This window comes from Budorcas taxicolor, chromosome 3 (genome assembly GCF_023091745.1).
Source record: "Budorcas taxicolor isolate Tak-1 chromosome 3, Takin1.1, whole genome shotgun sequence".
In the NCBI taxonomy this organism is placed as follows: Eukaryota; Metazoa; Chordata; class Mammalia; order Artiodactyla; family Bovidae; genus Budorcas; species Budorcas taxicolor.
In genome coordinates, this window is record NC_068912.1 from 11,697,094 (window position 1) to 11,841,272 (window position 144,179).

The following is a 144,179-nucleotide window of genomic DNA, read 5'->3' on the forward strand; positions in this document are numbered from 1 at the left end:
GAATCACTTACCGTGATAGTGTGACTGGAGAAAGGACCAATTCCCCCCATCCCAGCCCTTTTCATATCTCCTACAAAACTGAGCACCAGTTAAGCACCAGGGGTATCAACACAAACTTGGAGGTCATTGCAGTGTTGAAGGGGCTCTGAACAAAAGGCTGTACCATTTTATAGACATTGAAATAGAAGGGAAGTCACAGAGTGAGCTAAGTCAGAGAGGAGAAAAGTATCTCAAAGGTTTTTCCTTCTCCTCCCCTAAGGAGGTCTCAGTAGAGATACCTGAAGATGACTTTGGTCCTTTGGTCCAAGGCTTCAGCTAAAGCGACTTAGGAATGAAAATGCCGGGGTGAACGTAATTGTTCAGAAAGCATGAATGACCAGCGGAGACTGGGTCTTTTACTGCAACTCCCTGCAGAGACTGATGACCTGGCTGTGCACAAATCAGGAGTGGAACGAGCATCTATCTCCTGGAGAGTCTGCTGGGAGACATCCGAAAACTCATACAGGTTTTTCATCAGGAGCCAGTTTCTTCACTGTCCATGTATTTTTGAGGTGGAAGGTAGAGCAAAAAGGGTCTTCCACTCTCTTATTATTTTATTCCTGTGCATTAAACTCTTAAATCCACGTCCTTTATTTAAAAGTGTAAGTCTTTCCTTTATGATTCTTTCCCTTCTGGTTCTTTCCCTTTGGGTGTTGGGATAGCCTAACATTTCTGTGAATTTGAAGTCAATCCTGTTTCTTACCTTCTTCTGTGAATTTCTCCAAGACTTTCCTAATATAGCCTTGTTCCTACTAATCCCAACTAATACCGTTCCTTCCCATTCTTTCCTATAAATACCCAGTGGCATTTTTCCCTTGGCAAATAGTCTTCTCTGTGTCTATAATGTCTATTTACCTTCTTGCTTAACTTATGTGAATCTCTTTTATAAAAACAATACCATTTTCAGATGAAAGTTGCCAACTCTTCCACTTCCCTTGTGTTTCTAGGCTGAGAAAAGTTCCAGGGAAAATGTTTTATTGGTATTCTCCTTTTCCTCACACTGCTGTTACCTAAAAATTATTTTCTTTGGCACATACTTTGATACCTTCAACCTTAGTTGTGTCATGCAAAGACATTAAAGTTCACAGGAATGACTCAGTTAACAAATTTTCTCATAAAATTTTACCATGAATTTATATCATTGATTTTCTCCCATTCTAGGACTTTCGACAGATAGTAATTATTCTACTTATGTGTTTTAAACTCTAATAATTGGTCTTTAAGAATATGACCTTTTATGTTATTAATTATTATTTCTGTTATAATTTCTCTTGAATTTCGTGGGAATATCAGTTTCTAGGCCTCCATTTCCATACAATTATCAATATCTTATTGTCTTCACATTTTTATGCATCCATCTTAAACCCCTAAATCCAAAAGCTAAGCAATGTATGTCATTATCTTTGAGTTTTTTCCTTGAAGAATTTCAGCTACTTTCTCCAAATCTACTAACCTTAAAGTTCCAATTCTAAGAAAATCAACTTTTTTTGTAATTCAACCAAGAAAACTGAATAGGGAGACAGTTGTTCATTCAGAATCTCTTCTTTTCAATATCTCTAACAGATTGATGTTTTAGGAATCTGATTGGAAAAATTTCAAGAACCAGATTCCCAAGAGAGAGCCCACAGTTCACCTACTGGGCCTCCTTCATACTTACAAAATGCTCTAGTGCTGAATTTTTCACCAGTCCTTTCATTCTGTGGTGGCCAATTTCTACTAGATTTACTTTTGCTGCTGCTGGAGTTTCCTACCAAATCTCTATATCGATATGTGTGTCTGAAAGCCTTATTCTCTTCTCTAGCTACACTCAAAGCTGCTCTGTGGCCTGATAAAGAAGCATACTATTGGAAACTGAGGATGTTCCAGAAAGTGCAAAATGTAATTTTATGATGATTACATCACCATACGAACTAAAAGTTTTGATTTTTCTAATCTATAGCCAAAAGTCATTAGAGAATTTAGCATGTGGTTAGTAATGATTTTGTGAATTCTTATAAAAATGTGATTATTAATAGTACCCCTAATATTCTACTTTATTATAGTTACTATGGGCTTATAGACATGACATTATTAATACTTTATTTGATTATCTGTCTCCTTAATTAGTATATAAGGTTCATGAAAGTAGAGACTATTTTCTTCACTACTGAACTCAATAAACCTACAGTTGTGTTTGGCACGTGTGTGTGTGTGCTCAGTCGTGTCCAACTCTTTGCGACCCCATGGACTGTAGCCCACCAGGCTCCTCTGTTCATGGAGTTCTCCAGGCAAGAATACTGGAGCGGGTTGCCATTTCCCGCTCCAGAGGATCCTCCCAACCTGGGGATCAAACCCACGTCTCTAGAATTTCCTGCACTGGCAGGAGGGTTCCTTATCACTGCATCACCTGGGAGGCCCGAGGCATACAATAGGCACTAAATGAATATTTATTTAATGAATCAAAGAATGATAGAAGTAAATAATTTACCTCAAGTGTTGTTCTTTGTACTCATATAACATAATTGACCCGATCCTTCACACTTCATTTAGGGAATGAGTTGTGTCTTTTTATGTATAACAATTAAGGCTGCTGAGACCATGGTGAGAAGTAACCAAACGTCTATGGTGACAGAATTTTTCTTTTCTGGATTTCCCAAGTTTGAAGATGGTAACCTCCTCTTCTTTATTCCTTTGTTAATCATCTACATATTCATCATTATGGGGAATCTCATTGTGTTTTTTGCAGTCAGGATGGATACTCATCTGCACAATCCCATGTATAATTTCATCAGCATATTCTCATTTTTGGAGATCTGGTACACCACAGCCACCATTCCCAAAATGCTCTCCAATCTTGTCAGTAAGAAGAAGACCATCTCCATAACTGGGTGCCTCTTGCAGATGTACTTCTTCCACTCACTGGGCAATTCAGAGGGGATTTTGTTGACTACCATGGCCATTGACAGGTATGTTGCCATCTGTAATCCTCTCCGCTACCCAACCATTATGACGCCCCGGCTGTGCACTCAGCTCTCTATAGGCTCCTGTATCTTTGGTTTTCTTGTGTTGCTACCAGAGATTGCATGGATTTCCACACTGCCCTTCTGTGGGCCAAACCAAATCCACCAGATCTTCTGTGACTTTGAACCTGTGCTACGCTTGGCATGTACAGACACATCCATGATTTTGATTGAGGATGTGATCCATGCTATTGCTATCATCTTCTCTGTCTTGATAATTGCCCTCTCATATATCAGAATCATCACTGTGATCCTAAGAATTCCCTCTGCTGAAGGCCGTCAGAAGGCCTTTTCTACCTGTGCATCTCATCTTGGTGTCTTTCTGATGTTCTATGGCAGTGTATCCCTCATGTACCTGCGTTTCTCTGCCACTTTCCCACCAATTTTGGACAAAATCATTGCACTGATGTTTGCAGTTCTTGCTCCCTGTTTCAATCCTATCATTTACAGCTTGAGAAACAAGGATATGAAGATTGCAATTAAGAAGCTTCTCTGCCTTCAGAAGGTATTTTATGCATCTGCAAGTTAATGCTAGATCCCAAGAACTGATTGATCATTCAAATCTCTCAATTTGAATGTCACTGTAATGTTCTAGATCCTAAAATTAACATAATACTAATTTATTGTCATACTGATATTTTCTGTTTATCCCAGTTCTTCCCACGTACCTGTTTATTACCTTTATATGTATTCAATTAAGATATCAATAACTACCTGTATAAACTTGAACAGATAGATAAATACTGGAAAGGAAATATGATGTTTAAGCCATCAAAATATATTTGAGCATTAATTTTATTGTTGTTTGCTTTCTTGAACATTTATTTTGTTGTTTATGAACATCAATTTTATTGTTAATATGTTTTAAAATTATTATTATATTATTATTATAATGTTATAGGCATTAGTAACAACTGAAAGTTACAAAATATAGCAGTTAAAAGCATAAGATCTAGAGAGGAGGGTGAGGTCCATATTTCACTGGTACCACATACTAGCTTTCAGACCTTGAGTAAAATGTTAATTAATCACTCTGCATCTTAGTTTCATCATCTATGAAATGGGTATAAAAGTAATATATATTGAAGGTAGAACTTCATATAGTTGTTATAAAAACTGAGTGAATTACCCTATGAAAGTAATTAGAATGTTTTATAACATAGGGCAAGTGCAAAAATAAGTGTTAGCTATTACTATTATTTGCCACTAATTACTTGCATTTATTTTGGATGTTTTAAAGAATGCTATAGTAAAGAATGATATATTAGAAATGAAATCTCATACTTAGGGACATTTATGTATGATTATTATTCATAGAGTTTTGTTAATATTGTTTTTCTGGGGCCAAGTGGAGTTAATCTTCACTTTAACTATTTTGGTTGAATTTGTCCAATTTGATTGAATTAGGCTATTTGATTTAATGTGATTTCAAACACACTCTGAAATGATAAAAAGTAGATAGATGATGAATAGAGAGATAATACATATAATTAAAGAAAGATACAGACCTTTCTGAGTTACTTCTCTTGCTTTTATTTTTGTTCTCTTTGTATTGTCCAAGGACATTCATAATGGCTACTTTTATACCTTGAAATACCATATGTCACATTCCTTTCAAGAAAGAATTAATATATTTGATTTGAAGTGTCTAAAGCACCAGCTGAATCTGTTGGGTAGTCCAGAAATGATCAAAGCTGAATATATAAAAACTACAGTAAATCAGTTGAAAATACTTTGATGCTGGAGGGATTGGGGGCAGGAGGAGAAGGGGACGACAGAGGATGAGATGGCTGGATGGCATCACTGACTCGATGGATATGAGTCTGAGTGAACTCCGGGAGTTGGTGATGGACAGGGAGGCCTGGCGTGCAGGGATTCATGGGGTCGTAGAGTCGGACACAACCGAGCGACTAAACTGAACTGAACAGTAAATCAGAACATACAAAAAGTAAAATAATATAAAACCAAAATACTATAAATACTGTAAAAAGATTGCCCTTAATTTATCCCTAAACTTGAATTGTTACCCCAGTATACATACATACAAGGTCCAATTGAAGACTATACTTATCAACAGATATTGATAGAGGAAATAGGATAAAAGAATCTAGGGATGAAAATGGATATAATTCTACACATAAGCTGTGAAAAAAAAATGATCAAAACCTGGAAAAGCAGATGCTGAGAAGTCATGGTGCATATGGAAGCTCCAGATACAAGAAATAGAATCAAATAGAATCACAGTGGAGCTGTCCCTTGAGCTGTGTTCAGAGAAGTGTATGAAAAGCAAGTCTGAAATACACAAGCCAGAGAAGTGATTAAATATCCAAGTAATCTCAGGCTGCTAAAACAAAAACAGAAACGTACAACTTTTCAGCACAGAAATAGTCATCTACACCTGATGTCAGACTTCATGGCAGATGCTTCCATGTTTGTGATGAGCCATTAGATCATTGACATATTCTTCTCTAGTTAGTTTTGTATCTGTATATGTAGTCACATACATGAACACACACAAATATATCCACACACCCAGATTATCCTTCTGTAAAATAATTACTTTAGTCTTCCCCTACACTGAGTGCTATAAGACCATTAAATGTGTTTAATGCATGGCTCAATAATTACTTGAAGAATTACTATAATGAAATAGAGATAGATATTTGAGGATTGGAAACAAATGAAACAGAATAAATCTAATTAAAAAATAAGTAAAATAATTTTTATTTAAATGTTCAATGAGATTTGTGAAAATAGTATTAATATCTATTAGTAAAAACACTGGCAAATAAAAAAATACAAAAATAAAATGTAATAGAAATATTGAATAAATTGAATACTACAAAAATGAAAATAATGACTTAGAAGAAAGCCTAAAGGACATATTCCAGAAAAAAAGGACCAACATGAAAAGTCTAAGATTAAATGTAAGGAAATAAATATATAGGGAATATATTCACTTATTCTACAAACCATATATTGTTGTTATTGTTGTTCAGTAGGTAAGTTATGTCTGACTTTTTGTGACCCCATGGACTGCAGCTTCCCTGTCTTTCACTGTCTCCTAGAGTTTGCTCAAATTCATGTTCATTGAGTCAGTGATGCCATCCAATCATGTCATCCTCTACCATACATATGACTATAGAAATTTCACAAAGAAACAAAGTAGAAGAAATATAATAATTGAAATTAAAGGAAATTATTTTTGAGCTAAAGAATAACTGAATCAGCAGATCAGAAGAGACTGTTTCACAGAAGACCTGGGACTGTAAAATTCCTAGAAGAAAAGAGAGGAAAATACCCTTGGCATCAGTTTTGGCAATGACTTTTTGCATATGACACCAAAAGCACAGGTAACAAAAATAAAAATAGACAAGCAGGAAAAAAAAAAAGACAAGTGGGACTATATCAAACTAAAAACTATTGTACAGCAAAGGAAATAATCAACAGAACAAAAAGGCAACCGACAGAATGAGAGAAATATCTGCAAACCATATATCTGAGGAGGTGATAATTTCTAAAACATTTGTTGGTCATCCAGTCATTTCCGACTCTTTGCAACCCCATGGACTGTAGCCCATCAGGCTCCTCTGTTCATGGAATTCTCCAGGCAAGAATACTGGAGTGAGTTGCTGTTTCCTTCTCCAGGCAATCTTCCCAATCCAGGGATCAAACCCTGGTCTCCACATTGCAGGCAGATTCTTTACTGTCTGAGCCACCAGGGAAACCCCAAAATATATAAGGACCCCCTCAAATAACTCAATTAAAATGGGTAAAGTATTTGAACAGATATTTCTTCAAATAAGACATACACTTAGCTAACAGGTATATAAAACAAAAAATTCAGCATTAAAACATTACGGTGGCTCAGATGATAAAGAATCTGCCTGTGCTTCAGGAGACTTGGGTTCGATCCCTGGGTCAGGAAGATCTCCTGGAGAAGGTAATGGCAACCCACTCCACTATTCTTGCCTGGAGAATTCCATGGACAGAGGAGTCCGATGGGCTATCGTGCATGAAGTCACAAAGAGTCAGATGCGACTGAGCAACTGGCACTTATTAACCATCAAGGAAATGCAAATCAAAACTACAATGAAATATCTTCTCACACCAGTTAAGATGGCTATTAACCAAAAAACAAAAGAGAACAAATATTGGTGAGGTGACAGAGAAATTGGAACCCTTATATAGTGGGTATGTAAAATGGTGCATAGATATGGAAAACAACATATTCAAAAGCAGAGACATTATTTTGCCGACTAAAGTCCGTCTAGTCAAGGCTATGGTTTTTCCTGTGGTTATGTATGGATGTGAGAGTTGGAGCATGAAGAAGGCTGAGCACCGAAGAATTGATGCTTTTGAACTGTGGTGTTGGAGAAGACTCTTGAGAGTCCCTTGGACTGCAAGGAGATCCAACCAGTCCATTCTGAAGGAGATCAACCTTGGGAATTCTTTGGAAGCAATGATGCTAAAGCTGAAACTCCAGTACTTTGGCCACCTCATGCAAAGAGTTGACTCATTGGAAAAGACTCTGATGCTGGGAGGGATTGGGGGCAGGAGGAGAAGGGGACGACCGAGGATGAGATGGCTGGATGGCATCACAGTCTCGATGGACGTGAGTCTGAGTAAACTCTAGGAGTTGGTGATGGACAGGGAGGCCTGGTGTGCTGAGATTCATGGGGTTGTAAAGAGCCGGACATGACTGAGCGACTGAACTGAACTGAACTGATGGAGATTCCCAAAAAATTAAAAATTCAAGTACCATATGATCTAGTAGTCCCACTTCAGGATATACATCTAAAAGAATTGAAGTCAGGATCACTGAGAAATATCTGCACTCCTATGTTTATTGAAGCACTATCCACAATAGCCAGGAAATGGAAGCAACCCAAGTGTACATCATGAGATAACCTGATTAAAAATTGTGGTATACATGCATAGTGGAGCATTATTTAGTTTTTTAGAAAAGAGAGAAACTCTGCTATTTGCAATAATATGGATAAATCTGGAAGATATTAAGCTAAATGAATCTAACAACAGAAAGTAAACACTGTATGATTCCACTTATATGAAGTATATAAAATAGTCAAACTCACAGAAGCAGAAAATACTATTATGGTTGCTGGGAATTGAGAGGCAAGGGAAATGAGGAGTTGTTCAGTAAGTATAGAGTTTCAACCATGATACATGAATAAGTTCTATAAATCTGCTGTAAAACATAGTGCCTGTAGTTAAGAATATGGCATTGGGCATTTCAAAATTTCTAAGGGGTAAATCTCATATTGTGTTCTTCACATGTAACACAGAGAAAACCATAACAAGCAAACTACAAACTAAGGGGTATAAGGACCTTCTAGATGGTATTGGATATGCATATTACCTTTATTCTGATGCTGTCAAGGGTGTTTGCAATATATTCAAACTTATCAAGATGTACACATTAAATATGTGTGGTTCTTTGTATCCAAATTGTTGTTGTTCAGTCACTCATAGTGATCAAGTTTTTGTGACGCTATGGACTGTAGCACACCAGCTGCAACTTCCCTGTCCTTCCCTATCTCCCGGAGTTTGCATAAATTCATGTCCATTGATTTGGTGATGGTATCCAACCATCTCATCCTCTGCTGCCCTCTTCTCCTTTTGCCTTCAATCTTTCCCAGAAAATTTTTAATACAAATTATATTTAAATAAATCTGATGAGAAAGAAAGATGGTTTCTTCCTATGCTAAATTATTAAAAAAACAATTTTGCCACCTGAAAGTTTTAACTTTAAGAAAAAATATAAGCAAATAGACAAGGAAAATAAGCTTCCAAGTCACAAGAAGAATTGTTAGACAAAACTTTCAGAGAAAGAATGTCTTCCTATACCAAAATATATTTCCAAAATCTCATATTAGGTAATCTTTTAAGAAGATTAAAGATAAAATCAACTACATTTGGAAAAATATAACTGAATTTTCATCAGAGCAGTAGATTAAGTACACAATAATCTCATGAAAAGGATAAGACATTGACTGTGGTTGACAGGACTAGAGAGAATTGTTTAAGGTTGGAGAGATTCACATACATTTGTAGCATAAGGAAAAGAAAAATAACATTGTTCCTTCATTTCAATATTGGTATAAAATCCTAATCGCATGATTATTTAAAAATAACCTTATTTTCTATTATATATTTCTTTCAACATGTTTTACAGGTGTCAGTATATTCATTCAAGACTTTATATATCTCTTTGTTCATGTAATGACAGGACTATGACAAAACTGTTATTTACCAGGTGCCCTGTAGCACAGCTAAGGACAATGATCGTAGGGCTGGAGAAAGTAGCTCCTCAGGATGATGGAGTGCAATCAGAAAATAAATATTTATTGAAAACTTTGACCTGTAAACTAATGAGAGGAAAGTACAATGGGGAGCTTTCTGATAACTAACCCCATGAGGGAAAGTGATGCTGTCTACTGCAGTGCAGGGGAGAAGTCCCCTATGGAACCCATTTCCCTTTCTGTTATGCCCTGAGGTATCTGTGAATATAATTGCAAGTCCGCATTTTGAGGGACTTAAAGAATATCAAGGATGAAGAGACCCAGATACATAGAAGAGTTTCTGTGGTCTTTGGTAGAGGTAAGTGTAGAAGACTCAGGCTTGGAAATAAGGTATTCACTCACTGTGCACGAGAAGAATCATCTTACTCCATGAAGATTGCATTATTATGTTATTATATAATATAGATTATTATAGATTGCATTATTATTATACTGCATATAAAAATTAGAGGCTTTGAATTTTGGTGAAAGGCAATGGAAAGTTTAGAAGAAACCCTCCCTCCTGAGGTACTAGGCCGAGGAATACATGAAACAGAATACTCCATTTATGGTACCATCTTTTGAAAGATTACTTTGTCCAGACTTGATTATGACTCTCATCAAAATTGAGTTGTCATACTTTTCTTTCCAAACAGTCCTCAGTTTTCTTTGCTAGATTATTCATGACTGTCTTGTGGGTTTAATTATAATTGTGCATGGTGGCCTTGCTCCAGGTTGATTTATTTGACCCCAGCTCATATGTTGCTTGTCAACTCTTTTCAGGAGGAACTCATTTTTGAGAACGTTAAACAACTAAGTTGTAATATAATAAATTATCCTTATGTAATGCAATAAATATATGTAACACAACAAATATAATGATGATCCTTATGTAATACAATAAATATAATGCAGATACTCCAGTGTAATGGTGCCCAATATTTTGGAGTGTTTAGTACATTTCTAACATACTTTAAACATTTAAATATATTTACTTTGTCTATGCTAGGTTTTCTCATTTGTAAAGTGGAGTTAATAATCCTATCTTATTAGAGCATTTTGAGCATTAAATGAAAAATATATACTTGTGCTTGTCGCAGTGACTCAGTACCATATAATATACTACTGACTATGCATACAATATTCATAATACTATGTAATACAGTATGGCCTTCCCAGGTGGCACTAGTGGTAAAGATGGAGAAGGCAATGGCACCCCACTCCAGTACTCCTGCCTGGAGAGTCCCATGGACCGAGGAGCCTGGTAGGCTACAGTTCACGGGGTCATGAAGAGTCAGACACAACTGAACAACTTCACTTTCACTTTTCATTTTCATACATTGGAGAAGGAAATGGCAACCCACTCCAGTATTCTTGCCTGGAGAATCCCAGGGACAGGGGAGCTTGGTGGGCTGGTATCTATGGGGTTTCACAGAGTTGAGCATGACAGACTTGATTTAGCAGCAGCAGCAGCAGCAGCAGCAGCAACAGTGGTAAAGAATCGGCCTGCCAATGCAGAAGACTGCAGAAACGCGAGTTCGATCCCAGGTTTGGGAAGAACCCCTGGAGGAAGAAATGACAAATCCTCCAGTATTCTTGCCTAGGAAATCCCAAGTAGCCGGGGGGGCTACAGTCCATGGGGTCACAAGGAGTCAGACGTGTCTGAGTGATTGAACAATCAATGCACTATCATAGAATTCACAATATAATATAAATCATATTATGCTATACTATCACTTTTATTATGTTTAACCATTCTCGGAAACTTACGAGCTAGTTTCTATTAGTAATTAGCAGAGAGGGTGTTACTTAACATAGTCAGATGAGCTTCATGGATTAGTAGGGGAGGAAGCAGAAAGCAGAATGTTAAAGGAAAATGAGAGGTGTGGTGAATTGGACTTTATTACCCTTTCACTAGGCTGCCTGTTAAGCACTGTTTTAAGTCTTTTATAGACATTAACTTGATCCTACAGTATATCTATGAATGTGTATTATTATTAATCTCATTTTGCAGATGAGTACTTGAGACAGATGGGTTAAATAACTTGCCAAAAGACACCTAGATAATAACAAACTTAACTGAGATTTCAATGTAGACTCCTGGTCTACATGCCCTAGAACAGAAATCTCCAAAGAGGAATGTGCAAGATGGCCCAAGGGTGGAAAAAGAAAATAATAGTACTTCTGTTATGTTTATTTTTACTAATGCTTCTTACTTTAAGATATTATGTATTGTTAAATAATATGTGCATGTGTGTGTGTTAGTCGCTCAGTCATGTATGAATCTTTGAGACCCTGTGGGCTATATGTAGCTCCCCAGGCTTCTTTGTCCATGAGATTCCCCAGGCAAGAATGCTGGAGTTGGTTGTCATGCCCTATCTATCATAATATAGTACATGCACATAGTTTTTGTTTTACTTTTTAAAATCTTTATTGAATTCATTAAAACATTGTTTCTGTTTTATGTCTTGACTGTGAGGCATGTGGGATCCTAGTGCCTTGACCAGGGATAGAACTCACAGCCCCTGCATTGGAAGGTGAAGTCTTTTCCACCTGACCACCAGGGAAGTCCCTGTGCATAACTTTTAAATACAAACACTTATATTAGAAGTTAACCCTTTTGGCAGAGAGTGAAGAGGAACTAAAAAGCCTCTTGATGAAAGTGAAAGAGGAGAGTGAAAAAGTTGGCTTAAAGCTCAACATTCAGAAAACTAAGATCATGGCATCTGGTTCCATCACTTCATGGGAAATAGATGCGGAAACAGTGGAAATAATGTCATACTGTATTTTGGGGGGCTCCAAAATCACTGCAGATGGTGATTGCAGCCATGAAATTAAAAGACGCTTACTCCTTGGAAGGAAAGTTATGACCAACCTAGATAGCATAGTAAAAAGCAGAGACATTACTTTGCCAACAAATGTCCGTCTAGTCAAGGCTATGGTTTTTCCACTGGTCATGTATGGATATGAGAGTTGGACTGTGAAGAAAGCTGAGTGCCGAAGAATTGATGCTTTTGAACTGTGGTGTTGGAGAAGACTCTTGTGAGTCCCTTGGACTGCAAGGAGATCTGCCAGTCCATTCTAAAAGACCAGTCCTGGTTGTTCATTGGAAGGACTAACATTGAAGCTGAAACTCCAATACTTCACTCATGTGAAGAGCTGACCCACTGGAAAAGACCCTAATGCTGAGAGGGATTGTGGGCAGGAGGAGAAGGGGATGACAGAGGATGAGATGGCTGGATGGCATCACCGCTCAATGGACATGAGTTTGAGTAAACTCCAGGAGTTGGTGATGGACAGGGAGGCCTTGCATGCTGTTATTCACGGGGTTGCAAAGAGTTGGACACAACTGAGTGACTGAACTGAACTGAAGCTAAAAATACTCGTAACTTAAAAAAAAAAAAAATACCACTAAAAGCATTTGGGAAAATCTATTTCTGCAATGGTGACTCTGGAGGTGTAAGTGAGAAAAAATATAAAATATTGGTCACTTTTTATAAAGTATGAAATTAGGGGAAAACAACACTTTCAAGTTATTTCTTCTTGTTCATTCAAGTTATTTACCAATACACTAAATATTCTTCCTTGTGAGCTGGTATGTTGTTCACTGGTCTGTTGCTAACTTGTGTCCAAGTCTTTGCAACCTCATGGACTGCAGCATGCCAGACTTCCTTGTCCTTCACCATCTCCCAGAGTTTGCTCAAACCCATGTCCACTGAGTTGGTGATGCCATCCAACCATCTCATCCTCTGTAGTCCCCTTCTCCTCTGGCCTTCAGTCTTTCCTAGCATCAGGGTCTTTTCCAATGAGTTGACTCTTTGCATCAGGTGGCCAAAGTATTGGAGCTTCAGCTTCAGCATCCGTCCTTCAGGGTTGATTTCCTTTAGGACTGACTGGTTTGATCTCCTTGAGCTGGTGTGTACCCTTTCCTTTATTCACAGATAGTTCTGCTGGGGATATGGACCTATCAGCAGCGACTAAATTTGTCATCACTGACTTTCCTCAGATCCAGGAAGGTAGGCTTCTGTACTTCTTTCCTTTACTTTTCATCTATATTTTTATTGTCATGGGAAATCTATTGATCTTTTTGCAGTCAGGCTGGATACTTGACTTCACAATCCCATATATAATTTCATCATTATCTTTTCCTTCCTGGAATCTGGTATACCACAGCCATCATTCCCAACATGATCTCCAATATCATCAGTGAAATAAAAGATGATCTCTATTACTGGCTGCCTCTTGCAGATGTATTTCTTCCATTCACTTGGAAATTCAGAGGGAATCTTGCTAATCACCATGGCCATTGACAGATATGTTGCAATCTGCAACCTTCTTCGCTATCAAATAATCATGACTCCCCATCTTTGCGCTCAGCTTTCTGCAGGCTCCTGCGTCTTTGGCTTCCTCATCCTGCTTCCTCAGATTGTAATGATTTCAACATAGCCATTCTGTGGTCCCAGTCAAATCCATCAAATCTTCTGTGACTTGGTCCCAGTTCTGAGCCTGGCTTGCACAGACACATCCATGATTCTGATTGAGAATGTGATCCTTGCTGCGGCCATCATCATTACTGTCTTAATCATTGCCCTGTCTTATATAAGAATTATCATCATGATCCTGAAGATTCCTTCTACTGAAAGTCAACAGAAGGCTTTTTGTACCTATCCAGGCCATCTCAGTTTTCCTGATATCTTTTGGTAGTTTGTCCCTCATGTACTTACGTTTCAGTGCCACTTATTCACTCGTTTTGGACACAATCATTGCACTGATGTTTACTCTTCCCCTAATCTTCAATCCTATCATCTATAGTCTGAGCAAAAGGACATGAAGGATGCAATTAGAAAACTCTTCTCTTCCCCTTCCTGAACCCCCTCCCTCCAAAACCTCCAATTAAAATAAATAAATTTATATTAAAAAAAGAGAAAACTCTTCTGTATTCAAATAGTGTTGAACACATCTGGAGGTTAATTCTGAGCCACAGATTGCTTTTCACCCTTTTACTATTTCTCTAACAGATTAAAATATGAAATTATTCTCTCTCTAGTTTTTTTGTCACATTGAGCCATCTGTCTGCTATCCTGATTATTTTATTTTATTATTATTGTATTGGGAAAACACATTTATGTTCTGCCATCTCTATGAAATTTGATAGGTATTTCATCAAGAAATTTATTATGGAGCTTAGAGATTTTCTTGTTTCTTCCGAAAAGTTACAATTAAAGGAAAAATTTCTCACCACTTTAGAGGGTTAGAATTAAACTTCAGAAGCTGGCCAAGTGCTTCATTATGTGTTTATTCAGGAAATAGACCTTGGGAATATTTTCTATATAATTATGAATTATGGATTACCTGATTCAGTTCAGTTCGGTTCAGTCACTCAGTTGTGTCTGACTCTTTGCGACCTCATGGACTGCAGCATGCTAGGCTTCTTTGTCCATCACCAACTCCTGGAGCCTACTCAAACTCAAGTTCATTGCATCAGTGGTGCCATCCAACCATCTCATCCTCTGTTGTCCCCTTCTCCTCCCACCTTCCATCTTTGCCAGCATCAGAGTCTTTTCCAGTGGGTCAGTTCTTCACATCAGATGGCCAAAGTATTGAAGTTTCAGCTTCAGCATCAGTCCTTTCAATGAATATTCAGGACTGATTCCCTTTAGGATGGACTGGTTGGATCTCCTTGCAGTTCAAGAGACTCTCGAGAGTCTTTTCCAACATCACAGTTCAAAAGCATCAATTCTTCATTGCTCAGCTTTCTTTATAGGCCAACTCTCACATCCATACATGACTACTGGAAAAACCATAGCTTTGACTAGACGAACCTTTGTTGGCAAAGTAATGTCTCTGCTTTTAAATATGCTGTCTATGTTGGTCATAGCTTTTCTTCCAAGGAGCAAGTGTCTTTTAATTTCATGGCTGTGGTCACCATCTGCAGTGATTTTGGAGCCCAAAGAAATAAAGTCTTCCACTGTTTCCATTGTTTCCCCATCTATTTGCCATGAAGTGATGGGACCGGATGCCATGATGTTAGTTTTCTGAATGTTGAGTTTTAAGCCAACTTTTTCACTCCCCTCTTTCACTTTCATCAAGAGGTGCTTTAATTCTTCTTCACTTTCTGCCATAAAATTGGTGTTATCTGCATATCTGAGGTTATTGATATTTCAGCTTATGCTTCATCCAGCCCAGCATTTCACATGATGTACTCTGCCTATAAGTTAAATAAGCAGGGTGGCAATATACAGCCTTGACGTACTCCTTTCCCAATTTGGAGCCAGTCTGTTGTTTCATGTCCAGTTCTAGCTTGCTTCTTGACCTGCATACAGATTTCTCAGGAGGCAAGTTAGGTGGTCTGATATTCCCATTACCTGATTAGGTTTGTCCAGAAGCAGATAGCTAAGAAAAAGCAAAAATAGTACTTGCAGTAGTAAATTACAGTTTAATTTTTAGTTATATAATTAACTCTTCTTTCTTACAATAAGCATATATATTGAGTAAGACTAAATTCTCAATATTGTTAGACATGTGCATAAGAAAACTAGAGTGTAGAATCATAGAATTGTAGAGTTGCAACTACTGAGCCCATGCACTACAGCTATTGAAGCCTGCTTGCTCTAGATTCCATGCTCTGAAGCAAGAGAAGCAATGAGAAGCCCCCACACTGCAACTAGAGAGTAGCCCCAGCTCACTGAAACTAGAGTCCACTCAGCAATGAAGTCCCAGCACAGCATGTAAACAAAATTATTTCTTAAAAAAGTAATTGATTTTCTCAGATTTTCCAAGAATACTATATAATCTGTGAATAGAGGAATTTAAGAAAAGACATTTTACAAAAGAGCAGGGAGAAGAATTTTTTCTTGCCCTGAAAGCAATGAACTCATTGACATTAGAAAACAAATAGACTGTGAAAGTATGTCCTTCCACACTGCTTCCATTGATGCCCATTTGCCACCATTTACCAGAGTTGCCATGACAACTCTCTTCAGGATTCAAGCCCACAGTTAAAGCTAGTCTGCTAGGTTAACCAAAGAAGGCACTGTTGTCATTCAATCCTTTTTATCTAAATTTCCTAACACCTGGATAAGGACAAATATAGGCTAATTAATGAAGTATTTCTTTTTTAAAAGCAAATTGTGACTCTCCTTTTTTGTAAATTTATGCTTTTCTTATAGAAATAATTTTATTCCTAAAAATAGTGAGCAGATGAAACATAGATTACATCTGAAAAGTAAATCTACCAAATGATGCTGATTCTAAAAATGGTTTTCATGGAAGAAAATTAGAAAATTGCATATTCAAAGGGGCATATAAAATATTTCTTAACTTTAAATTTATATTTAAGTAGAAATTTAGTAGAAATATCAAGGAAAAATATTTCCTGATTATTTTCAGTGGTTAAAAACAAACACATTATGCACAATGGTAGTTAATACAAATTTGACTTCACAATGTATTCTAATCTACTAAATCCCATTATTTGATGGAGGTGAAGAGAGAAGTTCTCTAGTCCTTCTTCCTAGCATGGCAAATCCTTGAACTGTGCTTACTAAACCACTGTTTGTGAATGCACCAAGGATGTGACACCATGATTATGCTACTCTATCAAGAAATTTCTAAGGCGTCTTCCACAATAAATATAAATATTAATGGGAAAAAAGTTAAGACACATATTATATTTTACAATGCTTACAATAAACTGCAAACTAATCAGCTTGAACCAGTAGCACCCCCAGTTAAAAAAAAGCAATTTTTCAAAATGAAGAATGTACAATTACTAAAATTAAGGCATCAGGTTAACTTTTCCATTTAATTTTGCCTTTTCTTGTCAAAATACATTTTCAAAACTCAGAATTCAGAAGTCCGGTACTTTCAAAAATTCTTTGCTGAGTTTCTCATATTTTTGCTTGGAAATTGCTGCCATCTATTATAAAGTTTTACAAATTATTCTTCCTGATGCAAATAGCTAGAGTCAGAGAAAATGTGATGTAGATAACAGATTGGAAACCTAACATATTGGAAAACTGTTTGTTAAAGGTCCTTGGGGAATAATGTCAATGTTCTCCAACCAATCAATAGATACAAAAGGGCCAGGCTGCATAAGAAACATGAGAACCAAGAAGTGGGATCTGGGGCCCATTGGAGGTTATTTTTTCTGAACTCCTATAATCACAGGTGCTACATACAAAAGTTGGAGGACCAGGATCCACACAAAATCTAGCTTCAAATCCAAGCCACAGAAGGATGTAGGAACCAACAGACTTACACGTGGGACATTTATAATCTTTTCCCTCATGTTTTTCTGTTTTCCCCATTATGGTAACAACACACATGGCTACAGTTTAGAAATACCCATGGCTGTTTTCATTGACGTCTTTCCTCTTCATGCTAGGAAATGCTAGTGTTTTGAATTCTATAGGGTTCTGAGGTAACACTGAATTGATTTTCTGCCTTAAAACTGAATTTTTCACTACAGGAGGCAGAATAGGCCTTCTGGAGTATGCCACAACAATGTTATACTGCAGAGTTGAATTAACAAGACATCTTATAGCTTATTGATTTCAATTTCCACCATTTTCCCTCTCTGCTGAGCTAATTTGGTTTTATACAAAGCTGAATACATTTCAACACATTGATACTTCTCTCCATATTTCAGTGCTAGAGTCTTCTGTGAACCCATTATGTGAATGCATAACAAAACAGCCATTAGTGGTCAAGCCATTCATCTGCCCATCTGACTCCTTCAATATGCCACTCTTCTTCCCCAGAAAGATGTTTTTTGATGAGTCAAATCCTGCAGCATATATCTGTGATATAAAGGGAGATTATATTCACATATAATTCTAAAAGCAAATCTTGATATAGTGCTTTGCACTGACTGTGTGTCAGAATTACCAATACTTTTATTCCTGGAACTATATCAGTTATTACAAAATTAATGAGACTTTCAGTGAACTGACCAATCTGAAACATTAATGTCGCTGTCATGAGCATATTCAGTTACTGCTGTCTGGACCCCATGCTATGCTATACTGGTTTTTGTGGCTTATTTCCTTTGTAACCTAAGGAGAATAAGCCACAACTACAGTGCTGGGCTTCACTCGATTTGTTTATATCTTAAAAACAAAGCAAATAGACTTTTCCTTCTTCCTTTATCACCATTTGGGAGACAGTCTTTGTACCCTAAGGCAATGAGTTCACCATATTTTGTTGGTTCTTTGGATGGATGATTTTTTTGATCAGGGCATAACATGATATTGGCTGTGTTTTTCTAATCTTTGTTCACTGATCATGAGTCCTAGGATACTTTTACATTTTTTCATCTACTAGCTTGCTATAAAGGATACATCTTTAAAGAAAACAAATACAAAAGCTGTATAGAGCAAGGTAGTACAACGAGGCAGAATGGGTCATGGATCTTCCAAGCCCTGTCTGAATACACCACTCTCTTAGTCCCTCTGTGTGCTCCAATCTAGAAAATTTATATTTTCCAAAAGGTTCTTAAACAAACTAAATGGAGAAAATCAAGGAAAGTTTATTTGCAAAATACAGTACATTTCTAGCCAGAAAATTTCATAAAGCCTTAGAATTCAGAAAATATGATTCGTTCTATATCATACAAAACTTTTGTGCACTTGACCACAGATTAGCATCTGAAGCTCTGCTTCTTGATTAGTTGAGAAAAATAATTTTGGAAATGTAAGCAATCAGTTTTTGATATCTCTGTATTTTGTTTATTTTAAAGGCACGTATGTCCCCATTTCACTCCCTAGCACCACACTGTGTATATGCCTCTGTGTATGTAATAGTGTGTGGCATTTATTGATATGTGTGTATTTATGAGAACACTACATTGGAATCTGCATTTTCAGGTACGAGGTGATGGTTGGAGAGAGGTTAATGTACATTAAAAATGGGCATATTCTGTTAATAATAGCAAATATTTAACCATAAGATGCCCTAAGAAAGAATTACAAAAAAAATTAAATATTCCAAATTTAAATCTATAAAGAAATTATAAAGGTCTTTTAATGTATGGCATGTGCTAGTTTGTTATGGTGCTGTTAGTGATAAAAACTAACTAGATTATGTTCAATAATAATATTCAATGGAAGAAATTTAAAAATTGAACACTAGAAAAGTAATCTAGAGTTTTGACTTGAGAAAATATCATAAAATTTAAAGAAGAAAAGTACGATGTCCTGAAAAATAGATTACATGGAAACTAAATTCTAGAAATGAAATATTAATGAAACTGAAATTCCAGAAATAAAGATAGTAATACCCTGAGGAAACTGTAAAATTTCTACAGTAGTTATGATAGAAGAAGTTATCTGAAAACAAAACCAGACAAAAATAAATATTTCTAACTAAAATGGAATACCTTGTATTATCTATGTTTCAAAAAAATGTAGGCTTACAATTTATAAGGCAAAAATTGACAGAATCAAAATTAGCAATGGAGAAATTCACAATCATGTGGGAGCTTAAAAACAGATTAACAAACTGGACGTAAGCGATAACATAGAATTAATACTTGATTTGTGTAGAGTTAGACAAGTATTTTCACAAAGCAAAAATTTATTGAAATATATATTTATAATTTGTACACTTTTTACATGAATTATTTATCGTTAAAATATTTTTTTTCTGAATTAGAGCTCTTGTGAATATCCACAAAATTAAAATTGAACTTTAATAATATGTTGTCCAAGAAAACCAAAACATTTGAATAAGTTGTATTATCACATGATATCCTGCTCTTGTCTGCTTGCACACACATACGAGTTGTACACTTACCTAAATTTATCAATAGTATTTACAGATACGCTGCAAGTTAATATTAAATATCTAAGCTTTTGCCTCATTTATATTGAGTCATGAAAACAATTGGTGAGCATTCACAGTATGATAAATATGGACTAATTACTCTAGCTATTTCTTTATAGCCATGAGGTGAGAAGGAATTATGTGAATTTAAGTACTCTTGCCTGGAAAATCCCATGGGCGGAGGAGTCTGGTAGGCTGCAGTCCATGGGGTCGCTAAGAGTCGGACACGACTGAGCGACTTCCCTTTCACTTTTCACTTTCATGCATTGGAGCAGGAAATGGCAACCCACCCCAGTGTTCTTGCTTGGAGAATCCCAGGGACGGAAGAGCCTGGTGGGGTTCCCTCTATGGAGTCGCACAGAGTCGGACACGAGTGAAGCGACTTAGCAGCAGCAGCAGCAGCAGCAAGAAAGGAGTCGAAGGAAGTAGTATACAAGAAGCACATAGAAATCTTTAATATATTTTGTGCTGAAAAGGGGGAAGTATAAAGAGTTCAGCAGAATTAACAAAAACAATTTGAAGGGAAAATTCTGTGTATATTGTTGGATAAAACTTGGCACTCTTCCATCTTCTTTAGTATGGCATATTTCTAACTTACATATTTTCATGAAAATTGATCTGTTTTCTATTCATTAATTTGTTCACAATAATTAGCGTCAGTAAGGCTCTTTTGACATCGTCCTATTTCTTGTGTTTTTGAAAAGATGAGGTCCAATCAAAGGTGAGTGTACCTTTATATGGTATCCTTCCAATTCCACACCTAAATGGAGGCTGACTGGTTAATCCACAATGATGACAAGAAAAGAGGTAACAATGGTCACCAGAACTTGAAGTCTTTCTTGGAGCACTGATTCTCCTTTGATCTGAAAATATGATGAGAAAAAAGTGCAATCACATTCTGATACAGATCCCATGGGAAAAAGAAAGAGTGCTTTCTATTTATTACCAAGAGAAGAAGTCTCAGTGGAACTCATTTCCCCTTTAGTATTTTTCTTTGGATTGTTATAATAATCCTTTCCAGAGAAGTTGAAAGAACATTTAAGAATGCAGAGACCCAGGAAAAAGGAAGACCCCCTACTGCATTTGGCAGAGGTGAGTTGAGGGTCACTGAGGTTTGGGTAGAAACTATTCATTTTTTATGTTCGGAATGAGACACACTCTAAAGATTCAAATAATGAAGATTTGGGCAGGCTTAAATTTTGGCATTGAAACAGAATTTATGTGAATGCCCCATCTTTGGGGTTCTGGGCTTTTCACACTTAAAGTCGGAAATAATATCTAGTTATTCAGACTTTACAACTGTCCAAGATATAAATGCTTACAAGTTTCCTTCCTACCAGTCTTATTTCTAGATTTTTTCTAGCTTTAATATGATGCTGGGAAAGATTGAGGGCAGGAGGAGAAAGGGGCAACAGAGGATAAGATGATTGGTTGACATCACTGAGTCAATGGGCATGAATTTGAGTAAACTCTGGAAGGTAGTGGACATGGAAGCCTGGTGTGGTGCAGTCCATGGGGTTGCATAGATGTGGACATGGCATAGCAACTGAAAAACAGCAACAATATTTTTCTAAGCCTAATCCAAACTTATTCATTAAAAACGGCCATTTTCAAGCGATCAATGCATGCTAGGGTTATGAAACACAAAATGTTGATCCCACTCTGATAGAAGCTTACCATCTTGTGAAGTTAAACAAATAACAAGTTATAATAAAAACAGAGTAAGGATGATGGTAGAAACCCTCTGTAGGAAATATATGAGAATAAACATGTGTATGTGTATAAATGTAGGGAGGGAGAGGAAACCACAGTACCTGTTGCAGGGCTTCTGATAGGGATCAATGCCTGTGCTGAAACTTGAGGAAAGTCTAGGAGTTAGTTAAGTGAAGAAGAGTAAGCAAGTCTTCTAGGAAGAGGGTTAACATTCACAAAAGCAACGATCCAGGAGAAATCAGGGTGAACTCTGAAAACTGTCACAGTGCAGCATGAGAGAGTGGCAGATGGGGAAGACTGCATGTGCAGATTTTAAAGTTCAGGAAACATACTTCTGCTGGCAATACAGACTTGGAAGAACTGAAAACCTGTGAAGGGCATGCGTTCATCAACAATAAGGCAGGACATGATTTTAGGGACCACAGCAGGAAACTGGAACACACAGTCACTTAGAGAATGGGCCAAGAAGGTGAGTTTATAACACATAAAATAAGAAAGTTTTATAACAAAACACCTAAGAAGAAGCTTCTATTCAGGAAGAAGGTAAACCTGGAGAGGGTGGTTTCATGACAGCCCAGGGAGACAGTCTTCAAGTAGTAGTAATCAGCAGTTTCTAATGCCAAAGTGAAGTTATAAAGACTGAAACTTTTCCATTGTTTTGCAGTTAACATATCAGTGACACATGGGACAGAATGGCTTCTGTATAGGAGAGAGAAAGCAGTCACATAGCAAATGATTGAGGAGTTAAATGAGATATTGTTACTATTCTTTCAGAGCTGTTCAAGGTAGGAAATAACTAACAAATATTGAGCAATATTAATACTCTGATACATTAATTCTTTCAATACTCATAATTTTGCACTAATATTTTCCCCAGAAGATTCTGAGGTTCAGAGAGAGATTATATAACTTGCTTATTTACTTAAGTGGCAGAATGAGAATTCAGGCTCAGAATGTCTGATTTGAACCCATGTTACTAATCATCATTTTGTATTATCTCTCAAATAAAAAGATTAGTGATATAGACAAATTGTCAGTTATTTTGAATCTGGAAAAAGGCAAAACACAAAAATACCAGGTAACCAAAATACCGTTTACATTTACACTGCATTGATTTCCTTCTCCATTAGTTGGGTGTACCATCTTCCTCATTCACAGATAGCTCTTCTGGGGACATGGAAGATGGAAATCTATCAGCAGTGACTGAATTTATCTTCACTGAGTTCCCCTGATTCCAAGATGGTGGCCTCCTGTACTTTGTTCCTTTACTGTTCATCTGCTGCTGCTGCTGCTAAGTCGCTTCAGTCGTGTCGACTCTGTGCAACCCCATAGACGGCAGCCCACCAGGCTCCCCCGACCCTGGGATTCTCCAGGCAAGAACACTGGAGTGGGTTGCCATTTCCTTCTCCAATGCGTGAAAGTGAGAAGTGAAAGTGAAGTCGCCCAGTCGTGTCCGACTCTTAGCGACCCCGTGGACTGCAGCCTACCAGGCTCCTCCATCCATGGGATTTTCCAGGCAAGAGTTCATCTACACCTTTATTATAGTCGAGAACCTATTGATCTTTGCTGTAAGACTGGATACCTGTCTCTACAAGCCCATGTATAATCCCATCAGTATCTTCACATTTCTTGAGATGTGGTGTACCACAGCTGCTATTCCTAAGATGCTCTCCAATCTGATCAGCAGTCAAAAGACCATCTCTTTCACTGGCTGTCTCTTGCAGATGCACTTCTTCCATCCATTTGGAAACACCGAAGGAGCCTTGCTCTCTGTGATGGCCATTGACAGGTATGTTGCCACCACAACCCACTCCACTACCTAACCATCATGACTCCCCCACTACATGCTCAGCTCTCTGCAGGCTCTTGCTTATTTGCTTTCCTCATCCTTCTACCTGAGATTGTGTGGATTTCTACCCTACCTTTCTGTGGTCCCAACTAAACCCATCAGATCTTCTGCTCTGTGATTTCACACCTTTATTAAATGTAGGTTGCACAAATACCTCTGTGATCTTGGTGCAAGATGTGATTCATGCTCTTGCTAATAACAGGTCTGATTATTTCTCTTTCTTACATCAGAATTATCATTGTTATCCTGGGTATCCCTTCAGCTGAGGGTTGTAAAAAGGCCTTTTCTATGTGCGCAACACACATTTCCATCTTCCTGCTGCTTTTTGGCAGTGTGGCTCTCATGTATCTTAGAGTCTTTGCTACACCATTCTGGGACACCACCATTGTGCTAACATTCTCTGTGCTTGCTCCCTTTTTCAATCCCATTATATATAGCTTGAGAAATAAGGATATAAAAGATGCTATTAAGAAGCTACTTTGCTCCCAAAAGGTGTTTAATATATCTGGTAAGTAATTTAGACTGCAGTCCTGTATACAAATGGAACTTCTTCACAAAATATTAAGCCCAAAGAGACTAGAATTTCAAAGAATAATACAATTAGCCTAGTTTTATTCCCCATGACCTGGTGAATAGACTGGTACAGAAAGTCTTCTGAGGATTTACAGAAATGACAGCAATATCAATCCTACTTCTGACTTTCTAGAGTCAGTGTAATTTTTAGTATAATACATGCAATTTGACAATAAATATATTAGAATTATATACTAAAATTTATTATTTCCACTATGTATTTATAATCATCAGTTTAATTATGGTAAACTGCTTCATTGATTGAATATGCAAATTATTTTTCCATTTTGTTTCTCTATTGTTTGCTTCTCTATATTGTTTTTTAACTATTACCACTGGTGGCTCAGATAATAAAGAATCCCACTGCAATGCAGGAGACTCAGGTTCCATCCCTGGGTGGGGAAGATCCCCTGGAGGAAGAAATGTAAACCCACTCCAATATTCTTGCCTAAAAACTCCCATGTACAGAAGAGCCTGGTGAGCTACAGTTCAAAGAGCTGTGAAGAGTCAGACATGACTAAACATGAATACACACATTCTTATAAATATGGCAATTACAATTTTCTTACATAAAGTCCTTTTCAATTTCAAAAACTTCTGTTTCAAGATAAATTTCAAGAAGTTGCATTATTAAAAGCAGATGTGAAAGAATGTTCATAGCGTTTGGTAAAAATACTGATTTTGTAAATAGTTACACAAATAATGCCTTAGTGTAGCATTTTTGTTACAACTTCAGTAGTATGGCAACTGAGGTGTAGATCAAATAAAAGTCTAGTTATTCTGTGAAAAATATCAATCCTATCACTGGCAAGCTGAACTTGCGGTACAACTATAAAAAGGAGTCATTCGTCCCAATTCTTCACATCCCTATAACAGATTTATAAATCCATAATTTTGCAATGAATGGATTCATGGTAAGTACCATTTACCTTCCTGCCCCACAGATTTGGTTTGGGCTTTTCCTTTAATTGACTCTTGGGAAAGCAATGAATATTATAGATACTGCATATGTACCTTTACAGTCAGGTTTACTTCAGATAACTGCTCCCCTTTCAGCACTGGACTCACATGAAACCATGTCTCTGAGAGTCAGTGGTTCAGAGAATGAGAGACACATGGAGCTGACCTGAACTGTAACTTGCCTGAAGCCTGGTGTTTGAAGTCCACAACCCAGAGCTCAGAGTCTGAAGTTGAGCATAGCTCTCCCTATTACAACTGACTAGCAGACTTCTAAGTGTGAGGATAAATGATTATTATTTTAATATCAATGTCTGAAACACTTAATAAGTTACATACACTGCCGTGTGTAGGCTTTGTCTGACATTGTACCTTCCTGAGATTGCAGAAATTAATAACTAATGCTTCTTATCTGAATCTTAAGATATTCTTTTGGGTTACAAATATTTTAACACTTTATTGGTAATAATCTTTTAATGTAATTCTATAATCTCCAGAAAGATTACCTACATCAAATGTGCAATTATTTAACCACACTGACTATAATTTTGTATGTCAAGGAACTTTTACACATCAAAGGGATTTGAGATCATTTAGAAATAAAGCAGGGGCTGAGGAACGGAATGTAAAAAGATGCAAGGCAGTCATTCCTTGGAAGCTACATTCTCCTTCTTACCATTTAAGAACATTGTGTGTGCAGCTTACAGGCATCTTGCACCTGACATGTGCTTGAAAAACAAGTTATGAAATTAAATGCTGTAATAGGAAAATTGGTGAATGGGTCATTGTCTGAAATTACAGTACCACTTCTGACAGCATATATATTTAGTTTATTTTGAGTAAGAAAAGTCATTAAATTTAAAGAAATGAAGGAAATGGATTGCATTTTGTTAATCTTTTTCATTCTCAGAAATTTTAGTGAGTAAATGGGCAAAAATGAAAACAATCTTAATAACGGTAACATTAAACAATTAAATCTACATAATTAACCAAAGCACTGGCTATAAATTTCAATATAGAACTAAAGGTGGAGCATATGGAAGGCCAAGTGATTTTCCTAAATTTGGCTGACTGACTTAGAAACAGGTAAGAAATAGGATATGACTATATCCCTTATTTTATTGTTTTATCAATCTCCTCTCCTCTACTGCATTCAGTTCAGATCAATTCAGTCACTCAGTCCTCTCCAGCTATTTGCGAGCCAGTGGACTGCAGCACGCCAGGCTTCCCTGCCAATCACCAACTTCCGGAGCTTACTCAAACTCATGTCTATCGAGTCAGTGATGCCATCCAAACATCTCATCCTCTGTCGTTTCCTTCACCTCCCACCTTCAATCTTTCCCAGCAAATGAGTCTTTTTAAATGAATCTGTTCTTCACAGATTCAAACTTCTTCTGACTTTCAGCTTCAGCATCAGTCCTTCCAATGAATATTCAGGACTGATTTCCTTTAGGATGGACTGATTGGATCTCCTTGCAGTTCAAGAAACTCTCAAGAGTCTTATCCAATACCACAGTTCAAAAGCATCAATTGTTCAGCGCTCAGCTTTCTTTATAGTCCAATTCTCACATCCATACATGACTACTGGAAAAACCATAGATTTGACTACATGGACCTTTGTTGGTAATGTTTCTGCTTTTTAACGTGCTGTCTACATTGGCCATAGCTTTTCTTCCAAGAAGTAACCATATTTTAATTTCATTGCTGCAGTAACCATCTGAAGTGATTTTGGACCTCCCGAAATAAAGTCTGTCACAGTTTCCATTGATTCCCCATCTATTTACCATGAAGTGATGGGACTGGATGCCATGATCTTAGTTTTCAGATTCCAGCTTATGCTTCATCCAGACTGGCATTTTGCATGATGTACTCTGCATATAAGTTGAATAAGCAGAATGACAATATACAGCCTTGACATACTCCTTTCCCAATTTGGAACCAGTCTGTTGTTCCATGTCCAGTTCTAACTGCTGCTTTTTGACCTGCATACAGATATCTCAGGAGGCAGTAAGGTGGTCTGATATTCCAATCTCTTTATGAATTTTCTACAGTTTGCTGTGATCCACACAGTCAAAAGCTTTGGCATAGTCAATAAAGCAGAAGTAGATGTTTTTCTGGAACTCTTGCTTTTTTGCTGATCTAACAGATGTTGACAATTTGATCTCTGGTTCCTCTGCCTTTTCTAAAACCAGCTTGAACATCTGGAAGTTCACGGTTCATGTATTGCTGAAGCTTTTCTTTGGGATTGCAATGAAGACTGACCTTTTCCAGTCCTGTGGCCACTGCTGCATTTTCCAAATTTGCTGGCATATTGAGTGCAACACTTTCACAGCATCATCTTTTAGGATTTGAAATAGCTCAACTGGAATTCCATCACCTCCACTAGCTTTATTTGTAGTGATGCTTTCTAAGGCCCGCTTGACTTGGCACTCCAGGATGTCTGGCTCTAGATGAGTGATCATACTGTCGTGGTTATCTGGGTCATGAAGGTCTTCTTTGTATAAGATCTTCTGTGTATTCTTGCAACCTCTTCTTACTATCTTCTGCTTCTATAAGGTCCATACCATTTCTGTCATTTATTGAGCCCAGAAATATTCCCTTGGTGTCTCTAATTTTCTTGAAGAGATCGTCAGTCTTTTCCATTCTATTCTTTTCCTCTATTTCTTTGTGTTGATCCCTGAGGAAGATTTCTTATCTCTCCTCTCTATTCTTTGGAACTCTGTATTCAAATGGGTGTATCTTTCCTTTTACCCTTTGCCTTTAGCTTCTCTTCTTTTCTCAGCTATTTGTAAGGCCTCCTCAGACAACCATTTTGCCTTTTGGCATTTCTTCTTCTTGTGGATGGTCTTGATCCCTGCTTCTTATAGAATGTCATGAACATCAGTCCATAGTTCTTCAGGCACTCTGTCTATTAGTTCTAATCCCTTGAATCTATTTGTCTCTTCTACTGTATAATCTTAAGGGATTTGATTTAGGTCATACCTGAATGGTCTAGTGGTTTGTCCTACTTTCTTTAATTTAAATCTGAATTTGGCAATAAGGAGTTCATGATCTGAGCCACAGTCAGCTCCTGGTCTTGTTTTTGCTGCCTGTATAGCGGTTCTCCATCTTTGGCTGCAAAGAATATAATCAATCTGATTTTGGTATTGACCATCTGGTGATGTCTATGTTTAGAGTCTTCTCTTGTGTTGTTGGAATAGGGTGTTTGCTATGACCAGTGCGTTCTCTTGGCACAACTCTGTTAGCCGTTGACATGCTTCGTTTTGTACTCCAAGGCCAAATTTGCCTGTTACTCCAGGTAGCTCTTGATTTCCTACTTTTGCATTCCAGTCCAATATAATGAAAAGGACATCTTTTTTAGGTTGTTAGTCCTAGAAGGTGTTGTAGGTCTTCATAGAACCATTCAACTTCAACTTCTTCAGCATTACTGGTTGGAGCATAGGCTTGGATCACTGTGATATTAAATGGTTTTCCTTGGAAACAAACAGAGATCATTCTGTCATTTTTGAGATTATATTCAAGTACTGCATTTTGGAGTCTTTTGTTGACCATGATGGCTACTCCATTTTTTCTAAGGGATTCCTGTCCACAGTAGTAGATATAATGGTCATCTGAATTAAATTCACCCATCCCAATCCATTTTAATTCACTAATTCTTAAAATGTCAATGTTCACTTGCCATCACTGGTTTGACCACTTTCAATTTGCTTTGATTCATGGACCTAATATTCCAGGTTCCTATGTAATATTCAGAGAAGGCAATGGCAACCTACTCCAGTACTCTCACCTGGAAACTCACATGGACAGAGGAGCCTGGAAGGCTGCAGTCCATGGGGTAGCTAAGTGTTGGACATGACTGAGTGACTTCACTTTCACTTTTCACTTTCATACATTGGAGAAGGAAATGGCAACCCACTCCAGTGTTCTTGCCTGGAGAATCTCAGGGATGGGGGAGCCTGGTGGCCTTTCATCTATGGGGTTGCACAGAGTCAGACACAACAGAAGTGACTTAGCAGCAGCAGCAGCTAAGCAATATTGCTCTTTACAGCATTGGGCTTTACTTTCATCACAAGTTACACCCAAAACTGGGTGTTGTCTCTGCTTCAACTCTGTCTCTTCATTCTTTTCGGAGTTATTTCTCCACTGATCTCCCATAGTGTATTGAGCACCTACTGACCTGGGGAGTTCATCTTTCAGTGTCCTATCTTTTTGCCTTTTCATACTGTTCATGGGGTTCTCAAGGCAAGAATAATGAAGTGGTTTGCCGTTCCCTTCTCCAGTGGACCATGTTTTGTCAGAACTGTCCACAATCACTGGTCTATCTTGGGTGGTCCTACATGACCTGGCTCATAATTTCATTGAGTTAGACAAGGCTGTGGTCCATGTGATCAGTGTGGTTAGTTTTCTGTTATTGTGGTTTTCATTCTGTCTGCCCTATGATGGAGAAGGATAAGAGGCTTATGGAAGCTTCCTGATGGGAGAGACTGATTGAGGTGGAAACTCTTCTGGTCTTGTTCTGATGGTTGGGGTCATGCTCTTTAATCCAATTTCCTGTTGATGGGCAGGGCTGTGTTCCCTCCCTGTTGTTTGATCTGAGGCCAAATTATGGTGGAGGCAATGACAATAATGGTGACCTCCTTAAAAAGGTCCCATGCATGCACTGTTGCACTCAGTGCCCCCGACCCTGCAGCAGGCCAACCCTGACCCATGCCTCCAGTGGGGACTCCTGGACACTCACAGGCAAGTCTGGGTCAGTCTCTTGTGGGGTCACTGCTCCTTTCTCCTGGGTCCTGGTGCACACAAGGTTCTGCTTGTGCCCTCCAAGAGTCTGTTTCCCCAGTCCTGTGTAAGTTCTAGCAGCTCTATGGTGGGGTTAATGGTGAACTCCTCCAAGAGGGTTTATGCCATACCCAGGTCTGCTGCACCTAGAGCCCCTGTTCCTGCGGTAGGCCCCTGCTGACCTGCACCTTCGCAGGAGACACTCAAACACAGTTCTGACTCATTACCTGTGGGGTAACTTGGTCCTGGTACACACAAGGTTTGTTTGAGCCCTCTGAGCATCTCTGGTGGGTAAGGGATTTGATTCTAAACTCGATTTCACCCCTCCTACCATCTTGCTGGGATTCCTCCTTTGCCCCTGGACATGGGGTATCTTTTATTGGTGAGATCCAACATCCCCCAGTCAATGGCTGTTCAGCAGAGAGTTGCAGTTTTGGAGTTCTTGCAGGAGAATATGAGTGCACATCCTTCTACTCTGCCATCTGCATTAACATTCTTCAAATGTGACTCTTGGAATTTCAGCTTTTGATTTATTTAAAAGTTAATCCAATCAGAAGTACCATAAAAAGTAAAGTAAACAAATAAACAGAAACACACTTATTGCAATATCTCAGACTCCTGGATTATCTCATTTGTCCTGGACTTGAGTTATCTCAGATTGGGCTTCTCCTAATTACCAGCTTGAACTTTTTTCCTAATTGGAACTATTACAAGAAGGATTGTTTTCCTACTTGTTTTGAATCACTTGTGTAGTATTCTCAGGAGAGTCCATCTTCCTATTCTAGCTAGGCTTAGGAAGACACACAGGTGCACACAAAGGGGCAGGGTAGAAGGAGAGAGCTCCATAGGGAGAGTCAGATCTCTTTATCACTGACTGATGAAGGAAATATAGTTTAGGTGGAAGACTCAGGTTAGAAACGTAGCAGAAGAGCAAAGGAAGCTTGGCTCAGTAGCTCTATATGGTTGACCACATTAAGGTAGGGAAAGATAGAGTCTTCATCCATGTTTATTCAAAGTTCGGAACCCAACAGCAGCAAGGTCAGTAAATCAGCTAATTTGGGGGAGTTGGGAGATATCTAGGGAAAGGAAAACACTTACACAGGACAATAGACAGCCCTAGTGTGCATGTAGAAACTGTGAATAACTATTGGTAAGCCTGGGCAAGGAGGAATCAAGAACTTCTCCTGAATTGCAAGCAGATTCTTTACTGTCTGAACTACCAGGGAAGCCCTGTTATAAGCAAGTTAGTACAAAGCATAAATGTTTCAGTTGCTAAATTTCCCAAGAAATAGGAGGGATACAAGTGGGGCCAAAGCTTATCAGATGGCTTTAAAACAACAAATGAGCATTGTGATTGATTTCTGAAATGTTTCAGGAATCAAATGAGATTTCCAGTTTGTTGGGAGGCATTAATATCATTGACAATTTTACTAGACTTTACTGAGATTTGGAAAAGCTAGAGAAGTGTTCATTGGGAGAAATCTAAGTTTTTCCTTTTGATTTCCATCTCTCTTATCTTTCTTCTACTTAGCCACATCTTTTCAGCAGAATGAGCAATTAGTTCTGCTCAGAATCTGGGTCTGCTTAGAGGCTCTTTCTTGAATGAGTAGACTGGTTCAGTTTGTAGGACCCTGTCTTAAAGGCAATAATCACAATATGTAGGGGCTACTACTGGGGGCATCAAGTCTTATGGGAAAGATCAGATATGTATATGAAAAATCAAGAACACTTGAAAAAATGTAAAAGTAAATGGTACATAGACATATAAATATTACAGGAAATACAGTGATTTAGATTACATGTGGAATTATCTTGTTAAAATTGCAAAAGACACATGTATTGGGCTAGCCAAAAAGTTCATTTGGGTTTTTCCCATAACATCTTCTGGAAAAATCTGAATGACTTTTTTGGTCAACCCAATAGAATTTGGCTAGTTTAAAGAGAAGGTAGAGCTTGTAAAGAACAAGAGTATATTTCATGCACGGGAGATTTCTTTCAGGAATGCTCAGAGACCAGAAACTGAAAGTGACATGTTTGGATTAACAGCAGGTTTAATAAATCGGATTGGAAATGAACAATTTTTCATAGCAACAGTAGACAAAATGGCTTTGTTTTCTGCTGAAATAACAAAAAAGTCATTTCAGTACAATACTAGAGACAGATGATGTAGTTGGGAGCTTTATGGCCTTAGTCACATAAGTGGGCATCCTGGTGGCTCAGACGGTAAAGAATCTGCCTGTAATACAGATACCTGGGTTCAATCCTTGGTAGGGAAGATCTCCTGGAGAAGGAAATGGCTCCAGTATTCTTGCTTGGAGAATTCCATGGAGAGAGGAGCCTGGCAGGCTACAGTCCAAGGGATCACATAGAGTCAGACATGTCTGAGCAGTTAACATGTTCATTTTCAGTCACATAATCAATGAAAATATACATCTATAGATAATATAAATAAGAGAACATTAATAAAGTGCCCTTTCCTAATGTACCATAAGATTATTAATCTTACGACAGACAAAAATGAAGCTGAGTTTTTCCTTTTGCAGTGATTATAAAAATGTTATCCTAGATGAGCTGAGATTTTTTTCTTTTTAAAGAAAAAGCAATTTAGAGGAAGAACATGGTGAGAATGTAAAACTTAAGTATAGGTATGGAAGGGGAGTCACATGAGTAAACTGATGTTATAGCAAGATCAGTCTTGAGGAAATAGAGGCTTGTATAAAAATACTCACACTGGAAATAGAAACCTTTGGTAATCTATTACAATAGTGTAGGCATTATTACTAAGCATCAAATTAGGGATAAGATAAAAGAAATAAATGTATTGGTAATACAACAGAAAAAAAGTTAAGCAGACTTCAATGATTAATTAAGTTTGAGACATAAGAAGACAATAGATGCAAAAATGCATAAAGTTGGTATCTAGAAGAACCAAGAAATAAAGTCAGCAAGAGAAACTGATTGAGTGCTGAGTATAAGTACGGTATATTAATTTACTAAAGCTTTTATAACAAAGTATCAGACTAAGTGACTTGAACAACAAGAGTTTATTTTCTCACAGTTCTGAAAGCTAGGAAATCTGACATCAAGATTTTGGAAAAGTTGATTCCTTTCAAGACCTTTCTTCTTGGCTTGTAGGTGACTGCCTTTTCCTTGACTTTTCTCAGGATGAAGACCAGTAAGCTATTAACAAGCCCTCCAAGTGATCCTGATGCTTGATACATTTTGAGAATTATTAATCTAATCTATTGGCTGTGCTTTCTGATTGAATTTTTTCCACACTCCAGTTTTAGTTATAAGCATCTATGGAATATAGAATATTCCTTCTTCTACACTCCCAAGTCAAGGATTTATCCAGATGGTGGCATACTGTAAGTGTACTTACCCTATGATGAGTAGTAGACATCGCCTAGAAAGTTTGAGTGCAGTAAGATTTGAAAACCTCATTTCTCACCTGGAGATGGAGAATGCCAATCAAACCACTGCTCACGAGTTTATCTTCTCTGCTTTCCCTTTTCCTGGAGAGATTCTATCATCTGTTTTGTTATACTGCTCTTCATTTATGCATTCATTGTTGTTGGAAATGTGGTCATCATCACAGTGGTCCAGCTGAATATTCATCTCCACACTCCCATGTACTTCTTTATCAGTGCCCTTTCTTTCCTGGAGATCTGGTATACCACAGCTACCATACCAAAGATGCTCTCTTGCCTGCTTTGTGAGAAGAGCATTTCCCTAAATGGTTGTCTCCTGCAGATGTATTTCTTCCATTCCACAGGCATCAGTGAGGTTTGTCTCTTGACAGCTATGGCCTTTGACCGCTACCTGGCCATCTGCAGCCCTCTTCATTACCCTACTATCATGACCTCAAAGCTATGTGCCTGGCTGACTTTAGGTTGCTGTGTTTGTGGTTTTGCCACACCCCTTCCTGAGATTGCCTGGATCTCCACAATGCCATTTTGTGGCTCTAATCACCTAGAGCATATCTTCTGTGACTTCCTCCCAGTACTACGCCTGGCCTGCACAGACACACAAGCCATCCTCATGATTCAGATAGTGGATGTTGTCCATGCAGTGGAGATTATTACAGCTGTGATGCTCATCTTCATGTCCTACATTGGTATCGTGGCTGTAATTCTACGTATTCGTTCCACTGAGGGCCGTCGCAAGGCCTTTTCCACATGCATCTCCCACCTCACTGTATTTCTACTCTTCTTTGGCAGTGTGGCTCTCATGTACCTACGCTTCTCTGCCACCTACTCCTTATTCTGGGATACAGCCATTGCTCTGGCCTTTGCAGTTGTGTCCCCATTTTTCAACCCCATTATCTATAGCCTGAGGAATAAAGAGATAAAGGAAGCCATAAAAAAGCACATGAGTCAAGCTAACATCTTTTTTTCATAAGACCAGGGACCTCAAATAAGAACTAGTGTTTGGGAGTCTATATAATTGTCAGAGTCTTTTTATCCTCAACTGTCTTCCAGATGTCTTTTTCTGTCAGTCTTTGGTTGAAACTGGTCTCCCAAAGGTCACCAATAAACAAAATTCACTAATAACTGAATTCAATAGATTTTTTTCAACCTTTATTCAATTTGACACATTTTGAATCAGACTTTGTTGATTCGGTTTTCCACTACTTGATTTCTCCAAGATAAATTTAACTTGTGGAAATAATTAGGGTAAAAATTTAATTTTAATAGTCAAGATACATGATTATAAAATATGGTAACTGACCAACCATCTTCATAAGACTAAGTTTTCTCTATGGTATTTATAATGAATATACTTGAAGGATAATCCTAATTTCTAATTAAGTGTTCATGTGTTGATAAATAGCAGTCTAGATGTTTTTCAGTAGGTCCAATTATGAATCCCTTGTATGATTTGTATCTTGGCAGTACCACACAATATTAATTCCATGTCTGGGTCAATAACAGGGACTAAGGCCTGCATCCAACTATAATGAGCCAATGTGCCAAGTTAGTGGAGGTTGATTTGTTGAACACCAAATTAACTTCATTAATATTGATGACCACTAGAAATGAAGAGAATGGATAGGACTCTTTAAAACTGACGTAGAGAGAAGCCCCATAAAGGAGTTGGTTGCAATTCCATGGTAGTTAAGGACCATGGCAAAGAATCTCAGGCCAAGAAGTTCACTGAAGAAAATTTTAAATGCAATAAATGAACTAACAAAAACCTTGACTCTAAGAAAAGTAAAGTAATATAAGTAATCTACTAATTAGCTAATCAATATTTTTTCATGATACATTGAAAAATGTAATCATTGGTTTCATTGTAATAACATGTAAAGTACTTATTAATGAAGCAGAAATATCAATAAATATCTGTTTAGTGAATAAACCAGTATCAGCATGCTGCATTCAGATTGTTCCGACCAATTGATCTACCATATTGGACAACAGTGCTTCCCTTTTGACCTCTTCTCCCTTGGGTTTCAGGATGCTAGACTCTATTTTTTAAAAATCTTACTTTGTTTGAGGGCTCTTTGTCTTGTGAATCCTTCTCTTGATACATGCTTCATGAAAGGTGATTTTCTCCAGGGCCCACACCTCAGTGGTGATGCAATAATAAAGGTGATGACTGTGCAAATGTTAATAGATTTTCACTTTTCTGTAGCCCACCTACAGGAATCCTGTGGTTGTCAGCCTTACTTCCCCACTAATATGTCAGAGCCATGCCCTCATCCTCACCCCCAAATCTTATGATACTCAAGAATCAGACACAAAGACAAAAGTTAAGGGAAAGGTCTTACGAGAAGAGGCTAATGCTATCTAAAAGAACTCAGATAGAGGGGAGACCATGAGAGAAAAGACATAGTTTGTATCTGGAGAGGTCCTGGTAAAGGAAAGTCATCAGAAAATACACTTGGCACAAGAAAACAAGGAAAAAGAGAAAAAAAGGAAACAAGAAGTGTTCCTGTGAATAAATAGTGTGTCTTTAATGTTCTACTTTTAATGTTTTTCATAAAACATGAGGAATGAAATTACAGATTGATTGACTAATTATTTAACTGTAATTTTCTAAGTGCAATTATTGTTCCAGAATTGATAGACAAAAATTCCAGAATATGAAAGGATTATGCAGTTTTCTTATGTTTTCCCTTTTTGAAGATTTTGTATTATGTAATCTATTTCTCAATTAAAGTTCAATCAACAATCCAGTTTAGAAGAATAAAGAGAATTTTCTTTGAGTCAAACTGAGCATTATAACCAGGGAGATTTCAGAAAGCTCTGAGAACTGTTCCACCTGTTAGAGGTCAGAGGCACAGTCAGATACATCTTCAAGACAAAGGATCATGCATCAAATGACATACTGATGTATTACATAAAGTTCAACAAGGATATATAGTCTAGGTAAGCATTTACAAAGCAAGCATCAAGTCATTATGACTCTTCATAGAGTTGGGAAATAAAAATATTTATTTTAAAAGGAGTTACATTGCTAGGGTCAGAAGAGAGGAAAAGAAGTGATCTTTACTGCTCAGCAGACACTCCCATTTTTGCGAAGTTCTCTTTGATGTGTAATGCAAGTGCACACTGCACATTAGGGAGAAAGAATCTCCAAATGAACACACAGAGAGAATTTTTTGTTGAGATTTTCTTGTTGTGCCTTAAAATATAAACTTTGTTTATCACTTTCCTGAAAAAGAAAATGAAATTGTTAGTCGCTAAGTTGTATCTGAGGACTCTTTGCCACCCCGTGGACTGTAGCATGTCAGGCTCCTCTGTCCACAGAATTCTCCAGTCAATCATGCTGGAGTAAGTTTCCATTTTCTACTCTAGGGGATCTTCCCGACCAAAGGATTGAACCCGAGTCTCCCACACTTCAGGGAGATTTACCATCAGATTTTATTCTTGCCATTTATCTTTATCATTGTCACTTATTTATCATTATAATTTATAAATTATCTATAAATTATATTATGATTATTATTGTTGTATCATCATTTATCACTTATAATGTCTTTTATAAATGACATTTATATATATTATATAAATTACATTTATGCCATTGCCATTTATCATTATCTCTAAAAAATTTATATAGCTGAAACTTTCACACTTTCTCACCCTCAGTCTGCTCTTCCAACTGATTACATTATTTCTTAAAACTTAGATATTATTGCTTTACTACTCTGCTTAAAAACCTTCTAAGATTAAACACACTCTCACTCCAAATTGCAAATGTAATTTTACTAGCTAAACTGTGTATGTGTGCATGCTATTCCAGTTGTGTTGAATAAAAACAATTTCAAATTGAGAGAAAAGCTAAAGGAAAAGAAACAGCAGACAGCAGAGTCTGATGGTCAAAAGTAAGGACATCATTCAGAGGGTAGATCACTGTGCTGACCTGCTGGTGGAACTTCTACATGATTTTTTTTTTTTTTTAATTCACATTACTGAGGATTGAGCAGTGAGTTCTCTTACACTGTGTTTCACCTCACCAACCTATTTATTATCTGATATTTGGGGAAGATTATATTAAATAAGGGGCTTCCCAGGTGGTGCTAGTGATAAAGAATCTGCCTGCCAGTGCAAGAGACCCTAGTTTGATTCCTGGGTTGGGAAGATCCCCTGGAAAAGGGATAGGCTACCCACTCCTGTATTCATGGGCTTCCCTGGTGGCTCAGATGGTGAACATCTGCAATGCAGGAGACCTGGGTTCAATCCCTGGGTTGGGAAGATCCCCTGGAGGAGAACATGGCAATTCACTCCAATATTCTTGCCTAGAGCATCCTCATGGCATAGGAACCTGGCAGGCTATGGTCCAAGGGGTCATATAGAGTCAGACTCGATTGAGCAACTAAGCACAGCAGAGCACAACTTTGGAGAATCTGAGGTAATAAGAGTTAAAGTGAATATTGTTCACTGCAAAGAGGTCTTTCTTTCTTTCTTTTTTTTTTTTTTTTTGAATGACAAGATTTAATATTTTAAATTTAGGAGACAAACATTGGAGGCTTCTTAAAATGAGAACTCATTCTGGAGAAGCAAAAATAGAGTCTTAAAAATAAAGTAATGATGACCTCTACTCCACAGGAAAACACTTTTTTTACATTAAAATTAGTGTATTTTTCCTTGTTGTTAAATGAGTTGAGAAACTTGAACTCTAAAATTCCACAGTAAGCATGTGAATTTTAGTGTTGCAAATTGGGGACAGTTTAGAATTTGGGTATATAAAATATCTCTTGGAGTTTCTGAGTCCAAGAAATGAAGATCTGATAACTGAGAAGAGACGCAGGAAAGCTGGGCAGTGCTGATTAAATGAGTGTGAGAAGTACAGTTCTGCCCAGAGCTGATAACCAAGATCAAATACAACAGTTCTCAAATGTACTCCCACCCTGTAAAACTGAGTATAAGACTTCTCTTTAATGAAGCTGTCTGTAATGAACTTAGTTTTCCCTGTAATCTCTCAGCATTCATTTATATAAAGGGCTACATAAAATTTTAAAGATTGAAAATGATTCTTAACCTCCACAATGTCTCTCATACATTGACTTTGACTATACAGACCTTTGTTGACAAAGTGATGAGGTATCCTAATTTTTGTTTCACAAAATGCTAATAAGGAAGCATGTATCTTACTTGTTTTGGGTTTTTAAAAATCTGATTTAGCCTTACCCTTAATCATTTAAATAAAAGGAACAATCTGTGAGACCAGGAATAAAAATTCCTCCCTATTTTAACAAAGTCTCTACAGCAAGAATTAGGATGTCTTGTTGCTTAAAGACTGTTAAAAATCTGCAGCTGAGTTTTAATGGAGTTGATGATTTGTATTTCTGAGAGACAGGTTGGAACAAGAACCTATGTATGCCTTGAGTTCTTGTAATTCTGTACGGAGTATGAAGAATGGGCAACCCAGAATTCCTTCCTGATTTATAATTCTCAGAAGTAAAATTTAAAGCTAATTGAAGAAACAAAACATAATCCTAACATTGCCCTATGTTACATCTATAACAGTTTTTTTCCTGTTTTCATCTAATAATTTGCTTTCATTTTTTAAAATAAAGTCCTGTTGAAGACCTTTGAGAACCACAGTCCCCTCAAAGTGCTGAGTCACCCAGCATCTGTGAAAGTTAGCAGCTGCCTCAGCTCAATCTGTCTCCTGAAGATAGGGTAGATTGTAGTTGGCGGGATTCTGGCCCAAGCAAGAGGCTTTTTTTTTTCTTTGTCTTGCCACATATGTAACCATCTCTATCTAAGTTAGACTAAACAATTACATGTGAATTGTTTCTCTTTCTTTCTCTCTCTCTCTCTTTTGGACAAATTTCATTTTGGCAAGTTCTTGACCTTTAGGAAAAGCATAACACTTTGCAAAGGAAATGGTGAGTACAGAATTCTTTATCGGACAATTTGTCACCAATATAATTAAGAAAGCTGTCTCCTTTGAACTTTCTGTGCTATCTTTGACAGAATCAGCAAGAATTATTTCTTGATTCTTAAGAAGTAAAGAAGCTTAATTTTTATTCTCTTTTTTATGAATGTATCACTTTAAACTGACCTTGAGCTTGTGGCTATACAGCACCAAAATCCAGCAATGACATGTTTACACGGGTTCACATGGAGAACAACCTGATAACTTGGAGCAAAATAACACATGATAAATGTTTGAGTCTCCATAGAAGGATTTAATTCTGTAACCAAACTAGTAAAGGCCACCCACAGAATAACAATTACATATAGAAGGAGACTAAAGTCTAAATCTTATATTGAATGTTTTCACTGAGGTAAACTAGGAAAAACTGTGCTTATATCCAGAGAAATGAAGGTGTATCCTATGGAGATTTTGCTGGATGTTGTCACAAATAAATTGGATCCCACTGTTATTGGAAAATAATATGTGATTTTATTTGATAATACAATGTTTTACAAAAATCAGTTACCAAGATGTTAATAATTTGAAATTTGTGGTAATTAGATTGTAAATGTGCTAAATTTTTGATTTGTATTGTTTATGAATAAAGGAAATAATAAAGTAAATAATGTATTAGTTTTATTTTTACATAAATTTTTTTTTGGACTTTGGGGTATATCATTTGTCAAAATTAATTGCAAGCCATTTTTATTTATTCATTAAATTAGATTTGTCATGATCAGTACATGTTAACACCTTTTAAGCTTTTGAAAGCAGTAAAATTGTATTTCTTTTTATGCATCCGAAAATGTGATTTTGCTAATTTAAACTTGTTTTCAGTTGTCTAATAATGCATGCTATAGAACTTTATTGTTAATTAAGTTTATTAAATGGGCAGATGTTTATGTGAAAAGTTGGAAAAGTATTCTGAATGACCAAGAATTATTAGCCTAAGTTGTAGCTGCATATGGTTAAAATTATATAAATGTACTACAGCCTTTCTAAAAAGAGACTTATAGGTATAAAGATATCTGAACCTAAGTCCAACATGAGTAAATGCCTTGAGACATTTAAAAAGACAGAATATTAGAGATAGAGGGAAAAAAAACAGTATACTAGAGACTTGAGAACCAGCATTAAGGAAACTTTTTAACTTCCAGGATATGGAGAGTGATGGGCCAAAGGTGCTGGAAACAGCAGAAGAGATCCAAGAGAGGCGTCAGGAGGTGTTGACTCGGTACCAGAGGTTCAAGGAACGGGTTGCTGAGAGGGGTCAGAAACTTGAAGATTCCTATCACTACCAGGTTTTCATACGAGATGCTGATGACCATGAGAAATGGATCTCGGAGAAAATCAAGATTGCAACTGATAAAAGCTATGAAGACCCAACGAACATACAGGTTCTTCAGTTTCACTGACTTCCCCAGATGAGACTCTAAAATCTCTAGGGAGGGAAACATTTTTATAATGTAGGTGTACAGCTGGTAAACTCTAGAGGGATGCTGTAATAGAAGATTAGACTTTGGAAACTGTAATTCTGTCTCTAAATAGTCCATGTCTTCAACTTCTTAAGCCTCAATGTCTTATTTACACAGGATAATACTAGATAATTCTAGATAATACTTTATAAATGTAATATTGCTCTGAACTTAAACCATGGGCAAAACACTGAGAATTCAAAGAATTTATGATGCACTATGAAATTTCAATATTTGTGATATTAAGGATGGAATTGAAGTAAAGAGACATCAGTACTTCTGAACCAACTTCTCTTTGCCCTCCTCAGAAAGATATGATTTAACCAGGGTTTTTCCCAGTTGGCTGTTCATGACTCTTGTTAGGTCCAAATGAGAGATCTCAGATAGAGAGGTTTGGTGGGAGCTCCCCCTACTACTTGTATTACAGAATAAGGCATAGTCAGGATCAGAAGAAAGGCTTGTATGCCTAAAATGCACAATGGATATCAGAAAGGAAGCACCTAGAACAAGAACAATGTGTTACCTACTAAAGGATCAATCTATATATAACAACAACAGCATAATTTAGCATGCAAAAACTTCCCAGTTAAAATAAACGTCACTGTTGTCATGATAATTTTCCTCATTGTACACTACTTTCAGTAGGATTTACTTCCTCTTTTCTTAAAAGGAACAATTCTGTGTTATATTATTTCACTTCCACAGAAGGCAATTAAGACTTTAACATAATATTTATTGGAAATTTCCCAAAAGCAGTAAGGACTGAAAAGACCTTCTTCTGTGGTCTAGGACATTGGGTGTGGGAATCTTTAAAAACCTATATGCATTGATTCTGCCACAACCACTTCTTTTAGAATAGGACTCCTCTAGCTATGGTCATAGGTTATCATTTAATCTATGCTGGGAAACTGGTAATTCTGCCTGCAAGAAAGCAGAGGAATAAAAGAACTCTTTTATGGTCCAGGAGACCAGGCTCCATGAAGCCATAAACTCTAATTTCTAATCTTCAGGGGAAATATCAGAAGCATGAGTCCTTTGAAGCAGAGGTGCAAGCAAAATCAAGGGTCCTTCCTGATCTGGAAGAAACCAGGGCAACTCGATTTCCTGAGGGGCATTTTGCCCATGAGGACACCAAGGTAAATATATGATAGGGCTCTGTGAGAGATGCTTCTAATTGTTGATTATGTTATCAGAGTTTTCATTGATTATAACAGGTGTAAACCTTGAAACAACTGACTTGGAACCATGGTTCTGCCTCTTATATTTTACTTGGATTGTGGAAGGAAAAAATGATGGGATATGCTAGTGTTCCTAGGAGTGGGGAGAAGAGCTATGGCACAAAGCTCTCATTGAATCACCTTCCTCCTTAAGCCATCACAGGATGGGTTGGCTCAGGATCAAACCCACCTTAACCCAGATGAATTGGCTTTCCCAAATGTCCTTTCTGACTAATTCTTCTAAGCTCAGAGTCCTTGGTGCTTAAACTCTCTAAACAAGGGATACTCTTTCTTTGAATCTTCTCTGAAATCTTTCTCCCTTTGCCTATGATGCCTCTTTCTCCTCAGAGCTCACATGCTGTGACTACTATTGTAGTTCTCCAAACCCTTGAACCCTGAAGATCGAAGAGCACCACCACCATGAAATCCATTATTAATTTATCAGCTTTTTTTCTGAGTTAATTCATATATTCCCCTAAAATGTTTGGTTTGATAGAGTCAGTTCAGGTTCTTTTTGTATTAAGTGAAATTTTTTTTTACTGTTTAACTGTTTCTAAAATTGTCAAAAGAAATGTGTGTTACATATTTATAAGTTGGGGCTTATATTTCCATATCTAGCATACAAATTCTAGCTCCTTTTACTGTCAACAAAACATGGTCAGGTGAAACAGACTTTAACAAGAATAAACCTTATTAGAAAGAAGATTCTGTAACAAGAATAACTCAAAATTTACCTCTTATTAAATAAAAATGATTTGGTAAAATTGCACAAAAATCAGTCCCTTACATTAATTAAAATAGTTGAGAAATATCTGAAACATCTTCACATCTATCAGAATTTCTGAGATTATAGTAATTCTGTAGCACTGCAGGATCCATAGATAAATGTGATCTGTGTGCTACATGTTACCTTAGAACCATGAAGTAGTTGGAAAATACAAGATTCTTGAAGACACAACATAAATTATACCTTTAATTTTACAATATATGTAAAACCTTGTCTTCTAAGCTAACCCAGCATTAGAGCCCTCAACTATATAGTCTCAAGGTCTGTTATTGCTTTGGTGATCCTATTTCCTCTGTAAGTCAGAAAAACTTGTTGCTCTCATCTCTTCTGACAAACAGTCCATGCTAACTTTTTCTGTGCCTTTGTCAATACTTTGAACACCCTCTCTGTATCTTCTGCCTATCAAAATTCTATCTATCCCTCAAGGTCCAATTCAAATGAGCACCTGTTTTTAAATGAATTTTTATTCCATCCTGTCTTATCATTTGTAATCATTTCATCCTCTAAAACACCCAAATGTTATTATTTATTTTTCTTTATGGAAGATCATATGATTTAATGGCTATCCCATACATGCCCTATCCTCTTTTAAATATTTTTGAGCAATTAATGCACGAGTTAATGGGATGAGGGATTTTTATCCAGATCCCTCTCTGCACAGGTCTCTGAGTCTATAACTACTGCTCCACAGCAGGTAATGTGCCTGAGTGGTTTTACCTCTCCCAAAGGGCCTTCTGGAGGAACTGAACCGCCTGTGGGACCTGCTGCTGGAGCTGACCCGGGAGAAGGGTGCCTTGCTGCTGCGGGCCCTGAAACTCCAACAGTACTTCCAGGAGTGTGCTGACATCTTGGAGTGGATTGGAGACAAGGTATAGCATTAAACAGCCTGTATATAGGATTTTCCACCCCTCTGGCCTAGACATCCCATAGCAGTTTAATGCAGACTTCCCTGGTGGCTCAGATAGTAAAAATCTGCCTGCAATGTGGGAGACCTGGGTTCCATCCCTAGGTTGGGGAGATCCCCTGGAGAAGGAGATGGCTTCCACTCCAGTGTTCTTGTCTGGAGAATTCCATGGACAGAGGAGCCTGGCAGGCTACAGTCCATGGGGTCACAAGAAACAATATGCAACACAACTGAGCAACTTTCACTTTCACTTTTTGAAAAAAAGTCAGGGTATCTGTTCCTGGGCTTAGTTCCTTGGAAGAAGGAGGAATGTTAGCAAAGATTTAGAGGTATTCTGGAAGTAGGCAACATTATAGGAAGATAAGTCTAAATGTATGAATCTGAACATGAAGAAGGCAAGACATAAAAAAAAAAAAAAGTGTACTGAAAGATCATCTAGGATTGCTCCCCTTCTACCTTCCATGAGCCTTCACTCCTTCCAGGTTTTCAATCCTACGCTGGTTCCAACCGAGAGAATTGCCAGTTTTCCCCTTAATCCTTTGTGTCTTAGTACCTATAACTAGAGAGGTTTCTATCTCCTATTATTTGAAGAATAACCCTATGGTTAGGACTGAAAATTTATACAGGCAAGCATTCAGCACAATACTTTTGTAAATACTCAGGATGTTGAATTGAGCAGAACCAGGATGAATTTACTTCTCATGTTCCAAACCACAAAAAGGTTCTTCCAGGGGCATTTTCTGACAATGTCCCTGGTCTTCCCAAAGAATTACCCCAAAGACCACTGTTCCCTGAGTCACAGTGCCACCTCAGGAAATATACCCTTGCTCTGACTCTTTCTTGAAGGGGTTCTCCCAGGTTCCACCAGTATCTCCTTCTGAGTTATCCTGGGAATGTAAATATAAGCAAGGCTTTTGGGCACTTGAACTGCGGGAATCCCTAAATATTTGCTGGTGACCTAATAGACCTTACTGTGTCTACAGGAGGCTCTGGTGACATCAGTGGAGCTGGGTGATGACTGGGAGCGCACAGAGGTTCTGCATAAGAAGTTTGAAGAGTTCCTAGCAGATCTGGCAGTTCGAAAGGAGAGAGTGAATGAAGTGAACCGATATGCCAATGAATGTGCAGAGGTGAGGTGGGGAATAACAGAGCCAATCCAGGAAAAGGGTTCTGATCTTCAAGAAGAGTGCCTGGCCATTTGTAGAAGGGACAAGAAAGATATGTAGGACATTGTGAGAAAACAGAGGTATGCCTGTCCCTGGAGTAACATGCCCAGAGTAGCTTTCTCTCATTTCTGAATTCATCCCTTGCCAGTCTACAGAAATAGAGGCGTGAGTGAGTGAGTGTACATGGGTTTATGTAAAGAAATTCAGTCCACAATGAGGTTACTCTTGCACTGTGCAGTACATAGATTTTTTAAGTTTATGAAGCACCAGAGTAAAGTAACAAAGAATATATAATAATCGTGGCTTCTCATAATATATATGATATCATTAAACAAAGTTTTCTGTGCTTTGAAGGGGAAGGAAAAAGAGGCAGATTTACCTTCATTTACTTAAGAAAGTGCTTAAATAAGCTTTTAATTTCTGAGCATACAAATACTCAGTGTGTGACTAAATACCCTTAACATATGTAAGACCTGGGAAGTCAGTCTGATTTTATATGTATGTGAAGGAATTGAACAGAAACTGCAATAGTTGGCTATCGTGCTCTTCCATTTAAAGTTTTATTATCACTGCAGCTATAAAATGGGAATGATATTTATGTGTAAATAGAATCAAGATTTCAGGAGTAAGAGGTACTAGAGTAGGGAAAATAAACTATTTCTCAATATTTTCCAGACCTCATTTCCAACAGTCTCTAAATTTCTCCCTCTAACATGACTGCATTTTTCTTATTGTGCAGATTTTTTTTTTAAGTTATCTGTTACTATCTACCAAACCACTACAAAACTTAAAACAGAAAACATCTTATTTTTCCATGGTTAAGTGAGTCAGATTCACTGATTCAGCTGCTCAGCTGGGCCATTCTCCCGATCTCACCTGATATTCTGAAGTAACTGCAGTTATGCAGTGACTCAGTTGGTGTACAGGATCTAAAACAACCTTCCTCCCATGTCTAAGGATTTGGCAAGGATAGTGCAGGCTTTCTCCATATGCTCTCTCATCTTTCAGTAGATCATACTTTTTAATATGTTCCAAGAAGGTAAGAACAGAAGCTGAAAGACTTCTTGAGGCCTAAGTACTGGTACTTATAAAATATTATTTCTACTTGTAAAGAAGGAAGGAAAAGAAAATTCTGTCTGAAGAGGCTGCAAAATAGAAGTGGAGATAGGAATAAACAGGGATAGGAGGGGTCAGGAGACCTGGTATACGGCAACTACTCAAAATTTCCAAGTATCAAAATGGGCTGATATTAGCTAGCTTTATCTGATAAACATAAATCTCATTGCTTCAGATAGTCTGCAAAATTGTATGAACTGCAAAATTAAATTTATCTGCATGTCTATCTACTTCTGGGAAGAGGGAAATAGCTCCAACTATATTCTCAAGGTGTCAGGGCCCCAAAAGAGCCAAAACTCACAATATTCGAGATTTCAAAAATTAAGTCAGACCTCACGAAAGGAATTTTCTCTTCCTTGGTTTTCAGGGTCTTGAGAGAAGCTAGCAACCATCAACATGATGGAGTTCTAAAAATAATGAGGTTGGGCAACCTATGTTAGTAGACTAGTCTTGAGGTGTGGACAGAAGATGCAACTGGTAGTTTGGTTTTCTAGATTTTGGTGATGTGGATCAAGTAACAGGGACCAGGGCTAAGGTGAAGTGCAGTGTCTGGCTAAACGGCTACCCTCTGCTTCTGAAAAAGTATGGACCAGTGTGGAATAAGAAGTGTTTAAAAGTTTTTTCTGTATTAGCCCAACACTGACTTACTCCCACAGGAAAAGCATCCTGAGCTGCCCTCGATTGAGTCAAAGCAGAAGGAGGTGAATGCAGCCTGGGAGCGTCTCCATGGTCTGGCTCTCCAACGACGGAAAATGCTGTCCAGTGCTGCAGACCTCCAGAGGTTCAAAAGGTAGGAATCTGGCCACTGAATTGTAGGAAACTGTAATAGCACCAGGCTGGGTATTTGGGTTAGCCTTTGTCTACTGTTAGCAATTAGTGGCCAATACCTTGAATCAAAGAAAATCATGATCTTGCCTTTAAAACAACAAGGAACAGAGTAGTTAAAATTGTGATCCAGTCAATAGCCAAGTGTGTTAAATGGAGCTCAAAGTAATAAAATTAGCACTAGTGAATTAGTGATGGAAGATCTGCAGGGGCAAAAACATTAAGAGAATGGAAGGTGAGGTTGCGAAGAAGGACGTTTGTGAAGGGCTAACCCAGAAGTACATCAGGAGGCTCAGTTGACAGGATGCCCAGATCTCTACATCTCAATGGAAACCATTAAAGTAGGAACTCTTTTTAAAAATCTGTGCATTTATTCTATTTTTGGTTGTACTGGGTCTTGGTTGTTGTGGGTGGGCTTTCTCTAGCTGAGGTGAGCCTGACTTTACTCTTCAGTGTGGTGGGCGGGAGTCTCATTGTGGTGGCTTCTCTTGTGAAGCACAGACTCTAGGTGCATGAGCTTCAGTAGTTGTGGTGCACGGGCCTAGCTGTCTCTGCATGTGGGATCTTCCCGGACCAGGGATTGAACCCATGTCCCCTGCGTTGGCAGGTGAATTCTTAACCAATGGATCACCAGGGAAGCTCCAAAGCAGGAATTCTTTATGCTATTTTTCGCTAGTGTGTGGGAAGATAGGATAATTTCTGACAGGGTGAGTGAGGCTGGTCCTGCTGGGTGCTGTTTGCCCTGGAATGCCTGCCTTCTTCCTTTGCTGGAGCTCATGGGGTTGTCTGGCAGGGATGTGACTGAAGCCATCCAGTGGATTAAGGAGAAGGAGGCTCAAGTCACGTCTGAGGACTATGGCAAAGACCTTGTGAGTTCTGAGGCACTGTTTCACAGTCACAAGACACTTGAGAGGAACCTCGCAGTCATGAATGACAAGGTAAGCCTGTGGGAGAAAGCGCTAACATCCTTGAGTTAAAAGAGCCATCTGACGTTCATCTTGTCTCCATAAGTAAGTAAAGTTGCTCAGTCGTGTCTAACTCTTTGTGATCCTATGAACTATAGCCCACCAGGCTCCTCTGTCCATTGGATTTTCCAGGCAAGAGTACTGGAGTGGGTTGCCATTTCCACCTCCACTTGTCTCCATAGAACACAGTAAATGCATTATTTCAATGAAAGAGAAATTTTGTGCCACATGAATATACCTCTTTATTCTAGTTTATAACTTGTACATGATTCTTGGATATCTAGCATTTTGTTTAAATTATTTTTATTTAAATACACATATATAATATATGTATACACTTATGCTTTTTGTAATATATTTCATAATTTAAAACCAAAATAGATAGCTTCATGAATGGTTTCCTGCCTAACCACACCTTCCCCTGTTGGAGATGAAACTTGTTTCTTTTTGTCCTTTACTCAGTAGAAAAGGGAGAAAATTTCTTCTTCTCCTTTTATAATAAACATAGACACTAAAACACTCTACTCAGCCCACCTTTGGATTTTCTTCTGGAAGCTGAAAGACCTTGATTCCTGTACCTACGGTAGGCACAGTCACACTAGAACTTGGAGTAAGTCTATATTCTTTAATGCTTCCCATTCTTACTTCTAACCCTCACAACTTTAACCATAACTTAAATTAATTACTCCTCAGCTTTCACAGTGGAGTCAGCCCACAAGAAGCTCCCTAGTTACTCTGCTTTAATCATAGTTCTATCCCTCGGTCCAGTTTCTGAAAAATATTTCACCAGTCTACTTCTTTTTTCCTTCCTCATTTTTCCCCTTTGGTCTTTTTTGTTTTCTAATTATGAGTGATACAATACCATGACTTAATGAATAATGATAATGAAATCTCATCTTAGACAACACCTGGTTATAATTCAGTATAGTGAAAGGACTAATGGTAACATGGAATTTTCCCTAGTAACCCTACTCCTCAGGAATTGTGCTCACACTGGCCAGGCATTACTGGAATTTTCTTGGCAAAAAAATTTCCTTAGCAGAAATATCTCTCTGATTCCTATGTTTATGAAAACAGTATAGAGGATAATGAAGGACAGATATATGTCTAAATATTGCTTCTGATAATGATTCATTGAATGACCTCAGGCAGATAAAATGCTTAGCCTCTCAGTTTTCACATACAAGGGGAACAAGAATAGTTTCTGCCTCACAGTCTTATTAAATGGAGACTATAAAACAAGAAAATGCATGTGACATGCTTAGCACAACAAGAGACAAAAAGCAGTCAGTAAATTATTATTGTTAATATAGTTAATGAATATATTAATATAGATATATCCATATAAATGCACTAATATGTTATTCTTACTCATATAATTATTATGTTACATCCCTCCCATAAAACTTTGTCAGGAGAATCAGAATACTTGGATTTCCCACTAAGTTTCTTTTTTTCATTTTTCTAAAATTATATAGTAAGTTTCAGATGTACAGCATATCATTAGACATATGTATGTACTATAAAGTCACCATCTAGCACCATACTGTTGACCCACCTTCATACATTAGGTTTCTTTTTCATCCCAAAGGTGAAGGAGTTATGTGCCAAAGCAGACAAGTTGAAGCTTTCCCATCCTTCAGATGCAGCTGAAATCCAGCAGATGAAAGAGGATCTGGTCTCCAACTGGGAACATATTCGCAGCTTGGCTACCAGCAGATATGAAAAGCTGCAGGCTTCTTATGGGTGAGAAAGCCTTCTTCGCTATTATGTTAACTACCTCTACAGGGTCAAAGTGCAATATTAAAACAGAAATAAAAGAGTAAAAGGAATAAAATAATGAATGACCCAGCCCTCCTGCCTGCTCAGTAGAGGCAAAAGAAATTTTAGTTTTCCAGAAGTCCTTTGCAGGATGATATAATCCTCAGGATGACATCTCCTTTCACCTATACCCTTTCTATCTTCCTCTGTTTGTATAGTTGTAAGAAGCTATGAAGTGGCCCATGAAGCTGAAAAAGTAATTGAAGAAACATGTCAAAATCCTGGCCCTAGCTAAGGAATTGGAATTAATTTCCAAGCTGAAGAACAGAAAATAAATCTAAAATTGTTTCCTGAATGTAGGTCAGCTTATTAAAAAAAAAAAAAAACGTAAACATCATTTCTGTACTTAATTTTTATGATTAGTTGTTAAATCACCAGAAAATAGTCTTTATCATATTGATATGATTGAAAATGAAATGGTGAGGCTTTGATTTTTTGAACAGAGTGAATTTTTTTGGTGACTTTTATCTTCACTGATATAGTGAAGAGTGAATTAAAATACATGAGGGCTCCTAATCGTAACTCTAGCTGCCCCTTGTCATAAAGCACTTCCTGTTGTTTATGTTATGTGATTATTTATTTGGCCTCATAGTACTTTACTAAATACTGCTTTACTTCAAGTGTTTCTGGAGTGTGACTGTGATGTTGGAGATGTCATGCCCAAGTGCTTCATCACACAAAGACTCATTCACCCTGGGAATTATACAATCTAGAGTGAAGGATTTATAGCCAGCATTGCTAAAGGAATAGGGAAGTACACCAGAGGAATGAAGGGGTAGGTTTAATGCAAAAAGCATGTTGTACATCTTAGCCCAACCCAATTCTGACTCTTTGTTCAATGTCCATTTGCATCTGGTCCCTCCTTTCTGTCTTTTCCTTTACCTTTTCCCCAGGTACCAGCGGTTCTTATCCGACTATGATGAGCTCTTAGGTTGGATGGAGGAAAAGACTGCTCTGATCAATGCTGACGAGCTGCCCAAAGATGTGACTGGTGGGGAAGCCCTACTGGACAGGCATCAGCAGCATAAGGTAGAGAGGAAGGTCTCCCCAGTAGGAGGAAGAGGGAGGTGATGACAATACCAGAAGATTTCTTGCTTCATTTTAACACTTTTTTGTCTTGTGGTCACAGCATGAGATTGACTGTTATGATGACCGATTTCAATCTGCTGATGAGACTGGTCAAGCCCTGCTGGATGCCAGTCATGAAGCATCTGATGAAGTTCTGGAAAAGGTAATCCAGTTTAACAGAATTTGTGAAATTTTGATACATAACCTTCACTTAATCTCTTATTGATTGACAATCTCTGAATGGAAAAAGGACAGAAGACATATAAATATCTTAACATAGATCTAGACTTCACATTGCTTCCTTCACATGTTGCTTTATCTAGAGTGAGGCTTTTGAAATTCTCAGAACTTGTTGTGTGCTTCCTCATCTCTGAGACGTTAGTCGATCTAACTAATTTCATCACTTGAAAGTGAAAGCGTTATTTGCTCAGTCATGTCTAACTCTTTGTGACCCCATGGACTGTAGCCCTCCAGGCTCCTCTGTCCATGTAATTCTCCAGGCAAGAATACTGGAGTAGGTAGCCATTACCTTCTCCAGGAGATCTTCCTGACCTGGGGATTGAAACCAGGTCTCCTACAGTCCAGGCAGATTCTTCACCATTTGAGCCAAGAAACCTCCCTGCCATCTTGTCTTGTCACATGTGCTCTGTTGTGTCACTTTCCCATGCTAGTCTCTAGACGATGAATTCTTTGAGGACTGCTCTTTATTCATCTTTGGGTTCCCTAAGGTACCTACCATGGTTCCTGGTACATGGCTCATTTCCTTCTCTCCTCTGTACAACCTCAAATCAGACTGATTTTCCTATATTTGTGTTTCTGAAATCTTCATTAAGCAACAGGAAAGCTTTACACACTGCCATCATCATAATCTTCTAGATCCCAAAGGCTCACCTAAACCTCCTGATCCCTGAGACATTTTGCTCTAGTCACAGAGTCATAGGAATTTCTGGGATGATAATTGAAATAAGATTTGCAGGTTCTCTGCATCTCATTAGCTTCCAAGCACAGCCACCAGCACTATATGATGAAAACTGAGATCTCTATATTTTCAACTCATCATCAAGAACCCTATGGGAGAATTATAATATGAATTTTTATTTTTAACAATTTTCTTCCAAAGGAAGAATGGAACTCTAAAACCTTGGAATGTACCTTTTATCCTGAATTCTGAGAATTTGTACCATCTTTTTGATGGAATTAACACAGCAGTTTTAATAAGCTGGGATTCCTCGGACAGATGCTTGGGCAGAAACAAAGGCTTTCATTAGTTTGAGAATGTCCCTTTTTCCTTGATGGTTCTCATTTGCATTTGAAATAGAATGCAGACTTCTCAATCCGAGCATTTAAGTGCCCTGTGAACTTGAGTTTCATGAAATGTCCACCTTATTTAGACACTGCAGTTTTCTCTGGAGCACTTGGTATAATCCAATGATAACCTGGAATAATTACTTACTTGTGGTATTATGTCTTCCTACAATCCTGATCTCCACCTCTCTACCCTTTAAATTTTGGTTTGATACAATAGTTTCTATACTTCTACTCCCTGTGTCTTTGAATCAATTAATCTTTTCTTCTTTATTTATACATAGTAAGTGTGGTATACCTCTATTATGGTATTTCTCCCATTTTTTCTATACTATAGGGATTTACTTAATTGTAGTGATGGACAGGGAGGCCTGGTGTGCTGTAATTCATGAGGTCGCAAAGAGTCGGACACGACTGAGAGACTGAACTGAACTGAACTGAGGAGCCTTAAAAGAAAAGCTTGTTTTTCTATTCATTTTTTTTTTTTTTCCTTCAAAGGGCCTTGCGTTTATTAGATGCTCAGTGACAGTAGGATAAAATAAATTCACTTAATATCTTCCTGGTCTTTTACCTTTTCCTTTCCATAGATGTCAGTACTTACCTACAACTGGGTGGCTCTGCTGAAGCTGTGGGAGGAGCGTCAGCAGCAGTATGAGCAGTGCTTGAACCTGCACCTCTTCTACCGTGACAGTGAGCAAGTAGACAGCTGGATGAGCAGACAAGAGGTAACACAGGGGCTCAGCAAGTGTCCAGAAGCCATTTCTCCTGCTCCTCCTTCACTACTATCAGCATCCTCACCACCACTTCAGTTCATGTGGGAACTAGAGGGTGAGCCACAAGGAAGAGAAAAGATCGACCCTCTCTGTAAGGCTCTTGAAATTCCCTCATGGACAAATGAACAGTAAAAATATTTAAATACAAAGCACAGAGTTTTTAAACTTCTCTGAACATGTGGCAAAATGAATATCCAATTGTTAAGGGATCGGCAAAAGAAAAATGTGAATCAGGCAGGACTAACCAGAGATTTTCTGATGAAGGTGAGTGGTCCTCTTGAGGATTTGAGAACACTGAATCATGCTTAGATTGGTTGGTTCACACACTGAGATGAAGGTGATAAATTTGGATGAGAAGATTGGGAAAGGAATTCTGAAGCTGAGGTTCTGCTCTTTGAGGTTAATCTATCTCCTCTCCTGCTGCTGCTGCTAAGTCACTTTAGTCGTGTCTGACTCTGTGCAACCCCATAGATGACAGCCCACCAGGCTCCACTGTCCCTGGGATTCTCCAGGCAAGAACACTGGAGTGGGTTGCCCTTTCCTTCTCCAATGCATTAAAGTGAAAAGTGAAATTGAAGTCGCTTAGTTGTGTCTGACTCTTTGCAACATCATGGACTGCAGCCTACCAGGCTCCTCCGTCCATGGGATTTTCCAGGCAAGAGTACGGAGTGGGTTGACATTGCCTTCTCCTCTCCTACCTTGTGTTAATTCCCATCTTGCTTTTCCATCCCCCTCACCTCCTTTCTTCTTCCTTTTCTCAGAGATATTCCAAAGGGAATGATTCTCACTAGTGAGGCACAGCTGGGATGTATCTTTCTGTCTTCTACAGGCCTTCCTGGAAAACGAGGACCTCGGAAATTCCTTGGGCAGTGTAGAAGCCCTTCGTCAGAAGCATGATGACTTTGAGGAAGCTTTTACTGCCCAGGAGGAGAAGATCACAGTAAGAAATGGGCCCTGATTTGGGCACTGGCTTCATTTTTTTTTTTTTTTTTTTAAATCTTTAATTGGAGGATAATTGCTTTACAGTGTTGTGCTGGTTTCTGCCTTACAACAATGTGAATCAGCCATATATATATTCCCTCGCTCTTGAAACTCCTTCGCACCCCCCACCCAATCCCACACCTCTAGATTGTCACAGAGCACCAGGTTGAACTCCCTGTGTTACACACATCTCATAGATTACCAATCTTTAGAATCACTCATAACTATCAGATATGAGAGTTGTTTTAAAAAGAGAAAACATCCAGAAAAATAATCATACCCATTTTTATCAACACATTTCTTATTCCACAAAGCATATTTAGAAAGTATTTATTTTCTAATTTTTTTGAGAATTAGGTAAATTTATTTTTTTAGTTAATTTAATTGTAGGATAGTTCCTTTAAAATATTGTGATTCTTTTAGAAAGTTTTTAAAAATTTTGAGCAATTTATATTCTCTGACACAGTGCCTGATCGTCTTATTTTTTTCTGCAGTATAAATAGAAACTATGGGATCCATATCCAATATGAATCATAATTTAAAAGTTTGAATATATTATTTACATTTTTTAGTCTTTTCCTCTCCAGTAATATCTCCATTTAGCTTTCTTTAGTAATATCTAGAAATCTTGGTAGTATCTATTTTTTCCTGTATATCTTCATCTATACATTTTGCATTTAATGCTGCTATAATTTTCTTGTGAACCTTAAGTTACAGTGTCCCAGAAACTTGTCAATACATAAGCAAGTCTCAGAGAAGTGTAAGGGAGACTTTATTTGTCCAATGCATATATACTATATGTCTTTGGCTATCTCCTAGGACTGTGCTGGGGTTAGCCAAAACTTGCACATGTGCATGTATACCACCAGCACAACAATAACCACAAAACTCCAAATTTTTTTTGTTAATCTTGGGTCAATTCAGAGCTTGTTATGGTCCCTTCCCAGTTCATATGCTTATTAGGTTGATTTTCATTGGTAAAAGATAACAATGTAAAATGTTATTGTTTATTAAACACTATTTGTAATTTCACATCATTTTCCTATTCCCAATTGATTAATTCATCCTGAGCAATTTTGAGAGTTTATGAATGAGTCAAAATTCACATGTATAATTTGACTCCATTCCCCATATAGCTAGAGATAAGAAGAATTATTAAAAAGTACATATGGTATATGATGGATGGATGAGTGAATAGATAGATAGATAGATAGATAAAGACTGGCCATTGAACAAGGCTGTATCAACAATGCTTCTTAAAAATTTAAAAATAGATCAAATATTCACCTCATAGTGAAAACAGGATTCATTCACTGTAACCTAGATTAAGAAGAAACTACTGTGGCATAGAGAAAAAAATTAACCTCTCTGAGATTTATATTTTGAAATACAATTTATAACAGAAATCAGAAGTAGGACCCAGATCTTCTGACCCTGAATCTTATCCTCTTCCCACATTGTCATGCTTCCTCTTTAAACAGCTAGCCAAACTGTGGCCACTTACTCAGTGCCAATGAGAGAAAAACTTTTTTTTTTTTTTCCCCAGACCATAGACAAGACTGCAACCAAACTGATTGATGATAATCATTATGATTCAGAGAACATCGCTGCTATCCGGGATCAAGTATGTGCATCTGCCTGCTTGTGCACCCGGGTCAGGGAAAATGTTGGAGCATTGTTAACCACGGTAGGCAGTAGATCTAAGGCATCCATATTTTATTTTTCTGACAGTGAGTTTGTTTATGTTTTTTGCAGCTGTTGGCCCGACGGGATGATCTACGAAAAAGGGCTGCCACTAGACGCAGATTGCTGGAGGATTCATTCCTGCTGCAGCAACTGTATCAGGACTCAGATGACCTAAAGAACTGGATCAACAAAAAGAAAAAGTTGGCAGATGATGAAGATTACAAGGTATGCAGGGTTGCAGACCCTGGACATACTCATTGGTACTTAATTTCATGAAACTAGAATCTTGGACCTGAAAAGACAGGAGCGTTCAGCTGGTGAGCCTCATTTTATAGATGGAGAGACAGAGTCTCAGAGAAGGGCAATGATTCCTCCAGGACTGTACTTGTAATTTCCAATTTTCCAATACCCTGTTGCCCATCACCCCTTTTCCCTGGCACAATTTCCAGTGGTCCTTAACAGAGCAGGGGAAAGCAGAGATTCCCCTTATTTAGTTGCATATCCCCCTTTCTGCTGCCCTATGCACCCTTATAGTAGGTAAATGTTGGGTCTAGTCATTCATTCAGGCTACCAGGAACTCAGAATTAACCTAATGGTTTGATTCAATATAGACTTACTGCTTTGTAGCTGGAAAGGAACAATTCCTTATTTTACAGATGAAGAAACCAGGATCTGAATTGTGTAGTGAGTTGCCCAAGGTTAACTGATTATTTAGATCTGTTTTACAAGCGACTTAGCAGCAGCAGTAGCAGCAGCAACATAGAGTTAGACACATGAATTCTCTTGGGGGAAAGTAAATACTGGGCTTGAATTCACTCCCTGTCCTGTTTTAGTTTGTGTGACTTTGAAAAATTCCTGAATTATCTTTGAGTCACACATACATTTTTTTTTAAATTTTGATATTGTATAAAACACATAGTTTTCACTCACAATATAAATTATCAATAGGCTTCCCTTATGGCACTATGGTAAAGAATCTGCCTGCCAATGTGAGAGATGGAAAGAGAGGTGGGTTAGGTCCCTGTGTTGGGATGATCCCCTGGAGTAGGAAGTGGCAACCTGCTCCAGTATTCCTGCCTGGAAAATCCCATGGACAGAGGGGCCTACCTGGCTACAGTCCATGGGTTCACACAGAGTTGAACATGACTGAGTGACTGAGCATGATAAACTGTTAAACTATTTTGCACACACACACACACACACACACACACTCACAAATTTTTGCATTTACAGTCAGGACTGGAATCAGTCTCTTGATTTCTAGTCCAATATCTATTCACTGTATTTACTTTCTAAATATCATTTAGTCTTAAATGTATACCTCTGATGCTCTTGTTCTAATATTCTTTTGATAGAACTTTGAGCATCTAATTTGTAACTTTCATTCTGTAAAACTCAGCACTATGTGCTTGTGTTCTCTAGAGGAGTTATGGTTCCAGTGTATGTAGGGTAAACAGGTCTTCTTAGCTAAAGGCAGGAATGGAAAATAATCTCCATCTTTCATGCCAGCTGTGATCGATTGATAATCCTTACACAGGGTGCCATATTTAAAGTAATCTTCAGACCATATCCAGACTCAGTAGAAATAAGTTTGGGGGTGATTAGCCATGTCTACCATTTGTATGAAAGGAGTGATTGGTCATAGGTTCCTGAGCATCCTCTGGATCTATACTTGGACTAGAACAATTCTTCCTTATATCCTCTTCTTAGTTAGATTTATAGTGAAAAAAAATTCCTATCCTCAAAATATCTGCCCCTCATTTTTCAAGGAATTGTTTTCTTTCATTGTTTTCATTTTCTCTCAGGAAATACTGAACTTGAAGAGCCAGGTTCAAAAGCAGAAAGTCTTTGAAGAAGAATTGGCAGCTAATAAGATCCGGCTTAATAATATACAGAAAACTGGCCAGAAGATGATTGACAGCAATCATTATGCCTCCGACAAGGTGGCTGATCGTTTGAGGGAAGTTGACAGCCTCTGGACTGAACTGCAGGAGGCTACAGAGCAGAAAGGTTAGAAGCAGAGTTTTTTAAGAAATGAATTCCTAACTTCTGAAACCCACCTTCATCTTTACCACCTTGAATTTACCTGGTGGCCTCTGTGAGAAGGGAGGGATGTTACTCATTTGCTTCCCTGTGTCTTCGTCTATTGGTCAAGAAATTTATAAAATCTAACCTAAACTTATCACACACAGTTATTATGTATTAACACAATTCTTCTATATATTAACACAATTCTTTTCTTCAGATATGTAGGTATTTTCAACTGAAATTATATTTGTTTTCTTTTCACTTTTCTCCCTCTTTTTTCTTCCTGTTGAATAAATATTCAGATACAGTGAATTCAATATTGACTATACATCTAAAATGAGTGTCCATAAATTTGATTATACATCTTTTTGTTCTATAAATGAAGCAATGTATTCTGACTCAGGTTATTTAATTAGGCATTAAAATATGGTTGGGGCCACATGTGATATTCCCATGATATTTTATTCTTATGAAAAGGCTGGATGGCTTGCTTTTTTCACCTATCTGGGCATATTTAGGTTCTGTTGTAAGCTCTTAAAAAATTCCCATGTCTGCTTGACTAGCCTCTACTTAAATTTAATTTCACCTCTTACTTTGGAAAACAAATCAATCATCATAATTAACACAAATAATGATGCTTTTTCTGTCAATAGTCCATTAGTTATAAACATTATCTATAGACATGCCTCTGTCCTGATTATAGAAAAGATACATCATACTGATTTTGTTGGATATCCTGATTTTTGGTTTAGGAAAAAAAAAAATCAACTTGACTGTAGCAAGAAGTTGCTGTTACTTCATGTCCTAGTAATTGTTTCACAGAAATAATGCAAATGATTGCTATAAGATCATATGATAAAGAATTTAGCTGAGAACAGTGGATAATCAAGATATTTTCTGGAAGAGACACTTGTAGGGTGTGGTTTGTGATAAAGAACAGGCACTAAGGCAGAGGTGGCTGATGGCTAGCAAAGTTCTGAGGAAGATATTTAGGAAAAGATACTTCAAAATTTCAAACTGAGCTAACCCCAAGTTTTATCCTTTTCTTGGAAAATGACATGTTTATGCTTAAATCCCTTTGAAAGGGAGGTCTCAATGGAGAATAACAAGTGACAAGATAGTTAAAATCTAACATAGGCCCATACCTCAACAAGAAATGAACATATTGTTTATATCTGTTTTGAGAACACTACTATCTTCAAAAGCAAATCCTATCTGAATTCTACAAATTAATGGTAATTTCTTATGTAATCACATTAGACAGTTATATTTTTCCCATTGGACTATCCAAACATTATATTATTCCTTAAGTTGGTATAACTTTTAATAGCATATAATGAAGATTAGTTATGATACTTGTCTTATGCTTGATGTCTTTTCCTAGGGATCCAGTTGTATGAAGCAAATAGGCAGCTGCAATTTGAAAATAATGCAGAAGACCTGATGCAATGGCTGGATGAAGTGGAATGGCAGGCTAGATCTCAGGATTATGGGAAAGGCCTAGCAGATGTCCAGAATCTGCTCAGGAAACATGGCCTCCTGGAGTCTGCTGTGGCTACTCGTCAGGTTTGTTGCTAGCTCTTTAACCAATTGTGAGCCAAGTTACCTACATACATTCTGAGCACATTCGTCATAATTATTGTTTTAAAAAAAGAGTGAGACAGAACAGGAAGCTGTTAGGTATTTAGAATAGGAAAAAGAAGTCCAAAATGAAAGTGAAGAAAAACAAAGAACAGAAAAAGCCCATGAAAATGGAGCAAAAGAATATCTGCAGACCGAAGTGAGAATGTCAGGTGAAACAAACACACCCTTTCTTGGCTAGCCCAATTTGCATAGGGCAGGCTCATTGAGGAGGAGACAAAAAGTATAAAAAGAGGAAGCCAAGATGGATTGAGGCCTCTCCTTTGGGGTCAGCCTGCCCTCAAGCCTCAAGGGTGTTCTATCCTCTGCTTGCCAAATAAAACTGAGCTGTAAGCAAGCTGTCACACTGGTCCACCATTTCAAATCTTTGCTCCCATGAGATAGAACTGAAGAAATTTACACACTCCCCCAACATATCTGGTGCCATGACTTGGATGATATACTGGGAGAGTGCGTAATTTTCTCGGTTCTGACTCGCAGCAGCAAAGATTTGAAATGGTGCCCCAGTGTGACGGCTTGGTTACAGTTCAGTTTTATTCAGCAAGCAGAGGATAGTACACCCTTGAGCCGTGAGGGTGGGCCAACCCCAAAGGAGAGGCCTCAATCCTTCTTGGCTTCCTCTTTTTATATGTTTTGTCTCCTCCCCGCTGAGCCTGCCCTGTGCAAACTGGGCTAGCCAAGAAGGGCGTGTGTTTGTTTCACCTGAGGTTCTCACTCCGGTCCACAGATTTTCTTTTGTTTCATTTACATGGGCTTTGTCCTTTCTTTGTTTTTCTTCACTGCCATTTTGGACTCCTTTTTCCTATTCTAATTACCCAACAAAGCCAAAGGTAAAAATTCAGAACCTTTAGTTGGTCAACCATCTCTTTCCAGTATCTCCTTTTTCCAGCTATTCTTCTTGGTACCTGGTGTCTTTTGTCAGAACCCCATGGCTGATATAAGACTTTATTGACTCTTCTAAATATGACGTTGTACTCTCAATCCAGAAACCTGGATTTTATATAGCCTTATCACTTCCTAGTTCTATGGTGCATCTTTATCACGTGTTTGCACCTCTGTTTACTTACCTATAAACTAAAAGTTTGGATAAAATGTGTCTTTCTATTCCGGTATCCTACAATTCAAAACTTGAAATATTTTTAGTAGTACCTTTTTTTTTTTTTCTTAAGAAAATTGAAACACAGAGAAATGAAGTAACTTCTCCAATGTCACAGAGAAAATTAACAGCAGGGCCAGGACTATGAAACAGATGTCTAGGCTGTTGGTTTCAAAATTACCCACTGAAATCACACCAGAATATTTTTTTAATACAAAATTATTTATGTTAATTGGAGACTAATTAGTTTACAATTTTGTATTGGTTTTGCCATACATCAACATGAATCCCCCACGGGTGTACACGTGTTCCCCATCCTGAACTCCCCTCCCCTCTCCCTCCCTCTGGGTCATCCCAGTGTACCAGCCCCAAGCATCCTGTATTCTGCATTGAACCTGGACTGGTGATTCATTTAACATATGATATTATACATGTTTCAATGCCATTCTCCCAAATCATCCCACCCTCTCCCTCTCCCACAGAGTCCAAAAGACTTTTCTATACATCTGTGTCTCTTTTGCTGTCTCACATACAGGGTTATTGTTATCATCTTTGTAAATTCCATATATATGCATTAGTATACTGTATTGGTGTTTTTCTTGCTGGCATACTTCACCCTGTATAATAGGCTCCAGTTTCATCCACCTCATTAGAACTGATTCAAATGTATTCTTTTTAATGGCTGAGTAATACTCCATTGTGTATATGTACCACAGCTTTCTTATCCATTCATCTGCTGATGCACATCTAGGTTGCTTCCCTGTCCTGGTTATTATAAACAGTGCTGTGATGAACATTGGGGTACACGTGACTCTTTCAATTCTGGTTTCCTCAGTGTGTATGCCCAGTAGTGGGATTGCTGTGTCATAAGGCAGTTCTATTTCCAGTTTTTTTTTGAAGGAATCTCCACGCTGTTCTCCATAGTGGCTGTACTAGTTTGCATTCCCACCAACAGTGTAGGAGGGTTCCCTTTTCTCCACACCCTCTCCAGCATTTATTGCTTGTAGACTTTTGGATTGCAGCCATTCTGACTGGTGTGAAATGGTACCTCATTGTGGTTTTGATTTGCATTTCTCTGATAATGAGTGATGTTGAGCATCTTTCCATGTGTTTGTTAGCTATCTGTATGTCTTCTTTGGAGAAATGTCTGTTTAGTTCTTTGGCCCATTTTTTGATTGGGTCATTTATTTTTCTGGAATTGAGCTGCAGGTGTTGCTTGTATATTTTCAAGATTAGTTCTTTGTCAGTTCCTTTATTTGCCTTTATCTTCTCCCATTCTGAAGGCTGTCTTTTCACCTTGCTTATACTTTCCTTTGTTGTGCAGAAGCTTTTAATTTTAATTAGGTCCCATTTGTTTATTTTTGCTTTTATTTCCATTTTTTTTTGGGGGGGGCATAGAGGATCCTGCTGTGATTTATGTCAGACAGTGTTTTGCCTATGTCTTCCTCTAGGAGTTATATAGTTTCTGGTCTTACATTTAGATCTTTAAACCATTTCTAGTTAATATTTGTGTATTGTGTTAGAAAGTGTTCTAGTTTCATCCTTTTACAAGTGATTGACCAGTTTTCCCAGCACCACTTGTTAAAGAGATTATCTTTTCTCCATTGTATATCCTTGCCTCCTTTGTCAAAGATAAGGTGTCCATAGGTGCGTGGATTTATCTCTGGGCTTTCTATTTTGTTCCATTGATCTATATGTCTATCTTTGTGCCAGTACCATACTGTCTTTGATGACTGTGGCTTTGTAGTAGAGCCTGAAGTCAGGCAAGTTGATTCCTCCAGTTCCATTCTTCTTTCTCAAGACTGCTTTGGCTATTTGAGCTTTTTGTATTTCCATACAAATTGTGAAATTATTTGTTCTAGCTCTGTGAAAAATACCGCTGGTAGCTTGATAGGGATTGCATTGAATCTGTAGATTGCTTTGGGTAGTATACTCATGTTCACTATATTGATTCTTCTGATCCATGAACATAGTATATTTCTCCATCTATTAGTGTCCTCTTTGATTTCTTTCACCAGTGTTTTATAGTTTTCCATATATAGATCTTTTGTTTCTTTAGGTAGATATATTCCTAAGTATTTTATTCTTTTCGTTGCAATGGTGAATGGAGTTGTTTCCTTAATTTCTCTTTTTATTTTCTCATTATTAGTGTATAGGAATGCAAGGGATTTCTGTGTGTTGATTTTATATCCTGCAATTTTACTATATTCATTGATTAGCTCTAGTAATTTTCTGGTGGAATCTTTAGGGTTTTCTATGTAGAGGATCATGTCATCTGCAAACAGTGAGAATTTTTCTTCTTCTTTTCCAGTTTGGATTCCTTTTATTTCTTTTTCTGCTCTGATTGCTGTGGCCAAGATTTCCAAAAACATGTTGAATAGTAGTGGTGAAAGTGGGCACCCTTGTCTTGTTCCTGACTTTAGGGGAAATGCTTTCAATTTTTCACCATTGAGGATAATGTTTGCTGTGGGTTTGTCATATATAGCTTTTTTATGTTGAGGTATGTTCCTTCTATTCCTGCTTTCTGGAGAGTTTTTATCATAAACGGATGTTAAATTTTGTCAAAGGCTTTCTCTGCATCTATCGAGATAATCATATGGCTTTTATTTTTCAGTTTGTTAATTGATTGATTTGTGGATATTGAAAAATCGTTGCATCCCTGGGATAAAGTCCACTTGGTCATGGTGTATGATCTTTTTAATGTGTTGTTGGATTCTGATTGCTAGAATTTTGTTAAGGATTTTTGCATCTATGTTCATCAGTGATATTGGCCTGTAGTTTTCTTTTTTTGTGGCATCTTTGTCAGGTTTTGGTATTAGAGTGATGGTGGCCTCATAGAATGAGTTTGGAAGTTTACCTTCCCCTGCAAATTTCTGAAAGAATTTCAGTAAGATAGGTGTTAGTGCTTCTCTAAATTTTTGGTAGAACTCAGCTGTGAAGCCATCTGGACCTGGGCTTTTGTTTGCTGGAAGATTTCTGATTACAGTTTCAATTTCCGTACTTGTGATGGATCTGTTAAGATTTTCTATTTCTTCCTGGTTCAGTTTTGGAAAGTTGTACTTTTCTAAAAATTTGCCCATTTCTTCCACGTTGTCCATTTTATTGGCATATAATTGGTGATAGTAGTCTCTTATGATCCTTTGTATTTCCGTGTTGTCTGTTGTGATCTCTCCATTTTCATTTCTAATTTTATTGATTTGATTTTTCTCCCTTTGTTTCTTGATGAGTCTCATTAATGGTTTGTCAGTTTTATTTATGCTTTCAAAGAACCAGCTTTTGGCTTTGTTGATTGTTGCTATGGTCACTTTTGTTTCTTTTGCATTTATTTCTGCCCTAATTTTTAAGATTTCTTTCCTTCTACTAACCCTGGGGTTCTTCATTTCTTCCTTTTCTAGTTGCTTTAGGTGTAGAGTTAGGTTATTTATTTGACTTTTTTCTTGTTTCTTGAGGTATGCCTGTATTGCTATGAAGTTTTCCCTTAGCACCGCTTTTACAGTATCCCACAGGTTTTGGGTGTTATGTTTTCATTTTCATTCATTTCTATGCATATTTTGATTTCTTTTTTTTTTATTTCTTCTGTGATTTGATGGTTATTCAGCAATAACCATCAAGGTTATTCTCAGTCCTTGTCTCCAGGCTATTTATCTGTGATTCCATTTTGTTTTCAAGATTTTGAATCATTTTCACTATCATTATTCGGAATTCTTTATCAGATAGATTCCCTATCTCTTTCTTTTTTGTTTGGTTTGGTGGGCATTTATCCTGTTCCTTTACGTGCTGGGTAGTCCTCTGTATCTTCATCTTGTTTATATTGCTGTGTTTGGGGTGGCCTTTCTGTGTTCTGGCAGTTTGTGGAGTTCTCTTTATTGTGGAATTTCCTCACTGTGGATGGGGTTGTACGGGTGGCTTGTCAAGGTTTCCTGGTTAGGGAAGCTTGTGTTGGTGTTCTGGAGGGTGGAGCTGGATTTCTTCTCTCTGGAGTGCAATGAAGTGTCCAATAATGAATTATGAGATGTCAGTGGGTTTGGAGTGACTTTGGGCAGCCTGTATATTGAAGCTTGGGGCTGTGTTCCTGTGTTGCTGGAGAATTTGTTGGCCCTTGGGTGGTGCTTGGTTTCAGTGTAGGAGGCATTTGATGAGCTCCTGTTGATTAATGTTCCCTGGAGTCAGGAGTTCTCTGGTGTTCTCAAGATTTGGATTTAAGCCTCCTGCTTCTGGTTTTCAGCCTTATTTTTACAGTAGCCTTAAGACTTCTCCATTTATACAGCATCATTGGTAAAACATCTAGGTTAAAGATGAAAAGTTTCTCCACAGTGAGGGACACCCAGAGAGTTTCATGGAGTTACATGGAGAAAAGAAGAGGGAGGAGGGAGTTAGAGGCAACCCGAATGAGGTGGAATCAAAGAGGAGAGAGCAAGCTAGCCAGTAATCACTTCCTTATGTGTGCTCCACAGTCTGGACTGCTCAGAGATGTTCACGGAGTTATACAGAGAAGAGAAGAGGGAGGAAGGAGACAACGGTGGCCAGCAGGATAAAGTGGGGAATCAAAAGGAGAGAAACAGATCCAGTCAGTAATCAGTCCCCTAAGTGTTCTCCACTGTCTGGAACACACAAAGAGATTCACAGAGTTAGGTAGAGAAGAGAAGGGGAATGGAGGAGATAGAGGCAAACTGGTGGAGAAAAAGGAGAGTCCAAAGGGGGAGAGAGCAGTCAAGCCAGTAATCTCATGCCCAAGTAAAAATGGGCACTGAAGATTGGGTTCTTAAGGGTATAAAATTGATAACAAATACCAAAAGACAAAGATTAAAAATCTAGAGTAGAGGCTGGATTTTCAAAAATACAATATTAAAGAAAAGAAAAAAAAGTCACAAAAATTATATATATATATATGAAGTTTGCTTTAAAAAATAGGGTCTCTCTCTTTTTTGCAAAGTAATAGTAGGCTATAAAAATGAAAATTAAAGGAAAGGATTTTAAAATTTTAAAACTTAAAAAAAAGAATGATTGTAAAAATAATAAAAATATATCTAGGACCTTCTCTGGTGTTGTCTTGGGCAGTGTGGGGTCAGTTCATTTTCGAATAGTTTCTTGGTCTGGCTTATATTTCTCAAGATCTATAGACCCCTTCCTATGTAGTCAGTATTAACTACAGGGTTTTAATCTATTGCACGTGTCACTTCCAAGAAGGTTCCCTCTGTTTTAGTTCTTCTGCTTGCTGGTCTCTTTGGTGTCTGATTTCTGCCCTGACACAAGGAGATGGTGATGGACACTTTTTTAGGCTCACTTGTTCAATCATGCTGTGGGGAGGGAGGGACACTGCAAACAAATAACACTGTTGTGGGCTCACAGTGTCTCAGCCACACTGGGCCTGCCCCCACTCATGGAGTGTGTGCCCTCCCTGCCCACACTGCTCAGGCTCTAGGTTGCTCCACCGGGAACCATCCGAGGTTGGCCCTTGGCTGCATGCACCTCCCAGGTCTAAGCTGCTCAGGTTCAGGCACTTGGGTAGTCCTGAGAGGCGCACTCAGCTGGGCCTGAGTTTTGTGCCCTTCCCAGGTCTGAGCAGCTCAGGTGATGAGGTGTTTGGTGAGCATGGTTGCTGCAACTTATTACCTCTCCCATCCCTGCTGCTCGGTTTTCCGGGTGTACAACCAGCACATCTTCTCAGGCGGATGTTGACCATCCAGAACCCCAAGAAGTCTTAGTTAGCAAAGAAGCCTGCTTGCAGTTTGGTAGATAATGCCTCTCTGGGGCTGTGATTACCCACTTCTGGCTCTGGCTACCTGTCACTGGAGGGGGATGGTCTGCAGCGGGCTAGCTCTGTTCAGTTCTTTGTTCTGTGAGCAGGCCTGATGGTGTCTTAGGCTAGGGCTTTTTCCGTGGTAGCTATCCCACAGTCTGGTTTGCTAGCCCAAGTTAGTTCACTCATATTGCCCTCGGGGCATTCAGGCCCAGTCCTTACTCTAAGCAATGCAGCCCAGGTCTCCCTGTCCAGCCCCTGCTTGCTAGTGGCAAGTGCAGGTGTCTGCGCTGCTTCTCTGCTGGGGCAGTTACCACTGGGCACGTAATCTGTGGGGTTTAATTATTGATTTATTTTTCCTCCCAGTTATGTTGCCCTCTGTGGTTCCAAGGCTCTCCACAGACTTGGCAGTGAGAGTGTTTCCTGGTGTTCTAAAACGTCTCTGTTTTTAAGACTCTCTTCCCAGGATGGAGCTCTGTCCCTACCTCTTTTGTCTCTCTTTTTGTCTTTTATATTTTTTCCTACCTCCTTTCTAAGACAATGGGCTGCTTTTCTTGGTGCCTGATGTCCTCTGCCAGCATTCAGAAGTTGTTTTGTGGAATTTACTCAGCACTTAAATATTCTTTTGATGAATTTGTGGGGGAGAAAGTGGTCTCCCTGTCCTATTCCTCCGCCATCTTATGACCACTTCCAGACTATTTTTGAAGTAAATTTATCCAATAAGCTTTTAGAGTATAGAGGTCACTGAGTCCAAGCTCACTCTGCTCGTCACATAACAGGCCAATGCATCCAAGAGATGAGATGTTGTGGCAAGGAAGAAACTTAAATCAAGGAGCCAGCAGACCAAGAAAATGTCAGGCTGGTGCCTCAGAATAGCCATTTTATTGGGGTCTGGATGCCAAGTTCCTTTATCGATCAGAGAGAAAGAAGCAATGAGGAACTAAAGTAAAAAGGCAGAATAGAGAGGGAGAGACAGTGGGGAAGTAAAGTGAAAGGGTCTTCAGTCTTGGAAAAAACATCTCCAAGAGAATTTCCAGCCTGCAGAAATGATGGGTTAATCTCTTCTATTCACAGGTGGGCAGGGACAAGCTATCTGTCAGTAAGATGAAGAAAGACACTTTATTTTACAGTCAAGCGAAGGGGCAGGGTCCTCCAGGAAAGCTATTGAGTATGATTATATTAACAAAAGCAATGAAAAACAAGTCAAAGAAACAGTTTCCAACATGGAGTCAAATTGGTTTCCTCCCTGCAGTAGAGATACTCTATGCGAGTTTCTAGAGAATTCAGTGGAAATCAACTTCCAGTTGACTCAATTTCTCATCCCAGGAATCCAAGCTTGTATTGTATTGAGAACAGTTAATATTATCAAGCCTTAGGTTCCAGAAGGTCTGCGGGCTACTTCTCATGATCCTCAAGCTAATTTCAAGTTAATTTCTTCTATTTGGTGGTGGTTTTAGCATCTGAAAATCTCAGGAAATATGCATCAGATACTATTATCTGACTACTTCAGAAAGGAGCTAACACAGAAGGTATGGGGGAGAGATTTGTCCCAGGAAGGCCAGTAGGGTCCTGCTTGATTATACTTCTAGTTGGAGTAGAGGCTAAGATACCATGCTTCCAAAAGATATTTTAGATATGGACTATCAAAGCTGGAAAAGGTCATAAATATTTGCTAGCCTTTATTATATTATATATATATATATATATATATATATAATATTCTCTAAAGTCTTTATTGTATAGATGAAGAAACTAATGTTAAAACAAGTGGAAAGCTGGATAAAATAGCAACTGACTCTCAGCCAAGTCTATCTCTTTAGTCTGAGGCATCATTCACTACCTTAGCTTTCAAATAGTACAGTGGTACCATAATCGTAATGACAATTATCATGTTTTAAAATCACTCTATTATGCAATGATGTTTTTCAAAGTTAAACTGTCCTAAGAGATGAAAACATTTGGCTAGTAGAAGATTTCAATTTTAACTCTCTGTGGAGTCTTTAATACTTTATTGAGAAGTGAGTATACACTTTAAGAAGCTATTGATCAATGGTTTGTTCCAAATAGAGAAGAGATAGATCAAACCCTGTGTAGGTTGAGCACAGAATGGCAAACTAGGATAAGTAAAACCAATGCCTGCTGTACATACGTCTTTTAGAAGAATTTCTTTTATCATCAACTGCCCATCCCAACAACAAAATAAACAAGCAGAAAAACAAAACTTCTGTGTACTGTGCTACTGCTAGACAGTCATAGTTGATCTCATTAACAAAGATGAAATGAATCTCTTATATCTATTTTACTGTGCAGTAATATGATTAAAATTTTATTTCTAGGAAGATGCTTCAAACTTCTGCTTCTGTTTTCCTCCTATCTCATACATAAGGCAAATGGGAACAGTTATTTCCTTAGATTCCTATAACCAGTAGCCAAAGAAAGGCCTTTGAATTTCTCTTTTTGGGGTTCTGACACTTGTTTTGCAGAGCCACATTTCATCTCACAGGCATTATTCCTGCTCTGCAACAAACAATAATATCTCATTATAAAGGACAAGAAAGGAGTTGGAAGGGGGACTGAGATAGAAATAGCCTCCTGCTATCCTCTTTGGGCCCTCGATTTAGCAACACTCCCAATCAAAGAAGGCTTTGTAGTTCTGGTTTCCCTGATTTCTCTGGTGCCCTCTATAAATATTTTGTCCTTTCTAGCACATGACTTCGGGGCTTCCCAGTGGCTCAGTGGTAAAGAATCCACCTGCCAACGCAGGAGATGTGGGTTTGATCCCTGGGTGGGGAGGATCCCCTGGAGAAGGAAATGACATCCATTCCAATATTCTTGCCTGAGAAATTCCATGGATTAGAGGAGCCTGGTGGGCTACAGTCCATGGTATTGCAAAAGAGCCAGACTTGATTTAAACAACATGTTATTTCAGAACTATTTTCCTATAAATAGCTTTTGGCATGATGAATTGGTTCTTAGTGTAGCAACCTCTCCCACTCTATTTCACTGATTTGATTTAGAAGTTTAAACACAAGCACATATGGGAGCTGATTCTCCTTATCACTTCTTGCCCAACATCAACCCCCTCCCTCCCCCACCCCAGATACCAGATACCAAACTCTCATCCTTTTCTTACTAAATGATGGGACTTTCTGACCCCCATTCTATTTCTCCCTTAGGATCAGGTGGACACCCTCACAGACCTGGTGACATATTTTGAAGAAATCATCCATCCCGATGCTGGGAACATACGGGAAAGGCAGGAGTACCTGGTATCCCAGTTTGAAGCCCTGAAGGAGCGACTGGCCTACCGGAAGAATAAGCTCATTGACCTTTTCCACCTGTACCAGATCCAAAGAGATATAGAGGATGAGGAGGCCTGGATCCAAGAAACAGAACCCTCAGTGGCTTCCACCTACCTTGGTTAGTAAGTCATATAGCATCAGCAGGCAGAGCCAGAAGAAGAAGACCAAGGTCTACAGATGGTTTGAAAGATCAGGGGCACAGTAACTAAGTTTATGCTCAGCTCTTTCCCCTTAGACACTTGAAAAATTTTCAAGCTTTCAAAGAAAAAAATAAAAGATTTTAGAAAAATTTATATGAGAAGTTTACCTCCTAAAACCAAACATGAAGAGTGCCACAGATTTAAGGCCTCTGGGAAGAGCTTTTTGCTACTTGTTCTAACTTAAGTTATTGTTAAGGTCCTTGGCTGAGTGGTCATGGTTAATGTTTGAGGTACCAAGTGTTTCTGTCTACATTGTCAGTAGTTCCCTTTTATAAGGGGAGTTTTCACAAGGATATATTAATATATCAGCTATTACAAAGATAAAAGGAATGAAATAGCAGATATAGTACATTTTGTTTCCCTTGGAAGCTATTGGTTTACCATTGTTAAAGCCAGGACACTTGCATTGAAATAGGGAAAAAAGTGCACACAGATATAATGTAAACTTGATTTACATATATTCATTACATCTGTGAGAGACTGGATCATGATGACAGGAGGAACTAGTCTGGGAAAACTTCCTAGAAGAGAAAAGATATCTTTGCAGGAGAGATGAGCATAGAGATTTGCAGACATTTAGTGTGAAGTATACAGAGGAAAATTTTGGAGGAAAGAGAGGTGAAGCTTGGGTGGGAGACAGGGAGGATGAAGTTATTGGAGAACACTTATTATTAGTTTATAGGATTTAATAACTTACTAGTACCCATAGAAATTAGTAAGTGGAAGAGCCTGTTTTTTATACTACTGTGTGCTGAAAGAAATTGGTTGCATGATATATTGAAAGTTTGATCTGAAGTGTTACTTGCCTTTCTACCTATCATCCAAAGAGAAGAGTGATGTATTCCTCATTTTGTGTAGAATAATAAATTGAAAATTCTTAGTACAAAAAGGCAAGGGGAAGAACGAAGCCAAGCAGAGATGATTAATTCAGACAATGTAAATTTTAGGAAGCCTGCTTAATGAATTCAATGGGAAGAACTTGTAGGTCCAAGAGTTGAAAGGAAGTAGAATAACGTCTTCTTATTCTGTGTACTGCAACAATGAACTTGAAATTATTTTTATCTCTAGGTAAAGACCTGATTGCCTCCAAGAATCTACTGAACAGACACCATGTCATCCAGGCTAATATTGCCAGCCATGAACCACAAATCCAAATGATTACAGAGAAGGGAAACAAAATGATAGAGGAAGGCATGTATGACTCAAATTTATGTCAAATTTGTCAAATTTATGGGAAGAAGTTTTTCCAACTTTAGGGCTTCATTCCATTGTCTACATTGATGCTTTTAGCTGTATAATTTTCCTTTTAGGTGAAGTTTCTCTAACATTTCCTCTACTGAAGTCCTGCTAATAATAGATTCTCTTGTCTCTTTCTTTGATCTAAAAGACTTACTTTTGCCTTCATTTTTGAAACACATTTTCACTGGATATAAAATTATTGTCTGAATGTGTCTTTAAGTATTTTAAATGCTGCTACACATCTTCTGACTTGCATAGTTTCTGATGAGATGCATGCTCTCATCCCTGTCTTTGCTCTTTTGTATGTAATATCTTCTTACCTCTGATTGTTTAAAGCTTTTTATCAATGACTTTTACCAACTTGGTGTAGTATTCTTTATTTCTGCTGCAGAAATAAAGATCCAGAGCTTCTTGGATCTACTTTCTTCTTGTTCTCCCAGGGAATCTTTTATTCTGGAGCTAATTTAGAGGATTCAACTCAGTTCAGTTCAGTCGCTCAGTCGTGTCAGACTCTTTGCAACCCCATGAATTGCAGCACTCCAGGCCTCCCTGTCCATCACCAACCCTCGGAGTTCACTCAAACTCATGCCCATTGAGTAGGCAATGCCATCCAGGCATCTCATCCTCTATCGTCCCCTTCTCCGTCTGCCCCCATTCACTCCCAGCATCAGAGACTTTTCCAATGAGTTAACTCTTCGCATGAGGTGGCCAGAGTACTGGAGTCTCAGCTTTAGCATTACTCCTTCAAAAAACACCCAGGACTGATCTTCAGAATGGACTGGTTGGATCTCCTTGCAGTCCAGGGTCTCTCAAGAGTCTTCTCCAACACCACAGTTCAAAAGCATCAATTCTTCAACACTCAGCTTTCTCAACAGTCCAACTCTCACTTCCATACATGATCACTGAAAAAACCATAGGCTTGACTAGACGAATCTTTGTTGGCAAAGTAATGTCTCTGCTTTTGAATATGCTATCAAGGTCGGTCATAACTTTTCTTCCAAGGAGCAAGCGTCTTTTAATTTCATCACAGCAGTCACTATCTGCAGTGATTTTGGAGCCCAAAAAATAATGTCTGACACTGTTTCCACTGTTTCCCCATCTATTTCCCATGAAGTGATGGGACCAGATGCCATGATCTTCGTTTTCTGAATGTTGAGCTTTAAGCCAACTTTTTCACTCTCCTCTTTCACTTTCATCAAGAGGCTTTTTAGTTCCTCTTCACTTTCTGCCATAAGGGTGGTGTCATCTGCATATCTGAGGTTATTGATATTTCTCCCAGCAATCTTGATTCCAGCTTGTGCTTCTTCCAGCCCAGCGTTTCTCATGATGTACTCTGCATAGAAGTTAAATAAGCAGGGTGACAATATACAGCCTTGATATACTCCTTTTCCTATTTGGAACCAGTCTGTTGTTCCATGTCCTTTTCTAACTGTTGCTTCCTGACCTGCATGTAGGTTTCTCAAGAGGCAGGTCAGGTGGTATGGTATACCCATCTCTTGCAGAATTTTCCATAGTTTATTGTGATCCACACAGTCAAAGGCTTTGGCATAGTCAATAAGGCAGAAATAGATGTTTTTTTTTCTGGAACTCTCTTGCTTTTCCCATGATCCAGCAGATGTTGGCAATTTGATCTCTGGTTCCTCTGCCTTTTCTAAAACCAGCTTGAACATCTGGAAGTTCACGGTTCACCTATTGCTGAAGCCTGCCTTGGAGAATTTTGAGCATTACTTTACTAGCGTGTGAGATGAGTGCAATCGTATGGGAGTTAGAGCATTCTTTGGCATTGCCTTTCTTTGGGATTGGAATGAAAACTGACCTTTTCCAGTCCTGTGGCCACTGCTGAGGTTTCCAAATTTGCTGGCATATTGAGTGCAGCATTTTATTGCATCATCTTTCAGGATTTGAAATAGCTCAACTGGAATTCCATCACCTCCACTAGCTTGTTCATAGTGATGTTTTCTGAGGCCCACTTGACTTCACATTCCAGGATGTCTGGCTCTAGATGAGTGATCACACTATTGTGATTATCTGGGTCATGAAGTTCTTTTTTGTAGAGTTCTTCTGTGTATTCTTGCCACCTCTTCTTAATATCTTCTGCTTCTGTTAGGTCCATACCATTTCTGTCTTTTATCAAGCCCATCTTTGCATGAAATATTCCCTTGTTATCTCTAATTTTCTTGAAGATATCTCTAATCTTTCCCATTCTGTTGTTTTCCTCTATTTCTTTGCATTGATCAGTGAAGAAGGCTTTCTTTTCTCTCCTTGCTATTCTTTGGAACTCTGCATTCAGATGCTTATATCTTTCCTTTTCTCCTTTGCTCTTTGCTTCTCTTCTTTTCACAGCTATTGGTAAGCCCTCCTCAGACCGCCATTTTACTTTTTTGCATTTCATTTCCATGGGGATGGTCGTGATCCCTGTCTCCTGTACAATGTCACAAACCTCCATCCATAGTTCATCAGGCACTCTATCTGTCAGATCTAGTCCCTTCAATTTATTTCTCACTTCCACTGTATAATCATAAAGAATTTGATTTAGGTCATACCTGAATGGTCTAGTGGTTTTCCCTACTTTCTTCAATTTCAGTCTGAATTTGGCAATAAGGAGCTCATGATATGAGCCACAGTCAGGTTTTGGTCTTGTTTTTGCTTACTTTATAGAACTTCTCCATCTTTGGCTGCAAAGAATATAATCAATTTCATTTCGGTGTTGACCATCTGATGACATCCATGTGTAGATTCTTCTCTTGTGTTGTTGGAAGAGGGTGTTTGCTATGACCAGTGCATTCTCTTGGAAAAACTCTATTAGTCTTTGCCCTGCTTCATTCAGCATTCCTAGTCCAAATTTGCCTGTTACTCCAGGTGTTTCTTGACTTCCTACTTTTGCATTCCAGTCCCCTATAATGAAAAGGACATCTTTTTTGGGTGTTAGTTCTAAAAGGTCTTGTAGGTCTTCATAGAACCGTTCAACTTCAGCTTCTTCAGCATTACTGGTTGGGGCATAGACTTGGATAACTGTGATATTGAATGGCTTGCATTGGAAACGAATAGAGATCATTCTGTTTTTGAGATTGCATCCAAGTACTGCTTTTCAGACTCTTTTGTTGACCATGATGGCTACTCCATTTCTTCTGAGGGATTCCTGCCCACAGTAGTAGATATAATGGTCATCTGAGTTAAATTCACCCATTCCAGTCCATTTTAGTTTGCTGATTCCTAGAATGTCAACATTCACTCTTGCCATCTCCTGTTTGACCACTGCCAATTTGCCTTGATTCATGGACCTGACATTCCAGGTTCCTATGCAATATTGCTCTTACAGCATCGGACCTTGCTTCTATCACCAGTCACATCCATTGATGGGTATTGTTTTTGCTTTGGCTCCATCCCTGCATTCTTTCTTGAGTTATTTCTCCACTGATCTCCAGTAGCATATTGGGCACCTACTGACCTGAGGAGTTCCTCTTTATGTATCTTATCATTTTGCCTTTTCATACTGTTCATGGGGTTCTCAAGACAAGAATACTGAAGTGGTTTGCCATTCCCTTCTGCAGTGGACCACATTGTGTGAGACCTCTCCACCATGCCCGCCCATCTTAGGTAGCCCCACAGGGCATGGCTTAGTTTCATTGAGTTAGACAAGGCTGTGGTCCTAGTGTGATTAGATTGACTAGCTTTCTGTGATTATGGTTCAGTGTGTCTGCCCTCTGATGCCCTCTTGCAACACTTACCATCTTACTTGGGTTTCTCTTTCCTTGGACATGGGGTACCTCTCACTGCAGCTCCAGCAAAGCACAGACGCTGCTCCTTAGCTTGGACGAGGGATATCTTCTTGCCGCCTCGAATAGCTCCTTTAGGCCCTCCGGCGCCCACACAGCCACGGCTCCTTGGATGTGAGGTTGCTCCTCCCAGCCTCTGCCCCTTGCCTCGGGCAGGGGTAGCTCCTCTTGGCTGCTCCTGTGCTATAGTTCTATAGTGCTAATCCTTTTAACACTACAATGTATACACTACCCCAGGCCTGAGCTATGGCATTCATGAAGGCATAGCTCATTTCTTTCCTTCTCTCAAGAGTCACACTCTTTTGTCTATTGTCTGAAAATCATTATATCTTACAGTCTGTCCTGTTTTCTGGTTGTTTAGGATAGGAGAATAATTCTTGTAGTAATAAATCCTTTATGGGCAGAAATGAAAATCTGCTGGTTGATTTTTGCCAACACTTCACTGAATTTTCTTGATTTACCTATGGGTGTGTTCACCAAATTCTGAAAATGTACTTAACATGATCTAAGGAAAAATTTTGATTCATAGCTATTAAAAAAAAAAAAAGCAGAAATGAAAATTAGCTGATTTTTCTGTTTAGGCTAGAGAATGCATGTTTGTAGTGCTCTGAACAGTACCCACCTATAGGTATTTTGTTTTCATTCCCTATGTCAGATATTGTACCTTCCAATTCACCACCTCACACACACACTCTATCCCTTATTAACATATACCAATGCTTAATCTGGTCCCATCACTTCATGGGAAATAGATGGGGAAACACTGGAAACAGTGTCAGACTTTATTTTGGGGGGCTCCAAAATCACTGCAGATGTTGACTGCAGCCATGAAGTTAAAAGACACTTACTCCTTGGAAGAAAAGTTATGACCAGCCTAGATAGCATATTCAAAAGCAGAGACATTACTTTGCTGACTAAGGTCCATCTAGTCAAGGCTATGGTTTTCCCTGTGGTCATGTATGGATGTGAGAGTTGGACTGTGAAGAAGGCTGAGCACCGAAGTTGATGCTTTTGAACTGTGGTGTTGGAGAAGACTCTTGAGAGTCCCTTGGACTGCAAGGAGATCCAACAAGTCCATTCTGAAGGAGATCAACCCTGGGATTTCTTTGGAAGGAATGATGCTAAAGCTGAAACTCCAGTACTTTGGCCACCTCATGCGAAGAGTTGACTCATTGGAAAGGACTCTGATGGTGGGAGGGATTGAGGGCAGGAGTAGAAGGGGACGACAGAGGATGAGATGGCTGGATGGCATCACTGACTCGATGGATGTGAGTCTGAGTGAACTCCAGGAGATGGTGATGGACAGGGAGGCCTGGCGTGCTGTGATTCATAGGGTCACAAAGAGTCGGACATGACTGAGCAACTGAACTGAACTGTACTGAACTGAATGCTTAATCTCACATATAACATTTCAATTCCTAGGAATTTAGGTAAACTGTCATATTGACTTCATGCAGCATGATCCTCATGGCTCCTTTTCTCTCCCCCAGATTACCAAAAAGATTAAAGTATAGTGGACATTAATGAGGATAAAACTCTCCTTTTCTATAACTACCTCATAGGACACTTTGCTGCAGAAGATGTGGCCTCTAGGGTCAAGAGTTTGAATGAGAATATGGAATCTCTCCAGGCTCGAGCTACTAGACGGCAGAATGATCTTGAAGCCAATGTCCAATTCCAGCAATACCTAGTTGATCTGCATGAAGCAGAAGCATGGATTAGAGAGAAGGAACCTATAGCAGACAACACTAACTACGGGGCAGATGAAGAAGCAGCTGGGGTAAGGAAGGCATAGGGAAAGATATTGGCTAATAATCACCAAACTGGTACCAAATGTGTACCTAATTAGATTGTGTGATAGCGTTAGGTTTTCTTAGATCATTTGGGGTTTCCAGAGTGATAACTTTTGGGCTTCCTCTGCTGGGATAACCTGAATTACCAAAAATCCCAAAAGATATGCCACATTTTCCTAATCCCATAGAAATCCATATTTCTTAGAGATTATCTAACTCCCAAAAGGCATGACCAGACATCTTGCAAATTTAGTAACTTTTACTAGGAATTAGGACAATAAGTATATCATAAAATAAGTTTAGTGTTCTTCCTATATCTGCTTCTGATGATTTTCCCATCAACAAATTCAGGCTCTTCTAAAGAAGCATGAGGCCTTTCTAGTGGATCTGAAGGCTTTTGGAAACAGTATACAAGCTCTTCGGGATCAGGCAGAAGCCTGCCAGGTAAGAAGGACTTAAGTATAACAAGAATCACATTCTCCACGGCAGAGGAAAAGGAATTATCACCAGTTTTTTCTTTACATAGTCTAGGAAGCAATTGCAGAAGAAAATACTGTCTTGTGATCTTTAGGCGGGCACTGTAGCATCTATGTAGCATCTACCGAGATTCAGAGCAAAAGAATTTCTCAATAAGTATTATAATTTGTTCATTGGTATATTTTTGTTTCTTTTTATATTGCCATTTTCCTTTCTTTTACTTCTTTTATTCATATCTCTCCTTTTTATGTTCCTTCCTTTCTTAGTTATTTTTTATACCAACATGTATTAAATGTCTACCATGTACCAGCATGAATAAAAGAATAATTCTGACTTGAAGGAAAGTTACAGTCTATTAGGTCATGAATTTTAACAAATAGCATACAATAGATACATGAATGGGGAAAACAATCTTGAAGAAAAAGTGTTTCATTCTCTTGATATTAGAATGCTGGAGGATAGGAAAATCTACATAGCTGAGGCAAGCCAGTTTATCTGAATTAGTTTTGTAAGCATGGTTTACTATGCAGATAAGGAGAAGATGGGTTCTTCTAGTGAATAAGCTATAAGAGCAAATGCTTTGAAGCACAAAATAATCAAGAGTATTGTGAGAATGGCAAGGCTGCAAGGTGAAAATAAGTGTCTGGAAGAGTGATGGAAGCAGAAATCAGCTAAATGATATGGATGTCTCCTGAGTAGAGTAGAAAGAAAAGAGACACACTTTCACATTCAAGAAAATCTTTCTTATGAGGGACTCTGAATCCATACACTGCAAGTAGAAAATACATAGGCTTAGAAAGAAAGAAAGTAAGTCTCTCAGTCGTGTCTGACTGTTTGCGACCCCATGGACTGTAGCTTACCAGGCTCCTCCCTCCATGGGATTCTACAGGCAAGAGTACTGGAGTGGGTTGCCAGGCTTACTATGTTAATAAATATTTACAGAGTTTTAGTGCTGTGCCTTCCTCAAGCTCTGCACAGCAGGTGCCTACATAAAAACAGGTGGATTTATGAATTGTAAGTTAAGAGGAAATAGTACTTGAAGGATACAAAATCAGAGGGATATATAAGGGGAGGTATATCTTCACATCCCATCTAAAAAGACGTGGGTCATTACTTACGAAGGGTGATTGTATTTGTTCATTCTCTCAGAGATAAGATATCTGGGGGAAATGAAAATCAGAAAAGACTGTATCTTGGAGGGAAGGTTTCTTGCTAAAGAGAGAAACAAGATATTTGATCCAGGTTTATTTTCTCAAATATTAAAATTCTAGGCCCTCCCTGTGCTGTAGGTCATTTATCTCTAAAAAAAAAGTCCACATTTGGTCTACAAAATACTTTAAAGACCTAGGGAATGGAGAAGGTGATGAGAGATAGTGGATCTTTCACTTTCTTAGTTTTCTGAACCATGGATGCATGCAATCCTTTACTATCTGCTGAAGACTGGTGACTTGGAGCATTTAATATGTTTCTGACAAATTAAATTCTTACTTGCTCACTCTATATACATATTTCCCAGTCTGGTGTCCCCCTGAGAAGTGCTAAGATGAAATGGTATTTCTAAAGATATCATATTACAATAGCTCTGTTACTGGCATCCAGGTAAGAGGTTGTAACCAGGAGCTCCTCTCTCCTTCAGGTGCAGGAACAGCCCACTGTGGGTAGGCTGTACAGAGAGATCTTTCCTATCGGTGACTAGAATGTTCTTCTTCCTATTTTTGTTCAGGAACAACAAGCTGCACCTGTGGAGGTGGCTGCTCCAGAAGAGAGGGTTGTGGCCTTATATGACTTCCAGGCCCGCTACTCCCGAGAAGTCACCATGAAGAAAGATGATGTCTTAACACTGCTCAGTTCTATCAGCAAGGTGACTTTCCTTTCTGCTTTTCTCCCATAAACAAGGTGGCTCTTGCAGTTGACTCTCCCAACCTTGCCAGATATGGGTATATTTTAAGCAGTCAGTATTTTTCTATTGCTCTTTCTCTCTTAAATAACCATAATTTATTGAGTAGTATCATCCCTCCAGATATTTCTTAGGATCCTGTACATATCTTTTGAGATTACAAAATACCAATTTCACACAACAAAGTGAGGCCTCAAGGAGCTTAAGTAACTAGCCCAAAGACTTATAAGCTGTGAGTGACAATTCTATAATATGTTTACAGGATTAAAACTTGTCTCTTTGTCTCTGCTTGTTCCTATTCTGTGCCAGTGTTCCTAGTAATGGAAAAAATTGGCTGAGCTTAAGAGGAGCCTGGTCAAAGAGGTCTTTTGTCAACTTGGTTTTTCTTTAGCCTTCATGACTGTGAGAACAGTAACAAAATATTATCTAATATTTAAAATACATTTATCATAAGAGCTCATGTAAACATCCAAGGTTCTAACGCACAGCACAGGGAACTATATTCAATATCCTGTGGTAAAACATAATGGAAAAAATATTTTTTAAAAGAAGGTATATATGTGTATAACTGAGTCACTTTGCTGTACAGCAGAGATTGTCACAAAATTGTAAATCAATTACATTTCAATAAAAAAGTAAGAGTTCAAGTAACTTTTTAAATATTTTAATATTTCATTAATTTCCACAAATTGAGAAGAAACAAAAGAGAGCTCAGTATTTTTCACTCTGAGGATAAGTAGTTTTGGGGGGAAGCAAGATTGTCATTATCAAATAAGCTGTGTTCCAGTCCTCTTTTCTTTTTGCTCAGTCTTCCTTATTTCACTACATTATTCTCTGAGGATATTAACTCCAGAGTGGTTAGTATAGTAACATTCCTAAAAAGACTGTGACGGTCAGGGTGATACTTAAGCATGAAGCATTCTCAAAGGTGAATTTCAAGCAGTGCACAATTTTTAGGGGCTCTAGGAGAAGGATGGGGAGAATTTCTTATACAATACTCTCATACATAGATGCTCCACCCAGAAGAAGCCCGGTTTAATTTTGTCCCTGTAGGTTTTTTAAATGAATTTTTAGTAGACAAAATATCCTGTCATGAAGAGAATGACCACTCGGTTTTGAAAACTTCCTCAAAGTTAAGGATCTAACATCAAATATCAGATTCCTTGATTTCAGAGACTTATCTCTGCAATTCCTGCAACTCCTGATTTATCTTCTTTGTAATATATAAAATTTATAAGCAGTTGTTTATTTCTTCTGGTCATCAGCTTGTCCCTTTGCCTAGAGACTCAGTTATGAGGGTTAAAACTTCTAAATGTGGCTTTTAAGGAAGGAGTGGGGATTTCTAAATCCTAAAGGATTTCTAATCCTAAAGGACTTCTTCCTTTAGGACTGGTGGAAAGTAGAAACTGATGATCACCAGGGCTTTGTGCCAGCTGTCTACGTGAGGAAACTAGCCCGTGATGAGTTTCCTATGCTCCCACAACGGAAGCGAGAAGAACCAGGCAACATCATCCAGCGCCAGGAACAGATTGAGAACCAGTAAGTTCTGGAGGCTGGAGAACTGGACAGTGTTTGGCCAAGCATCTCCAACTGGTCAAAGATACATCTATGGATTCTATTATTGGTTAGATTAAAGATGCTTTTCAAATTCATAGATTTTAAGAGCGAAAAGTAAACAGAGTAATTCAAACCCTTTATTTTTTAAATGAGGAAAGGAAACTCCAGAACCACTATGTAAATTGTCCAAGGTCACACAATATTAGGGTCACATATTCTGACTCTCTGCCTGGCACTCTGTCACTCTTTCAAGTTTGTCAAAAGGTCTTCTGACTCCCACATGCACTTTGTTTGTCTGTGTTACTATACAAGGATATTTCCTATCCAATTGTCAATATGAATGTGAACTTTTCACTTCTATAAAAAGACGAAGGGGTATTGTCAGTCACACTATTGGGACACTGGCATTTTGATTGTTTTTAAATACAAAGCTTTTATCTCTCTGCTCTCAATGCTATTTTTCTTCCATCTTTATTTCCTCCTCTTTATTGTTCTTCTTTTGATTTTTCTTCCCTTTCCTTTTTGTCCCTTTTGTTCTCTCCCTTTCTTACCAATATTCTTCTGTGTTTGCTCTGTCTCTTTTCCCCACATTTTCCATTCTCTTTATTTCTCCACTTAGGTACCACTCCCTCCTGCTTCGGGCAGATGAGCGCAGACGTCGTCTTTTGCAACGTTACAATGAGTTTTTGCTGGCCTATGAGGCAGGAGACATGCTGGACTGGATCCAAGAGAAGAAGGCAGAAAACACTGGGGTGGAATTAGATGATGTTTGGGAGTTACAGAAAAAGTTTGATGAGTTCCAAATGGTAAGAAAGAGCTGTCTCCTCTAGATAGCTTTCTGAGGATTTTCATCTTTTCCTTTTACCTCATATCTCCTCCTAAGTAATCCCTTAATTTCATATTTGCTAAATATCCTCCCCAAAGCTAGAGAGTTCCATATTTAAAATAATCCTTTAGGTATTACAAGTGGAAAGAAAATGCAGAGGAAACTAGTTACCTTGATTTTGTAGCCTGCAGTCCCTGTCACTCCTCCATCCTATTGGAAGTACTGGTCTTCCTGAATCTTTACAACTTGTCCTGTACTGGCCTGTGATACTGATGCTCAGGTTGAGATGGGGCATTGTAAGACTCTTGTAAGGTCTAATTATGGGGCAGAAGTTTGAATGGAAAGGTGGGAAGAACAATCTGACTTTATAGCCAGACAATTTTTAATTTTCTGCCTTCCTAAAACCTTTTCAATCTCCTTTATTCTCTTAGATCTCTTCTATTATGTTAACTAGCAATTAGTATAAACTTCTCCCTTCTTTCCTTTCTCTTCTATATGATACTTTCCTTACACATGGAATTCAGAGCTGTACAAAGCTATATATATATATATATATATACACATATACATATATATGCAGAAGGTAATGGCAGTATGGAGCTAGTTATGGGAAAGTTCAAAGGAAATAGTCTGTCTATATATAGAGAGAGAGAAGAAAGAGAAAAGGAAGGGTAAACACGGGTACAATTTAAAAAATAAAATTAAGAATAAGACTTACATGAGAAAACTCATTGAAAGGCCATTGTATCATGAAGTGAACAATATTGTCACTATAGACATAGTGATGAGTTCCCTAGAGCTGTTTCTTACAACATATCTTAATGTAAGCAAATCATAACCCAGACAATGAAATTTTTCAGAAAGTAGAGAAATCTGTATTGGTAGCAAAAACTATTACATGGCTCAGGTATAGATCCCTCTAATAGTATAATTTAATCAGGGAGAGATTTTTAAGAAATGTAAAGAAAGTGATCTCTATATTTCATATAAATAATATTTTTAATAGGCACTGAGTATCAGGGAATTTAAAGGCCCTCTTCTTTGTGGCAGATTGGAGGAGGGCAGTTTGTTGTTTATTACAAGTATGGTTAGCAATATGTTTTAATCTGTAGTCAAGTCAGGGCAAAGATGAGCAGGCAAGAGTGAAAGACTTTTGAGGAGGGAATTTAAACTGCTTTGGTACATTTTTCCACCTAGGATTTGAAGACAAATGAGCCTCGACTGAGGGATATCAACAAGGTGGCTGATGATCTTCAATTTGAAGGGCTTCTGACACCAGAAGGAGCTCAAATACAGCAAGTAACTGTGGCTCCTTCTTCCTTCTCATTACCAGGCTGAGTTTGGGGAGTCCTCATCTCACTTAAAAATACTTAACTTCATATTCTGCAAATTAGCTAGAACATGAAGGAGGTAATTGCAGTAGAGAGATAGCTGTAGGAAAGGTCAAAGGAAATAGTCCAGATAGTCTAGCTGTTTATCCATCTTGTTGTTGTTCAGCTGGTAAGTTATATGCATTTTAATCAATTAAAAAATCCTTAAATTGCCACACATCCCCCACCCCATCACCATGAGAAATTCAGTGCTCAAATACTTGAATACAAAGGCAATGCAGGTAAAGGAGCTATGATAGTGGGAAGTGGTTGATCAATAAAGTGTACTGGATGAGATAGACTCTGATAAAATCTAGTAAAAGAAGAATATAGGTAGTAGAGATGGAAGAGAAGGCATTTGAGACCTTATTCAAATTTGGACCTGTGGTTCCATAAAATATGTCTGGAACTAATGGAATGTCTAACCCAGTTATCTGAGTTCTCATACACCAGTGAGGAAAAGCCCTGCCTTCTTTTATGGTAACTGATGTGGGGTAAGAGTGAGAAAGAATGTGCGAAGAAACAATTTTCTTACTCTTCACAGAAAATAGGGCTCTAAGAGACTACCTGGTTTAATCATTTCAGCACAGACAAAAATACTAGAGCTCATCGAGAAAGGCAATGTCTTCTAGCTACCAAGTCAAGTCACACTTAATCTTCAGAGGTTGTAATGTTGTCTCTGGGACAGCCAATATCAGTTGATGTTCTAAGGTTGTTGGTTCCCACCTGGAACATCAATTTGGGAAGGAATGTGATCCCTTTTTTTAACTGCATTGGCATAGCTGAGGCCCAAGCTCAAACTATCCAAGAAAGAAAGAAACCTGTGCAATTTCTAGAGGAGATAACATGAAAATAATCAGGATTTAATCCTCATCTAATCTTCAGACACCACTAAGCTGAGTTAGATCCCTAGCTAAAGTCTGTGTCTGCCTTTTTCAGGAGTTGAATGCCCGCTGGGGGTCTTTGCAGAGGCTGGCAGAGGAACAGCGCCAGCTGCTGGGCAGTGCCCATGCTGTCGAGATGTTTCACAGGTGAGAATTTTAACCTTGAAAAGCAGTGCTGCTCTAAAACTAACTTGAGGACCACTGGTTCTAATTGCTATAGTAGAACCATAGCTACTAGTTTAACCCTTCTTCCTGGAGAAAATAGGAAATCAGATGCTTCAGTAGTAGGTAGATATCTCATTGGGCAAGTAGGCTACTCCAGACAACCAACTTCAATTTTCTCATACCTAGGCTGGGGCCCTGGTACATAATCAGCAGTTAATATATGTTTTCATGATAGTGAATGAAAATTGAAGTTGAAACAAGAGGTTTAAGTAATGACACATCTGAACTAGAAGTAGAGAGTAGAGGGCAACAAACATCACATTGACTCTTAAGTGTTGATTCAGCAGTTTGTTTTTTTTTTTTTCTTTATGTCTGATTGCCAAATCTCTGTCTATGCTAAGAAACACATGCTCAACTAAGTAAGCAAACTGACAACCAAACACCTTTACTGTGTAAAAATGCAGTTTTGAATATTCAGAAAAAGGAAAACTGAGATGCAGACAAGTTTTGTTCTTTAGAATGGCATAAGATTTTCCATGTTATTCTACAGTTAAGCATGTGGCTTTGCCATCAGGCCACTTGATTCAAATTTAGGGTCTGCCTAAATTAGTGGCAAGGGTATAATCTTGAGAAAATACCTAACCTCTTTTCTTTTCTTTTTTTTTGCTACTTAGCCTCTTAAGCTTTAGTTTTCTCATATGTTAAATGGGGCTGGTAATAGTAATTTGGCCTCAAGTCATTGTTGTAAAGATTAAATGAGCCTAAGTTCTAATGCTTAATTCTAACACATCCTTAAAAAAAGGATGATGATGTTGGTAGTGATGACTTCTTTGTGAGCCCAGCTAGTCTGCCTCTAGCTTGTGTTATTATTCTTAAACTTTTTACCCTCATGCACCAGAGAAGCAGATGACACAAAGGAGCAGATTGAGAAGAAGTGCCAGGCCCTCAATACTGCTGACCCTGGCTCAGACTTGTTCAGTGTGCAGGCTCTTCAGCGACAGCATGAAAATTTTGAAAGAGATCTTGTACCTCTGGGGGAAAAGGTGAGATGTGCCTTCAAGCTTTTCCAACAGATTCCTCTTCACATCTACCCATATCAATGCCCTCTCCTTTGGTTTTATTATCCAGTCTCTTATTTCAGTTCTCTTTATCCTACTGCATTCTTGTTCTTTAACCCTGTCCTGATTGCTAGTCTACCAAAAGGGCATGCCCAGGGCAATTCATGTGGAGGGAAACGGTTTTAAATTTTTTTAAAAAAGTGAAGTACAGTTGATTTTCAGTGTTGTGTTAATTACTGCTGTACAGCAAAGTGATTGTTTTATAAATATGTATAAATAAATATTTACACATTTATATCCTTTTTTATCTTCTTTTCTATTATGGTTTATCATAGGATATTGAATATACTTCTCTGTGATATACAGTAGGACTTTGCTGTTTATCCATTCTGTATATAAAAGCTTACACCTAATAACCCCACCTCCCTCTCCATTCCTCCTGCAACCCCCCACCCCACCCTTGGCAACCACAGGTCTGTTCTCTATGTCTGTGACTCCGTTTCCATTTTATAGATGTTCATCTGCATCATATTTCAGATTCCACATGTAAGTGACATCATTTGGTATTTGTCTTTCTCTTTCTGACATACCTCACTTAGTATGATAATCACTAGTTGCTCCAAATGACATTATTTTATTCCTTTCTATGGCTGAGTAATAGTCCACTGTATGCATATTATATCTTCTTTATCCATTTATCTGTCAATGAACATTTAGGTTGTTTTGTGTCTTGGCTATTGTAAAGAGTACTACTGTGAATATTGGGGTGTGTGTATCTTTTTGAATTCTGATTTTGTCTGAATATATGCCCAGGAGAGGGATTGATGAATCATATGGCAATTCTATTTTTAGTTTTCTGAGGAATCTCCATACTGTTTTCTTAAGTGGCTGCATCAAATAGCATTGAGGGAAAATATATTGTAAATGTTTGTGAGTTTGTGAGTTCCAAGTAAGTTTGTGAGTTTCAAGTGACCAGAACTCTTCGTGAGTTCCAAGTGACTAGACTGTATAGCAGTGAGTCGGAGATCAGTAGTCTAAGAATCCCATGGAAGGAGGAGCCTGTTGGGCAGCAGTCCATGGGGTCACTAAGAGTTGGACACGACTGAGAGACTTCACTTTGACTTTTCACTTTCATGCATTGGAGAGGGAAATGGCAACCCACTCCAGTATTCTTGCCTGGAGAATCCCAGGGATGGGGGAGCTTGATGGGCTGCCATCTATGGGGTCACACAGAGTCAGACACGACTGAAGCAACTTAGCAGCAGCAGCAGCAGTCTAAGATAAATAGGAGATGATCATACCTGGTATGACCAATCTTACGTGTATGATGCAGAGTTTCCTTAGAAGGGATTGAAGAAGCTTAATCCTACTCTGGCCAAAAAAATGAACTCTAAAGCTTGCCAGATATGCTCTGGAATAAATCAGGGGGAGCATAGAACTGGCATTACTATAAAAAGCAAAAAGAAGCACAGAAAGTATCTATATTAAAAAAATCTTCATATTAATTGACACTTGCCACCAACCAAGTCACTTACCACCCTGCCCTATAGCCTTGTTTATTTGTTTATACAAAGTTTATTTTTATTTTTTTAATTTTTATTTTTACTTTATTTTACTTTGCAATACTGTATTGGTTTTGCCATACATTGACATGAATCCGCTATGGGTGTACATGAGTTCCCAAACATGAACCCCCCACCACCACCTCCCACCCCATATCATCTCCCTGGATCATCCCCATGCACCAGCCCCAAGCATCCTGTATCCTGCATCGAACATAGACTGGTGATTCGTTTCTTACATGATAGTATACATGTTTAAATGCCATTCTCCCAAATCATCCCACCCTCTCCTTCTTCCTCAGAGTCCAAAAGTCCGCTCTACACATCCGCGTCTCTTTTGCTGTCTCGCATACAGGGTCATCATTATCATCTTTCTAAATTCCATATATATGTGTTAGTATACTGTATTGGTGTTTTTCTTTCTGCCTTACTTCACTCTGTATAATTGGCTCCAGTTTCATCCACCTCATTAGAACTGATTCAAATGTATTATTTTTAATGGCTGAGTAATACTCCATTGTGTATATGTACCACAGCTTTCTTATCCATTCGTCTGCTGATGGACATCTAGGTTGTTTCCATGTCCTGGCTATTATAAACAGTGCTGCAATGAACATTGGGGTACATGTGTCTCTTTCAATTCTGGTTTCCTCGGTGTGTATGCCCAGCAGTGGGATTGCTGGGTCATAGGACAGTTCTATTTGCAATTTTTAAAAGAATCTCCACATTGTTCTCCATAGTGGCTGTATGATAGATTCAAAGACAATACTTCATTCTTCCTATAGGTAGAAAGAGATGTTAGTCAGAGAATCAGTTCAGTTCAGTTCAGTCGCTCAGTTGAGTCCGACACTTTGTGACCCCATGAATCGCAGCATGCCAGCCCTCCCTGTCCATCACCATCTCCCGGAGTTCACTCAAACTCACATCCATTGAGTTGGTGATGCCATCCAGTCATCTCATCCTCTGTTGTCCCCTTCTCTTCCTGCCCCCAATCCCTCCCAGCATCAGAGTCTTTTCCAATGAATCAACTGTTTACATGAGGTGGCCAAAGAACTGGAGTTTCAGCTTTACCATCATTCCTTCCAAAGAAATCCCAGGGCTGATCTCCTTCAGAATGGACTGGTTGGATCTCCTTGCAGTCCAAGGGACTCACAAGAGTCTTCTCCAACACCACAGTTCAAAAGCATCAATTCTTCAGTGCTCAGCTTTCTTCACAGTCCAACTCTCACATCCATACATGACTATAGGAAAAACCATAGCCTTGACTAGATGGACGTTTGTTGGCAAAGTAATGTCTCTGCTTTTCAATATGCTATCAAGGTTGGTCATAACTTTTCTTCCAAGGAGTAAGTGTCTTTTAATTTCATGGCTGCTGTCACCATCTGTAGTGATTTTGGAGCCCCCCAAAATGAAGTCTGACACTGTTTCCACTGTTTCCCCATCTATTTCCCATGAAGTGATGGGACCAGAGGCAATGATCTTTGTTTTCTGATTGTTGAGCTTTAAGCCAAGTTTTTCACTCCCCACTTTCAGTCTCATCAAGAAGCTCTTTAATTCCTCTTCACTTTCTGCCATAAGGCTGGTGTCATCTGCATATCTGAGGTTATTGAGATTTCTCCTGGCAATCTTGATTTCAGCTTGTATTTCTTCCAGTCCAGTGTTTCTCATGATGTACTCTGCATACAAGTTAAAGAAACAGGGTGACAATATACAGCCTTGACGTACTCCTTTTCCTATTTGGAACCAGTCTGTTGCTCCATGTCCAGATCTAACTGTTGTTTCCTGACCTGCATATAGGTTTCTCAAGAGGCAGGTCAGGTGGTCTGGTATTCCCATCTCTTTCAGAATTTTCCACAGTTTATTGTGATCCACACAGTTAAAGGCCTTGTCATAGTCAATAAGCAGAAATAGATATTTTTCTGGAACTCTCTTGCTTTTTCGATGGTCCAGAGGATGTTGGCAATTTGATCTCTGGTTCCTCTGCCTTTTCAAAAGCCAGCTTGAACATCTGGAAGTTCACGGTTCACCTATTGCTGAAGCCTGGCTCGGAGAATTTTGAGCATTACTTTACTAGCATGTGAGATGAGTGCAATCGTGTGGTAGTTTGAGCATTTTTTGGCATTGCCTTTCTTTGGGATTGGAATGAAAACTGACCTTTTCCAGTCCTGTGGCCACTGTTGAGTTTTTCAAATTTGCTGACAGATTGAGTGCAGCACTTTCACAGCATCATCTTTCAGGATTTGGATTAGCTCAACTGGAATTCCATCACCTCCACTAGCTTTGTTCATAGTGATGCTTTCTAAGGCCCACTTGACTTCACATTCCAGGATGTCTGGCTCTAGATGAGTGATCACACCATCGTGATTTTCTTGGTCATGAATATCTTTTTTGTACAATTCTTCTGTGTATTCTTGCCACCTCTTCTTAATCTCTTCTTTTTCTGTTAGATCCATGCTATTTGTGTCCTTTATTGATCCCATCTTTGCATGACATATTCCCTTGGTATCTCTAATTTTCTTGAGGAGATCTCTAGTCTTTCCCATTCTGTTGTTTTCCTTTATTTGTTTGCATTGATCACTGAAGAAGGCTTTCTTATCTCTCATTTCTCTTCTTTGGAACTCTGCATTCAGATGCTTATATCTTTCCTTTTCTCCTTTGCTTTCCGCTTCTCTTCTTTTCACAGCTATTTGTAAGCCCTCCTCAGGCAGCCATTTTGCTTTTTTGCATTTCTTTTCCATGGGGATGGTCTTGATCCCTGTCTCCTGTACAATGTCACGAACTTCTGTCCATAGTTCATCAGGCACTCTATCTATCAGATCTAGGCTCTTAAATCTATTTCTCACTTCCACTGTATAAATATAAGGGATTTGATTTAGGTCATACCTGAATGGTCTAGTGATTTTCCCTACTTTCTTCAGTTTCAGTCTGAATTTGGCAATAAGGAGTCCATGATCTTAGCCACAGTCTGCTCCTGGTCTTGTTTTGTTGACTGTATAGAGCTTCTCCATCTTTGGCTGCAAAGAATATAATCAATCTGATTTTGGTGTTGACCATCTGGTGATGTCCATGTGTAGAGTCTTCTCTTGTGTTGTTGGAAGAGGGTGTTTGCTATGACCAGTGCATTCTCTTGGAAAAACTCTATTAGTCTTTGCCCTGCTTCATTCAGCATTCCTAGTCCAAATTTTCCTGTTACTCCAGGTATTTCTTGACTTCCTACTTTTGCATTCCAGTCCCCTATAATGAAAAGGACATCTTTTTTGGGTGTTAGTTCTAAAAGGTCTTGTAGGTCTTCATAGAACCATTCAAGTTCAGCTTCTTCAGCGTTACTGGTTGGGGCATAGACTTGGATAACTGTGATATTGAATGGTTTGCCTTGGAGACGAACAGAGATCATTCTGTCGTTTTTGAGATTGCATCCAAGTACTGCATTTCGGACTCTTTTGTTGACCATGATGGCTACTCCATTTCTTCTGAGGGATTCCTGCCCACAGTAGTAGATAAAATGGTCATCTGGGTTAAATTCCAGTCCATTTTAGTTCACTGATTCCTAGAATGTCGACATTCTCTCTTGCTATCTCCTGTTTGACCACTTCCAATTTGCCTTGATTCATGGACCTGACATTCCAGGTTCCTATGCAATATTGCTCTTTACAGCATTGGACCTTGCTTCTATCACTAGTCACATGCACAACTTGATATTGTTTTTGCTTTGGCTCCATCCTTTCATTCTTTCTTGAGTTATTTCTCCAGGGATCTCCAGTAGCATATTGGGCACCAGAATACAAATTTTTAAGTTAGAGTGTAATTAAGGATTATCATTGACTTAGGCACAAGGAACAGATTTCTTTTTGTAAGATTTCTTAATTCCACCTGTGGCCAGGGGACACTTTCCCTGCAGCCTTTATTCTTAGCTCCTCGAATTTCTTCTGCTCCTCCTTCTGTTTCTGCTTGAGTGCCTTATCTTCCTCTTCTATCTCCTTGACTTGCTTTTTGGGCTGCTTCAGGGCCTTCTTCTTGCCACCTTCACAGCCCAACATGATACCTGAGGCCTCTTCCCTGGAACTTACCACCAGAAGCAGCCTTCTAATCATAAAAAGAAGCATGGTCATGTCAAGAGTGACTACTTTGGAGAGTTATCATATACATCAAAAGGGTTTCCACTATCATATAAAAACCAATACTATATTGCAAAGTAATTAACCTCCAATTAAAATAAATAAATTTATATTAAAAAATGTAGCAAGACCTCATTGATGTCTACTTGAGGAAAGAGCACCCTGAGGCTTGAAAATCTTTTGCTAGGATTCAGGTGTGACACCAAGCTGATTGTCAGATCTCTTGATCCCCTAGGTGGAGGTATTGAGGGACACAGCAGATCGACTCAGTGAATCCCACCCAGATGCCACTGATGACCTGCAGAGCAAGCAGTTGGAGCTGAAGGACGCCTGGGATGACTTGCAGGGGCTTACAAAGGATCGTAAGGAGAACCTACAGGAGGCCTTAAAATTCTACCAGTTCCTCAGCCAGGCCAGGTAAGGTTCCAGAGGCAGACTTCCACCAGGTGGAATTGACAGAGTCCATGCCTGGCCCATAAATGGAGCTTCTAGGAGCTGTCTGGGTACAGGTGTTCTTCATTACCTGGTTTAGAGGATACCTCTTGGTCCAGATTGTACCTTCAGTATGGAACAAAATTCTCAGGTTCAATATTTCAAGCCATGTAATATTGAATTTTGGAAGAATATGAGGTTATCTAGTCCAATAAAGTATTCTTCTATGGAGTCTATTCTATATAGAGAGTGGTATATGAGAAATTATAGGATATTGGGAGCTCCCAGAGGCACTAGTGGTAAAGAATCTGCCTGCCAATGCAGGATACAAAGGAGAGATGGATTTGATCCCTGGGTCAGGAAGATCCCCTGAGGGAGAAAATGGTAACCCACTCCAGTATTCTTGCTGGGAAAATCCCATGGACAGAGGGGCCTGAAGGACTGCAATCCATAGGGTCACACAGAGTTGGACACGACTGAGCACACATACGCATAAAATATGGGGAGATATTCTACTGGAAAAGCAAAGGAGAATACAGATAACCATGGTAGAACACAGAACAGCCCCAAACACACATCCCAACAAATAGATGGAACTATGTAAACAAAGGCATGCGAATAGGAAGGTATAGAATGCCTATGACATGGAAACAGCTAGAGCCTGAGTTTTGTATGTCACAAGGGTGAGGAGAAGTAGCAAGAGATAAACTCAGAAATGTTAAGCTGAAATCCTTTTTTAAATTAATTTTTTATTGGAGTTTAATTGTTTTCAACTGTTGGAGAAGTTTCACTGTTTTGCTAAACAGTTTAAACATGATCATGTTTTAGCAAATACACACTTTATCTGTGGAACAGTTTGCACATTCTGCCCCATCATATCAGTCTGCATTTAGAACTGAGGGTTCAGGAAGTGACAGCTTGCAATGTAACAATTTTGAAGATAAAAGGGGGCGACTTTGGCAAATGACTGCAAGTGGTCCTGCCAATGCCCTCCCCAATTCAGCATCTCTGGAAAGTTATAGTGTTTCACATAGTATAAATAAATAGAATCCATACTCACTCCTCCAAAGCATATATATGCCCATATATCTCTGTTTATATAGCTTCTGCCTATATTTCAGATTCCATGTTAAATGCTGACTCTTTCCCTTCCTATGAAATATTCTTCAACATTGCAGAAGTAATATTAGCACCCTCTGAGCAACTCTAACACCTTATTTTATTTCTTCAGGACAGTCTTTCTTTTTAGGGTTTTTGAAAAAAAAAATACTAGTCTCTATGTTTTGCTTGCTTTTTTTTTTCTTCTCTCAGTATAAAGTGTGAACTCCTAGAAGGCACAAATATGTCTCTTTCACAATAAAACTTAGTTGTTTAAATAAGTGAATAAATGAGTTTGCCAAAGAAGAGGACTTTCTGCCCTAGAGCTACTGATTCCTATTTAGTAAACAAGAGCAAACACACTCTTCATGAGATGCTGAATTTGACCATCATATATAACTTTTTAACTCAATGACATTTACTTTCTGGGACAGATAGACTTTATCCCTCCTTTTCTAATTTATTGACTTCTAAAAGAGTGGGAAATGACCCTGGTTTAATCAGCAACAGAGAGTAAGTATAGTGTGTATGTGTGTGTGTGTGTGTGTTTTGGGCAGAAGCATGTACTGGATTCGATTTGGAATAAGAGTAAGAAGAAACACATGCCTCACATGAGATTCTATGCTAAGATAAATCTTTAAACCCAAAAATCCATTTTAAGGTATTAGGACGTGTTAAAAGTAATGGAATATGTACCAGTCCAGGATTCCAGTGTCTGGATTCTACTCCATCTGTCAGTTTCCAGTTTTAGCACATAGGCAAATCACTTACATTCTCTAGGCCAACTTCCTCATCTCCAAAGTGGAAGGAAAAGAATTCCCAGAATTCTACTCAAAATTATTGCAAGAATCGAAAGAGATAGTGTGTGAAGAAAATTTCAAAGGCAACAGAATGCTATTATTAAGTTATACAGTGAAAACAACAAAGCTAAGATCTGTGAAGGCTATAAACCAGAAAGAACACATAGATCTGGAAATGTTTTCTAGGGGAGAAAAAGTCCAAGGACAGACAATTTTATAGCAAGTTGCAAGGTTTTCTTGATTCAATTTCAGTATGCCATTTCTCTAGGGACTTACAGAATTGGATTAGTGGCATTGGTGGCATGGTCTCATCCAAGGAGCTGGCTGAAGATTTAACTGGCACAGAGATCATGATAGAGCGACATCAGGTATGGTGACAAAAGCCTTAGCCTCTGATCACATAACCTCACAACCTTCCTGCATTTTGCAACTTTTGTGAGATATCACTGGACTCACCAGTCTCTGATCCCTTTTTCCCACAGGAGCATCGTGCTGACATGGAGGCCCAGGATGCCACCTTTCAGGCCTTTGAAGACTTTGGTACAGATCTTACAATCAGTGGGCACCGGGCCAGCCCTGAAATTGAAGAAAAGCTTCAAGCTGTTAGACTAGAGAGAGATGAGTTGGAGAGTGCTTGGGAACAACGCAAAAAGATGCTAGATCAGTGTCTGGAGTTGCAGGTACTGCAAATTCCCCATCGTTAAACAGGCTTAGCTGAGTCTGTCCCTTCTATGCAGTTGCACAGAGTTAATACAGGTGCTTATTTCACTGGAATTCCATGCCAAAACCATAAAGGTATCTCTTGATTATCTGACATTGTGTTTTCTGCTTTGCATTTTCTGATCATTGTGGTGTTCTTTGCTCCTTATTCTTGTTAATGAAAAGCTAAACAAAATGGGGGTCAGTCCTAGGGCATCGGGTCCTGAAATTAAGTGGTTATAATATATTGATATTTAAATGTACTTATTGATTGAAAGTTTTATTGATTGATTTTTATTGAGAACCTCCTAGGAACACAAATATTAGTAAGATAGTGTCTGTTTTCTAAAAGTAGTGAAATTAGACTTGTAGGCAGATCATTGGAAAAGACCCTGATGCTTGGAGGGGTTGGGAGCAGGAGGAGAAGGGGACTATAGAGGATCAGATGGCTGGATGGCATCACCGACTCGATGCATATGAGTTTGAGTGAACTACAGGAGTTGGTGATGGACAGGGAGGCCTGGCGTGCTGTGATTCATGGGGTCACAGAGTCGGACACGACTGAGCGACTGAACTGAACTGAGGCAGATCATTCTAATATATAAAATAATTACTGATAAAATATGTGAATGTTTTGAGATTATAGCAGAGGGAGTGATTAACGCTCCTGAGGGAAGGCAGTGCAAGTGTCACATGCTGTTCTGAAAAGCAGTCCTTACCAGAGTCTTAAAGAAATAACCAGCCAGTTTTTACTAAGTGTGTGTGTGTGTGTGTGTGTGTGTGTGTGTGTGTGTGTGTATGCACGCTCAGTAGCTCAGAGTGTCCAACTCTTTTTTGACCCCATGGACTGTAACTCATCGGGCTCCTCTGTCCATGGAATTGTCCAGGCAAGCATAGTGGAGCAGGTTGCCATTTCCTACTCCAGGGGATCTTCTTGACCCAGGGATCAAACCCACATCTTTTGCATCTCCTGCATTGGCAGGTGGATTCTTTACTACTATGCCACATGGGAAGCCCATTTACCATGTCTAGGATATGGAAAATAGTACTGCAAGAATGGAGGAAAGCTTATATGAAAACATAAAACATGTTTTCAGAGAAGAGTAAAAGGTCCAATATAGCCGAGATTTATTGTATGAATGTTTCTTGAAAGAATATTAGCATCCTTCACAGGATCCCTATTATCAGTATCATGGGAGAGGTGGGAGATCATTTCCTCTGTCTTCCTGGAATGAACATACCATGTACATTTAATTTTAACCCCCATAGTTGTTCCGAGGGAACTGTGATCAGGCTGAGAGCTGGATGGTGGCACGTGAGAATTATCTAAGGTCGGATGATAAGGGGTCCTTAGACAGTCTGGAGGCCTTGATGAAGAAACGTGATGATTTGGACAAAGCAATTACTGACCAGGTAATAAGAGCTAATACAAGAATTCCAATAATAACTATTAGTAATAATGACAGAAATCCTGCACATGTATGTGGTTTTATGATTTGCATGTATTTTAATTCCCATTTGCTTTTTACATAAACTCTGAGGTAGGCGGGGAACATAGTGGCTTAGTCTTAGCCAAGGTGCAGAAGCTATTTTATATGCTACCCAACACACCATTCAGTGCAGGAATCACTTTCTACAATGACCAAGGGAAGTGTCTGTTCTATAGAGAAATCAGCACCACACATGTATTCCACCTCAATATCACTATTGATGTTTCTCTTCTTGTTGAGTTAAAAGCCACCTTGCTATAAGGCATTTACCTTTTGGCTTTGGTTTTGTTCCCCTTTGTGAAGCCACAAAGGATATATCTCTCCTTTTCTAGGAGGAAGTCTGAGATTGCACCAAGAGCCTAATTTTTGGGTATCTAGGCTTTTTCTCTTTCCTTTATCTAGGAAAATAGAATCACTGAACTAGATCTTTTTGCTGAACAACTCATAGCTGAAGACCACTATGCCAAGGAAGAGATTGCTGCTCGGAACCAACGGATACTAGACAGGTCAGTATTGAGCAGTTGTTTTGTGAGCTATAGGAAGATATACGGGCTTTCCTTGTGGCTCAGCTGGTAAAAAAAAAAAAAATCTGCCTACAATGCAGGAGATCTGGGTTAGATCCCACTGGAGAAGATACCCTGGAGAAGAGATAGGCTACCCACTCCAGTATTCTGGCCTGGAGAATTCCATGGACTGTATAGTCCATGGGGTTGCATAGAGTCGGATACAACTGAGTGACATTCACTCACTTACTCACTCAGGAAGATATAGAAAAGTGACTACTTTGCTAGCACTGAGGATGCTGATAATACTTTGAGTTTTCATTTCTGTGCTGTGCTCTTCTAAGCTGCTTCAGTCATGTCTGACTCTTCTAAGCTGCTTCAGTCATGTCTGACTCTTCGCAACCCTGTGGCCTATAGCCCACCAGGCTCCTCTGTTCATGGGATTCTCCAGGCAACAATACGAGAGTGGGTTGCCATGACCCCTTTAGGGAATCTTCTTGACCCAGGGATCTAACTCTCATCTCTTACATCTCCTGCATTGGTAGGCAGGTTCTTTACCACTTGTGCCACTTGGGAAGCCCATACCAGGCTCCTCCATCCATGGGATTCTCCAGGCAGGAGTACTGGAGTGGGGTGCCATTGCCTTCTCTGATATATGACATATAAGTGTATAAATAATGAGAATGAGGAGATAAAGTGCAGATAAGCAAACAGGGAGATTCATGGATATGGCATCAAGGCTTGGTGGAAAGATAGAGGGCAGAGAATAATCCAGTCCCGACTTTCAGATGGAATATTCTCAAAGAACAACTGATTGCTGAGCGGATGAAACTTGGAGACTATGCTGACCTAAAACAATTCTACCATGACCTCAAGGACCAAGAAGAATGGATCAGTGAGATGCTGCCCATAGCCTGTGATGAATCCTACAAAGATCCCACGAATATCCAGGTAAATTCAAAATAAGAATCTTGGAAAACTTCAACATACTCAGATTGATGAATGAACGATCACTTTCTAATGTGGTAAACTTCCTTACTGTTCAGACTGCCGTCCTTGCCTTCAGGGATTTCTGAGTCTAACGTGGAGGGAGTGCTTCCCAATAATTAATTAAGAATGAATTAGGAATCCTTAATTTCTCCTTTTAAATGGAATTTATCTCATCTTACTTTCTAAATTAGATGGTAATTTAGGTTCTGCTTTTCCTTCAGAGAAAATATCTGAAGCACAAGACCTTTGAAGATGAGGTCAATAGCCGAGCTGAGCAGGTGGAAGGAGTCATCTTTTTGGGGTACGCTCTGGTTGAGCGGAGGGCATGTGATGGTAATGAAGAGTCTGTGAAGGTGGGTTCTGCTTACGATGGGCTTTGGGCTATCATAGGAAGAGAAATCTTTTATACCCTTCTGGTGTTTCCATGTATAGGAATATAGAATATATTTATTCTGTTAATGGTCTTCCCTTTTTTCTTTTTCTTTTTTTTTTTCATAAAAGGGGAGGAAAATATGTTGCTTTGGGATTCCCTCATAGCTCAGTTGGTAAAGACTCCATCTGCAATGCACGAGACCCCAGTTCAATTTCTGGGTTGGGACAATCTTCTGGAGAAGGGATAGGCTACCCACTCCAGTATTCTAGGGCTTCCCTTGTGGCTCAGCTGATAAAGAATCCACCTGCAATGCGAGACACCTGGGTTGGATCCCTGGGTCGGGAAGATCCCCTGGAGAGGGGATAGGCTATTCACTCCAGTATTCTGGCCTGAAGAGTTCCATGGACTAGAGTCACAAAAAGTTGGACACGGCTGAGATACTTGCACTTTCAGACCTTATCACTCCCATCATACTCAGCATCTTGACCTCCAAGATAGCTTTAGACTTAATTCCTATGTGTTATCATGCTTGCTTATATTTTCTGTCCCTACCACCAAGAGCTTTGGCATTTAGGCAATCAGCTTCTGTAATCAGTCCAGAACTCTTCAAAATTTCTGCAAACACCTACTCTTGCTTTCCCAGATTTAAACCAGTGTTAACAATTATGATTTAAAATATATGACCTTCAACTACTGGAAGATTTTGGCTAGACCCAGAGCCTCCCTACATCATCCTTTCAAGTTGTCACAGGACCCTAAATACCATAATGACCCCTCAATTCCCGAGAGGGAGCTGTGATCAAGTAGGGCTTCCCTGGTGGACCAGACGATACAGAATCTGTCAGCAATTCAGGAGACCTGGATTTGAACCCTGGGGTTGGGAAGATCCCCTGGAGGAGGGCATGGCAATCTACTCCAGTATTGTTGCCTGGGAAATCCCATGGACAGAGGAGCCTGGTGGGACACAGTTCATGGGGTCTGCAAAGAGTCAGACATGACTTAGTGACTAACACACACAGGATCAAATAGAAGAGTTGGAGAAAAACTGGAACTACTTGCTTGCAAGAACAACTGACAAAGGACAGAAGCTCGATGAAGCTAGTCGCCAGCAGAGGTTCAATACAGGCATCCGGGACTTTGAGTTCTGGCTCTCAGAGGTATTTATACCTGGAAATGGTGTGGGCATGGGAGTTTAATAAATTCTTGGCAGATAAATAGACTTTTGCATGAGCAATTTCCTTGACTTTTCTTGGGAAAAGTTTGGGGACGTGGTTGAGAATCTTGTTCTCTTTAGAGACAGTTTTCATCTGGCAACTGTATTGGTTACCTTTCCATTTCCAGGCAGAGACACTGCTGACCATGAAGGATCAGGCCAGGGATCTGGCTTCAGCAGGAAACTTGCTCAAGAAGCATCAGCTACTGGAAAGAGAGATGTTGGCCAGACAGGTAAGTAATATTAGAATTGGACTCTTCTGGACAGAACGGAAATGTTGCTGACTTTTCACTTCCCTGTCTCAGGAGTCCATTTGAGAAAACAGCTTTGCAAACCTGAGCTTAGTGTTCTCAACAAGCAGTCATTATAATCAGGTCAAATCTGTAGACTTCAGAGCTGTTAACTTTATTATCATTAAATCATAGATTCTAAGATTCCAATAAAATGTGAAAGTTAAAGTGTTAGTCACTCAGTCATGTCTGACTCTTTATGACCCCATGGACTGTAGCCTACCAGGCTCCTTTCTCCATGGAATTCTCCAGGCAAGAATACTGGAGTCAGATTCCAAGAAGTAGATCCTAAAAATGATCTTGTTTACCTTTTAACCATGAATATAAACTCACTCTCTTCCAAAGCTGAAATATTTGATCTGGCATTTTATGGAAAATAAAAGTTTATTTTTCAGAACTACTAAAAAAAATCAGATGGGAACATGTGCAAGGCAACTGAACTATATGTACATTGTGAAAGTTCTGTGGAGCATTTCAGTTGTATCCTAATGTCAAGCAGAGATGTGTCCTGTGAGCTATGATAAACATTCAGAGAGGTGTTAATTTCACGTTGATGGATTTTATATTATCAGTTTTATTTGGTAACACAGACACAGAAAGAACATGATGTCAGTTTTCTTAGTTTCAGGACTTGATGATCTCTTGAACATCACTAGGGGGCAGACTTGGAATGCAAATAGACACAGAAGAGACTGGCTGTGTTCTGAATGTGACTGGCCTGAGAATGTTGCCAAAAGAGAATCTTCTTGAATATTTCAGTCACTCAGTCTGTGTCATATTTAGCACTGTAAAAGATACTCTGTTTGGAGACACAGTGCTTGTTCACCAAGGTCTTATTTTCCATATGGGGAGAGGAAGAAAACACAAGGGAAAACATCAGAAGGCCAAATACATAGTTCCAACAAAGCAGCCATGCTATCTATAATGTCTGTATTCTTGCCCTTATCCAAACTGAGTTAAAAGAGCATAAGGTCAAATTCATTATATTCAAAAATGATCTATTTTCCCCAGTCTTTGAACTTGAACTAGCAGTGTTTAAAGGTCTACTTAATACCTATACTACACTAATCATTGAGGACACTTGGGCTTTCTAGGATGCACTCCAGGACCTGAACACATTGGCTAAAGATCTGATCTCCAGTGGGACTTTCAATACTGATCAGATCATGGAGAAAATGGATAATGTCAACGAGCGCTTCCTGAATGTCAAGGAACTGGCGGCTGAGCATCATGAGAAACTGAAAGAGGCGTATGCCTTGTTCCAGTTCTTCCAGGACCTAGATGATGAAGAGTTCTGGATAGAGTATGTACTGACAGCTCACATTGCGTGGATAGTCCAGGAAAATAGATAATCCACCAAACATGTTCTAACTTGATGCTGAAATGAAATAAGTAAAATGAACATTGGTTTTATTTTTATCAGTTTTTTTCACTATGTGTACACAGAAGGAGACAGGCACGGAGGGAGTGAGGAGAAGTTCACATATATTCTGGGAAGAAAATTAAGGAGCTGTATATGTTTGTTTTTTAGACTTCCCATAGCTCAAACAGTAAAGAATCCGCCTGCGATGCAGGACACTGGGGTTTGATCCCTGGGTCAGGAAGATCTTCTGGAGAAGGAAATGGCAACCCACTCCAGTATTCTTGCCTGGAGAATTCCATGGACAGAGGAGCCTGGTGGGCTACAGTCCATGGGATTGCAAAGAGTAGGACACAACTGAGTGACTAACACACATATGTTTGTTTTTAGATAGTTCATATGTGTTAAGTCCTCTGACCATGAGATTCTCCAGACAAGAATGCCGGAGTCTGCTATTTCCTTTTGCAGGGGATCTTCCTGACCCAGGGATCAAACCCATGTCTCTTATGTCTCCTGCATTGGCAGGTGGGTTTTTTACCACTATGGCCACCTGGGAAGCCAGATAGTTCATAGAATGTGTAATGCCCATTCTGAATTAGATAACTGAGCATTTACAGCTTATTGGACAGATCATTATCGTGATTCTTTCTGTGTCTTGCATTATCTAATATGCGACTGAACTTGACACTGGCAGAAAATGTTACATAGTACCTGTGCTTTGTGCTTAGTCATGACAGACTCTTTATGACCCTGTGGACTGTAGCCCGCCAGGCTCCTCTGCCCATGGGGATTCTCCAGGCAAGACTATGGGAGAGGATTGCATGCCCTCCCCAGGGGATCGTCCCAACCCAGGGATCGAAACCATGTATCCCACATTGCAGGCAGATTCTTTACCATCTGAGCTACCAGGGAAGCCCAAGAATACTGGAGTGGATAGCCTATCCCTTCTCCAGGGGATCTTCCATTGATCATATCCAGGGGATATGATCTTCCAGGGGATCATATCCATCTCCAGGGTCTCTGCCATTGCAGGCAGATTCTTTACCGACTGAGCCACCAGAGAAGCCTACATAGCACTTGCTATGGTATTATCGCTGATTCTTCAGTTCAGTTCAGTCACTCAGTCATGTCTGCCTCTTTATGACCCATGGACCACAGCATGCCAAGCCTCCCTGTCCGTCACCGACTCCTAGAATTTGCTCAAACTCATGTTCAGTGAGTTGGCGATGTCATCTGACTATCTCATCCTCTGGCGTCCCCTTCTCCTCCTGCTTTCAATCTTTCCCAGCATCAGGGTTTTTTCCAATGAGTCAGTTCTTCACATCAGGTGGCCAAACTATTGGAGTTTCAGCTTCAAAATCAGTCCTTTCAGTGAATATTCAGGACTGATTCCCTTTAGGATGGACTTGTTGGATCATCCTGCAGTCCAAGGAATGCTCAAGAGTCTTCTCCAGCACAACAGTTCAAAAGCATCAATTCTTTGGCACGCAGCTTTCTTCACAGTCCAACTCTCACATCCATACATGACTACTGGAAAAACCATAGCCTTGACTAGATGGACCTTTGCTGGAAAAGTAATGTCTCTGCTTTTTAATATGCTATCTAGGTTGGTCATAACTTTCCTTCCAAGAAGTAAGCATCTTTTAATTTAATGGCTGCAGTTTAATTTAATTTGCAGTGATTTTGGAGCTCAAAAAATGTCTGCCACTGATTCCCCATCTATTTCCCGTGAAGTGATGGGACAAGATGCCATGATCTTAATTTCCTGAATGTTGAGCTTTAAACCAACTTTTTCACTCTCCTCTTTCACTTTCATCAAGAGGCTCTGTACTTCTTCTTCACTTTCTGCCATAGGGGTGGTGTCATCTGCATATCTGAGGTTATTGAGATTTCTCCCAGCAATCTTGATTCCAGCTTGTGCTTCATTCAGCCCAGTGTTTCTCATGATGTACTCTGTATATAAGTTAAATAAGCAGGGTGACAATACAACAGCCTTGACTCACTCCTTTTCCTATTTGAAACCAGTCTGTTGTTCCATGTCCAGTTCTAACTGTTGCTTCCTGACCTGCATACAGGTTTCTCAAGAGGCAGGTCACATGGTCTGGTATTCCCATCTCTTTCAGATTTTTCCACATTTCATTGTGATCCACACAGTCAAAGGCTTTGGCGTAGTCAATAAAGCAGAAATAGATATTTTTCTGGAACTCTCTTGCTTTTTTGATGATCTAACGGATGTTGGCCATTTGATCTATGGTTCCTCTGCCTTTTCTAAAACCAGCTTAAACATCAGGAAGCTCATGGTTCATGTATTGCTGAAGTCTGGCTTGGAGAATTTTGAGCATTACTTTACTAGCATGTGAGATGAGTGCAGTTGTGCGATAGTTTGAGCATTCTTTGGCATTGCCTTTCTTTGGGATTGTAATGAAAACTGACCTTTTCCAGTCCTGTGGCTACTGCTGAATTTTCCAAATTTGCTGTCATATTGAGTGCAGCACTTTCACAACATCATCTTTCAGGATTTGAAATAGCTCAACTGGAATTCCATCACCTCCACTAGCTTTGTTTGTAGTGATGCTTTCTAAGGCCCGCTGACTTCACATTTTAGGGTATCTGGCTCTAGACATCTAGGTGAGTGATCACACCATTGTGATTATCTGGGTTATGAAGATCTTTTTTGTACAGTTCTTCTGTGTATTCTTGCCACCTTTTCTTAATCTCTTCTGCTTCTGTTAGGTCCATACTCTTTCTGTCCTTTATTGATCCTGTTTTTGCATGAAATGTTGCCTTGGTATCTCTAATTTTCTTGAAGAGATCTCTATAGTCTTTCCCATTCTATTTTTTCCCTCTATTTCTTTTCATTGATCTTGCTGATTCTACTGTTTATAAAAATAGAGGTGGAAAAATCTTACCAAATCAAATAATTTGTCTTATTTCTACCCTGTCTCATCATGTTCCTTTTCCATAAAACTGCTGATTCTTGTTCATTATCAGTGAATCAGAGGAAAGGAATGCACATGGGGCACCAAGCAGGACATTTTTAACCTTTTTGGAAATAGTAAGATATTGTAAAACTATATCCCAATAAAAGAAATAGTAAGATATTTTCTACCTAGTCTTTCACCATGCTTCAAAGTGATGATTTTATACACAGAGCAAATCCAACTGCCATGACTGCTGTGATGTCAGTTTTTATGTCTATTTTACCTAAATTAATTATTGATATGGGCTTCCCCTGAGGCTCAGTGATAAAAGAATCCACCTGCCAATGAAGGGAGTTGCAGGAGATCCCTGTTCAATTCCTGGGTCAGGAATATCCCCTAGAGAAGGATATGGAAACCCACTCTGGTATTGTTGCCTGGAGAATCCCATGCACAGAGAAGCCTAGCAGGCTGCAGTCCACAGGGTCACAAAGAGCTGGACACTACTGAGCAGGCATGCATACCATATATGTAATTATTGACATTAATAAGGGTCATATAAGCATATTACATATATACAGACATATGTACTTTTCACATTTTTTGAAAGAGAAATAACAGTGAGTTCCTGAGAAAAGAGAAGAAAATACACATGTAGACAGGCAAAGAAATGAATGAGAAGGCTGTTCCAGTACGTTATTTTAATTTGTGTTGCTCTAAGTCCAATATTTTGCTGAAAGGCTCTGTCACTTATTAACTTTGTGATTACTGACACCAGAGTGTTCCAGAATTTACCCCCACCATACCCCCAGCCAAACACATATGCTTAGAAAACCATCTTTTTAGGATGTCCTCAGATGTCCAAAGTCTAAAAGTTTTCTTCTTTGGTCTCAGGGAGAAGTTGGTACGAGTGAGATCCCAGGACTATGGGAGGGATCTGCAGGGGGTTCAGAATTTGCTGAAGAAGCACAGACGCCTAGAAGGGGAGCTGGTGGCACATGAACCTGCCATCCAGGTAGGAATATGAAACCTGAAAAGACAGAGATAATATAATAGTAGCACTTCATGTTATGGATAAATATTAGGTTGGTGCAAAAGATTTATGGTTTCAGACCCTGAATTTTAAATCCTTATAACTAGCCTCAAACACATCTTTATTAATCAAAATAGAAAACATTACAATCAACACATTTTTGCCAGTAAGAAATAATTTTGTATATTCCTGTTGCATAAAAACCCATGCTTTGGAATTCAGTGAACTCTTGGAAAGCATTTTCTTCCTCCTGCTGGTTGTGATGCATTTTCCCTGCAAAAAGTTGTCAAGGTGCTTGAAGGAGTGGTAGGTAGTCAGTTGGTAAGAAGTCAGCTAGATATAGCAGATATGATTGGGCTACAAAGGCAAAATTTGTAGCCCATTTAGTCCAAATTTTGAAGTGCTGGTTGTGTGACATGTGGTTGGGCATTGTTGAGGAGAAGAACTGGGCCCTTTCTGATGACCAGTGTCAGCTGCAGGCATTGCTGTTTCCAGTGCATCTCATTGATTTGCTGAGCATACTTCTCAGATGTAATGGTTTCACGGAGATTCAGAAAACTGTAGTGGATCAGAGCAGTAGCAGACTACCGAACAGTGACCATGGCTCAAAATATGGCTTTGAGAAGTGCTTTGGAGCTTCTTCTCAGTTCAACCACAGAGCTGGTCATTGTTGGTTGTCATATAAAATCCACTTTTCATCACACATCACAATCCATTTGAGAAATAGTTCATTGTTGTTGCATAGAATAAGAGAAGATGACATTTCAAAATGATGATTTTTTTTTTTTTATTTGCAATCAACTCATTAGGCACTTGCTTATCAAGCTTTTTCACTTTTCCAATTTGCTTCAAATGTCAAATGACCATAAAATGGTTGACGTTGAATTCTTGGGCAACTTCTTGTGCAGTAAGAGGATCAACTTCCATGATCCTCTCAGTTAGTCATTGTCAACTTCTGATGGCCAGCCACTGTGCTCCTCATCTTCAAGGCTCTAGCCTCCTTTGTAAAACTACTTAACTCCCATTGCACTGTATGTTCATTAGCAGTTCCTGGGCCAAATGCATTGTTCATGTTGCAAGTTGTCTTCTGATTTTTGACCCATTTTGAACTTGAATAAGAAAATTGCTCAAATTTGCTTTTTGTATAACTTAATTTCCATAGTCTAAAATGCATGTAAAATAAATAGCAAGTAATAATTTATTAGAAAAAAATCACAAAGAAAAAATTGTGTATTAAAGTGATGTATAACTTAACTACATTTATTTAAGAATGTATTCCAATATCAAATGGCAAAATTCAACAGTGAAAAACAGAAATCACTTTTGCACTAACCTAATAGGTTGAGGCTACAAAATGTGAAGGCAGAGTGCCAAGGTCACATAGTTGGCTGTAGAGTTCACAAGCATTCTCCTCCATATTGTGCCTTCTATGAATAGAAGAATCTCTGCAGAAACCCAATTCTTCCCTGGAAGGAGCACCTTTGACAGTCCAGGGCACAGTTGTTGACAATTAGGATGCAGGGTGGGACATCTGGAAAATCTGTACCTGAGCTGAGCCATGTGGAAAGAGGGCAACCCTGAGTGTTAGCTTGGCAGCAGGGTCACCCTGTGACCATCAGTCAGATCGTGGAAAGTAGTCTAGTGCAAATACCAAGGTATTTGTCTGAATCCTTGATGAAGTTTAGCATGTTAGATCTTACTGCAGCTTTCTTCATTCTCCCAGGATTGTCAGGACTGCATTGAGTACATCCAGTTTATAAATGAGCCAGAGTGTAGGAAGGGCTAGATACTTTTCTAGGAAATGTGGATAAATGGGGAGATGCTGTGGGGAAATATGACATGGAGGATGTGTGTTGTTCAGAATGTGCTGGATATGGCTGAAACACTGGGAGACAAGGCCGCTGTGGGGCGAGAGGAGATCCAGAACAGGCTTGATCTGCTTGTTCAACACTGGGACCAGCTCAAAGAGTTGACCAAGGCTCGGTGAGTTGAGGATAGGAGGCTGAATTCTCTTGTTGGATTGCAGGTATTGGGTAGGTATTAAGAAGATACTTAAGTGCCTGCTCAGCATCTCTCCCTAGCTATCAATCTCTTCTAGCTTCTAAGTCCCTGCTCAAATGCCAAGTCTTCCGTGACACTTCTTCTATGTACCCCAGGAAGAAATGACACTGTTTCTATGTCTTTATGATACTGTTTCTCTAGAGGTGTGCTGACAATTACTTGCAGCTGTCTTTCATCATTGTTGCCCTGCATATGTTATCCTTTATACCACATTATCTCCCACATGTCTGTTTTACTTTCTGCATCTCCCCAGTTTTAACATTGTGTACAATGCTTAGTAATAAAATAATGGAGTATTTTTCTCCCTTACACCCATACAGCCAAAATCTTAAAATCTTATAAGATTGTGCCACTTTGCTACACTTCCATTGCTCATTGTTTCTTGTTGTTTTTTTTTTTTCTTATTTGGGGTGGGGATTACTTTCCTGTTACAGAGGGATTCAATTGGGAGAATCCCTAGAATACTTGGAATTCATGGAGAATGCTGAGGAGGAGGAAGCTTGGATCAGTGAAAAGGAAGCTCTGGTTGCCCGAGGAGATTCTGGAGACACTTTAGCTGCTACTCAGGTGAGGAACTGGCAGAATGGATCAATTTTCTTCTGTTTAATTTGAATATTTTCTTAAGTAGTCAACATTTTTACCTGTAAAATTAGAATATTTCTTCTGGTAGAAGAAGAAACTTTCAGGTTAGTTCTTAGCATAGGATATTTTTGATACTAAATATTTTTCTGCTAGATGGAATGTTTCCAAGAATTATTATACATACATTTCAACATGGAGAAATCCTTTTGTATTAGCTTGATCAATACTCACTCCCAAATCCAGAAGTCTCAAGTTACATGGTTAGTTATAAACAATGTCACATGTATTCCTTTGGCTCTTCGGTAAGACTGCCTTTCTGGGAAGTGAGGAATCTGGGAAGAGAAATTTACTGGAGCTATTCAGGAATAAGTGAACACTCATATACTCTGCCAGCTTAGTTGAATCATTGCTGGTGAATGGCATCAAAAGGAATCAGAATGTGAGTGGGATAGATTGCTAATTTTGGAAGTTTTGATTCTCACTGACTCATTCACACAGAGCTTACAAAAGAAGCTTGAAGCTTTGGAGAATGACTTTGCTGTCCATGAGATTCGAGTGCAAAATGTGTGTGCTCAAGGAGAAGACATCCTGAGTAAGGTGAGATATACTCCAGGGATTCCAAGTCAAAAAAAGGATCTTCAAAAAGGGATTGGAACAAATATGGAATCATGAACATTGCTAAAATCATGCACAACCTTGGTAATCTCTTCTAAGCTGCCTTTTTGTTACTGTTTCAGCAAACAATTATCTATTTACTTATTGCTGTTTTCTGGAAGCTTTTTTTCAAGGTCTTATAGGTATACTTTTTAGATATTTAAAAATCATTCATTGACTCATACTCTATGCAGAATATGACATTTAAAAATATTTTACACATGACTTGCTTTGGTCATAGAGTACTGTAAGAATGTGAAGAAATTTCTTTGACCTCTAGATATGAGGACTCCACTGAAATCTCTTTGTAATTTGAGAACCATTCTTTTGCTTAAATGCTAGTTTTAATAGAACCTCAATAATCTAAAGGCTGTACAAAGAATCCTAAACAGATGATTCTGTACCTTTGAGATGCTTATGCCAACTAAGAAGATCACACTTACATGGACAAACAGGAGACTGTCCAAATGCTGGACAATATCATCTGGGTAATAGATATTCTATTATAGATGAATAATAGAATAATTTCACTGGACTTAGAAAAGAGTAGCTATATATTTGGAAGGAGAGAGATGAAAGGTTTTTAGTGCAAAGGATTTCACTCTTCAGGCTCTGGACATTCATCAATATATCTATCTCTCCTCCTTTCAACCTCGGTGATACAGGGGGAAAGTCAACATAAAGAGAAGATTTCTAACAAGATACAGGCTCTAAATGAAAAGATTCCTTCTCTGGCCAAGTCATTGGCTGTTTGGAAGTCACAACTGGAAGATGATTATGACTTTCAGCAGTTCAACTGGAAGGCTGATGTGGTTGAGGCCTGGATAGGTATGATGTGTGAGGACCAGACGCTTCCCAGGTGGTGCTAGTGGTAAAAAGCACACCTGCCAATGCAGGAGACATAAGAGACGCAAGTTCAATCCCTGGGTTGGGAAGATCCCCTGGAGGAGAGCATTGCAAGCCACTTCAGTGTTCTTGTCTGAAGAATCCCATGGACAGAGGAGCCTGGCAGTCTACATTCCATAGGGTTGCAAAGAGTCAGACACAACTGAAATGACTTAGCATGCACTCATTTGAGGACAATGGCCTCTGGGTTTGAGGAAATGCTGATAATTCAATTTATTGAACGGATCCCGAGGCTCTGTTGCTCAACATGGGAAGAAAGATGGCCCCTTCACCACCCACTCCTATCCTGTCTGAACACAATTACAGTTAAAGTCACATGTGTGCAAAAATACCCATGCATGCACACACACAAACTTATAGAGACATATGCTGAGAATAATAACTAATAATCCCAGAGAACATCTTTTTTTGGAAATTGGTGATTTCCATGTGATATTCAGAAAGATAGAGTCATGGCAAACATTTTAGAAAATAAACTCTGTGTTTGATTTACTTATAATTTATGTCTAAGCTGAAGATTTCTGTTGTTCAATGAAACAGCCATAAGTTCTCTTGGTTCTAGCTCTGTTTCAGTCAGTTTATCCTGTATACATCTAGAAAAATAGTTTACTGGCTCCCACTCCCATATTCTAATGAATCATCTACTTGGAGAGTCAAGAGGCTCTCTTGTGGCCAATAGTAAATATGCCTTTCTTCTTTGCCAAGCCTGATATAAAACCAACTCTCTTTCTCTTCTTATGAATTACCTTTGTTTTTCAGCTGAGAAAGAAGCAAACTTGAAAACCAATAGCGATGATGCAGACCTCGCTGCCCTCTCCACTCTCCTGGCAAAACAGGTGAGAGCAGGTTGCCTTGTTCATAAATGCCCATGAAATCCAAGACCCACATCACACAGAAGCTTCACATATAGGGTTATTCCATTCCCAAATGTTGTGGTTTTATTATCTATAGGACCTGTAAAATTGTCCCCTTTGTTATAGAGATAACTTGCTAGTTCTTATTCCTTCATCAGTCTTGCCAGTAAGTGCTCATTTTTATTAGAGAACCAACTCTTGACCATTTAATTTTTCTCTGTATTAACTTTGAACTATATTCCATTAATATCTTTTTTATCTTTATAATTTTTAAACTTTCTTTAAGATTACTTGATTAAAAAAAATTAAGATAGATATTGATGTTGTTAAATACTTAGCCATTCTTCTTTTCTAGTATATTGATTTGAGACTATACATTTTCCTCTAAATAAATCCTTAGCTGCATTTCACATATTTCATGTTATTTTTGTTATCATCTAATTTAAAATATTCTGTTATTTCTTGCATAATTTCTTAATTGACTCATTATTCATTCTGTAGTACATTGTTCAATTTCTAAACACTTGGGAATTTTCTAATTATATTTTTTTGACATTTATATCTAGTTTATTCAACTTTATTTTAAAAACACACTCTATGTTACTTTAGGAGATTGCTTTCTATCCAACAAATGACCTGTTTTGGTGAATAGACTTTGTCCAATTGAAAAGAATGTGATTTTGCAATGATTTGCATTACCCAGCAGAGTCTATTGCTCATGTTTTTTAAAAAATACTTCAGTTTTATATATATTTTTAAATTTTTTTTTTTTTTAAATTTTAAAATCTTTAATTCTTACACGTGTTCCCAAACATGAACCCCCCTCCCACCTCCCTTCCCATAACATCTCTGTGGGTCATCCCCATGCACCAGCCCCAAGCATGCTGTATCCTGCGTCAGACATAGACTGGCGATTCAATTCTTACATGATAGTATACATGAGAGGGTGGGATGATTTGGGAGAAAGGCATTCTATTAGTTTTATATATTTTAAAGCTAGATTAAAAGTTGTGTTGACATTTAGAATTATGAAATCAATTAATTCTTTTAATTATGAAAAGTTTCTCTCTAATAACACATCTTTTTAAACACTTCTTAAATTAAAGTTTCTTTTTTCACATATTAGTGTAATACACCAATTTTCTTTTGTTTACTGTTTGCAATGTACATCTATTTCCATTTCTTTTAAAAACATTTCTATGTCTTTATAGTTTTTATTTTGTACATTCATAAGTTGCAACATGATTATCACTATAGCATTAACTATCATTCTGTGACATAATTATCATTTTTTTTAAGGTGAGAACAGGTAAGACTTTTAAAACTTATGTACTTTAAAGTATATAATATAGGAATATTAACTATAATTACCATGCTGTATATTAGATCTCCAGAACTTGTTAATCTTATAAATAGAAGTTTTTGCCCTTTCACCAATTTCTCCCCATTTCCCTCACCTCCAATATATTCTGTTTGGCTTTTTTAGATTCAACATATAAATAACATTATAAAGTATTGTCTTTCTGTGTCTGACATTGCACTTAGCATAATGGTCTCAGGTTTAATCCAAGTTGTTGCAAACAGCAGGGTTCCTTCTTCCTCATGACTGAATAGTATTCCATATATGTATATCACCTATCTTCTTTATCCATTGTTCTTTTCACAGGATGTTTGTTTCCATATCTTGACTATGGTAAATAATGCTGCAGTGAACATAGAAGTGTAGAGTGTCAATACATCTTAGATGTATCTTTTATAAATATCATATAGTTGAGTGTTGATTTATTATCTACTTTGATGATTTTCATGGAGTAGTGAATCCATTTACATTTAAAGTAATTAATTCATGAGTTTTTATTTAAATCTATAATTTAATACTTCTCTCCCATCTCATGCCCTATTCAACCCCTACTTTCTTGGTTAATGATTGAAGACATGATTTCAATTTTTCTGAAGACTAGCCATTTTTCAGTTTGTTCTTAAACATAGAACCTTTACAAACTTAACCTCTTTCAATAAGTCTGCTCCTATTTGATGTGTCCTGATCTCAACACTGTGTGACTGCAAAAAATTCTTAGATTTTAGATTCTTTAGATTGTTTATACTTTAGATTCTTAGCTACTGCTTTCTGCTTGACTTCTACAACTTGTATTCAGGAATCTGTAAATGCCCTAAGTTGGACATACGAGGAGATTATTGAGCCTCCTTTTCTGTAGCTCCTTTTTCATGGTTTCCTCAAATAGTGAATGCTTCAGTTTCCCAGAATTCTAGTTTTTGTCGTTTTAGCTCTAATGTGATGATCAAAAGCTCTGAGCAGGTGCTTTCTCTGCAACTTCACCCTGCACAGTTTATAATTCAAAGGAAAAAGTGACAGAGAGTATTACTCTTATTTAGCTACTATTCCCTTCTCCCTGTAATTTTGATACTTCAAGTTATAGCTATTTGAGTTGCATCCTGATCCTTTTTAAACAGCTGATTTTTTGTGCTTTTATCCAGTGGTTAAAATTGTTCTCAAAGGGAGGATTGGTCAAATACACACCACCCTGTTAAAACAAATTGGAACATCCTGAATTTTTTGATTTTGATATCATTTACACATACACACACACACACACACACACTGTCACCTGTAAAAGGTCTTTTGTTAGTTTGCATACTTTCACAATTTCTAGTAGTGCATGTCTGTTAATACTAATTAGAATGCAAAATCTAATAAGTGATATAAAAGAGTCTTAGAAAGTGAGCCTTAAGAAGGATTTAATTTTGATTTGGAAGATTTTAAATATCGCATCATGCTCCCAATCTCCCTTAATATTAATTTTGCACCTAATCTAAAAATCCAGTTTTAAAACACTGGAATTTAATCATAATTCCAACTCCAAATGTTTATGAAAGTCTCTAAGTCAAATTTCCTTTTTGGAAAAATTGTCCACTACTCTAAACTCTTGCATGGGTCCAATGTGGTGGAACCCAGGTGTGAGTGACCCCTTAGAATCTGCATTATTTTCTGTTCACACCTTCTCTATGGGTCTTTCTCAGGACACACTGCATGCCAGTCTGCAGAGCTTCCAGCAAGAGAGACTGTCTGAGATAACTGACCTGAAGGATCAGCTTGTGGCTGCTGAGCACAGCCAGACAAAAGTCATTGAGGAGCGCCATGCTGCCTTGCTGAGGTGCTGGGAACAGCTGCTGCAAGCCTCTGAAGTCCATAGACAGGAATTGCTAGAGAAACGACGGCCCCTACTGGAGGTAAAAAAAAAAAAAAAAAAATGATGCGCCAACACCTGACCTTGAATATCTATATCCAGAAATAGATCCTGGAAACCATGTTTGAACACTAGAGACAATTAAGTGAGTATATTGCAAAGAATCAGGAAGACATTCTTATAAACATGAAGTAATTAATTTTTAGATTGATAAGTTTTTTTTTTTTTAAACTGATTGATTCAGCTGACTTATGATGGAAGTCAGACACATATATTGGAAACAAGTAGATGAGACAAGGACTAGAAGATCTTAATTTAAGGCAGAACTAATACTGGCATATAGGAGTCAAGATTGCTCTTGTGTTTTTTCTAACTCAAATAAAAGGAATATTAGACAAGTAAAATTTGTGTTCTCATCTTTCCTAGCTGCGGATCTTCTATATGTTGCTTAACACCTCTGAACATTGATTTCTCTATTTAGAAAATAGAGTGATATCGCCATCATATCTTGATATGATTTCTCTATTTAGAAAATAGGGTGATATCACCATCATATCTTGATGAATCTTGATTACTATCAAAAGAGATAATGGACCTGAAAATGCAATATAAACCGCTATGTTCTATATAGATGTAGCTATTAAAATGTTCTTTCTTTTGGTGACTGCTAAGATATTTGATGTTGATGATAAAATTATTAATAGTAAAAGGAAGTCAAGATGGTCAGTGAAAATACTGAGTACTTCTAAACCATAAGATATTGTACCTGGCAACAAGTTTAAGTAGAGAATTAAAGGAATCAGGAAACACACAAATAAAAGTCAGACTCTTAATTTTAACTGTACTGAGGGACATATAACTTACAGAAACTAATCTTAAGTGCAAAATTAAAGCAATTAATGGACCATCACATATTATTTTATGATTATAAAATCTCTGTAAAATATTCAGTTGATACATAATATTATGAAAATATATGACATTATTTATAGGTTTCCATGTCCTTCCAAGGTAGGGACAGTAATAGTTTTTTTCTGTGTTGGTCTGTCTTGGTGTATAGATTGCTGAAATGAATACAGTGACAACGTAATGGTATATAATACCTTTGCAATCTCCCTTCCATTTGGGTCTGTTTTTTTCCTCTTAACCCATTTTGAGATGAAAACTGATTCTCATATCTGTATAACAAAATCTCTTTGAAAGTACAATCGGCTGACACAAAATATATGATGTGTTTTAAATCTAAAACTTTTTATTACCTTCTGTTTGGAAAAAATCCATACTATTTCTCTTATTTAGAAATTCACAGTCATTCAGAATACACCAGAGAGTATTGCATGGCTAAAGATATAGGTTAGAGGCTAAGAAATGGATTTAAGCAGGAATTTAGGCATGAGATGAGCTCTGAACAAGGTATAGAGGAAGGTAGGAAGACAACTCAGTATACACACACACAAAAAAAACATCAAAGCATTGAGGGCTGCAGATCAGAGAAAGAAGAAATGCCTATCCCACAAATGATCTTTTTAAATCTAATTATCCATCCATTCATTCACTTAAACTTAATTCATGCATGTTATACTACGTGCCAATTAGTCATGGAACACAGACATCAGAACAAGAAATCATGAAATCTTATCATTGAAAACTACCCTTGTCACTTTGGGAATCATATGGTTAAAATAATCCTAGAAGTTACCCAACTTTATTTGTAAATGTTGGAAGAAAAGAGAAAATGCTTGGATCAGGGCTTGTACCTTGAACTCACACGTCCACCCATTTGATTGCATGGTCTCCATTGGTTTTAGTTCTGCTCTCTTAGCGTGTTGGTACTGAAAATATTTGAAGACAGTCATTTTTTAATCCTGTTTTCTTTTCTGCTGATGAACTTTATTGGAAAAGATGGAATTGTCTTTTTTCTTTATAGACTGAGGTTCTATTCATGGAATTTGCACACAAGGCCTCAGCTTTCAACAACTGGTGTGAGAAGGCAGAGGAAGACCTGTCAGAGCCCGTGCGCTGTGTCTCCCTGGATGCAATCCGGAAGCTGCAGAAGGACCATGAGGCCTTCTTGGCCTCCTTGACAAAGGCCCGAGCAGACTTCAATGATTTGCGAGAGCTAGACCAGCAGATTAAGGCCCTAAATGTGCTCTCTAGCCCCTATACCTGGTTAACAGTGGAGGTGCTAGAGAGAGTCTGGAACCACATATTTGATATCATCAAGGTAGGTTGGGGCAGAGAAGATACTTCCTTTAGCTATAGTGAACATGATCATTTGATTTATTTTCTGGATTTGGGGACTTTGAGAGAGAAAGGAACACTGTTAATAATTATATTGGGACAGCAGTCGTGAACTGAGTCAATCTAAGAAAAAAATTGGAAATATGTTCATGATAGGCAGAGCCCTATGCCCTATAGTTTAGATAGTCTCAAGTGTCTGAGTGTTGACTGGTGATTCAGAAAAGCAAACATAAGCTCCAGAAGATGGCTCTAAAAATGTGTTATGAAAAGTTCATGAGGCTTGTGTATATCTTTGCAGTCTATATGCTCAAAAGCATTTTCTATTTTATACAAACTTCCAAAAGTGCCTTTTTAATGTGCTTGTGTGTAATTTTTGTCTGTCTATAGTAATGCTCATTACTGAAGCTATGGAAAACACAAGTTTGCAAAGAAAAATTTCACTATAAACTCACCAGTTTTAGATGGAAACTCCTATTATCTTTTCATTTAAATGAAATTTCAACTGGCAAAATACTGAGATGAGGAAAGACTTGCCTTTATTACTAGCTTGTTTTTTACTGGGCTTGGTAACATCTGCAAGTACTTCTGAAAAGCTGGATAAGCTTCTTTCATATTTCTGAGATGAGAAGAGGTAGACTGGAAGAAATTTGAGCACACAGGCAATGCCATTGGAAAGCAGGTGAAATTTGGAAGAGGGGAGATGTGCAGATGAGCCTAGGAACCAGTTACTTTATTGCAAGAAAAAGTCTTCAATGTGCACACTACTATCTGTGATTTGGGATTTTAGGAAAGAGAGCAGGAGATGGAAAATGAAGAGGCAAGACAGATCAAGAACTTTGAGATGTGCCAGGAATTTGAACAGAATGCCAGTGCCTTCCTTAATTGGATCTTGGAGACCAGGTGTGCTGTGATACCCCCAAACTCATGATCCTTATGCCACACATTCCACTCTGGGGATGGAATACATAGCTGAGGGAAGGGGTAATTCTTAGAGTACTTATGTTGTCCTAAAATCGCCATATCCTGTCTGTGCTTTTATCTGGAATTGACTGTATTCTAAATCAGTCATTGCAAAATTGCGAAGTGAGAATTTCATCTCATTGCTCATTCTTTATTCAGTATTTGAAAGTCTCACTTTCTTTCCTCTTGCCTATAGTTACAGCCCCAAAATAATAACATACACTTACATTTGCCTTCCCCTTTGCACTTTACACTGTAATTTTATAATCCATTGTATCACTTAACTTTCAGAATAACCTTGAAGAGTGTACAACACTGATGTTATTACTTCTGTTTCTAAATGTGGAAAGAAGTTCAGTAGATAAATTGACTTGCTCAAGGTCACATATGTATTTATTGGTACAACCAGAGTATACTGTGAATACTTACTTCATAGGAAACTATTATATTGCTTGACCACTAAAACTGTCATAAGAATCAAGTGACATAAATATATGCTAATTGCTTTTATTAAATGCAAAATTCTCTATGAAGATAACGTTTGTTACATCTTCTGGGGCAAATGACCTGGAAAAAAGGAGATTTGGAGGGTATAATAAATGAATAAGTGGTCAAAGTCGGTAGACTGTATTCAGCAGGTGTATCAGAATTGTGGAGTTTTGAGAGTTTAAAGTGTCAGTTTAGATAATTCATGCTTCTGTTCCTATGAACTCAGTGACAAGGATAAATCAAAAAAGGAACAGGAAGAAATCCTGTATCATGGCTTTAAAAAAAAAATCTGACTGAAGACAAAGGATACACAGCTCACCCTCCTCTGCCTCTGGCTTTGGTCTCTCATCTCTGGAAGCAGGTGCCCAATACTGAGCATGTCGCCTGACCCCTGAGCTCTCCATCCTAAAGCAACGAGTTGCACAGAAGGCTCTGGGTTTCTCAGATTGGGGGACACTTCGAGGACAGTGGGTTGAACAGATTCATCCTTTAGGTATAAAGAATTTAGAATGTATCACACATCTGAAGAAAGAAGATTATTGAAATAATCCTTGTTAACATTATTTTCCTTTTCTCTCTCCTGATTCCTGTTCTGGACCTCCATATCCAGGGACTATTTTCTGGATGGGTCAGTATTTTATGTTATCCTGTTTGTTTTGCTGTATCATTCTGAAAGAATTAATTAAGGAGGCCTTAGTATTAAAGTATCTTCATCCCACTGCAAATCTGATAAATTAAATATATGAGGGATAAGAAGGCCCTTAAATAAAACGTGGGATAAGAAGAAGCATGTATATCATTCTGGCCCTATCACCCACTAGGTGGAGTCTTGCTTACACTAGGTTAAGGGTATATTTGAAAATAAGAACTAGGAGAGTATGGAAGCTCTCTTGTAAGCATAGAGGAACCTTACTTTGCTTTTCATCTGTCCAGCAAGGTTACCAACTCAACAGAGAGGGTCTGATTTCATGAAAAATTGGCATTGTGAAAATTCATTTCAGAAAGGCCGTATATCTTGGAAGAACTTATAGGAGTATAGGAGATTTGGGTTGGTCTATTTGTGTAACATACTGACTTGTGATATTATAAGTAATGTTTTCCTCTGGTTCTTAAATAGATCTTTGCTAAAAGAAACAGGAACACTAGAATCCCACCTGGAAGCAAATAAAGTAAGTAATGTTTATTTATTAGTTCTAAATATTGCTGGAATTTGCAGGAGTCCAAGAACTACTTAAAGGAAACTGGTGATTCCTTTAGGTAAATCCCCTGGCCCAAAAGTCAAATGCCTAAGGCTCTGTTGTTAATCTTGCCAACAATTTGCATTCTAACCATTGGGCACCACTTTATGGACATGGATGTCGGTTTGCTTAAATCTCAACTTTAATTTCTGTATCTGCACAATGGAGTCAATAATATCTATATTATAGATTTACTATAGTTATTAAGTAAGGGAACAAATACAAAAGGTTATAGCCTACAACTTGTAACATTGACGAATTTATGTTTTGATGTGGTAAGAAAATAAAATTGAATATAAATTGTCTCTTAAGAATTGGGTTAAGAAGTGGCTAGGACAGTATTTTTAACTTTCACCTTATCTTTATTATCGCTTCCCCACAAGAAAGGAATATTTAATTAATTAAATCTAATTTATCCCCAAGGAGAGAACTTAATGCTAAAAAGATGTTGCCAGGTAGGATTGATTTTTGGAGACCCACAAACCACTGTAATATCTAATATATTTTCATATTTTTCACACCTACCCCCATCATCATGACCAATTCACTTCTCCCTTCTTTAGGATTTCCCTGGTGGCTCAGATGATAAAGTGTTTGCCTACAATGTGGGAGACCTGGGTTCAATCCCAGGGTCAGGAAGATCTCCTGGAGAAGGAAATGGCAACCCACTCCAGTATTCTTGCCTGGAAAATCTCATGGTTGAAGGAGCCTGGTAGGCTCCTGTCCATGGGGTCACAAAGAGTCGGACACTACTGAGCAATTTCACTTTTCACTTTCTTGGGAAAGATATTTCCCTGTTGAAAAGCATGACCTAAATGCCAATATTTAATGTGCCTGACAGAAGCATCTTGTAGAAGTCTGTCCAAGCCAGTGAAGGAGACTGACGTGTGAACACTGGGAAGTGTAAGTGGGCCTCAGAAATAAACTGCAATCAATAATGCAAATCATTCATGATGCAGATCACTGGGAGCTGATGATGCATGGATCCTAGAAGTCCTACGCTTCTCTGTCTACAGTGTATGACTGCTAACCCTTAGATTTATATATTATAGGTTACCAGAATGACAGAGGTCATATCACTTAAACTTCCCACTGTTTTATAAATGAGGAATGGAGAATTGAGATGGTTTTCCTGAGTAGTTCAATTTTTACAAAGGACAGGAAAATTCCTGAAGATAATTGAAAAGGAGCAATGAAGGGAAATATAAACTTATCAGCTTCTTACCTTCCATATTATTCCTAGATTTGGACCTGGTACCACAGATAACTGCTTCTCTTCTTTGTCTTTTTCCAGAGGAAGCAAAAGGAAATCCAGGCAAAGAAGCATCAACTGACCAAGATTGAGGACCTGGGAGAAAGCTTAGAAGAGGCTCTGGTCCTGGACCTTAAATACAGCACCACTGGGCTGGCTCAGCAGTGGGACCAGCTCTACCAGCTTGGGATGCGAAGGCAACACAGTTTAGAACAACAAATCCAAGCCAGGTATTGAGAATTTGTGGTCAAGGCTGGGCAAGGATGTGGGTGGTGTTAGGTATTAGAAACTTAGTTCCAAGGCTAAACTTTTGGGGTGCTGGATACAATGGCTGCTTCACTGATAGTGCACTTATTAACTCCAGAACCAGTTTTCTCTCTTTGCTGACCCAGAGAATGATTTTTTAAAACAAAAATATGAGTCCTGTATAAACTGCGAGACAGTACTATCATCCTCCTGGGTCTACTTACCTTCCATTTCTCAGAGTCTATGCACCATCTTATATGACCTCTTCAGAGAGCATTCCCTTTTGTAAAATTCCCATTAAAATGTCTGGAGTGAAAAAAATATTCAAAGTATAGAGCAGAAGATAATTGTTTTCTAAATAAAATATTTTGGCAGCATTAGTTATTTAGACAAACTTTTCTGTAAAGATCCTGATAATATTGTAGAATTTGTGAGCCATATAGCCTTTTTTTTTAACTGTTGTGCTGTTACTCAGTTCTGCTGTTGTGAAAACAGCTATTGATAATTCATAAATGAATAAGCATAAACATATTCCAGGGAAATTTTATTTATGGTTGCTAAGATTTGAATTTTTCACAATTTTTAAGGTTTAAGGAAATATTCTTCTTTTTTATTATTTTCAATCATGTAAAAACTATTCTCAGTTCATTGACTGTACAAAAGTGAGTGATCTCCTGGACCTTGCCCATGGACCACAGTTTGCCAGCCCCTGAACTAGGTGACTTGACTAGCCTAATAGTCACTAAAATTCCTCTATGACTATTATGGCATGTCTATTTATATTTCTCTGTTTTATTTCATGGGTTAATTTTTGTTTTTCTTTCAGAGACATCACTGGTCTCAGTGAAGAGACACGACAAGAATTCGAAACAACCTTTAGGTGAGTATAGCTTCATAGCTGATTGTTTTGCAGGCAATTCAGGATGAAGTTCCAAATAACCATTTTATTTTTTTCCCCTTGGTGTGTATTTTTCTGATTCTTGCTGAACCTGATTAAATATTTTTTGTTCTTTAGGCACTTTGATGAGAATTTGACAGGTCGCTTGAGTCACAAAGATTTCCGGTCCTGCCTGAGAGGGCTTAATTACTACTTGCCCATGGTGGAGGAGGGTGAACCTGAGCCCAAGTTTGAGAAATTCCTGGATGCTGTTGATCCAGGGAGGTAGGAGGAAGACCAAAGCCCAGACCATAGCAGGGAATAGGTCTTGTGTGAGGGGGGCAAAGCAGAAAGTAAAATGATCCATAAAATATAAAATTAATTTATCTTGAGAGTAGGAAGATAAAGACTACCATAAAGACTACCAAAGACTGCCAAATGCAGCTTTTGGCATCCTTTTAGAATACTAAAGACCAAACAAGACCAGAAATAGAGGTCTTCAGCTCAGTTTGAAGAGCTTGAGATACTTAGAGATAGTGCTAGTGGAAAATTCCCAAATTCTACTTAGGAAGTAAGGCTGAATTACTCCTGTGGAAACAGTGACTGGAACTTAAGAAACTGTCTATTTGGCTTAAGGGTATGAGGATGGGGATCAAATAAAGGTCATATCCCATTGTCTCAGAGAGCTGAGATGGAACAGGTACTTAGAGGGTTCATCTTATCTCTGTCTCTGAGACACTGAGTAGAGTGAGAAAGGGGCCTGTCTTCCTCTCTGTCTTGAGAGGGGACAGTTTCTGATCTATTTCTCCAACAGAAAGGGCTATATCTCAAAAGACGAATACATCGACTTCTTGACTGACAAGGAGTCAGAGAACATCAGATCCAGTGATGAACTAGAAGATTCTTTCCAAGCCCTGGCAGAGGGCAAAGCCTATATTACGAAAGAGGACATGAAGCAGGTCAGATTCCTGTTTGTATCTACTCTCACTGCACTCTTATCATCATCTAGATTTTGTTCATCTCAGGTCTGGTTCCCTAGTTACTATAGGCAACTACTTTCCTCTTCCCCATGTTTTATCAGATATTGTCATGCACTGGTTATCATTTGCTTTGGTCACTACCTCATGTTATTTTGACCCAACTCAAAAACCTATAGTCAATAATCTAATTATTTCATCATCAATCCCAAACATGCTACTTGGTTTTAAGACTATTTCTTTATTCTGTTTATTTAATAAACCAAATTTAAAGAATGGGGTAAACAGTGAAATCAGAAGGAAATGGGATTATTTGGATAAGAACTGAGTTAAAAAGATGAGTTGGTCCTATTCGTTAGAAATTATAGATTTCTTTCTGTAAGAAAAGCACATGATAGGCCCAGGACCTGCTGCTTTTGCCCAGACCTCTCTACTTCCTGAGTTTAGGGCATATTAGAAGCCCAAAGGAGCCAGCTATTCTGAATTTCTATCATGGTAATTATTATTATTTTTTTTTTATGTTTCAGGCCCTAACCCCAGAACAAGTGTCATTCTGTGCCTCACGTATGCAGCAATATGTGGATCCCCGGGGCCGAAGCCAACCTGCTGGCTATGATTACGTTGGCTTCATCAGTTCTTACTTTGGCAACTGAGAGGCAGCTTTTTCTGGGTCAGAGAATCTGGATGTTGTGGGAAGTATTGGGGGATGAAGGAGATAGGCAGATATGGAAAATGGGAAGATAGTTTTGTGTGTGTGTGTGTGTGTGTGTGTGTGTGTGTGTGTGTGTGTGTGTGTGTGTTTTACATTTATTGTAGGACCTGAAAAAAGAAATCTTGAGCTTGAGAGATAAAGCCATTAATGACATTGGAGGAGAGGAGGCCATGGGTTTATTTTATATGCAACTATCACTGAAGAAGGGTGTTAAACAAAGTTTCTATTTTCCATTTGTTGGGTTCTATGTAATATTACTTTATTTTGTTCTGATTATAGAATAAAGTATTTCCTTTTTTAAAAGCATTTTTTTGCAGTTCTTACTTTTGAAAGGACAATATGAAATAAAATGTTCCTGATTCAGTTAAGTTTCTATATTTCAATTGTACTATCATCTAAATATAGGCAGCAAAATATACTGTAAATTAGGGCCTTGGCAAAGTAGATACATAAGATTCAAGATAATTTACAAAGTGTTTCTTGAGCTTGAAATTTGATTAAATTCTTGCATTGGAAAGTGGAGATATTTGATATTCTGGAAACCCTGATATTTTCATCTATAAAATGGAACCATATAGGGAAGACCAGCATAGCACTCATTTTCTTCTTCATCTGTCCGTTTTTCATACTTCCCCATTAAGGTGAATGTTATTACTCTGGGAACAGCCAAATAGGAGCATAGAAGATCTTCCTTTTGTCCTCTAAGTCCCTGAATTTTCTTCAAAATTTTAATGTGATAAAAAATAATCTTTGGGACTTCTCTGATAGATCAGTGGTTAAGAATTCTCCCCACAATGCAGGCGATGTGGGTTCATCTCTGGTGGGGGAACTAGGATCCCACATACGTTGGAGTAACTAAGCCTGCACCATAGCTAGAGAGCTGGAATGCCACAATGAAGCATACTACATGATGCAACAAAAATCCCACATGCCATAGCTAAGGCCCAATGCAGCCAAATATTTTTCAAAGGAATTTATGTTTTCATTTACTTTTATCTATCAGTGTAAGAGTTAGTAGAAATTTTCTTTTTTAAAAAATTTTATTTTTACTTTATTTTACTTTACAATACTGTATTGGTTTTGCCATACATTGACGTGAATCCACCACGGGTGTACATGCGATCCCAAACATGAACCCCCCTCCCACCTTCCTCCCCACAACATCCCTCCGGGTCATCCCCGTGCACCAGTCCCAAGAATGCTGTATCCTGCATCAGATGTAGACTGGTGATTCAATTCTTACATGATAGTATACATGTTTCAATGCCATTCTCCCAAATCATCCCACCCTCTCCCTCTCCCTCTGAGTCCAAAAGTCCACTATACACATCTGTGTCTTTTTTGCTGTCTTGCATACAGGGTCATCATTGCCATCTTTCTAAATTCCATATATATGTGTTAGTATACTGTATTGGTGTTTTTCTTTCTGGCTTACTTCACTCTGTATAATCGGCTCCAGTTTCATCCATCTCATCAGAACTGATTCAAATGTATTATTTTTAATGGCTGAGTAATACTCCATTGTGTATGTACCACAGCTTTCTTATCCATTCATCTGCTGATGGACATCTAGGTTGTTTCCATGTCCTGGCTATTATAAACAGTGCTGCGATGAACATTGGGGTACATGTGTCTCTTTCAATTCTGGTGTCCTCGGTGTGTATGCCCAGCAGTGGGATTGCTGGGTCATATGGCAGTTCTATTTGCAATTTTTAAAGGAATCTCTGCACTGTTTTCCATAGTGGTTGTACTAGTTTGCATTCCCACCAACAGTGTAGGAGGGTTCCCTTTTCTCCACACCCTCTCCAGCATTTATTGCTTGCAGATTTTTGGATCACAGACATTCTGACTGGTGTGAAGTGGTACCTCATTGTGGTTTTGATTTGCATTTCTCTGATAATGAGTGATGTTGAGCATCTTTTCATGTGTTTGTTAGCCATCCATATATCTTCTTTGGAGAAATTTCTACTTAGTTCTTTGGCCCATTTTTTGATTGGGTTGTTTATTTTTCTGGAATTGAGCTGCATAAGTTACTTGTATATTTTTGAGATTAGTTGTTTGTCAGTTGTTTCATTTGCTATTATTTTCTCCAATTCAGAAGGCTGTCTTTTCACCTTGCTTATATTTTCCTTTGTTGTGCAGAAGCTTTTAATTTTAATTAGATCCCATTTGTTTATTTTTGCTTTTATTTCCAGAATTCTGGGAGGTGGATCATAGAGGATCCTGCTGTGATTTATGTCAGACAGTGTTTTGCCTATGTTCTCCTCTAGGAATTTTATAGTTTCTGGTCTTACATTTAGATCTTTAATCCATTTTGAGTTTATTTTCATGTGTGGTGTTACAAAGTGATCTAGTTTCATTCTTTTACAAGTGGTTGACGAGTTTTCCCAGCACCACTTGTTAAAGAGATTGTCTTTACTCCATTGTATGTTCTTGCCTCCTTTGTCGAAGATAAGGTGTCCATATGTGTGTGGATTTATCTCTGGGCTTTCTATTTTGTTCCATTGATCTATATTTCTGTCTTTGTGCCAGTACCATACTGTCTTGATGACTGTGACTTTGTAGTAGAGCCTGAAGTCAGGCAAGTTGATTCCTTCAGTTCCATTCTTCTTTCTCAAGATTGCTTTGGCTATTCGAGGTTTTTTTTTGTATTTCCATACAAATCTTGAAATTATTTGTTCTAGTTCTGTGAGAAACATCGCTGGTAGCTTGATAGGGATTGCATTGAATTTGTAAATTGCTTTGGGTAGTATACTCATTTTCACTATATTGATTCTTCCGATCCATGAACATGGTATATTTCTCCATCTATTAGTGTCCTCTTTGATTTCTTTCATCAGTGTTTTATAGTTTTCTACATATAGGTCTTTAGTTTCTTTAGGTAGATATATTCCTAAGTATTTTATTCTTTTCATTGCAATGGTGAATGGAATTGTTTCCTTAATTTCTTTTTCTACTTTCTCATTATTAGTGTATAGGAATGCAAGGGATTTCTGTGTGTTGATTTTATATCCTGCAACTTTACTATATTAATTGATTAGCTCTAGTAATTTTCTGGTGGAGTCTTTAGGGTTTTCAATATAGAGGATCATGTCCATCAGCAGATGAATGGATAAGAAAGCTGTGGTGCATATACACAACGGAGTATTACTCAGCCGTTAAAAAGAATACATTTGAATCAGTTCTGTTGAGATGGATGAAACTGGAGCTGATTATACAGAGTGAAGTAAGCCAGAAAGAAAAACACCAATACAGTATACTAACACATATATATGGAATTTAGAGAGATGGCAATGATGACCCTGTATGCAAGACAGCAAAAAAGACACAGATGTGTATAGTGGACTTTTGGACTCAGAAGGAGAGGGAGAGGGTGGGATGATTTGGGAGAATGGCATTGAAACATGTATACTATCATGTAAGAATCGAATCACCAGTCTACATCTGATGCAGGATACAGCATGCTTGAGGCTGGTGCACGGGGATGACCCGGAGGGATGTTGTGGGGAGGAAGGTGGGAGGGGGGTTCATGTTTGGGATCACATGTACACCCGTGGTGGATTCATGTCAATGTATGGCAAACCAATACAGTATTGTAAAGTAAAATAAAGTAAAAGTAAAAAAAAAAAAAAAAGACAGAACAAAAATCCCAGACCTTAGCTCATCAAAGTCTTCCATTCAAAATAGCCATGCAACTACAATTTTGCCTTCTTTTGTATATCCTCAAACTCATCAAATTATATGTGTATATTAAATATGTACATATTTTATGTCAGTCATACTTCAGTAAGAAGTTTACAAAATAAAATCTGAAGGGTCCTTCACTCTAAAAAAAAGAAAAAAAAAGAAATTTTAGTTAAAACTAAAAAGCTATCTTTGCTGCTAATAACGTATAGTTTTGTTTTGTTTTCTTTTCTTTTTTTACTGATTTTTGCTTAAACAATTACATATTTTTTAAAATAATAAAACATATTTCAAAAAATGTTCAAAAATGTCTAAATTGTGTTACTAAATTATGAGCTGAAAAATATTATAGTTGAAAAAATTCATAGCCTGTTCAGTTCAGTTCAGTTCAGTCACTCAGTCGTGTCCGACTCTTTGTGACCCCATGAATCACAGCACACCAGGCCTCCCTGTTCATCACCAACTCCCGGAGTTCACTCAAGCTCACGCCCATCGAGTTAGTGATGCCATCCAGCCATCTCATCTCTGTCATCCCCCCTTTCCTCCTGCCCCTAATCCCTCCCAGCATCAGAGTCCTTTCCAATGAATCAACTCTTTACATGAGGTGGCCAAAGTACTGGAGTTTCAGCTTTAGCATCATTCCTTCCAAAGAACACCCAGGGCTGATCTCCATCAGAATGTACTGGTTGGATCTCCTTGCAGTCCAAGGGACTCTCAAGAGTCTTCTACAACACCACAGATCAAAAGCGTCAATTCTTCAGCACTCAGCTTTCTTCACAGTCCAACTCTCACATCCATACATGACTACTGGAAAAACCGTAGCCTTGACTGGACAGACATTTGTTGGCCAAGTAATGTCTCTGCTTTTCAATATGCTATTTAGGTTGGTCATAACTTTCCTTCCAAGGAGTAAGTGTCTTTTAATTTCATGGGTGCAATCACCATCTGCAGTGATTTTGGAGCCCCCAAAACTAAAGTCTGACACTGTTTCCACTGTTTCCCCATCTATTTCCCATGAAGTGATGGGACCAGATGCCATGATCTTCGTTTTCTGAATGTTGAGCTTTAAGCCAACTTTTTCACTCTCCTCTTTCACTTTCATCAGGAGGCTTTTTAGTTCCTCTTCACTTTCTGCCATAAGGGTGGTGTCATCAGCATATCTGAGGTTATTGATATTTCTCCTGGCAATCTTGATTAGGCAATCAAAAATCAGTATCATTTAATATCACACTTATTGAGCCTGGAAAATCCAAAAAAATGTGCTTGTTTGTAATAACCAAAGGAAAAGGTGAATATGGTTCCATTCTCCCCTTGATCCCTGCCAAAAATCTGGAAGTCCTAAATCAGATTGTTAGGCATGTGATGAGTCTTTAAAGGTGAAGGACCATTAGTAACATCTCAGAAAAGGAGATTAATAATATAGAGGCTAAAAAAAATAGTATTTATCTAAAGAATCAACAAAAGTTAGTTCAGACGCTCAACTTCTTGTGACCAAACTCTCTTTGTGTGTCCAACTTTTTGTGACCACATGGACTACAGCATGCCAGGTTTCTCTGTCCATCACCAACACATGGAGTTTGCTCAAATTCATGTCCATTGAGTCATTGATGCCATCCAACCATCTCATCCTCTGTCGTCCCCTTCTCCTCCTGCCTTCAATCTTTCCCAGCATCAGGATGTTTTCCAATGAGTTGGTTCTTCTCATCAGGTGGCCAAAGTATTGTAGTTTCAGCTTCAGCATCAGTCCTTCCAATGAATATTCAGGATTGATTTCTTTAGACCGACTGGTTTGATCTCCTTGGAGTCCAAGGGACTCTCAAGGGTCTTCTCCAACACCAGAGTTTAAAAGCTTCAATTCTTTGGCCCTCAGCTTTCTTTATGGTCCAACTTTCACATCAATACATGACTACTGGAAAAAACCATAGCTTTGACTAAATGTACCTTAGTTACCAAAGTAATGTCTCTGCTTTTTAATATGCTGTCTAGGTGGTCATAGCGTTTCTTCCAAGGAGCAAATATCTTTTATTTATTTATTTTTTTAATATAAATTTATTTATTTTCATTGGAGGTTAATTACTTTACAGTATTGTATTGGTGTTCACGGCTTCAGTCACCATCTCCAGTGATTTGGGAGCCCAAGAAAATAAAGTCTGTTATGGTTTCCACTGTTTCCTCATCTATTTGCCATGAAGTGATGGAACCAGATGCCATGATCTTAGTTTTTTGAATGCTGAGTTTTAAGCCAGTTTTTTACTCTCCTCTTTCACTCTCATCAAGAGGCTCTTTAGTTCCTCATCACTTTCTGCCATAAGGGTAGTGTCATCCTTATATCTGAGGTTATTGATATTTCTCCCAGCAATCTGGATTCTAGCTTGTGCTTCATCCAGCCAACATTTTGCAATAATATAGAGGCTAAAGAAGATAGTATTTATCTAAAGAATAAAAAAAAAATGCCTTAAAAAGATGGTACTGTTAGACTTACACACAGCACCTTCTGAAATCAGATTCTGACCACATGTGCACTCAAGCAAAAAATGACAATATGGGAATTATCATGCATATCTTAATTATGAATATAAATATTCAGCTTATATATTAAAACAATTAGAACTTATATCAAATTTCCTTCTTGATCTCAGGGTTAAGCTCCACATATTACATAGTCATCATTTCTAGATCTTCTGTTTGCTTATCTTAATCTAGAATCCCTGCTCTACTTTTGGTAATTCTCTTTGTTATAATTTATAGAGTGGAGCCTGCCTCTGAGACACAGCCTACACTCTTGATTTTTCTTTCATGATTACTATCACTTGGTTGGGTCCCCAAAATTCACTCCTAACTGAATTTTCTCTTTAACATTTTATGGGCCTCCCTGATGCCAGATTTTTGCCTGGAAGTCATCTGATTCTTTTTCCCTAGAGCCTGACCCATTTTCTAGCACCTACTCCTCTAAGATGGATCTAAGTCCATCTTCCTACCTTCTCCAGCCAGGCACTGTGCCAGCTAACAGCATTCACTCTTGTCTGGTTATATCATGATATTTAAGATGCTTGTCACTAACTCCTGCCAGCATAAACTAGGCGACATATGTATCAGCCTAAAGCAATACTGCCTAAAAACTTCAAATAGTAATAGATGGTCATGTTGGGTCTTTCATGTATGGCAGACTCTGTTCTAAATATTTTATCTTAATCATCACAAAAAGCCCTACAAAATAGAAACTGCTAAAATTCCATTTTGGTATTGATAATGGAGGCCCAGAAATGTTAATAAACTTCCTCTAGATCATTTAAGAAGTGGCAAAACTATGCTTTAAACTCAAGCAAAATGATTCCAGACACTTATAGAATTAATTGGCTCTTTAAAAAGACGTGGTTTTTTTTTTTTTTTTTTTTTTTTTTTTAAGGGCATATGTGGTCATGTTCATATCAAGGGGACTTCTGCTTTGCTATGTGTGTATGTACCTGGCAGGAAGACTTGTTTAAGCATATGGTTGTATTTGTAGTCAAGAGAGGAAATTTGAATCACCATAGGGGTTTTGTAGATTATTTCTGCCTGCCACCCCAGAGCAATTGTGTCAGGATCTATGGAGATGGTTCCCAGGAATGTATACTGGATGATCCCTCAGGTGATTTTTATACCCTTTCATACTTAAAACTACTACATTTAGAAGGTAGATGGACCTTTGAGTGAAAGTGAAAGTGTTTGTGGTTCAGTCTTTCCTGACTCTTTGCAACCCAAAGGACTATAGTCCTCCAGGCTCCGCTGTCCGTGGAATTCTCCAGGCAAGAATACAGAAGTCGGTAGCCATTCCTCTCTCCAAGGATCAAACCTGGGTCTCTTGCATTGCAGGTATATTCTTTACCATCTGAGTCACCAGGAAAGCCCGGACCTCGGAGTAATACTTAGCAATTTTTAGAACATCTCTACACATTGTTGCTGAGTTTACCTTTAGGGAATGTTATTCTAGATGAACTGCATACACTTTGGAAATGAATCTGCTCAAACAGCTTCAGTGTAATGAGGAGGTTACTTTCAGACTCACTGAAAAGGAGTTTAGAGTTCATACAAGGCTTTTCTTCCCTGACTCAAGTTCTTTCTACTCAAGCCTTTCGCTCTACTTCTCTACAACTTGTTCTCTTCTCTTGGACTAGCTTTCTTTCTCCAAGATTTGATTTCCACTGAATTCTCACTAGAGGATATGTTTCTTCACCAAGAGCATAGAAAAATATGGATCCCTATCTGCAAACATTCCTGTAATATACATTCTTCTCTCTCTTAAGTCTTGTTTCACTTCTAACTTATTGATGCAACATATGAATCCTACATTTTCAAAATCTCTTATGTCTACAATTTCCATCAGTTCCCAATGCTTCCATCTTTATTCAAGTCCTTTCGCCTTTAGAACAATGTCAATGGATTTCTTATTCATTTTCTTGCCTCTGTTTTCTGCCTGCTGAGATTTAGCATCTTCTCTGTTACTAGATTGGAGCTTCCCTGATGGCTCAGTTGGTAAAGCATCTGCTTGCAATCCAGGAGACCCAGGTTCGATCCCTGGGTTGGGAAGATCCCTTGGAGAAGAAAATGGCAACCTACCCCACCTCAGTACTCTTGCCTGGAAAATCCCATGGACGGAGCAGCCTGGTAGGCTATAGTCCATAGGGTCACACTTCACTTTTTGTTACTGGAGTAATCTTCTTAAATCACTTTCCAGATTCGACTCCACTCTTTGCTCAAAGGTTTACTGCCCAAAGCATCAAGTCTGAAGCAAGGTATTCACAATACCATGCACAAAGAAGTCTTAACCCTAGCTAACTTCACCCATCATTTGTGAGATATTTTTGTCTCTTGGGACAACTCACCATACTCTGTAACAGGAGTGGATTGTCTTGCCATTAAGACTTTAGTTATTCAGTTCTATCTTCTTAGAATATATGTACTTATTTCCACTTACTGCATTCAAAATTTACTCACTCTGTGGGAATAAGTTCAAGTACTACCTTCGACATGAAGCCTCCTATGTTCTTCCACTGAGAATAACCTCTTCCTAAATTAAAAGCCAGTACCAATTTGCTTAGCACATTATTGATTATAGCAGCTAACATTTGTTAGAAGATGATTATTAATATGATCCAGGTATTGCACTAAATAACTTATATTCATGACTCTAGTCAGCAATGCAAAACTATGAAGTTATTAATAAAATGGCTTGACAGGTGAGGATTCTGAAGCTGAGAAAGATTAAGTAACTTACCCAGGGTCACACTGTAAATGGCAGAGCCTGTATTTGAACTCCTACCTGACAACTGTGTGAATTCATTCCACCTTTACAGAATCGTCCTGTGATGCAGGAGACCCGGGTTTAATCCTTGGATTGGGAAGATCCCCTGGAAAAGGGAACAGCTACCCACTGTATTCTTGACTGAAGAGTTCCATGGACAGAGGAGCCTGGCAGGCTACAATCCATGGGGTTGCAAAGAGTTGGACATGACTGAGTGACTTTCACTTACTTATCCCTAGAAATGTCTGGTACCATGCATATTGAGGGTGGAAAGTAAAACAAACAGGATAGAGAGCTCCAGAACAGATTTTAAAGGATAGTATCCATGCTAAGTAGTGACCCAAATGAAGAGGTCCATATACCCAAGATTAGGAGGTCATTTAGAGAAGAATAGCAATTATCAAGGAAAATAGGAAGTAGATAGAATCCAACCAACTAGGAGAGCTAGTTAAATAGAGGAGGGCAAAGAAATAATGAGCCAGAGATTAAAAACAACAACAACAGCAACTACATAAAAAGATTAAAGACATCTACTGGGAGACACACAAAAAAAACTGACCTTTTCATTTAGCAAAGCATTCAAACTGATTTGCTAACCTGATAGTCACTGAGTTTCAGCTCTTGGAAGAACATTATTGGTGGGGTAGTCTAATTATATAATGATTTTAGAAATCTCTATAGTATCCCTGGAAGGACCCCAGTTGCTTTGAACTTGGATGCTTGAAACTCCCTTCATCTTGTTTAGCTCAGTTAGAAAATTCTTAATGAACTGAGTTTCAGAAACTACTGCTGACATATGGGAGGCTGGAAATGAAAATTCAGACTCTCAGCTCATTGTGGATTAAGTACATTAACCAGAGCAGGAAGACCTGCCTAGGCATTTCCCCAGCAGCCCTGGGGAACCTATAAGAGACAGGATGGGGCTCTCTCAGGGAATTGGGATAGGTAGGTTTGGCTTAAGACTAACATCTGGCTCACTGGCCTCGGTTTCTAGTGTTTGTCCAGCCTACACAAAGGAGACTGTCCCATCGGGTAGCCTTTATCCTTTACCCAGTAATCCCCCTTGGAAAGCATTTCTCAGGGCTGTCTGCACAGCCCTATTTCTTAGGCTATAAATGATGGGATTGAGGAGAGGAGTCACCACAGTATAGGTGACAGCAATAAGCTGATCCCGCTCAAGAGAGTAACTGGCTTTGGGTCTCAAGTACATGAAGGAGGCACAGCCATAGTGAACAATGACCACTGTGAGGTGCGAGGCACAGGTGGAGAAGGCCTTCTTCTGCCCCTCAGTGGAGGAGATCCTCAGGATCGCTGCCAGGATGTAGGTGTAAGAGGTAGAGATGAGGCAGAAGGAGAGCAGGAGAACCAGCAGGCTGAGGATCAGGATTCCCAGCTCACTCAGGCCTGTATCTCCACAGGCCAGGCTTAGCACTGGCGGGGTGTCACAAAAAAAGTGCTGGATCTCATGGGAGCTGCAGAATGGGAGGTGGAAAATGACTAGTGTCATTCCCAGACCAAAGAGGTATCCACTCAGAAATGAGGTGCCAACAAGCTGGGCACAGAGAGTAAGATTCATGCGGTTGGCATAGTGTAGTGGGGCACAGATGGCCACATATCTGTCAAAGCCCATGGCAGCCAGAAGAAAGCAGTTGCTACAGGCCCATGAAGCAGAGAAGAACATTTGGACAGCACAGCCCACAAAGGAGATGCCCTGTCCTCCCCTGACAAGGCCAGAAAGCATTCTAGGGATGATGCCCAAAGTATAGCAGGTCTCAGAGAAAGCTAAGAAGGAAAGGAAGAGGTACATGGGGGTGTGCAGATGGCTGTCCAGCCTGATGACTACAATAATGAAGACATTGCTGGTCAAGGTGACAAGATACAAGGAGAGAAACAATACAAAGAGCAAGAGTTGCAACTCCCCAAAGCTGGAGAAGGCTAAGAGGACAAAGCCCCTCTGGAATGTTGTATTGGTCTGCTCCATTCTGAGTGACATCCTGATAGACTTGATTCCTTCCACTTTGCCACTAGATGTCTAGTTTCTTCTAAAGCCAAGAGGAGGTGGATTCTGATTTTTTTTTTGTACCTGTTGTAACTAAAAAGATTTAGACAGTAATAAATTTCAGAAAGATACTTTGTGAATCCATTCTCACATACATAGATGTGCATATGTGAATACAAAGATACACAATATACACACACATATGTGACTACATATGTGCATGCATTTATATACATGCATATCACATGCAAAACACTCACACATAATTGTGCACATTTTACATGTTCAAAACTATACACTGCACATTTACCATTAATATCAAACATGCACACACATTGGAAATGAACACACATTGTAAATTAACATATATTCAGGAAGCACATATATATGTAGATATGCACACCACACATATATTGATACAAACATTATACACACAATACCGCATAATACACATGTGGACACATCATGTTGCCTGTTAGAACTTGAAGTTTGGTAGCTTGATGGACATTATTTTAGAGACTGTGACAGAGCCAAAAGGGTGGAGTGACTTCCTTGAAGTTATAATAAGCCAAGACTAGAGAAAAAGTGCCTTGTGTTCTAATCAAATATTATTTCCCCCAAACAATGATGACTCTTCTCAGTCACTGTGGGACACCCAGTCATATGATTCAAAATAAGAAACAGTTTGCTCAACAATAATCTTATATCCATAACACCCCTCCTGCAAGCCCTTGTTCATGTGAGTCTATGCAAAGCATTGAACGATAAATCAGGGGAAGTTGCACATCTTTCAGCCCAGTGATCAGCTGTCAGGCTCCACTGTCTCGAAGAGATTAGACAAGGGAGAAATCCCTACTCACCTGAAGCAGCTGACAGTGAGGGCAACTCCTGCCTTTAAGCAGCCATGCACTAATCTGACCCCCAGTAGACCTGTCTGTAGGAGAAAGGACCTGAGATCCAGCTTAGAAACTCCTATTCTGAGCCAGAGTGATGTTCCCAAGTGATATCAGGGAAGCTTCCAAACCCCTGTTCCCAGGAGTGAATCTGTTTCCATGAAAACAGCTTCTCTCTCTGAAGATTCCACAGTACCAGTGGGTGCTGTTTTAGCAAGCAATTTGTGCTTGTCATTAACTAGAAATATTCTTCTGGGAAAAGCAGAAAAAGGAAATGTGAACAAAGGGATACTAGGATTGTGATTCAAACAATAATTTGTACATCTATTTTGTGCTAAAAATGATATAACATGTTAAACATGATATAGGTTAAATCTATTTTAAAACTTAGAAGGACTTAGAAAGAAATGGCGACAGTTGCATTTAATTGAAGAAGAAAGTGAGCCTGATAAGGGTTTAAGTGACCAGCCCAAAATTACAGAACTTAATATGCTATTAAATTCACACTATAAGGAGTATAGAAAGAAAACAGGTATTCACCTTACATTACTGTTGTCTTAAAAGTTTTAGACGACCATTTCTGATGTTCTTTAAATTTTGAGGTCACATAAAAATTCTGAAAGAGATGAGAATACCAGACCACCTGACCTGCTACTTCAGAAACCTGTATACAGGTCAGGAAGCAACAGTAAGGACTGGACATGAAAAAACAGTTCAATTCACTCGCTCAGTCGTGTCCAACTCTGCGATCCATGAATCGCAGCACATAAGGCCTCCCTGTCCATCACCAACCTCGGAGTTCACTCAAACTCACGTCCATTGAGTCAGTAATGCCATCCAGCCATCTCATCCTCTATCATCCCCTCCTCCTCCTGTTCCCAATCCCTCCCAGCATCACAGTCTTTTCCAATGAATCAACTCTTTGCAAGAGGTGACCAAAGTATTGGAGTTTAAGCTTTCACATTATTCCTTCTAAAGAACACCCAGGGCTGATCTCCATCAGAATGGACTGGTTGGATCTCCTTGCAGTCCAAGGGACTATCAAGAGTCTTCTCCAACATCACAGTTCACAAGCATCAATTCTTCGGCACTCAGCTTTCTTCACAGTCCAAATCTCACATCCATATATGACCACTCGAAAAACCATAGCCTTAACTAGATGGACTTTGTTGGCAAAGTAATGTCTCTGCTTTTCAATATGCTATGTAGCTGGGTCATAAATTTCCTCCAAAGAAGAAAGTATCTTTTAATTTCATGGCTGCAATCACCATCTGCAGTGATTTTGGAGCCCCCCAAAAAATAAAGTCTGACACTGTTTCCACTGTTTCCCCATCTATTTCCCATGAAGTGATGGGACCAGATGCCATGATCTTCGTTTTCTGAATGTTGAGCTTTAAGCCAACTTTTTCACTCTCCACTTTCACTTTCATCAAGAGGCTTTTTAGTTCCTCTTCACTTTCTGCCATAAGGGTGGTGTCATCAGCATATCTGAGGTTATTGAGATTTCTCCTGGCAATCTTGATTCCAGCTTGTGCTTCTTCCAGCCCAGCATTTCTCATGAGGTACTCTGCATAGAAGTTAAATAAGCAGGGTGACAGTATACAGCCTTGACGTACTCCTTTTCCTATTTGGAACCAGCCTGTTGTTCCATGTCCTGTTCTAACCTTTGCTTCCTGACCTGCATACAGATTTCTCAAGAGGCAGGTCAGGTGGTATGGTATTCCCATGTCTCGCAGAATTTTCCATAGTTTATTGTGATCCACACAGTCAAAGGCTTTGGCATAGTCAATAAAGCAGAAATAGATGTTTTTCTGGAACTTTCTTGCCTTTTCCATGATTCAGCAGATGTAGGCAATTTGATCTCTGGTTTCTCTGCCTTTTCGAAAGCCAGCTTGAACAACTGGAATTTCATGGTTCACCTATTGCTCAAGCCTGGCTTGGAGAATTCTGAGCATTACTTTATTAGCATGTGAGATGAGTGCAATTGTGTGGTAGTTTGAGGATTCTTTGGCATTGCCTTTCTTTGGGATTGGAACGAAAACTGACCTTTTCCAGTCCTGTGGCCACTGTGGAGTTTTCCAAATTTGCTGGTATATTGAGTGCAGCACTTTCACAGCGTCATCTTCCAGGATTTGAATTAGCTCAACTGGAATTCCATCACCTCCACTAGCTTTGTTCATAGTGATGCTTTCTAACGCCCACTTGACTTCACATTCCAGGATGTCTGGCTCTAGGTGAGTGATCACACCATTGTGATTATCCGGGTCATGAAGATCTTTTTTGTAGAGTTCTTCTGTGTATTCTTGCCACCTCTTCTTAATATCTTCTGCTTCTGTTAGGTCCAGACCATTTCTGTCCTTTATCAAGCCCATCTTTGCATGAAATGTTCCCTTGGTATCTCTAATTTTCTTGAAGAGATCTCTAGTCTTTCCCATTCTGTTGTTTGCCTCTATTTCTTTGCATTGATCACTAAAGAAGGCTTTCTAATCTCTCCTTGCTATTCTTTGGAACTCTGCATTCAGATGCTTATATCTTTCCTTTTTTCCTTTGCTTTTTGCTTTTCTTCCTTTCACAGCTATTTGTAAGGCCTCCCCAGACAGCCATTTGCTTTTTCGCATTTCTTTTCCATGGGGATGGACTTGATCCCTGTCTCCTGTACAATGTCACGAACTTCATTCCATAGTTCCTCAGGCGCTCTATCTATCAGATCTAGGCCCTTAAATCTATTTCTCACTTCCACTGTATAATCATAAGGGATTTGATTTAGGTCATACATGAATGGTCTAGTGGTTTTCCCTGTTTTCTTCAATTTGAGTCTGAATTTGGTAATAAGGATTTCGTGATTTGAGCCACAGTCAGCTCCTGGTCTTGTTTTTGTTAACTGTATAGAGCTTTTCCATCTTTGGCTACAAAAATATAATCAATCTGATTTTGGTGTTGACTATCTGGTGATGTCCATGTGTAGAGTCTTCTCTTGTGTTGTTGGAAGAGGGTGTTTGCTGTGACCAGTGCATTTTCTTGGCAAAACTCTATTAGTCTTTACCCTGCTTCATTCTGCATTCCAAGGCCAAATTTGCCTGTTACTCCAGGTGTTTCTTGACTTCCTACTTTTGCATTCCAGTCCCGTATAATGAAAAGGATATCTTTTTGGAGTGTTAGTTCTAGAAGGTCTTGTAGGTCTTCATAGAACCATTCAAGTTCAACTTCTTCAGCATTACTGGTTGGGGCATAGGCTTGGATTCCTGTGATATTAAATGGTTTGCCTTGGAGACGAATAGAGATCATTCTGTCGTTTTTGAGATTGCATCCAAGTACTGCATTTCAGACTCTTTTGTTGCCCATGATGGCTACTCCATTTCTTCTGAGGGATTCCTGCCTGCAGTAATAGGTATAATGGTCATCTGAGTTAAATTCACCCATTCCAGTCCATTTTAGTTTGCTGATTCCTAGAATGTCAACATTCACTCTTGCCATCTCCTGTTTGACCACTTCCAATTTGCCTTGATTCATGGTCCTGACATTCCAGATTTCTATGCAATATTGCTCTTTACAGCATCAGACCTCACTTCTATCACCAGTCTCATCCACAACTGGGTATTGTTTTTGCTTTGGCTCCATCCCTTCATTCTTTCTAGAGTTATTTCTCCACTGATCGCCAGTAGCATATTGGGCACCTACTGACCTGGGGAGTTCCTCTTTCAGGACCCTATCATTTTTCCTTTTCATACTGTTCATGGCGTTCTCAAGGCAAGAATACTGAAGTGGTTTGCCATTCCCTTCTCCAGTGGACCACATTCTGTCAGATCTCTCCACCATGACCCGCCCATTTTGGGTGGCCCCATGGGCATGGCTTAGTTTCATTGAGTTAGACACGGCTGTGGTCCTAGTGTGATTAGATTGACTAGCTTTCTGTGATTATGGTTTCAGTTTGTCTGCCCTCTGATGCTCTCTTGCAACACCTACCGTCTTACTTGGGTTTCTCTTACCTTGGACGTGGGGTATTCTCTTCACGGCTGCTCCAGCAAAGTGCAGCCACTGCTCCTTACATTCGATGACGGGTATCTCCTCACTGACACCCCTCCTTAACCTTGAACCTGGAATAGCTCCTCTAGGCCCCCCTGCACCCACACAGCCACCACTCCTTGGAGGAGGATCTAAAAGATGAAATGTGAAAACTAGGATGGCATTAGTATAACTATTGACTTTATAGCAGTTTTTCTTACTATTTTTATTTGTTAGTCTAGAGATTATAGCTTGCATTTATAACTTAATCTGTTTAAGCTTAATAACAAATTACTTCAAGAAAAAATATAGTAAATTTGCAATGGCACAATTCCATTTGGGCTTCCCTGGTGGCTCAGAAGTTAAAGAATTTGCCTGTAATTCGGGAGGCCTGGGTTCAATCCTTCAGTCAGGAAGATCCTCTGGAGAAAGGAATGTCCATCCACTCCAGTGTTCTTTCCTGAAGAATTCCATGGAGAGAGGAGATAGACAGGATATTGTCTATGGGGTCGTAAGAGTTGGACATGACTGAATTACTAACATACACACACACCCACACACACAGAGTTCCATTTACTTAATTCCATTAATCCATTGCTATAATTTTCAAACATGCATATGCCTTGTTAAGGAAATTAAAAGGAAAATTATATTAATGTATATAATCCTTTATATTTAACCATACACTTACCATTTTCATTACTCCATTCTTTTCTGTATATCCAAGTTATGATGAGTTTCAGTTTTCTTCAGCCTGAAGGACTCTTATACTGCATCTTTGCCAGCAACAAATTGTCTCTGCTTTTCCCTGAAAAAGCAGGTCTTTACGTCTTTTTTTTTTTTTTTTGTCTTTATTTGTCAAAAATTGCTTTACTGGATAAATAATTCTTGATCAATAGTTTTTTTTTCATTTCCCATGGCATTTAGTGTATCTGTCTTCCCTAGTTTCTGATGAAAATGCTGCAAATAATGCATATTTTGCTCTATGTAATATGTCAAATTTCTCTTGTTTCAATATTTTCTCTTTACCTTCAGCTATCAACAATTGCAATATGCTTCTGTGTGCTTTTTGTGCTTTTCTTACTTATGGTTTGTTGAACATTTGGAGATTGTAAGTCATTGTCTTCTACCAAATTTGAGAAGTTTCTAGCTATCATTTATTTAAATACATTCTTTCTTTTTATCTTTTTATTTCTATTATTCCAATTACACATATGTTGGGTCAATTGATAGTGTGTCAAAAATTTCAAAGAAATTGTTCATCTCTATTATTTTCCTCTTCAGATTGAGTTACTTCTGTTGATTTACCTTCCAATTAACTTATCTTTTCTTCATCAATTCCAAGAGCATTCTTCATCAATGCTCTTGGAGCCTATTTCATGATTTTTTTCATTGTAGCTATTATGACTTTTAAGTCACAGAAAAAAATATGATGTCATTTATATGTGGAATCAAAAATAATCAAATTCATAGAAGCAGAATAGCATGGTGGTTACCAGGCACTGTGGGGAGGGAGAAATGGGGAGATGTTTGGTCAAAGGTGTTTCAATTATACAAGATGAATCACTTCTGGAGATCTAATATATAGAATGGTGACCATAGGTGAAAATACAGAACTGTATGTATGAAATTTGTTAGCAGGGTATATCATAAGTTTTCTCACCACATGCATCAAAAAATTGTAATTTCATGAAATGATGGATATGTTAATAAGTTTGATTTTAATGATTATTTCACAATATGTACATACAGCAAATCATCAAGTTGTACATCTTGAGAGAGTCATTTCCTAGGCAGGTTGATAAGAAGTCTAGGAGTCCCCAAGGAGAGAGGGGTCTGGAATTCTCAAGCAGGAAGAAAGGACAAACTTTTTCCTTCTCTACATTCCTTAGGATTATATAACAACAATGTATTCTGCCTGAGGTCAGTCTCTGGATTAAACCTTCTGGCTAATTCTGTAAATTATGGGAGTAGACCTGCTCTTTACAAAGATTATATAACAACAATGTATTATGTCTGAGGACAGTCTCTGGATTAAATTTTCTGGCTAATTCTGTTATCTTAAAATGTAAATTATGGGAGTAGGTCTGGTGAGGTCTTTACAACATCCAGACATTCTTTGAATTTCATGGCTGCAGTCACCATCTGTAGTGATTTGGAAGCCCAAGAAAATAAAGTCTGTTACTGTTTCCATTGTTTCTCCATTGATCAGTCATGAAGCGACAGGACCAGATGCCATGATCATGGTTTTTTGAATGTTGAGTTGTAAGTCAGCTTTTTCACTCTCCTCTTTCACTTTTTTCAAGAGGCTCTTTAGTTTCTCTTCACTTTCTGCCATAAGGGTGGTGCCATCTGCATACCTGAGGTTACTGATATTTCTCCCTGCACTCTTATTCAGCTTGAGCTTCATCCAGTCTGGCATTTCACACTGTATACTCTGCATATAAGTTACATATGCAAGGTGACAATATACAGCCTTGACATACTCCTTTATCATTTTGAACCAGTCTGTTGTTCCATGCCCGGTCCTAACTGTTGCTTCTTGATCTGCATACAGATTTCTCAGGAGGCAAGTGGGGTGGTCTGGTAGCCCCATCTCTTCAAGAATCTTCCACAGTTTGTTGTGAAGCACACAGTCAAAGGCTTTCTCTTAGTCAGTAAACTAGGAGTAGATGGGTTTTTTTCTGGAATTCTCTTGCTTTTTCTATGATCCAATGGATGTTGGCAATTTGATTTCTTGTTTCCTAAATCCAACCTTTTCTAAAAAATTCAATCCTTTTCTAAATCCAACTTGAATATCTGAAGTTCTTGGTCAGCATCCATCCTACTAATGAATATTAAGGGTTGATTTCCTTTAGGATTGATTGGTTTGATCTCTTTATAGTCCAAGGGACTCTCAAGAGTCTTCTCCAGCACCACAATTTGAAAATATCAGTTCTTCAGCGCTCAGCCCTCTTCATTATTCAACTCTTACATATGTATATGACTACTGAAAAAAACATAATTTTGGCTATATAGATCTCTGTTAGCAAAATGATGTCTCTACTTTTTAATACATTGTCTAGGTTTGTCATAACTTTTCTTCCTAGGAACAAGTGTCTTTTAATCTTGTGGCTATAGTCACTGTCTGCAGTGATTTCGGAGCCCAAGAAAATAAATCCATCCCTATTTCTACTTTTCCCTGTCTATTTGCCATGAAGTGATGGTACCAGATTTCACGATTTTAGTTTTTTGAATGCTGAGTTTAAGCCAGCTTTTTCACTCTCCTCTTTCACCCTCATGAAGAGACTCTTTAGTTCCTCTTCACTTTCTGCCAGTACAGTGGTATCATTTGCATATCTGTCAGTTCAGTTCCGTTCAGTTCAGTCACTCAGTCATGTCTGACTCTTTGCGACCCCATGAACCGCAGCACGCCAGGCTTCCCTGTCCATCACCAGCTGCTGGAGTTCACCAAAACCCATGTCCACTGAGTCAGTGATGCCATCCAACCATCTCATTCTCTATCGTTCACTTCTCCTCCTGCCCTCAATCTTTCCCAGAATCAGGGTCTTTTCAAATGAGTTAGCTGTTCGCATAGGTGGCTTGATATTTCCCATTATATTATATCCTCAGTTGTGTCTTAATTGTGAGTTGGTATTCTTTCACATTTTATAAGTTTGCAATGTGGAATATAAAGCAAACAAGCAAACAAATCTTTGAACAAAACCAACTCAAACAAAAATAAACACATAGATATGCAGAACAGGGCAGTGGTTATTAGAAGGGAAGCAACTGGGAGGAGGGAGAAATGGGTAAACGGTCCAGTTATGTAATAATAGACAGGAACTAAAATTTTAATGGCTACCATGCTATAGTGTATATTGAAGTGAGCATATAATGCTGTGCACATGAAATTTACATGTTATAAATCAATGTTTCCTCATTATTTCAATAAAAGGTAAATTAAAAACTTAAAAAGTAAAAGCTTGAAATGAAATAATTAGTGTTAGATCATTTGCAGCTGCTTTTTGGCTGGTTATGTAATATTAAGCTGAAGATGATTATTCTGGGAAATTTGTTTTATTTTGTTTTTTCCATTAAGAACTTTATGGAATTTTAAAAATGCATGCTACCCATTAGCTAGCAAAGATGCTCATTTCTCTGCAACATTCCTTCTTCTGTTTCCAATGAAAAGTCTTTGTTCTTCAAATTATATTTCTCTCTAAGTAGGTTGTCATTTCTTTTTCTCAGTGGTTTTGAGTCCCCCCTCCCCCTTAGCTTTAGTTTTCAGAAATTTGACTATTTTTGTGTTGGGGTAGACTGTCAGATATTATTCCATTTCTATGGAGTTAGGAGCAAAGGTCTGGGTTTGTAACTGTTTCATGCTCACATAGGATACTATATTCTTCAGAAACAACTTTAGAATATCCTTTTAACAATTCAATTAAACTTTGCAATTATGTAGCATGAAAACAAGGGGCTGTCTGGGACTTTAGTTAATACACACTTTCATTAACAGAATCAGAATTATATATAAATTGAAATATCATCTTTTCTGTCTAAAATCATCCTCATTTTTACCAAATATAGCCAAATTAAGGTTAATTTGTTTGAAAATTAAGTCTGATTTCAATAAGGTTGGCCTGGTTACTTATATTGATCATATAGGTTCTTTTAAATTGGCTGTGTTAGAATTTTTCATAAAGAACCTCAGATTGAACTTTTAAAAGGCCTCTCAGGGCCAAGAAATAGAAACCAAGGGCTTGTCACAGATTTTGCCTTACAGATTTAGATAAATTTCTCCTTTTGAAGTCTCCAAAATATCACCAGTCTGGTAGTGACCTTCTTTATTTATTTGATAAGACTGTTGGGAACCTATGAGTTTTCAACTTCTGGAGAGATCAGATACAGCAAGAAGATAAATGTTTCAATTTTACTTACAAAAGTATTATCACATCATAATTAGCTTAAGGGGAAAAGTCACCATATATCTGGAAAACATAGATTAAAAACCAGTAATACTTAAGACAAAACCAAAAAATTAAAATCACATTCATCAGTGTACACAGTTTCGTGTAACTAACCCTTTTTGCTAACAGTTTTATGAAATCAGAGTTTTCATTAGACTTTTACATTTCTTACCAGGCTTCAGCAATACATGAACTGTGAACTTCCTGATGTTCAAGCTGGTTTTAGAAAAGGCAGAGGAACCAGAGATCAAATTGCCAACATCCGCTGGATCATGGAAAAAACAAGAGAGTTCCAGAAAAACATCTATTTCTGCTTTATTGACTATGCCAAAGCCTTTGACTGTGTGGGTCACAATAAACTGGAATTTCTGAAAGAGATGGGAATACCAGACCACATGACCTGCCTCTTGAGAAATCTGTATGCAGGTCAGGAAGCAATAGTTAGAACTAGACATGAAACAACAGACTGGTTTCAAATAGGAAAAGAAGTACATCAAGGCTGTATACTGTAACCCTGCTTATTTAACTTCTATGCAGAGTACATCATGAGAAATGCTGGGCTGGAAGAAGCACAAGCTGGAATCAAGATTGCCAGGAGAAATATCAGTATCCTCAGATATGCAGATGGCACCACCCTTATGGCAGAAAGTGAAGAGGAACTAAAAAGCCTCTTGATGAAAGTGAAAGAGGAGAGTGAAAAAGTTGGCTTAAAGCTCAACATTCAGAAAACAAAGATCATGGCATCTGGTCCCATCACTTCATGGGAAATAGATGGGGGAACAGTGGAAACAGTGTCAGACTTTATTTTTTGGGGCTCCAAAATCACTGCAGATGGTGATTGCAGCCATGAAATTAAAAGACGCTTACTCTTTGGAAGAAAAGTTATGACCAACCTAGATAGCATATTCAAAAGCAGAGACATTACTTTGTCGACTAATGTCCATCTAGTCAAGGCTATGGTTTTCTCTGTGGTCAGGTATGGATGTGAGAGTTGGACTGTGAAGAAGGCTGAGTGCCAAAGAATTGATGCTTTTGAACTGTGGTGTCGGAGAAGACTCTTGCGAGTTCCTTGGACTGCAAGGAGATCCAACCAATCCATTCTGATGGAGATCAGCCCTGGGTGTTCTTTGGAAGGAATGATGCTAAAGCTGAAACTCCAGTACTCTGCTCACCTCATGTGAAGAGTTGACTCATTGGAAAAGACTCTGATGCTGGGAGAGATTGGGGCAGGAGGAGAAGGGAACGACCGAGGATGAGATGGCTGGATGGCATCACTGACTCAATGGACGTGAGTCTGAGTGAACTCCAGGAGTTGGTGATGGACAGGGAGGCCTGGCGTGGTGTGATTCATAGGATCACAAAGAGTTGGACACGACTGAGTGACTGAACTGAACTGAACCCTTTTTGCTAACAGTTTTATGAAATCAGAGTTTCCATTAGACTTTTACATTTCTTACCCAGTTCAGCACTGTGATGTGAAATTTATCATAGACTTGAATGTTTTAAAAGTCTCTCGTATGAATTTTCATAAGGATGAAGCACTTTTGACAAAGTATCAGAGTACAATAACTGTCTATAATTGACAAAAGACTTAAAGGTCAAGGTTAAAGATGTGATTAAGATGTTTGAGAAAGAAGCTTAACTAAGTCGCTCTAACATACATTTAAGATAACAACTAGAATTATGACTTATAACATTAAACTAGGACATATCTAAATTTCAGAGACTATATAATTTCAACAATGTCTATACTAACAAAACTCATCCATAGTATAACTGAGAAAGCTTATTATGCCCTGACAATGCTTCGTGTGTAATTCAACATGCTAAACAATCCTTAGCTTACTATTTTTCTCTGAGATCCCTTAAGGGTCCTCTGAAACATTACAAAGTTGGTTGTGTAACAGATCAGGATGAGCACTGATGAGTACAGCCCTTAGCAAGTAGCGATTGCTGTGCCTTATTATTCTGCACCCTGTTACTAGGCAACAGGTCTTTCTCAGCCATTGTGCCTCAGTCAGCCCTACCCACAACCAAACAACTGTCAATGAGCATTGAGTTAATTGTCCTGCTCAGCTATTGGTCAGCACCACAGCAGACCCTGCCCACTGGTAACTGTCAATGAGGGACCATTGGGGCAGGGATTCAATCAAGGATCAGTGGTGTGGTAGTCATCAGGTGGAGAGTGAAGTAAGAGGCAGATTCAGGCCTCCTCCTGGAGGTCCTCCAGCTTATCCAAGCTTGTGCCAGTAGGTGAGCTGGAGGGCCCAGGGAAGAGATGGGGGACTATGTCCTGCTGGGCTGCAGAGCCCTCACTAAAGGCCTCCACTAGCTGTGGCCCAGACCTTGAGGAACAGTGAACCTCCCGCCATTCCTATCTCTGTGACCCCTAGCAGTGGCTGTCTTTCTGGGCCACAGTCTGTGAGACTTGGTTTCCCCATCTGGGTGACCTGAGGAGACTGAACACCATTTGGGTTGGATGCCTGGCTCTCTCAGGGATGAGAGCGGGACAGGATATGGGAAACTGGCCCTGAAGGAGCTGTCAACTGAGATCTGCCTCCTTTTAGCCAGGACTGACAACTTGGAGGGTGGAAGTTGTGCCTTGGGACTTAGCCATTTCTTATCAGGACAGAGAATAACATTCATCTGGTAGAGATTTACAGGGACATAATTACCTGACCATGACTAGACC

General features: G+C 38.6%; 4 protein-coding genes and 3 pseudogenes across 4 annotated transcripts; 5 read left to right on the forward strand and 2 right to left on the reverse strand.

Annotated features, from left to right (window-relative positions):
- The first annotated feature begins 2,616 nt into the window (after window positions 1-2,616).
- Window positions 2,617-3,567, forward strand: LOC128045291 (olfactory receptor 6K3-like). The gene has a single exon (XM_052637790.1). It carries the CDS (start codon window positions 2,617-2,619, stop codon window positions 3,565-3,567), a length of 951 nt encoding a protein of 316 aa, XP_052493750.1.
- Window positions 3,568-13,298: 9,731 nt separating this feature from the next.
- On the forward strand, window positions 13,299-14,209 carry LOC128044858 (olfactory receptor 6K3-like; annotated as a pseudogene).
- A 3,133-nt stretch (window positions 14,210-17,342) lies between these two features.
- LOC128044859 (E3 ubiquitin-protein ligase pellino homolog 1-like) lies at window positions 17,343-18,587 on the reverse strand (annotated as a pseudogene).
- A 4,435-nt stretch (window positions 18,588-23,022) lies between these two features.
- On the forward strand, window positions 23,023-24,959 carry LOC128044860 (olfactory receptor 6K3-like; annotated as a pseudogene).
- Window positions 24,960-33,492: 8,533 nt separating this feature from the next.
- LOC128045321 (olfactory receptor 6K2-like) lies at window positions 33,493-34,436 on the forward strand. The gene is given in 2 exon segments (XM_052637819.1): window positions 33,493-33,544; window positions 33,547-34,436. Coding segments are annotated over 2 exon segments (942 nt in total).
- A 6,134-nt stretch (window positions 34,437-40,570) lies between these two features.
- On the forward strand, window positions 40,571-120,620 carry SPTA1 (spectrin alpha, erythrocytic 1). The gene is made up of 51 exons (XM_052637177.1): window positions 40,571-40,807; window positions 41,896-42,021; window positions 43,618-43,758; window positions 44,777-44,923; window positions 46,732-46,865; window positions 47,694-47,838; window positions 49,457-49,611; window positions 50,580-50,715; window positions 50,816-50,917; window positions 52,647-52,784; window positions 53,662-53,772; window positions 55,360-55,437; window positions 55,569-55,724; window positions 57,305-57,509; window positions 58,912-59,093; window positions 69,181-69,424; window positions 70,575-70,697; window positions 76,084-76,301; window positions 76,666-76,758; window positions 78,515-78,652; window positions 80,076-80,227; window positions 80,865-81,051; window positions 82,269-82,370; window positions 83,381-83,472; window positions 84,389-84,533; window positions 90,461-90,642; window positions 92,824-92,923; window positions 93,038-93,235; window positions 94,524-94,667; window positions 95,147-95,250; window positions 96,036-96,198; window positions 96,459-96,590; window positions 97,630-97,767; window positions 97,952-98,056; window positions 99,208-99,416; window positions 103,286-103,406; window positions 105,286-105,407; window positions 105,920-106,052; window positions 106,566-106,664; window positions 107,387-107,549; window positions 108,387-108,463; window positions 111,521-111,730; window positions 113,615-113,911; window positions 114,716-114,828; window positions 115,988-116,005; window positions 116,495-116,546; window positions 117,910-118,097; window positions 118,940-118,993; window positions 119,129-119,275; window positions 119,805-119,949; window positions 120,495-120,620. The coding sequence occupies exons 1-51, from the start codon at window positions 40,571-40,573 to the stop codon at window positions 120,618-120,620; spliced, it is 7,227 nt and encodes a 2,408-aa protein (XP_052493137.1).
- Window positions 120,621-130,683: 10,063 nt separating this feature from the next.
- On the reverse strand, window positions 130,684-131,637 carry LOC128045727 (olfactory receptor 10Z1). The gene has a single exon (XM_052638181.1). It carries the CDS (start codon window positions 131,635-131,637, stop codon window positions 130,684-130,686), a length of 954 nt encoding a protein of 317 aa, XP_052494141.1.
- Between the last annotated feature and the right edge of the window lie 12,542 nt (window positions 131,638-144,179).

Excerpts from the sequence above, each read along its gene's own strand:
- LOC128045291 (XM_052637790.1), top strand. The coding sequence starts at position 2,617 with ATGGTGAGAAGTAACCAAACGTCTATGGTGACAGAATTTTTCTTTTCT.
- SPTA1 (XM_052637177.1), top strand. The coding sequence starts at position 40,571 with ATGGAGAGTGATGGGCCAAAGGTGCTGGAAACAGCAGAAGAGATCCAA. Across the intron at positions 98,057-99,207 it reads GAGAGATGTTGGCCAGACAG|GATGCACTCCAGGACCTGAA; the intron begins GTAAGTAATATT and ends TGGGCTTTCTAG. Across the intron at positions 111,731-113,614 it reads AACGACGGCCCCTACTGGAG|ACTGAGGTTCTATTCATGGA; the intron begins GTAAAAAAAAAA and ends TTTTCTTTATAG.
- LOC128045727 (XM_052638181.1), bottom strand. The coding sequence starts at position 131,637 with ATGTCACTCAGAATGGAGCAGACCAATACAACATTCCAGAGGGGCTTT.